The following is a 144,179-nucleotide window of genomic DNA, read 5'->3' on the forward strand; positions in this document are numbered from 1 at the left end:
ACTCCATTTCTCAGAGTCCCTAGCGGCAGGAAGCCGACGCCGTGTTTCGCGCCAGGAGGCGCTTAAGAGACAGCTCTGACTTCGGCAGAGCGGGCTGCTTTTTCTAACCTTGTGCCGTGGTGGTGACTGTTCGCTCCTCTTCCTGGCACAGTGTTTGGCTCCCTGCGTGTCCGGTCTCTTGCCGCCGCTTCCACACCTACTGCGGCCGCGGAGCGGACACCGGACTCCATTTCCCAGAGTCCCTAGCGGCAGGAAGCCGCCGCCGACGCCGTCTTTCGCGCCAGGAGGCGCTTAAGAGACAGCTCTGACTTCGGCAGAGCGGGCTGCTTTTTCTAACCTTGGGCCGTGGTGGTGACTGTTCGCTCCTCTTCCTGGCACAGTGTTTGGCTCCCTGCGTGTCCGGTCTCTCGCCGCCGCTTCCACACCTACTGCGGCCGCGGAGCGGACACCGGACTCCATTTCCCAGAGTCCCTAGCGGCAGGAAGCCACCGCCGACGCCGTCTTTCGCGCCAGGAGGCACTTAAGAGACAGCTCTGACTCCCGCGTTGCGGGACGCGCGCGGGCGGCGCCGGGAGAAGCCCGGGACAAGGGCGGGACCGTCTGTGGCCGTCCGGGGCCAGACGAGGCCGGGCTGGGCCAACCCCCTAAAGTAAGTGCATCGGCAACGATAAGACGCTTCTTGTAAACCATGCCATATTGACTTGCTCCTGCCAACTCAGTAGTACTGTGATTTGCATTACCACGGAGCCTGGTTCACGAGGATGTTGAGACTGTGCCCCGTTACTAACTTATGATTTACACTCTGTGACTGAGTGGCTGAAGGTCTGTTCTCCTCATTAATTACTGGCTGAGGTTGCTGTTGTTCCCTTCTTGAGAATTTAAAATCAGATTTGCTGTGCTATTATATGTGCAGATTGTAAAAAATACATCTCTAGCACCGCATCTATAACATCCATAACAATAGGGTGACTATTTACTATATATCAGGTTCATTGCAGCCAGTTCCCAATTGATTATTATTTTTGGACTAAAACGCGCCCTATATAATTAATTCATGGCAAAAAATAAATCTACCATGGATAACTATCTTGTGAAAATAGTAAGTAAAATCAATAATGATAGAAGAAAATCCTTGGGCCGCGATAACACTACGGAACTAGCTTCTTTGAGTAATGTTGATAATATTATTTCAGATGCTGTTGCACCTATTGCTACTGGTGCTGAATGTTTGCTAACAGAGTTCCTGGCATTACCAGAGTCTCCTATATTATTAGAAGCTCCTTTACTTATGCCTGTAGACCCTGATGCCACACCTTTGAACTCGTTGGATGAATCTAGAGCCGACCCAACAGTTTGCTCCCCTGTAAAAAGGGTGGTAAGGAAGTGTAGAAAAACGCTACCCAAGCGGGGGGGTGCACAGCACAAACAATCATTTTCTGAAGTAAATCATAAAAATTCTTCTTGTCATAAGGGAACTATGACTATTAATTATGGTACTAGCACAGATATGAGCACAAAAAGCATGTCCTGTATTATTAAGGCTTTTGAGGATAAACTGGAGGCTGCTGTTAAACCACTAGTCGACAAAATAGATTTATTATCTGCAGAGGTGCTTAGATTAGGTGGTTCCCTATCTACAATAATTGATATTCAGAATAATTCACAAGGTGGGATACCGGAACAGCATGGAAATATTGTACAACTCCCAATAAAGGAGAACACTCCTCCACTTAACCCTACGGTAGATAGTCGGATGGTGGATGAAACCATTCCTCCATCAGCAGCCTTAACTAACACAGGATGGACGTTGGTCCAAGCTAAGCAAAAATTTCGCTCTACTAATTTACCCCCACAATGTGAGCCATACGTTGTAGTGCTTTCAAACGTTCCACCAATAGACACTACGCAGTTTAACGCAAGAAATGAATCACATGACTCTCTCAAACGGAAAACAGTTTCCTGGCTAAACAATAACTGCGGGTTCCCTGTCAACTACTCGGATCAGATATTATCAACTAGACGGGTCCCCTGGATTGGGAATGCCAGGAAAACCTGTAAAGGCGATTGTATAATCGTAAACTTTAAATATCCCCAACATGTTGCGACTGTACTACTTAGAGCAGCATCATTGGTAGTGGGAGAGAATAGTGTGGGCGTACATCCTCTGGGATACTTCTATAGTCATTTAGCTAGGGCTTCTCAGATTAATATCCCAAATATGTCCTTAAATCCTAACCAATGTTTACTACCTCAGACCAACACAAGTAATAGGTATTTGGCACTAAGTACCTTGGATCTGAATGACTGACTAATGCCAGCCAATAAGCTAGATGATGAGACTAAGATAGCTGTTCAGGTTGGGGATAGGATTTTGACTACAGTGGAACCCTATGCAGAGCTCGAACAAACAAGGATGGAGACCCCTATACCGCCCCTTGATATACCGACTTTTAATCCTATGACGATTGCTGAGCCCCAAACTAACCTGGGAAGTATCAATGCTAGTTCGGGTGAGGCTGGGCAATGTGACATCAGGTATATTGAGAATGCGGGGGTAATTACTGCAAAGTTGTCAATTGATGGAATTAACGCTTTAAGCAGTCCTGTGGATAGCGTAGCTGAATTTTTATCTGCTAGACTAATATCATGGAACATAGCAGGGCTAACCAGGAACCTGCAGGATGAAGCTTGGTCTTCCTATATTGAGGAATATGATATTGTTCTTCTCCAGGAGACCTGGGCTATAGATACACCGCATAGACTGGGATATAGAACATTTAGTTGTGGCGCAAACCCGTCAGTAAGAGGAAGAGCGTCTGGGGGTTTGGTGGTATGGGTAAGGGTTACCTTGGAGTTAGATATTACCCTACTGTCGATTTCTTCCCCTGATTTAATGGGTCTAAAAATAGTAACAAGGGGAAAAGAAATCATATATTTACTAAATATATATAACAGACCGTACCCTCTTAATAAAGAATCAAAGGTGGTGGAACTTCTTGACTTTTATTTAAATACTCTAAGTCCAAATGAAAAGATAATTGTCGGAGGAGATTTTAATTGTCAATATGAACCATTACTGGGCTTGGACACCCTATTTGATGATCAGGACATAGCTAATAATGTCCTGCCTTTGGAGTCCATTGGCACAGTTAAAAATTCTATAGCAGCTATGCAGATTTTACAAATGTCAGTGAATCATGAATTAAGGGCGTGTAATGGCCGTTTTCAGTCTGATAGACCAGCGGCTCCAACATTTGGTAGGGGAAACTATAGGTCGCACATAAACTTTGTACTGGTTTCCATGAGTCTATGGTCTTTAATAATTGATTTTAAAATAGACTTTAGAACAGAGAGTGACCATTTCCCCCTCCAACTATGGCTACATCCAGAGCCTTTTAAATCTAATATAAGCATGGAAGCCATGCTAAATAGCCCCGTTGGAGAATTCCAGTTTACAAACAATAGGCGTGCTATAAAGTGGCCCTATATCTTGGCTAAAGAAGAAACGATGATAAACATTTATAATACTTTCGCTGATATATTTGAAGCATGCCAAATGCCTGTTTTAGGCACTCAGGATGTTTTAGATTTACATTATAAATTAGTAGATGCACTCAATCCTCATTTAAGCAAAATCTATAAAAAGGATTCGAATCAGAAAGATAATCACTTAGAGATAGTAAACAAATGGTATACTAAGGATTGTCGTGTAGCCAAGACTGATCTGATCCAGGCTGTTAAATCAAAGAACCTTCAGGGAATCCAAAATAGCAGACGAGCATATAATAAAATATTGGCCCAAGCAAAAAAAACATGGGACGATGCTCTTTGGGATGACCTTTTAAATGCGGCCAATCGGAAAGACCAGGGCACATTTTGGAATCTAATCTCTAAAGGAAATAAAAAAGGTAGATCTTCCAGGGATATTTACCTTGATGAGAAAAACTTGGTGTGATCATTTTTCTAAATTATATTGTAATACTAATGAGGGGATGGTTATGGAGGACCAGGAGACTAATATATCAACTGATAACACCCTTTTGCACTTTAGTCTAGAAGAAACTGTTGAGGCGCTACAGGCTATAAAAATGGGCAAAGCCCCTGGCCCTGATAAAATCCCTGGCGATTTGCTAAAGCATGATATAGAAGTTTGGGGACCTTACATAAATTTTCTTTGTAACTCCATAGTGGCCGGAACGTCAATCCCCTAATCCTGGAAAGGGGCTGAAATTGTAACAATTTTTAAGAAAGGGGATCGCTATGATCCGGCCAATTACCGCCCTATAAGTTTAATAGATCTTTTACAAAAAGTTTTTGCCAGACACATTTTAAATAGACTTTTAATATGGACAGAGGGGGCGCAGATTTTGTCTAAATACCAAGCAGGGTTTAGAATAAAAACCAGCACGGTTGACCAGGTATTCAGATTTATGTGCATCTGCTGGAAATATATCAATATAAGGAAGGGTAGTCTGTATGTAGTATTTATTGATCTGAGGGCCGCTTTTGACCTTGTACCACGCAAACTACTGTGGTCCACTCTTGAAAACATGGCAGTTCCTAGTGAGTTACTTAAGGAATTAATTAGACTACACACAGAGAATTATGCAAGAGTGAGATGGGGCAAGGGAGGAGAAATTTCAAAAGCTATCCCTGTGGGTCGGGGTGTACATCAAGGTTGTGTGTTGGCGCCCAAACTCTTTTCTTTATACGTTAACGATATACCCACCTACTTAAGAAACTGCAAACATGACTCCCCGAAATTAGGAGATGAAGCGATTACTGCACTACTTTTTGCTGATGATACAATCCTCATCTCACAAACCCCACAGGGTCTACAAAATCTAGTAAATACTTTTAATAATTACTGTGTGGAGAAGGGGTTAGAAATAAATTCATCCAAAACAAAATATATGTCCATAAACCCTCAGAAATCATTTAGAAAGAATCTGGCCTTAAATAATGAAAAATTGGAGTATGTGGAGAGCTTTAATTATTTGGGCATTACGCTGGATAGCATGCTCTTATGGAAGGGACAGTTGGAAAAAAGTAAACTAATTTTGAAACAAAACCTATTGCCTATTCTGAAGGTGCACGGCAGTAGTCAATCTAAAGCGATTACGCCGGCACTAGAATTATTTAAAGCAAATGCTCAATCGGCGGCATTATATGGCGCTGAGGTATGGGGCCATTCCTGCAATAACACTTTTAAGAAGGAAGAAAATCTCTTCATACGCAGGTTGCTTAAAATACCAACAAGAACGCCGATAATTCCAGTGTTCATGGATATTAATCTCAAAAGGACTGATCACCAAGCCACACTAAGGCCATTACTTTACTGGGTTAGACTATGGACAACCCCTGAGCTGAGTGATTATAAGAATGGACTGATGGAAATAATTAGAATTGATGAGTATAAAAATATCACATGGTTAAAACATATTTCCCAGTGGTTCATAAGGCTAGGGTTGTCCCATTTTTGGGAAGAACCCCAGAATATGTCATCATCTTCTAAAAAACTTTTGAAATCCGCTTTTTGGATATATATCAAGGAGGAAGTACTTACTAGTTCCTTATTAGGTCCATTGACGCAGAGATTCTTGATTATCAAGGACACTCCTGCATTTGAGCAATTTATGGACGAGATAAGACCCCCCCTAGCAAAAACATTATACTTACAATTTAGATATGGGGTTTTGCAGACTTCTGTAAATACTAGTAGCTGGAGGGGCAATGATACTAGAGGATTGTGTACTCTTTGTTCCCAAAAAGCAAAAGAAGATGATGCCCATCTACTGTTTTTCTGTCCGGTTTATAAAAAACCAAGGGACCGATGGATTAAACCCTTATGTAAAAATATGGGGTTTAGGTTCTTTAAAGAGGCAGAACGCACACTTAAGTCAAATACCTCGCAACCTATAGTGTTTAGTATAAGTAGATTCATATTCAATGTGTATTTTATAAGGAATCAGATAGGTTGCAAGCTGTAACATACATAGGCTGGTTATACCACTACCAGGCCTGGTTAGACATTATGAATTTTATCTATTCCCCCTTTTTTAATATGTATTTGGGAATTATTTTTAAATATTATCTGGCTTTTAAACTAATTTACTATGTATGTTTGATTTTAGCATAGCTGCGGATATAATTCATTGTGGTCTGACCTTCGTATGTATTACTTGGAATCTGGATTGTGTATTTGTATATGATATTGATAATGTTTATATATGTTGCTTTTATGATGATACAAGTCGAAATAAAGCTTGAAATTGAAATTGAAATAATCTTTAAAAATCGTATAAAATCTAAAAACGTAATTACTTACCTGTTTTGGATAAAGGTCCCAGTACTGAGTCTAGGCACCCGGTACTGGATTACAAAAGTAACGAGAACATACTATACCTGCAACTTGAATTTTCTGCCATAGGGAATCATTGACTGTTTTCTATGAAATATTTTCTACTTTTAAAATAGCAAAATATTGTCTAAAAATCATCACAGTAATTAAGTCGACTTTTATCACTTGATTCCAAGTACTGACCCAGGACTGAATCTAGGATCCAGTCCTGGAATTCCAAAAGTAATCCTAAAAGTAATCTGTTGCAAATAACTTGAAACTTCCTTTGAACTCAATGCATTATTGTGTTTAAAATAGTGTTGCCTATTGCAACCACTTGTAACTGTTTACAAAAGTCAAGTGTATATTGCAAAAGTATTTATATAAAGCATCTCATTCTGAGAAAGTATATTTTAATACCAATTGTTGGTTCTAAAATAAAACAAGCATATATTTTTTATATATAAACTATTGGCCTAGAGTTCAGTTATTGTGTGTGTGAGACCATTTGCTGACTGAGTGTGTACAACAAATGCTTTACACTGTCCTCTGATACTGCCTTACTGCTCAACCAAGCTAGCACTTTAGAGAGTAAGGTTATATCTAACGTTAGCCTCTGCCAAACCTCAGGGGACTGTGGACTCTGTACACCCTGTACCTATTTGGGAACAGCATATACAGAGCCACTTTCTCACAGTCGTGTGCATCATTTATTGATTATTGTTTGTATTTGTAGATGTCTAACATTCTTCTCTGATAAGCCTAAGGCTGCTCGACCACACTACCCCCTAGAAGAGCGCCTTAGGATTGCTAGAGCAAGCCCCTGTCCCTTAATAGGGGAACCCCTGGAGTCTTTGCATGATTTACCTCATTATGGTATATTACATAAAGAGCCAGCTTCCTACAAGTCCTGTGTCTGGTCTTCATGTTGAAGAACCAGAACCAATTGGGCCTGGCGGCGCAGGGTACACCTTAATCTCCTGGGTTCTCCTGCTCAGCTACACAGAGACACGGGACACTCTGTTAGGCGTTAGAAGATCAGATTATTTAGCTGCAGCTAGTACAGTTATCCCAGAAGTACACAAGGTAGGTTCTCAGGAGACTGCCACTTCACTCCGTGGCGCATAAACTTTTATACCCTATAGGTAACATATACATTAACCAAATACACACCCAGAATATACAAGAAAGAGCCAATAAGAAACATTGAATAACAGGACAGAACCAATAGGAGAGATTTGAAAACAAAGTGTCAGATGACTCGAAGAAACCTCTGCTCCAACTATGTTTGTCACCCCTCCCTCAAACTAATTCATTAACTAACTTGCAGGTGGTGAGATACGTTTGTGTGTGTTGCAGGACAGTTGTGAAATGAGAGAATCCTAGCAGAAGACAGTGAAGGCCAGACGATAAGATAAAGTCAGAAAAGAATAGTGTGAACAAACAGATAGTTGAGACGGGGATTAGAAAAACCAGACAGGGATCAATGTACTCGGCCAGGCCTAACATCAGCTTTGCAAACAGAGGCAGAAGGCGTATTTCGACACGAGGCTGCAGAAAAAGCAGAATAGACTTTGTTCGCCGTGCTGCCTGAGTGATGGCAACACAAAAATGGCGGCGGTACAAAAAATGGCGGGTCGATTCGATCACGATCGAAAATCGAAGTTCCTCAGACCCTCCTTTTGCCAGAACTCAGGCAAGATACTCAGATTCACATTAATCTGAGTCAATGTTGATGGCCATGAGGTCATCGAGCTGTTGCTGTAACATCATTCTTATATTCTCTGTTCTTTGTGACTTGGGTTTAGGGATGCACATAGTAGCACAAAGGTTACAGATGGCGGGACCACAGTGCATACAAAGGCAACAAGAGAAAATAATGGTCAACACTATTCCAAGGAATGTCAATGTTTTCCAACCCCATTTGGACAGTAGTCCCCAAAACCATTCCGAAAAGGACCAATCTCCTTCGTCCTGATGAATCGACTCAGAGATTATGTGCAACTTGGAGATAGCTTGGTATACTGTCGGAGCGTCATTAGGTATGAAAATACAGCAACTTGACCCGATCAATTTGCACACTCCACCACGATCCGCAAGAACAAAATCTAAGGCAACTCGGTTCTGTAAGGTCATAAGACGATCCACCTGTAGTTCTGCCGTGATGTTACTTAAGGCTCCTACAGTGATGTCTATTGTGGTCTCTACGACACGGACCAGTTGCCTTATATTTCTGCTGTTGGCCATTGGACCCCAAAAAGGAAGAAATCCTTTAAGGAAATCTCCTTCCTCTTGTCCTGCTGTGTCTTTCGAATCAATAATCCCTCTGCGATATCTGTTTCGATGAGAGTTTGCAGAAGTGGTGTATGTAGGGGGAAGAAGGAAAGCTATATAGCAGGTACCAGAAAAACCCATTGGCAACCACGTGTACGCCCTGTTGTGGCAGATAAAATACGTGCCTTGAGATGGCACTAGAGGAGGCGAGTTCTGAGAGGAGTAGACGTATGTGTGGGAACAGTTATTTCTTTGTGTGGTGTCAGAAGAGCGATCATTTATTTGCAGACAGAAATTTCCGTGATGAGGAATAGTCCAAATTAGTGGAGATTTTCTTTGTTAAACCTTATCACTAAGGCTAGTGATATAATGGGTGACGTTCCAGTTTGTATACGCTTTCCTTTCGTCAACGGAAATCTTACGATTTTCCATGATTTTAGCCATAGCTACCATTCCCTTTATCAATGAGGTATGACTAAAATCCGGACCACCAATATATAAACTAATGGATCGTTTGAACTTGCTTTGATAGGCATTGGAGAAAATGACAAACTAAGCCCAAGCAGAACCCTCATAAGAAAACGGGAGAACTAAATATGGCATTCCTTTTTCTGTGGTATGAGGCATAAGTCCACACACCCAACAATCAGTCGTATTGACCACTAACTGGTGTTGATGTAATAACTGGACACAGGAATTGTTATAATATTCAGTTCTTCTAATGAGTTCATGTTGAGGAAGGGTATGAAATAGATGTGGAGAGACAGTAGAAGAAGACGAAGAGGAAGAAGGAGAGACAACTTTTTGCTGCAGAGCATAAATAATCCAACCTATAAACGCCAAAACAATACACAATAATATAATACACATAAGGTTATATTAAAATGACTGTACATTAATTTACAGGATTCTTTCTTCATTTCATCCTTTCTCTCTCTTTTGCTTTGTGTAGTTTCCATCTTTCTAATGGATGCTCACGGCAATCTTCCTCGATCACTCAATTATGATTATCTGCCGTCCTATGACACCGCAAGTCCTGCAGGCCTATTGCCACTACTCAGGTCACAATCAAGACTCCTACCGTGACCCTGCAACCGGGATAGAATACTACACAGGAGAGATAAAAATCTTAAATGTTCTTTGGTCTAGGTCTTAGATTATAGTGTTCTTTGTTTGGTACAGTCTGGTCGTGGAACAATGTTCTCAGATTTGTCGTATTCAAGCGACGATGTGGTGTTATCGCTTCCTGCAGAATGTCGTCGTCCTCTTTCTCAGACAATGTCCCATTCAGGCGTGCATCACTAAAAGGTACGAATCGTGGAACCTTTTCACTTTCAGAGTCACCAATGCCTCTACGCACCCATTGATCGTAAGGTAAAGGCAAAGGCACTTTCTTACAATGCACGCCGTGAATCCAATTTTTCATTCCTTCGACTTTGACTGCTGTTCTCGTGGTCAAAAGCACCAAACGAGGCTCTCTCCACCTGGGCTCCAAATTCCTCGTCCTTTGGAAATTGTTGGTGCAGACCCAGTCACCTGGGGGCATATCAACAAGGGCTTTATCTCTGCTTTTTTGGCTTTAAAAGCCAAAAAAGCAGAGATAAAACTAGCGCCCTATCAACAACAGGGTGCTAACACGCAAATTTGCATGTTAGCACCCTTTTACTCTACGCTTCCCCTTGCATCTCTAATGAGATGCAAAGGGGGCGTTCCAGAGTAAAATAATAGGAGAAATGTCGCTAAGCGACATTTCTCCTATTATCAAGAATGTCGCTAACCCTGTTAGAGACAAAAAAAGCAGCGCTAACCGCGGTTAACGCTGCTTTTTTACGTCTGCTAATTTTCAGACTTAGCCATGATATCCTATGGAAGGAGGATATCATGGCTAAGTTTGCCTGTCCCTATCAACAAGGTAACGTGTGATTATCGCTGGGTTTCCAGCGATAATCTCACGTTAGCCTGTTAGCGTGTAGATTTTTATCGCTATTGAGATAAGCGTTGCTAATAGCACGCTATCTCAGCGATAAAAATTCACGCTAGCCGGCGATAATTATCCTCACGCTAAGAGCGCTGAGCGATAATTATCGCCGGTTGTTGTTGATATGCCCCCTGGTTGGATGGAATGACCTGGATCTGTGGAAGCCTCCGGTAAAGCACTCTGAACCTGTTGATGGAGAACACGCAATTTAGTCGTAAGATCATGCAAGTAGTCAATCAACATTGGATATGGCAAGTCTGAGTATTTTAGGGCGAGGGACTCCCCATACATTAGCCGGGCATCCAAAAACCACTTCGTATGGGCTAAGTCCCAAACGAGAGTGTACTGCAGTTCTGGTGGACAGAAGAGCCAATGGTAAGGCATCGGGCCAATTGAGTCCTGTACTAGCCTGAACCTTCGCTAGTTTTAAATTTAATGTACTGTTGTAGCATTCTACTAAACCCGCTGACTGTGGATGATTTGCCGCATGGAACTTTTGCTTGATACCAAGACCTGCACAAACTTTTTGCATGACTTGGCCAACAAATTCGCTCCCATTGTCACTCCAGACAATGCGCGGCAAACCAAACCTGGGGAAAAATTCTTTTAGTAAATCTTTAGCTATGGATAAGGCTGTGTTGTCTTTTAAAGGGTATGCTTCTATCCATCTTGAAAAGGCGCATACTATCACCAGAACGTATTTAAGGTTGTTGCATCGCTCCATGTGAATATAATCGATCTGCAACACTTCAAATGGATATGTTGGAGGAGCAAAGTGACCTGTTGGAGTTGGAGTTCCCTTTCCCGGATTGTACATTAAACAGACAATACAATGTTTCACTACATTGTCTGCACATTTTGGGATTCTTTCATTTTGCCACACTGGAGCCAGAAGTTTGCATATACCTTTTGCACTTAAGTGGGCTGGACCATGCGCCATAGTAACCACTGGGAGTACATAGGCATCTGGTAACAGCCAACGTTGGTGTTCAGATAATTCCAACCAACAACCCATCTCATCTAACATTCCCGTACTTTCTTTCCACCTTCTTAATTCCTTTTCTGTAGCCTCTTTCTGAATCGATTTTACACTTTCTACTGTATTCTCATACATTCCCCTCTCTCTGACCCAATTCGCAGGACCCGCCACATACATTCGACTTGTAGCGTCTATCGCTGTCTTTTTTGCTACTTCATCTGCAAACGCATTTCTCGGCCAACATCATCTGTAATCTTTTTGTGCGCACTACACGCGCTATTTGGGTGGGTAAGGTAAGTGACTCAAGAAGATCAGTCACTAACTGACCATGTTGTATTTTAGTGCCATGTGAAGTGAGGAAACCCCTTTCCCTCCAAAGACGCCCAAAGTTGAACGCTACACCAAAGGCATATTGACTGTCGATGTATACGTTCAGTCTTTTCCCTTTTGACAATACACATGCTCTCGTTAAAGCTATCAGCTCTGCTGCTTGAGCTGAATTGTGTCTGATGCGTGCTGTTTCCACAACTGTATGTAAAGTAGTTACAGCATAGGCTGAAACTGTATCACCATTAGGCATTTTAAAACAAGAACCATCTACCCATAGAGTTCCATCCGGATTCTCTAGCGGCGTATCTCTCAAATCAATTCTTCCTTTTGTCTCTTCCTCGGTACGGAAGAAACAATCATGTTGCTCCTCAACACTTTTCTCATCTGGAAGGGGCAACAGAGTAGCCGGATTTAGGGTATTACATCGTTTGATGTGTACGTGACTAGCCAAAACCGTCAGCTCGTATCCAGTTAGACGAGTACTCGTAAGATGCTGCGTTTTCGTTCTGTTTAGTAAAGTATCCACTGCATGTGGTACCATGACAATGAGAGTATTATCCAATACCACACCAGCAGACTGTCGAATAGAAATTGCTGCTGCTGCTGTCGCTTTGAGACAACTAGGCAATGCTTTAGCTGCGGGATCTAACGTAGCCGAAAAATAAGCACATGGCCGCTGTTTGTCCCCAAATTGCTGTGTTAGAACTGACAACGCACAACTCTCTCTCTCATGAACATAGAGTGTAAAAGGCTTACTGTAATCAGGGGTGCCTAGTACAGGAGCAGAACACAGAGCAGTACGTAAGTCAGTGAAACTCCTTTGGCACTCATCAGTCCAAGGAAGGGGCTGAGGGCGTATCTTTCAAAGTGAGTGTCAACAGAGGCTTGGCCAACAGGAGAAGTTAGGGATCCACTGCCTACAATAAGAGGTGATACCAAGAAAGGCACATACCTCCCTTTGTGTGGATGGCACAGACATTTGCGTAATCACCTGAATTCGTTCTGGTGTTAATCGTCGTCCCTCCTTTGATAGGAGATGACCCAAGGAGGTAACCTCTCGACAGACATATTGTAGTTTGGAAGGTGAAATCTTATGATTCAGATTAAACAAATGGCGTAAAAATGCAACGGTGACATTTTTGCAAATATCTTCTGAATCAGCAGCGATCAACAAGTCATCCATGTATTGTATAAGAGCAGCACCAGTAGGCAAATAAAAAGTATCAAGATGACTTTTTAAAGCTTGGCTATAAATAGAGGGACTTTCACAATAGCCCTGAGGTGCGCGCTTAAACCGGAAGCTTCGGCCTCCAAGAGGGAAGCCAAAAATGTCCCTACTCTCTTCTGCAATGGGAATACTAAAGAAGGCCTTCTTTAGATCGATAACAGAAAACCAAGTCGCTGTGGAATGTATCATTGTCAACAGAGCAGTGATATCTGGAACAACAGGAAATTGTGGTACAACAATTTTGTTTACCTCCGGAAGATCAATTACAAAACGATATACAGGAGGCTGAGAAGGATCAGTGCGTTTAAGAACAGGAAGAATAGGACTATTACATATATTTCCTCTCGTTTCTTCAACCACACCCTTCTGAATCAAATCATGAATGATTTCCAAAAGCGCTTTTTCACCTTCAGTGGAAATTCTATACTGCGGAATACGCGGCAATTCAACATTGGGCTTAAGAGTGACAACATAAGGTGGAATTTCGAGACAGCCCACATCATTCGGACCCGTGGCCCAAAGCGTTGTCGGAAGAGAAAGCAATTCTGGTGGAAACTGATCTTTGGACAAATACATTGGAGAAATCAGTTTCTGTCCTAAAGTAAGATGTACACCATAGGAAGAACAATATATCGTAGCATGCATTCTTTTCAATAAGTCCAAACCCAGCAGATTCTCACCACAACCATTCGTCAACAGAAGTGGAGCTTCCAAATCATAAGGGCCAACTGAAATAGGCAGAGGGCAAGAAACCGGATTACGAACAGGGGCGCCAGAAAATCCTACAGATACATTCGTTAAGCCAGACAAAGGTGCCCCAGGGAGTTTAGAATGAATGATAGAACTTCTTATCGCCCCAGTATCTAGAAGAAATGGCTCTAAAACACCCATTGTAGTGACATTAACATAAGGTCCATTCTGGTCTACTTGAACCGACACAACTCCCTTACTTTGTCTATGGCTGTCCTAGTTAGCATGAAGACTTTCATTCCCGTCTTCAATATAACAATCCTCATTGTAGTACTGTGTAGACCGAACGTTCTGCTGATCAAAGTAATTCACGGAGTTAGTAGGAGGGGGAGAACGCTGTTCTTGGGTCAACATACCCCGACCTCTACCTCTGTTTGCTGACTGGAGGCCAGCACGGCCTCGTGAAGCAGACAATGCTCCATTGCGTTGTAATAAAACCGGACAATTATTTTTAAAATGACCTTCTTCTCTACAATAGGCACATTGATTAGGTCCTAACAAAGGTCGCGGATTGTATGGCTCAGGTTCTTGATACAACCTCTGAAACTGCGGAGGCTGTTGAAACTGAGGCTGAGCATAACGAGGAGGATAAGCTTGTTGCAAGAGAACCTTCGTTTTTAATTCCTTCGTCTTTTTCTCTTGTTTTTCTTTTTCCTCGTTATCTCTGTTTTCATAATATTGTGCAGTAGCCAAAATCTGGGCAGAAGAGGAAACAGCCCATGAACTTTCTGAATCTTTCAATTTGTGTGACAGCTCGGGAAGCAAATTAAATACAAATTTGTCCACAAATAATCGCTGCCCACCCTCTGTAGCCATATCTTGACCACTGTGATCAACAAATGTCTCCTCGAAACGAGTGAAGAAATCAGAGACACTTTCATCTTTCTTTTGTTTGCATGCCGCTAATTTATCCCAATTAACTCTCAATGCAGGCATCATCGTTTTCATTAATGTAATAATCCTACCGGGGAGTTCCGAAATCAAAGCATCAGGCTTTGCACCACCCACTTGCTCTCTATCTGTGGCAGTTATAACATCCCAAGTAGCACCTAATTCCTGTGCATGATTCTCCTTACGAATCTTAGCCCATATTGTTTGTGGCACTACATTTCCCATTAACATATCAATATCAGCTAGGTTCATGATGCAAGCATCAACTGTCTGTGTTAATTCTTTATAATAACCCGCAGGGTTTTTACGAGGATCCGGTAGAGTCTGTTTAAGGGCTAAAACTTCAGACCTTTTCCAGGGGACATGTACCCATATTCGCTGGAAGTGAGGAGGAATAAGTGGAACGTTACCTGCTGCTGGAACCTCGTCTCTCCACACTGGAGGAACCTCTCTCATTGGATAATTTTTCAATGTTAGTTTAACCAACGGATCAGAATCAAGGAAAGTCTGAGAGGATAATAAGTTTCTAAAGGAAATAAGTGTCCTTACAGCATTTTCAACTTTGGAACCCACTACAAGTCCTTTATCAAAATCAGCCTGAACATTTAACAGACCCGGAGGAACCGAATTTAAATTCACATCCTGCCATTCTTTAATGAGAGTATCGCACATTACATTAAAAACATATCTTTGCGTGGGTGCATTCCATTGTGAGAAGGTAGGTATAATATCAAGCACACTGTATTGAGGACCCTTTTTGATCCATTTTTGTGCGAGAGATTCCAATCTCTCTCTTTCCTCAGAATCTGGGAACTGACTACGAGATTGTCTCCGAACAAAAGCCGGACATACATTTAAAGCTTCAAAGAAAGGAGATAGAATACCAGTGACAGTGTCCGTAAGTCGCTTACGCATGGACGGAGAATTGGACATAAGAATAGGAGACAAAGTATTAGGCGAGCTAATGGAAGGAGAACCAATAATCGCGGGAGGTGCAGAAGGCAAAGGAGATCGAAGATCAGGAGATGAGGGCAAAGAAGTCGAAGTTAATGGTAAAGCTGGCAGAGGCGGTAATATTGGAGGAGGCAAATGCGGAAGAGCCGGAACAGGCTGTATCAACTGGGGTGCATTGGCACTTTGTGCATAGGGCGGAGGCAATCTCAATAAATGAGACATTAGGGGATCTTCTTCTATATCTTTCTTGTTTTCGGAAGCGGAAACTGGCAACACCGGATAGCATTTGTCTATCGCCATACGATGCTGTCTCTCTGAAATTTCAGTCGCATTATTAATTTCATCATCCTTAAATTGTTTTGCAGCCTGTATAATTGTCATACCCTGTGCTTTTCTATCTCGTTTTGCGTGCATAATTTCTCTCTGTTTGGCTTCCTTACGCCAAAGGTGGAAAGAGTCAAACATTGCCGGCCGGGCTTTTCTTTTGAATAAGACTGATTCTAAATTGTCTAGCACATCAGGATCGAAACTACCATTTTCTGGCTATTTTAGAACACCATCTTTCCTTGTATATCGGGTCCATGACTCGTTAAAGGCAATGGGGCCAATACCATGTTTTGAATAGAGTTCATATGTGGGCGTTCCAACCGAAGGAATCGGACAAGAGTCTTCAAGCCGGGAATCCCTATTACAACCAACGCAACAAAGTTTTCCAAACTTAGTCAGACCAGGCATCTCGTGATATCACCGGACTGTTCACAAACTTCAAGGGGGTAAAACTCAGTTTACGCAGCACAAATGCACTTACCCCTCGACTTCGGCTATTGCAATAGTCGAATCTAAGAAACCGGAAGATCAAAGTAACTAAGAAAACAAAATTGTGGGAGCGACCCACCAAATACTTAACTAAGGACATCTTCTCACGCCAACAGAGGCCCGTCTATCGTCTCGCCTTACCATACATCACCAAAGAAAGGGCCAAGGCAGGGCGGCAGTCAGGGCAGCGGTCATCAGTAGCCGTCAGGAAGAAGTAACCACGCTGCAAAAGACCTTCGGACCACTTTCGACATACAGGGGTCGCTTGACGTGGCTCGCGAATCCTCCGGAATTTTCTTGCGGGGTTCCTCACGACCTTCAGGCAGAACCGGTACCACTGAAGCCGCCCCACGTTGGGCGCCAGTTGAAGAACCAGAACCAATTGGGCCTGGCGGCGCAGGGTACGCCTTAATCTCGTGGGTTCTCCTGCTCAGCTACACAGAGACACGGGACACTCTGTTAGGCGTGAGAAGATCAGATTTATTAGCTGCAGCTAGTACAGTTATCCCAGAAGTACACAAGGTAGGTTCTCAGGAGACTGCCACTTCACTCCGTGGCGCATAATCTTTTATACCCTATAGGTAACATATACATTAACCAAATACACACCCAGAATATACAAGAAAGAGCCAATAAGAAACATTGAAAATCAGGACAGAACCAATAGGAGAGATTTGAAAACAAAGTGTCAGATGACTCGAAGAAACCACTGCTCCAACTATGTTTATCACCCCTCCCTCAAACTAATTCATTAACTAACTTGCAGGTAGTGAGATACGTTTGTGTGTGTTGGAGGACAGTTGTGAAATGAGAGAATGCTATCAGAAGACAGTGAAGGCCAGACGATAAGATAAAGTCAGAAAAGAATAGTGTGAACCAACAGATAGTTGAGACGGGGATTAGAAAAACCAGACGGGGATTAGTGTACTCGGCCAGGCCTAACATCAGCTTTGCAAACAGAGGCAGTAGGCGTATTTCGACACGAGGCTGCAGAAAAAGCAGAATAGACTTTGTTCGCCGTGGTGCCTGAGTGATGGCAACACAAAAATGGCGGGTCGATTCGATCACGATCGAAAATCGAAGTTCCTCAATGTCTGACACACAGAAATTAAAACACTCTGACCCTTAATGAACGGTGTCTTTTCTTACTAAAATCAACATAATGTGCATAATAAACAAATGCTTCCAAGGAACAAGATGTTTGTGAGCGCATCTCCCAATGAGCACATAAATATGCTCCCATAGACATAGAGAAGTACAAATATATGAATCCCATTAGTGATGTGGAGCATATACTGGGATTAATACAATGAAGGGGAGATTATATCTGGCTGTCAAAAAATGAAGATGTGTCATCAATAGCTCAAACAGTAGGGTCATTCTCAAAATGGAATAAGTTGAATACCTGTTCACAATGTAAAAACATGTATATATTGATATTTATAATGCACGGAACTTGCTGGTCAGCACCGCACCACTATACATTATGTGAAATGATCTCAAGTCGGGACTTAAATCTTTGAATTACCGACATTTACACTAGCATGTTACACATTTAAAGATTAGGCACAGTGAGATTAAGTGATTTGCCCACTGCACAATTTTCAGTCAAGTGCTGAGCTGAATTAAAAAACACGTGTCCAGGTGCTGGAGTCCAAAATATTTCGTTGGAGATTGGTACCTGCGGCATCCACTGCTAGCAGTGGCATCACCCACTGACAAGGTGACATCCAGATGTTTGGTGAAGAAGGGAGCAAAAGGTATTGGTGAAATGTGTTGTATAATTTGCCTTATTGTGCTGCTTGTTCAGTAGTGACACTCTGCCATCTCCCCTTTCACTCTCCTCTCTTCTTTGCTGTCTCAGTCATATTCTCCTCTCATTTCTTTCTCCTCTTCCCCTCCATGTTTTTTTCTTCCTTTTTTTTAACAGAGTTTTGTATAGCACAAACTTGACCCGAAGGTATCTGGCGTTACATAGCATCAGTTGTGTTACATGAGGACACATTCATTTTTGTTAGGTACGGGGAGATTAAGTGATTTGCCCATAATCACAGGATGTTCAGCGTCATTGCTGAGACTCGAACCCGGTTCCCCAGATTCGAGGTCGACCGCCCTAGCCTTTAGGCCAACTCCTCTCACACTTTGCATTCTTGTTTTTCACTATTCTCTATTGTTTAGGTCGAGCATTCGAGACCTCTTGTATATACTTTACTATATACACTTTAGTATATATACTTTAGTATATATACTTTAGTATATATACTTATATGTGTATGTACATTGTGGGCTTTGGAGATCAGCCCTAGGACTTGTCTGCTTCCGCTTAGGGACTTTTTTTTCTGTTCAACTGCCTCCGTTTAGCTGTCTTGATAGAAAACGCCCAGCAGAGGTCAGTAAAATACCAGAATTGCTTTCTGCTGAGGGACTTTCTTTTTAAAAAAATTTCGGGCAAATGCCTCTATTTAACTTTCTTGATAGGAAACGACCTGCAGAGGTCAGTAAAATACCAGAATATCTTTAGCATTCTCTAGATTCCATTCCATAGAAATTGTCTTCCATGAGCACCAGTAGACAATAATATTTTTTTCAAATCTTTTATTTTCAGTGATATGACCACCGACGGCCCTGCTTTTATATTACAAACAGAGCTTTTGACTATACAATTCCCATCTGAAAGGCAATATTTCTCTCTATGTGTTCCCATACCTGGCGTGTCACGCAGTTTGGTGTTTACGTACCTTCCATGTTAAAGAGCAGTAGATGTTTCAGCACCCAGGCTAATGTGCTGCATAGCTAAATACATATAAGGTCCCAAAGGCGATACCGATTGCATTGCAAATGTTTGTTATCTCTTCTCTCAATCTTGTTCCACAATTTCTCCCTTAAATCCCTTCTGTCTCACGGTCATCCTCCTTCCCACCTTCTCCTCACTTCCTATCAGAGACAGGCCATGTTGGAGACTAACCTAGAAAAGAGGTCTGAGGCCACTGAATATGAGCTGGTGCCAAGTATATCAATCCCCCCAGAGATCAGCTTTTAGTTTGTTCGATTGAGTACCGAAAATTCAACTCAGCCTGTGAATTGGTTATCTATATATGCACCAAAGGATCAACTCTAGTCCAGTGCAAAACATTAACTGTCTGTAAATGATTATATTGTTGGATCTGGCCCTCCCTTCAGGGTCACCCCCAAACCTTTTGCCTTCCTGCTCCTATTTCCTTGCTGAATTCCTTTTTGTTGGCTCTAGGACTCTGTGCACTACTGCTAACCAGTGCTAAAGTGCTTGTGCTTTCTGCTTTCAACTGGTTGGCATATTTAATTTACATATAAGTCCCTAGTAAAGTGTACTGCATTTGCCCATGGCCTGTAAATTAAATGCTACCAGTGGGCCTGCAGCACTATTTGTGCCACCCACTTTAAACATGTCTCAGGCCTGCTATTGCAGAACCTGTGTGTGCAGTGTTAAACTGCCATTTCGACCTGCCAAAATTAACTTTTTGCCAGGCCCAAAAACTTCCTTTTTAATACATATAGGTTACCCCTAAGGTAGACTCTGGACTCCCCGAAGGACAGAGTGCAATGTATCTAAAAAGTTGGACATGTACTTCTAAGTTTCACATTTCTTGGTAGTGAAAAACTCTTAGATTCGCTTTTCACTACTGTAAGGCCTTGCTTTCCCTTAGGATAACATTGGAGTTGCCTTATTTCCTTTTATAAGTGCCATTTCCATATGGAAAGAGGTCAATGGTTCATGTTTGGTGTCTCTGGAATCCTAATTTTAAATTTTAATTTATGGTGAAGTAAGATTTTAAATTACAATTCTGAAAATGGCACTTTTAGAAAGTTGGCACTTCATTGCCTTAACACACAACAAACAAGTAGGACTATGAAAGCTAGAACACTGTATCTCATCAAGTCCCTTGGAGTATACCCAAGTGTATAAAACCGCCCTCATACACAGCAAGCTGTGTCATGCTTCATCATAGGGCTGCTAACACACCTCCGCGCTCGCCAAAGCTGGTGGTGAAGCAATAGGGAGGGGGAAGACAAAACAACACATAAAGAAAATGCGAATCAAGGGATTAAAATATGTGAATAAATGTGCAGAAAAAGTGATATAAAACCGGTCCAAAGGATGTCCTCAATCCAACTTTAATCATGGACTCCCTTGCCCAGAGTTAAAAGAAAGGGCCACGCATATGACCAGTGGATGAAGGTACGGTGATTTATCATGAAACACCTACCCCTACACTCTGCAAGCAAATGTCGACATGTTTCAGCCGAATCAAAGAAAACAATTGATCATTACCCCGGCTTTCTTCAGGACTTCACATAAACGAAAAAGATCCCAAGAAAAATTACCCTCTCTCCTGATGATTTTCATGGGGAACCTGCAATAGAACCCATAGAGAAACACAGGTGTTAGGTGACATGGTGTTAGCCATCGTGTAGATAGTGACAACAAAAAAGCAACATGGGTGGTGCACCCTGAACATTTAAAAACATACAGCGATGGTGGGCGTTATCGCAACGCTATTGGGACTTCATCGTTAAGGTTAACCCCATAGCATAACTGGGAATACCACACATGTCCCACTAGGAGACAATGCCCCATCTCACTCAATATCCGGTCCCAGTCCCTTTTAGCAAGTTTCAGAGATCCAACCATCACTGCTAGGACGATCAAATAGACACACAACCATTTTCTGAATCTTACTGAGTTTATTGGAGTTCAACACTTGAACTGGCGGGGGAGTGAGAACAACTCCCTGTAGTCAAACTCTGTATGACACATTCAATTCAGTTAAGATATATACATCACACAGCCATCAAAATCAATGTTGGTTGTGTGGTTATACGTCACAATAGCATAATGATCTTATATCATGATCGTAGATTAGCAATCAAAAGAGCACATTGGATAAGCCCATTTAAAACAATTTAAAACGGTATGGGAGTACCCGTGCTCGACCAGGTTGTTCTCATCTCTGTCTGCCCCCTTACAAAAAGACTACACTTACTTATTGCCAGAAAGAAATCATAGTTTGCCCCTCGATGCCGCGAAAAGGTGAGTTGTTTGTCCTCAAACACTCCCTCCCGTCGCCGTGTAGGTCAGCGGCATTGTGGATCTATGGAGTTTTTAAGGTGTGTCTCCTTCGGCCGTTCTCCTACGTCAGACGCCTCACGTGGCAGGCGTTACGTAGCCTGTGTAAAACAACTAGAACGCTAACCATCAGAGCCCCTTGATTGAACAGAAAGGGAAGGTAGAGCTCTATCCTACGCGCATATCTAGCCCTTAATGTAAGTACACCAGACTTCCAAAATACTTCCTCATATTTGGCACCACGCCTCTAATTTTCAGTTCTTAGATTGAGGGGCTCTCACATAAGCCTCTCTAAACTCGTGTAACCTAATGATTTGTACTATTGTTTAAGAATCATTTTTACAAATAAATTATATATTAGTGGGGGAATTATTTCCTATGCCGTCATATGAATCAAGAGCCCATGGCGACGTGAGATCCAACCTAGGTAACACTGATCAGGGTCCACGCACCAACTCATGTGCCACAATTAGAAAGTAAAAAACAAAGTGTGCCCATGTAGACGGAGGGCCAGTCAATAAGGGCAGGTACCTGTGTTCTTGGCAGCATTAAGAACAAAGGGGAAGATAGACAAAGGAAGAAAAAAGGAAAAGAGGAAAACAACCCACTGCAATCTATGGGAACCTAATGTAATCAGATGGTGTAACGGGTGGGGTGCCCATTTCCAGAGAAGGAGGGTCGGGGACCAATGGACCAAGTGTATTATGACCACCCAATCCTATACACAATTCCAGGGTCCCACCATAGTCATACGATTTGAAATGGCCACTCAAAGATTGTATATTATTGACCAAGGGATCTCATCATTAAGCCCCTCAACATGGCTCCAGACTCCGTAGATCCATTTTTGTTCTCTTAAGAAGAGGGCGTGTTCGGGATTGCGTGTGGTCCTGATGTTTGGCTTATCCAGAACCGTCCATTGGAAATCTTCGGCCAGGTGCCCTCTTGCCTTAAAGTGGCTGGTCAATCGACTCACAGTCCTCTGGCACCTAAAAGTTGACCGATGTTCCATAATTCTTATCTTCACCTTTTTTGTCGTCATGCCAATGTAAACGAGGTTGCATGAGCATTTCAGCATATAGATGACATTGGAGTTGTTACAATTAGTATGCTGGTGTTGCTCCCATGGAAGCTTCAATCCTACGTCCACGCGTTTGGTATTAGTTTGAGATGACACACATCACAACCCCCACATCTAAAATGTCCTAAGACAGGGGGAAGAGGTGTCCGTGTGTTCTCCATTGTAGAGGAAGGACATTGTCTGATAGAGAACACACTCGGTCTGGTATGTACTAGCTGGTCCCTAAAGTTTTGACTTCGAGGTAAGAATTTTCCAATTCTTAAGGATATTCCTTTTGATGTTATTGGACGCTGTATTAAACGTCGTAACACAGATGGTTTTGTCAGTTAGGGATTTTTCTTTTGTTTTCAGGAGTATCTCTCTGTTGCAATTGCTTGCCCTCTTAAAGGCCCTCTTCACGGTCCGGCGTGGATAATTTCTCTCTGTACGTTTTTTTCGTTAAGGTGGTGGCTTTTGATTTAAACTCCTTTATGTCAGAACAGTTCCTGCGAATACGCAGGAACTGCCCCACTGGTAAGTTCTCCCACAGGGACTTCGGGTGAAAGCTCCCAAACAGGAGTAATCCATTTCGGTCTGTTGGTTTGTGAAACATCTTGGTGTGTAGGCCTCCTCCGTGTGGATAGATAACCAAATCCAGAAAGGGTAATTCCTCTTTTGTGATGGTTGAGGTGAAATGAAGGAAAGGATTCCAAGTATTCAACAAATCCAGGAAACTCTGACTAGAATTAGCATCTCCTTCCCAGATGAGGAGGATGTCATCTATGTAGTACCTCCATACCTTTATATTGGTATGCCAGGGGCCCCATGGTTCATAGATATGCTGGTCCTCAAATGCTGCTACATAGAGCCCTGCCAGGCTGGGGGCGAAGACACTTCCCTTTGATGTCCCATGTGTCTGCAGGTAAAACGTCCCCTGGTATTCAAAGAAATTCCTCGTCAGAACTATCTCAGCCAGGTGGAGGGTGAAAGGTCTTGGTGTCTAATATTCCCAGTCCAGAGTGAACAGGATTTCCTCCACTACCCGTAGAGTCTCCATTTGAGGGATGTTCGTATAAAGAGACTCTACGAACCAACTGACTGGAAAATTTCTCTCTGAGTCAAAATGCTGTTCCTGGAGTAGATTTAACACATCTGTTGTGTCTTTAAGGTAAGCCGTCCGACTTTGTACCACAGGTTATAGAAAATAATCACACCATTGTGACAAGGGTTCTAATAAAGGCCCTATCCCTGACACAATAGGTCTTCCCGGGGGAGGGCGTGTTGGCTCTCCTTGACACAGGAAACTACCTTTTTTTGTAGATATCCATTCATTATTTACTGCCTCTTCCACCACAGACATTATGGGGCCGATTCCGATACCGGGTCGGACAGCTCTCCGTGCGACCGACACATACCAGTAGTCGGTCCGTCCTGCAAAGGAAGTACGATGCGCATAACTGCCAAAAACATGACCGACACATAGGCTGTGATTCAAGCTCCATTCTCCGTCCGAGCCGTAACTCCTAACGCTGAACCGAGTCGCCCGGAAGCAGTATCCATAGCAGTTTTCGGCCTGACAAGTACGATGCGTACTTTCTACGCGCCGGACAGGTCGCCACGTAAGGGACGTCACAGCATCCGGAAAACAAGCATATCAGCTACGATTCGCGCCACAACTCAATCCACGGCTAAGAGACGGACCAGCTTGCAGCAGGTACGAGACGGAGCAACAAGCAGTGTGTACGACATGAACACATCATGAATCCCATCGCGCAGCTCATACCAGTACTCTACATCTATGACCGGCTCAGGCACCGACAGCGCAGGCGGTAAGTCAGACACCTACCACATAAACAACACGTACCCGCAAAATGGCACACACACACAGGGTATCCACATCCTGGCCACTAACAACAGCCCACCATAGGGGTGCATGGCCAGCACCACTAACACCCCCACCCATAGGGGACCTGTTGCCCATCACTCCTGCCACCCCCACTCATAGGGGACCTGTTGCCCATCACTCCTGCCACCCCCAGCCATAGGGCTCATGTTGCCCATCACCCCTGCCACCCCCAGCCATAGGGCTTATGTTGCCAATCACTACTGCCACCCCCACTCATAGGGCATATGTTGCCCATCACTCCTGCCACCCCCACTCATAGGGGACCTGTTGCCCATCACTACTGCCACCCCCAGCCATAGGGCATATTGTGCCCATCACTACTGCCACCCCCACTCATAGGGGACCTGTTGCCCATCACTACTGCCACCCCCACCCATAGGGTACCTGTTGCCCAGCACTACTGCCACCCCCACTCATAGGGGACCTGTTGCCCATCACTACTGCCACCCCCACCCATAGGGGACCTGTTACCCATCACTACTGCCACCCCCACTCATAGGGCTTATGTTGCCCATCACTACTGCCACCCCCAGCCATAGGGCTCATGTTGCCCATCACCCCTGCCACCCCCAGACATAGGGCTTATGTTGCCCATCACTACTACCACCCCCACCCATTGGGTTCATGTTGCCCATCAGTCCTGCCACCCCCACTCATTGGGCTTATGTTGCCCATCACTACTGCCACCCCCACTCATAGGAGACCTGTTGCCCATCACTACTGCCACCCCCAGCCATAGGGCATATATTGCCCATCACTACTGCCACCCCCACTCATAGGAGACCTGTTGCCCATCACTACTGCCACCCCCACCCATAGGGGACTTGTTGCCCATCACTACTGCCACCCCACCCATAGGGTTCATGTTGCCCATCAGTCCTTCCACCCCCACTCATAGGGCTTATGTTGCCCATCACTACTGCCACCCCCACTCATAGGGGACTTGTTGCCCATCATTACTGCCACCCCCTCCCATAGGGTTCATGTTGCTCATCAGTCCTTCCACCCCCAGCCATAGGGCATATGTTGCCCATCACTACTGCCACCCCCACTCAAAGGGGACCTGTTGCCCATCAATACTGCCACCCCCACCCATAGGGGACCTGTTGCCCATCACTACTGCCACCCTCACTCATAGGGGACCTGTTGCCCATCACTATTGCCACCCCCACCCATAGGGGACCTGTTGCCCATCACTACTGCCACCCCCACTCATAGGGGACCTGTTGCCCATCACTACTGCCACCCCCAGCCATAGGATGGGTGATGCGCCACACATCCATCATACTCCAACATTAGGTATGTCAGCAAAATACATCCCCCCTAACATCATGACAACAGTGTGTAGTCTGTGGCAAATGCCGACAACAGTGTTTATGACTTCGAACATACAATGTAACTAACAGCACATGTGTGACCAACAAATGAGTGTGCCATACACAAGGCAGGCATCAATATGGGCCCGATTCACAGAACTAACTCAAGACAAAATCCTAAACTTACTACCATTTTGGTATTCACAGAAGGCACTTACTCATTTTGGTATTCACAGAAGGCACTTACTAATTTCGGTATTCACAGAAGTTAGGAGTCCTAACTTTAGGACTCCTAAATGCCTTCTGTGAATACCGAAAGTCTTAAAATTAGGATTTTTCTCAGTTTAGTAGTAGTACAGTTAGGACTCCTAACTTTAGGACTCCTAAATGCCTTCTGTGAATACCGAAAGTCTTAAAATTAGGATTTTTCTCAGTTTAGTAGTAGTACAGTTAGGACTCCTAACTTTAGGACTCCTAAATGCCTTCTGTGAATACCGAAAGTCTTAAAATGAGGATTTTTCTCAATTTAGTAGTAAAGTTAGGACTCCTAACTTTAGGACTCCTAGATGCCTTCTGTGAATACCGAAAGCCTTAAAATTAGGATTTTTCTCAATTTAGTAGTAGTAAAGTTAGGACTCCTAACTTTAGGACTCCTAGATGCCTTCTGTGAATACCGAAAGCCTTAAAATTAGGATTTTTCTCAGTTCAGTAGTAGTAAAGTTAGGAGTCCTAACTTTAGGACTCCTAAACTGAGAAAAATCCTAATTTTAAGACTTTCGGTATTCACAGAAGGCATTTAGGAGTCCTAAAGTTAGGACTCCTAACTTCTGTGAATACCGAAGTGAGTAAGTGTCTTCTGTGAATACCAAAATGAGTAAGTGCCTTCTGTGAATACCAAAATGGTAGTAAGTTTAGGATTTTGTCTGAAGTTAGTTCTGTGAATCGGGCCCTATAGCACTGTGGCAATGTAAAAAGAACACCCCCTCACTATGTAGAACAGAAGTTAAGTGTGGGCTTCCAGAATGCAGCAGATGTTGAGCATTGTGGTGATGGGGTCTAAACCCCCCCTCATCACAGTGACGTGATGTGGTGAGGCTAACAGTGCTGTGAAAACCGAACACACTCTCGGCCATGTGCAGACAAGCACCACACATGGGGGCTGACAATGCATACAGTGTACAATGACACACGAGCAGAAGTGACAATCACCAAGCATACACACATCTCGAAAATAGACACACTAATCAAAACAAGCTGTGTAAACTGTAGGTGTCAGCTCACAACCTCACATTCCATGCCAGCAATGGCACCTAACAACCAGGATGAATGTGCACAAGGATGTGATATGACTCACAGGGACAGCAGGGAAAATCACAAAAACAGCATCCAGACAAAGGCCCACAACAGCAATACCAATGCACTGGTGCAGATGCACAAACACAAACAGGCAACCTTACACTGCACAGCTGACACAGCATGTGTGTGTGTGTCACAGTATCCCCAGGCAACTACACAACACATGAGGGGGGCTGAACCACAGTGACACAGATGTAGACACAGTGCCATACAAAAGTAAACCATCATTGGGACACCCTTAGTGGGCAATCAGGCATTGGGAGATGAGAGGGAGCACAAAAGACACATGTGACACAAGCTGGAATGAACACCAACTAACACAGCAAGAGACTGACACACAACAGCACTAGCCCCAGGGACAAGACTTTGGGGTGACACAAGCATGCATGACACCTCCACTGTGATGAAAAAGGCAGATGTTGTTCAAACTGGGAAACCCAGACATGTGTCCTGTTCCACAAACGTACATCACACATACACAAACACAAATCACTCAGCATGGCCCCATATCCATGGACAAACGGGAGCTAGGGGAACATCCATGCAAACATTTACATCAGTCCAGCCTCAACACCACACACCCTGAACTGCAACAATGTGCATCTGTGAAGCACACATGGACATGTGACATTGCACATGCACCCATGACAAACACAGGAATGTTGGGAGGAACTAAGGTGTACAGACACATCACACAAGGACAGTTTACAACCCTGGGGAATGACAGACATACTGCACGTTATACGGTACATGGCCTTGACTTCAAAGCTTACGTAACCTTCAGAATCCCTGCCACAGTCCCAGGACAATGCAGAAGCCAAGGAGAACAGCAAGGCACACATGCTGACACCTGCCAACATTGCAGCCATGAACCCGACAAGTGGGAGCAGTCACAGACACATACAAATGTCTCAATCACTGAAAGGTACTACCGAGGACAACTACATGATTTTGCAAATAAACAAGTGCCTTGGGGAACCCTGACTGTGTCCCATCTGTGTCTGACAACATCATCACCACTCAGAACTGACAAATCCCAATGATGATGCACCAATTAACAGTAGTGTGTCATGCACCCACACATCTGGTAGCCCATTGGAAAAGAAGTGGGATGAACCCAGTACCACTCAGCAAGCATCAACAACAGGAACATATCAAGGGAACACTGCCTGTGTATGAACTGGGACGTGGACACACACATATGCTCATACAACACACACCATGGGCCCAGGCTTTGTCACGGGACAACACACTTACTTGAGGGGACCCAACTCCTGTGGAAGCCCAGCTGTGCCAAACATATTCACAGCTCGTCTCACTCGAGTCTGCAGAACACTTGGTCAGTCAGCCATCAGTTACCACACAATGAAGGCTCTGGTCACAACAGCCTCGGTACGTGAATCTCCCCTAAGTCATCTGCACATACTCAAAACATATGTCTAGTAAGTTGCACGGAGGACACAGTTGCTCCTATACCAATGATGCCCACACCTGTAGGTCCATTGGTGATGCGCACAAAGTCTGTGGAAGTGACAAATTGGACAATGGGAAGCACATCACATGTGCATGGGTGCAAGCCAGAGATGTGACTATGCAAATGAAATGTTCACAGAGATGTCCACAAATAGTTGATCATGACACACCCAGGTAGCTGCAAAGGATGACATGGATACCCACCAGAATAGGATACATATCTCATGGACCACATGGAGTACCTCACAGCAACACATCAGTATTCAACATTGGAAGCCAAGCATTACAGGTGCAAGGGCATGTTAAACGTCATCAACATAATGTACAGCTAAATCAAGTTCACTGGGATAAAGAAAAAAGCTTTATTCAGCATATTAGAAGTTAAACGTTCATTCAAACAAAAGGCCAATGGCCAGTCTGTGTCCAAATGCCAAGGAGTGAACTAGAGTGACAATTGTCACACCTTGCTTGCCTGCACTGCTAAGGACCGGGGTCATCCCCTCGGAGGGGCATACATGGAGGCAGGCCAGGCACCGCAGGGACAGGATCAGGGCGCAGCAGAAGGAGGCAGTGAAGAGGTGGTGGATGCAGGCAAGACACTTGCAACTGCAGTGGAGCTGACTGAAGTGGTGGGTGCTGTCACAACTGTGGGGCACAAGTCAGATGGGGTGTGTGCCGGCACAACTCCAGTGGGCAGGTCAGAGGGAGTGGATTGGGTCCCCACTGCAGTGCCCAAGTCAGACGGGGTGGTCGTGGACTCCACTGCAGTGCCTATATCCATGGGAGCGGAATGGGTGGCAGGTGAGGTCGGCAGGACAGGGGGAGGGACACGGTCCCCACATCAGTGGCACTAACTGCCTGAATAGGTGTGGAGGAGCAAGTGGTAGGGGGGGATGGCTTTAGCATTTTCGGGATGGTGTATCTGTGGGTGGGGGAACCCAGGGCAGGGAGTGGCCGGGGAACCTCTGGAGTGGTGGCCTGGGGGATGGAGGACGGAGACTTTGCCTTGGAGCTTTCGGCTCCGGGGGAACTTGCGTATGGGGGTCTCAGTCTGACTGTGCCTGGGGGAGGGTGTCCGGGTGTGAGGGGCACTCCTCTCTGTGTGTGGGGACTTCCTCTTCCCCTTGTAATCAGGATCTGCTGGGTCGGTGGGGAAGACACCAAGGTCACACAGGAAGAGCTTCTGGGGAGATGGGGTTGCAGGTGATGCAAGGGAAGGGGGTTGGGAGGGAGAGGTCTCGCAGGACTGCGGAGTGGTTGTGGATGACTGTGTGTGTGTCTGCAAACCAGCCCCTGTGAGTGTGGTATCAGTCCCCTGCTCTTGCTTGTGTGCACGTCTAGACCTTGATTTGGGTGTTTGTGTGCTTGGGACAGGTAGGCTGCTAGGAATAGTGGGTGGTGCAGGGGTAGGAGGGGTGTGGGACTGTTGGAGGAGGGACACTGCTGCCATCAGGGAGGAGGCCATGGACTGATTGGTCCTCTGTAGGGCAGACATGCCCAAGGAAATGCCCTCCATGAATGACACCAGTTGTGTCAACAGACTTGTGTGTGCATGGAGGACATTCAGCATCAACGTCTGCCCTACATGGATCTGTCTAAGTAAGTCCACAGACTCCTCACTCAGGGCAGCAGGGGACACAGAGGCAGTGAGTATGGTGCCTGGCACAAAGGAGACATGCTCACGAACACGCGAGCCTACAGGGACCTCTGGGATGGGAGCCAATGGGAGGGTGGTGGTGGTGGTGGTGGCGGCGGCGGTGGCGGGGACAACCTCACTAGCTGGGGTTTGGTGGCTGCTGACACCCGCCTCCACAAGGGAGTCATCCTCAGAGGTGCTGTGGCCCTCAGCTGGGGGTGATGGTGCTGACGGCTCCTCTGTGTGGCTCCACTCGCCCTCCGTGCCACTGAGTCCCCCCGACTCCTCTCCTTCTGTCCCTGTCAGGCTCTGTGGCTCCTCCTGGTCTGTGGAGCTGTCCCCTCCTGTGGCCGTGGATGTATCTGGATAGGAAAAGGAAGTAAGAGAACAACATCAGTCACCTGCACCGATTGCACACACCACAGTGAGTACATCACATCACAGGGCAAGCCCTGGCATCATCAGCTGAACACAGCTCAAAGTGCCAACACTGTTTAGAATAAGCCAATTGTCATTCTCAACATCAACCATGGCACACATATCCCTACTTGACCTTCACACATATGTCTGTTGCATGTTGGATGCTAACACCCCAATGTGCCAACATACACCACCCACACATTAGTTGGATATGCAAGTGAACATGTATGAGTATGTCACTATTTTTTTTAAACAAATTTTATTAGTAGTTTTTCAACATATACCATACCATGATCATGTTACTCTGAGCATTGTAATGGTTCATACTGCTACAGTGCTGCATCAAATCCACATTAGTAAAGGGCAAGAAAAAGAACAAAATGTCCACTGTGCATCATAATAATTTGGTAGTAACAGTCTGTACCCAATATCCCCAACTTACTTTCCCACCCCCTCCCTCCAGTCCTTCATCTTGTTGCATTCCTCCCTAAGGGAATCTCAGTCCTCAGATTCCGGCAGACATTGTCCCTATCAAATCAAAGCAGTCCTATTCTGAGATACGGTACTATCTTTTATTGACCACTAATACCTATTCCTGTCATTGTAAGTGTTGTGTTGTGTTGCGTCTGTGGACTGGTTCCAAGGCCCACAGTCATCATTGCGAGCTATTATGTGGTGTCACGACTTCCACTTCCTGCAGTTTAAACGTTTCTAGCATTACATCCCATTCCAATGCTATCTGGATTTTCCTTAGTCCCCTGATCTCCTCCCATCTCAAGACCGCGCTTTCAGCGCATCCCCACCTAACCATTGCGCTATGCCATACATGTGTGGGGGGAGGTTTCTTGGACTTCCACCGCATGGTGATGGCCCGTATTGCGAGGAGTAATGACAAGTTTATAAACCTATATTGCACTTTGTGTTTTGAGGGGGACTTATGGAAACCCCGTATACATTCCTCTATGGTGTAGGTCACGTCCCTTTGCGTGTCGTCCGACCAAATCCCAAAAACTCCCCAAGTGTGGACAGGACCATATCATGTGAGCTAAATCGGCTCCCACTTCATAACATCTGGGGCAGTGGTGTTGCGTTTGCGGGAACATTTTGTCTAGCCTTTGGGGAGGAAGGTAGGCCCTATGCAGTATCATGGTTTGAATAAATTAGAATTTTGCATTTCTTGTACTTTTTCTAGGGTGTGCTATCATTTTTTCCCATTCCTTATCGTTCAGGCCCCGCCCTACATCTTCCGACCATATGGCTCGCAACGTATTGAGGGCTATCCCCGCATGAGCTCGGATCCCAACTTATAGCCATCTTACCAAGTGCCTGCCCCTCCCCATGTAGTATAGCATTTTAACCACTTCGTTTGTGTCTGGCTCCTGACTTTGTGGAGCCCAATGCGACTTGTGTTACTGCTGCATGTAGTATGTACATATGCTCGGGCACCCCGTCTCCCTAACAAAGTTGCCATAGTCCAGTAACTTGCCGTCGTGGATCAAATCCGACACCGTGTGGACTCCTGCGTCGGTCCATGGGGCAATGGCGAGTTTCGTAATACGCCCAGCTGTTAGTGGTATACCTACTAGGGGGATGTTGCCGGCGTAAAGCTGGATGTGTACGCGTGTAAAGGAGGGCTGCTTTCCAGCATTGTAACGCCGTGCGCAACAGGGTAGGAAGGAAGCTGCTGTGGGAGTTTACATCTTGGCAATAGAAGTGCATGTAAGGCGCCTCCTGCAACATCTCGGTCCATGTACCCTATTTCTTGGAGGTTGTGTCCGGCCGTCCAATAGGATAGCCACTGCAGCTGGCAAGCATAGTAATATACCCTAAGGTCTGGTACCCCTAGGCCCCCTTTGTCCGTGCCCAATTGAAGCTTTTGGAGGCTTATCCTACGTCTACCAGTGCCCTAGATGAGATCCACCAACATAGCGTTTAAGAGCTTAAAAGTACATTGTGGGAGTAACACCGGCAAATTCAAGAATTAGTAAATCAGCCGCGGAAGAACCACCATTTTTGTTATAGCCACTATACCCACTACTGACAGCTGCAATGTGGTCCAAAAGGCAATGCTAGACCTAAGGGCTCTGATTGCTCTATGTAGGTTGCCGTCTAGCAGATCAGTGGGCGTCCGATAGATATGCATGCCCAGATACTTGAAGGTATGTGGAGCGACTGGTATTGACATGGGCCCGAATGACATATCCGTGGGTAGCGCCTGTTCTTGAAAGAAAAAGGCGGAAGATTTTGTTGGGTTAATGGCCAGACCAGATATACGTTCAAATGTAGTAAATATCTCTGCCAGAGGCGCCATATCCGACTTCAGGTCCCTGAGGTATAAAATAATGTCGTCTGCATATGCCAAGAAGAGGTGGATGGTAGGCCCGATCGGAATGCCCATCGCCTGTGCAGCCACTCGTATTTTAATCGCCAAAGGTTCTAACGCTAGTATAAACAAGAGTGGCGAGAGCGGGCATCCCTGCCTCGTCCCACAAAATATTGGATATTCAGCTGAGATTTGACCTCCGGTGCGGACACGGGCAGTAGGGGCGTGATATAGCAGGCGGAGCCATTTAACATAGTCCTCCGGCAGTCCAAAGTTTTCAAGTGCCTTAAACATATATTCCCAGTTCAGCGTGTCGAACGCTTGGCGGAGATCTAGGGATAAGCAGCCAGCATGAGTGTGATATGGTGGGGCAGCTGACATAAGGTAGTGCAGTCTCCTGATATTCAGGGACGTGCTCCGGGCTGGCAGAAAACCCGTTTGGTCTATGTGTATCAGTTTATTCAGGAGAGGCAGGAGTCTGTTTGCTAGGATCTTGCTAAGGATTTTGTATTCCGTTGCTAAAAGCGATAAGGGACGGTAGCTCGCCATGTCAGTGGGGTCCCTACCTGACTTCGGAAGAGTGACCACCAGTGCTTGTGCCGTCGTGAGTGGCAATATTCCCTTTTCCAGTGCCGTGTTATACAAAAGCTCTAGGTGGGGCAGGAGGGAGTCCATGTAGGTGTCAAAGAATTCTGCAGGCAACCCATCTAGCCCCGGGGTTTTGCTACGGGGAAGTTCTTTAATTGCTGCCTTGATTTCAGCCTTAGTGACTGGGCCTGAGAGGTCCTTCAGAGCTGCTGGGGTCGGTCGTGGGTACGGCAGCTCGTGGAGGAAATCATCTATTTGTGCGTCCGCACTATGTGCAGGTTTTCTATAAAGTGTGGCGTAGTATTTGCAAAAGGCTGTATTAATGTCATCTTGGGTGTAAACTGTATCGCCCTCCGGAGTGTTAATTTCCCTAATCATAATGGCAGGGGGGTCATCTTGCAGCAATTTAGCCAAATGCGCTCCTGACTTATCCGCTTCGTTGTGGCATCTCTGTGTGTATCGCTGATTCGCTGATAGTCTGTGGTGCGAAGGGATTCTAAAAGCACCGCATGTTGGATACGTATTTCCTGAAGTGCCTCTTGCTTCCCCCTATCGTGCGCTGCCTCCTGCTCTAGTTTATCTATTTTCCGTTCCGTATCTGTGAGGGACTTCTGGGTCTCCTGTCTAGCTCCCACTGTCACGCTGATAGCCCTCCCTTGTATTACCGCCTTAAAAGATGAGTATGTGACTATACACACAGCACATCTCTTGCTACTGACTCAGTACAGGTGTCCGGATGAAGGGATGGGCAGAGACTCATTTCACATGCTTGTGATGCATGCCAGCAACACACACTGTGATGTTCTCATGTCCTGATGGGCAATGCCACAATGGGGTGCATGGTGCACACTTGAACACAATGCAGGATCACTCATAGCAAGTTAAATACCATGGCACTTGGATGCCCTGAAAGTCATTCAACACTGTCTCCTGTCACAGGGGCAGGGCATCCAGACAACAACAATATGCACTATCTCACAATCCTAGCTCAGGGGTAAAGCTAACTCTGCAGATGACCGGCGCACTTGCCCATCCCCCGCAAACAACATATACAGGACCCAGAAGACCCCACATCATGCAAATCAGACATATGAGTCTCTGCAAACACAACTCCCTGTACATTAACACATCACAGTTTGCCATACATGTAACCCAGCTGCATGAAGGACACAGTTGCATACACCATTGTGCGCTGTCAGATGATCACACACCTATATATCACACAGGTCTTGTCTCTCACAGTCACATCTCAGATGTCATGCTGACCATCTGAATCATGGACACCCCAGTTGTACGTAACAACAAGCCACACCCTAAAGACACAGATGCAGACACCTGAGGACACATGTCACTAAGCACAACCTGTAATTTCATACACAGGAGTGGGATTACAGAGTGTTTCTAAATGCCCTTGAGGAGGTATGACTGGCCAGGTCTACATGAAACAGTGTTTGGCCCTGGACAGTAGTCAGGTGGCTAAGCAAGTGTGACATACTTGATATACATACTCCTGAGGCCCCAAAATTGGAGTCCCCTGCTACATGGGTTTGTCTGGAATACCCCAGCCACATGTGGTGAGTCAGACCAGCAATTGGAACACATCTCAAGGGCCCACACACATCACATGTCAGATATCAGGCAGTGTGTAAACTATTGACCCACCCATGACACACACAACAGAGTCACGGGAACAGATGCTGTCCGGTAGCTGAAGCATAGCTGACTGCAGGGACACAGTGCCCTAGTGACACAAGCAACAGACTGTAGGGGCCACACCTGTGGAACAGATGAGGAGGGTGCATCACACAATTGAGGGACCTGAGTATTGGACTACAAGACCTACGTAATGTGGAAGTGTGACCAGGCCAAAAGACTGAAAATAGCATGTCAGACATAGTACACAGATTAGGCATGGACTTACCCCCTTCCTGCTGCTGTCTGGCCTTCAGCTGCCTATCCAGGTCCGGGAAGACCACCGCCAGTATCCGGAGCATGTGGGGAGTCAGGGTCTGGTGTCCACCCCTCCTGCGTGGAGGTGACAGCTTCAGCTGGACTCTGGCTATCCTCCGGGTCCAGCCCGAAGGTCCTGCCACCTCTTCTATCAGTTGCGGATCCGGCGCTTGTAGACCCCCACCGAACGAACAGCCCGAGCGATGGTCAGCCATATCTCCTGCTTCTGGTGGGCATCAACCTGTGAGGATGACAAAGTGAAAAGTACATTAACACACATGCCCCATATTCGTGCTGCACACATTTGGATAGACATGTCATCATCACAAAGGGAAATGAGTTACACAGGTAGTGCAACCATGGTGAAGGACAAATGCCCTGCATGTCTGACATGTTAACAATGCCTGGATAGTTTAATCTTGCACTAATGCACTTTAGCAGCAGGACACCTGTTCATTACATGTACCTACACACATTGGGGGGTGAAAGTAGTCAGTGGGAATGCTTGCCACTGGTGTACACACTGCCAGTACTGCCAGACAGACAACATGCATAATTAGGAAGGCAGTGGACTGCACACTCGCCTGCTCCCCTGGTTTCCCATAGAGCTTGCTGTACTGTGGAAGGAGCCCGTCCAGCAGGGCCTGGTTCTCCTCCTCAGTGAAGGCTGGGGCCCTCTCCAGAGTACGTGCCATAGCAGGAGCCAGAGGATGCAGAGACAGCAGCAGTGGTAGCAGGGATGTGGTCCAGTAGCATGTAGTGCAGGCAAGTGAGCACCCTGGGGACCAGCCAGCCTTATATCTGTGCTTCAGAGGCAGAATCTGTGCCATGTGTCCCAAGTGATAGGTCCAACACGGTTGCATTCTATGAATCTGGCCAATCCATTTAAATGTACGACTCGTACACGCCTTCCGCATTGTTCAAATCTTCACCTTCATGAAACACTTGAAATTGCAACATTGTTGTAGGCATCCAACTGAATTTCCAGTGCACAACTCGCACAAGTTTTGAATCCGCATCCGTCTCCATGACAGTCCGGAGCCAATGGGTGCACCCGGCTCATTCAACTGACTGTACAACGCGTATTTTGAAGATACACACGCACCCGTCTCCATACGATTCAATGGCCAAGGCGTACGCCGGTCTCGGTCCATGCCTGCCCGACGCGTATGCATGATAGTCACCCGCATCGGACCTCATTGCATTCAATGACAAAGCGTACGCATGGCTCGGTCATGAACCATGCAATGCGTACGCATTGTCACCCGCATCGGACCTCATTGCATTCAATGACAAAGCGTACGCACGACTTGGTCATGAACTGTGCAATGCGTACGCATTGTCACCAGCGTCGGACCTCATTGCAGTCAATGACAAAGCGTACGCACGGCTCGGTCATGAACCGTGCAATGCGTACGCATTGTCACCCGCGTCGGACCTCATTGCAGTCAATGACAAAGCGTACGCACGGCCCGGTCATGAACCGTGCAATGCGTACGCATTGTCACCCGCGTCGGACCTCATTGGTGTGACTATTCTACGGATGCAACACACATTTACTGGCCGGGGACACCTGTGCACACCTACCACACTACAGCATTGGCCACACAGTGTCCCATGGCATGTAAGACTGCACTCCCTGGGTGTTTGGGGGGGGCACATATGGTTTGTTGGGTGGCACTTTTGTGCAGCCACTCCTAGGCTGTGCACGTATACATGGGGGCAGAATCCTTTGTGTGTTGTGCACATTACCACTGTGATGTGCAATTGTACAGTAATGGGCATGAGTCACGGACACAGTTTCAGATTGGATATGTTTAGGACATGTCACATACACCCTGAGTCCTGGGGGTGATGGCATGTATGTCACAGTGAGACCGGTAGCCACAATACTGATGTGCAGCCACAGTCTGTGTGCATGTTGTGTCTCAGATGAGTCTGATCAAATGTGCCCAATGGGTGACAGTCTCCACATCCATGTGGTATATGCATCAACCTTGATGGTGTGTGTGTCTAAGAGACGTACATGTAGGGCCGGCAGGAACAACAGTGGCCACTACCTGTGGGACTTACGCTTGCCTTGTGGTGTGTACGTGCTACGCTATGTCTATTGCTGTGTCGATGTGGCAATACAGGAACCCTGGGTTTCTGCGTGGCAAAGATCTGTGATACCTGGGAGACATCAGGCCTCACTTGTCACTGTGGTGTGTGTTTTGAACGTTGCAGCAGTACATAGGTTGGGTGACACAGCCAGATGATTGACCATTGCACTACATGGGACTCATGTGGACATGTGGAATTGAGATGTGAGGTGGTGGTCATGTAGGTGACATATGTGTCCATGCCGAACAGCACACACCTCAGTACATTGTGAATGTCATGATGTAGCATGTGATAGTGAGCCTGGTCATGGCCACATGGGTGGATGAACTGACAATCTTCCTTTGTGCATCTCTGTGCTGCAGGGCACCAGCTGTCCATCGCCCGTTCCCACACCATGCGACCATGCAGGAACGCGACTGCATCAGACGGTACCGCTTCACCAGGCCACTGATTGAGGGGCTGGCGGAGCAGTTGGTGCCACATCTGCTACCTGGCCGGACATACCCTACAGCACTGACCCCAGAGGTGAAGGTGATGGCAGCCCTGCACTTCTTTGCTACTGGTACCTTCCAGTACACTGTGGCTACTGCTGGTGGTATGTTACAAACGATGTTTAGTCGGGTGCTACGCGATGTCTTGGAGGGGATGTTGCATTTCCTAGACCTGTACATCAAGTTCCCTGGCCCAGCTGAACTCCCTGAAATAAAGGATGCCATTTATACACTGGGGAGGATGCCGAACGTCATCGGATCTATTGATGGGACATATGTGGCCCTGATACCACCACAGGCACATGAGCAGGCATACCGGAACAGGAAGCACTACCACTCCATCAATGCTCTGGTGGTATGTCTTGCTGACATGTCTATCACACATGTGTGTGCACGGTTTCCTGGTTCTGCGCACGATGCCTACATAATGAGGAGTAGTCGCATAGCAACGCTGATGTCACAGATGCCAGCTCAGCATGCCTAGCTTGTTGGTGTATACTGACTGTTTCTCATTGTGTGTGTTTGTCAATGTTGTCTTCCTCACTCCTACAAAACTCAGCTACTTGTTCATTTTTTGTGTGTGTAGGTGACTCCGGATACCCCAGCATGCCGTGGTTGCTGACACCCCTCCGGAACCCTGTGACACCAGCCAAGATGCGCTACAATGAGGCACATGGTCGGAGCAGGAGGGTGATTGAGCAGACATTCGGCCTCCTGAAAAGCCGCTTTCGCTGCCTGGACAAGACTGGAGGGGCCCTCCCATATGAGCCTGCAAAGATGTGCAAAATAATCCTTGTATGCTGCATGCTACACAACATGGCAGTGCGGAAGGAGGTGCCTCTTATCCAGAATGACGATGACGATGACTAACCTCCGGCACCTGTGGAGGATCCCGGCCTGGGCCAAGATGCCAATGATGATGAGGATGAGGGTGACGTCCACTCACAGCTCATCAACAACTTCTTCACCTGAATGTGAGTTTCCAGGGTTGTTATATCAATGTATGGAGGTAACCTGGAATGTGTTGTAGCAGCTCTGTTGCTGTCTGAGTGTGTCTGTGTGCCACTTGACTGGATGCGTGCAGTGATGTGTCCATTCAGGTGGTGTGAACTCCACAATAGGGTAGTACTGCTAACTTTTTTTTGTGTAGGTTTCTTGCGACATGTTTTGTGCATGTGTATTGCATTTCTCTCCTGTTCTGCTGTGCTATTGACTGTGCCTTGTGTCTATCCTTTCCAGGGTAGTTTGCCTGTTGTTTGGTCAACACTGACCCCCAACACCCAGAATCCAACACCAGTGTGGAAGTTGTCAATTCCCATCAAGTGATGTAACACACATCTCTGGACTTCAATTCTCCAACACTTTGTGAGCGTGTGTCCACTGTTACGTAGAATTACCGTGCAGCTATTGTGGAATAAACGTGTTGCTGATGTGTAATGAACCTGTGCTACGCTTTGTTATGTGCGTTGTCTGTCTTCCCACATCTGACTGACATCTGCTTACCTCACCTGTGGACTTGTTACCACTGACTGGGGTTGGTGTTGTGTCTGTACATGCCACTGTGTTTCAGGTCAACATTGTGTGGGATGAGTAACATGGCCATGGTGAGTATGTGTTGTGGTGCCATAGTGGTGTGTCTCCCTCACATGTGTCACATCACCATGACTCACCTTACGTTGGTCACATTGTTGCAGTATTTTGCATGCACTGTGTTGTGTAGCAGATCGACATCTCCCTGACACATGACAAGTTGGAATCACAACAGAGGCAAGTATGGTGTACTGGTGAGTTTATTTTCAAACATGTGTGAGGGAAGTGCACAGGATGGTGGGTGCTGTACATTGGTTTTGGAATCCAAAGTTCACATTAGAGTTGGAAGTGCTAGTAGATGAAATGTCCAGAGTAAAGTCCACAGTTATCTGCTACATTGGCCCAACATGAACCCTCCATGTCATGTGGGCGAGTTGTGTGTGATTGGACAAGGTGAATGGGTTGCGCACAAAGAACATTGTCCAGAAAAGGTTTAGAGGCCTGGGGGATGTGCTGGGACATCTGCCTCTCACATGTCCTTCTTCGGATGACCCCTCTTCTTCCGGGGGTGGGGAGCATCCTCAGCTGCAGGCTTCTGCGGTGTAGGGGACTCTCCGCCAGAGTCCTCTTCCCTCCCTGTGGCGCTGGCAGATGGTGTTGCAACAGATGTTGTGGCCACACAGGGAGGTGTGGATAGTTTTGTGTTGATCTGGCGGAGGCATTGGAGTATGTCCCGATGCACCGCAGTAAGGGCATCCCACTTGGCCTCCATGCGGGCTCCTGTTGCATGTCCTTGAGGATCCCCACTACCTGGCCAAATCCTCCGGTGCTATCCTGGTACGCATCTATGATGCGTGCCAGGTGGGGGGTCATCATGCAGTCCAGACCCGTCCATGCAGTCCAGTGCAACAACACAATCCCCCTTTAGGTCGGGGCTGTAGTAGTTGTCAGGCATATCCCTGCCCCACCCTTCTTCTGGTAATGTGTTTGGGGTTATTCCCTATTCAATGGTGGCTGCATCCAGGGAATGCAGACTATTAGGCCACACTCAAGACTTCCCGTTTGACTCCCCAGGATTTTAGTCAAAAGTGTCTATGGTGCCTCAGCATCATTACTATTGAGTCCCTGGGCCCCACTGGCATAATTCACGTATTACCTGCTCTGGTAGCACAGAGGAGTCATGTGGCGCAGAAGGTGCCCTCAGAGTGAGAACTCGCAAGTCCTGCTTAGTTCGGAGAAGTCGGGCTGCTTGCAGCTCAAGCAGGAACGCCCAGCGGCGCATGCTCTCTTTCCTGAGTGGCACTGCTGAAGTCTTTCTTAGTTGTCATGGCAGCTCCTGAAGATGCGGTAAGTTGGCTTTAGCCAGCGGGGAAGGAGGAAAAGCCTTTCTACGCTCCTGACTAGAGGCCAGTGAGGTTGCGATGTTTTCCACAGTGTCTTCAGCAGCCCTTCAGTCAGTCAGGTACAGTTCCTTCGCAATGCGAGTCCAACCGACCAAATGTAGCCTCAGTCTCTCCTTCGGGTAATGAACCAAATCTTTTAGCACATTGGTATTGGCAGCCCTTCCTGGCATATGGAGTTGCCAAAGTACTTGGGCAATACCCCCACACCAAGATGGTCATTGGTCTCAGCGATCCAGCAGTGGTAACTTTACCGGTGGCCGCCTCTGGCATACTGGGTCGTCGCAGCATGGCGATACAGGTTCGTCCAGACCCACATGGTACTTCACTCTTGTCTCCAGCAGCCCACTCCCGGCATGCGGGGTTTGCAGAGCCAACAGCCCATGGGTAATGACCCGATTGGTGCACATTCTCATACCTGGCTCAGGGAATCCTCTCGCAGGGCTCCGCACTGGACCTCGCTCCCTCCAACACTTTCCTTTTCCACACAGGGCCTACTAGTCTTGGCAAGCAGGCAGGCGTTGGTGCTTCAGGTTCCAGGGCAGGTGAACTTGGTGTTCTGCGTGATGTCCCCTCACCTAGCAGAGAGACTAGCAGGCCTTTGTCCCAAGTCCTGGGGCAGAACTTCTCCTTGTCACACAGCCCATCTGGCTACTTGGCAGATGACAAATGTGAGGGTCTCATCCTCCCTTCTTATATTCCATTTCCAGACACTTGGGTGCCGATTCCGATCCTGTAAAACCCGGGTACGAACCGTCGTACGGAGCGTTTTCTCCGTCTGACTCATACCCGGGAAAACCACCTTACAAACCCGCAAGTACGATTCGTACAGAAATACTACTTCCGTACGATTAGTACAAAACACCGACCGGCTAAAATATACCCACAATACCGATCCGGGACAACGCGTACGTGACGTCCGGACGGTGTTAGGCAGCGTTTTACGAACCATCAAGTACGATTCGTGCCTACGTCACTCCGCACGTAGCATTTTTTACGGGAGCCAAAAATTGCCGGGAAATTGAGGACGACGCGAGGAAGGAGCACCTGTACGCGCCGGACAGTCATGGACCCCATCCTACGTGTCATCCCGGCCCTCATAGCCTACGACCTGGTGCACAGGAACCGACGCAGATGCCGCAGAAGGTCAGAACAACACCCAGGGGCAAAGGTGGGGGGCAGGAAACATAACCCCCACCCAAGGCAAAATGTATACATGCCCTGTACATACCGTACCTCCAGGGACTGGTCACTCCGGGGGGGGCGTGTCCACCAAGGCCTGCGTCCCGCCACAATGGAAGTGGACGTGGACGCGTCCCGTCACCACAACAATTGTGGTACGCACCGTACCCACGCCTTAAGAGCGTGGGTACGGGTCGTACCACGCCTACCCCTACATCACCCCAACAATGGTGGTACGGCCCGTACCCACGTTCTGTAGGCCTGGGTATGGGCCGTACCCCTACGGCACCCCAACAATGGTGGTACGGCCCGTACCCACGCTCTTCAGGCCTGGGTATGGGCCGTACCACCATTCTTGGGGTGACGTAGGGGTACGCGTGGTGCGACCCGTACCCACGCTCTTCAGGCCTGGGTACGGGTCGTACCACCATTCTTGGGGTGACGTAGGGGTACGCGTGGTGCGACCCGTACCCACGCTCTTCAGGCCTGGGTACGGGCCGTACCCTATGGTGGTACGGCCCGTACCCAGGCCTGAAGAGCGTGGGTACGGGTCGCACCATGCGTACCCCTACGTCACCCCAACAATGGTGGTACGGCCCGTACCCAGGCCTGAAGAGCGTGGGTACAGGTCGCACCACGCGTACCCCTATGTCACCCCAAGAATGGTGGTACGGCCCGTACCCAGGCCTGAACAGCGTGGGTACGGGCCGTACCACCATTGTTGGGGTGTCGTAGAGGTACGGCCCGTACCCAGGCCTACAGAACGTGGGTACGGGCTGTACCACCATTGTTGGGGCGACGTAGGGGTAGGCGTGGTACGACCCGTACCCACGCTCTGAAGGCCTGGGTACGTGCCGTACCCCTACGGCACCCCAACATTTGGGGTACGGCCCATACCCAGGCCTTCAGAGCGTGTGGGCGGGTGGGTGGGTGTCGTGCTACTATCCACATCAGTGGACAGAGACATAGGGGTGGGTGCCTATCACTCCCAGCAGTGCCCAGACATATGAGGGGTGGGTGCCTATCACTCCCAGCAGTGCCAAGACATATGAGGGGTGGGTGCAGAGGACCCCCAGCAGTGCCCAGACATATGAGGGGTGGGTGCCTATCACTCCCAGCAGTGCCCAGACATATGAGGGGTGGGTGCAGAGGACCCCCAGCAGTCCCCAGACATATGAGGGGTGGGTGCAGAGGACCCCCAGCAGTGCCCAGACATATGAGGGGTGGGTGCAGAGGACCCCCAGCAGTGCCCAGACATATGAGGGGTGGGTGCCTATCACTCCCAGCAGTGCCCAGACATATGAGGGGTGGGTGCCTATCACTCCCAGCAGTGCCCAGACATATGAGGGGTGGGTGCAGAGGACCCCCAGCAGTGCCCAGGCATATGAGGGGTGGGTGCAGAGGACCCCCAGCAGTGCCCAGACATATGAGGCGTGGGTGCCTATCACTCCCAGCAGTGCCCAGACATATGAGGGGTCGGTGCAGAGGACCCCCAGCAGTGCCCAGACAGATGAGGGGTGGGTGCAGAGGACCCCCAGCAGTGCCCAGACATATGAGGGGTGGGTGCAGAGGACTCCCAGCAGTGGACAGAGACATGGGGGTGTGTACATCATCCTCCCATTAGCAAAACTCCATCGGTGCATGAAGGTATCCACAATGTGCGACTATGTTGATAGTGCCATGACAACACATCACTGACAGCAGTGTCCCACTCCCATGAGGATGGATGTCCTTCCCCCACTGCATGACACACCACATGTGGGTGTGATGACAAATTACACATGCATACCCACCCCTGGCGGTGGCAGCACAATACACACACTGAGATCATGCAACAAGACTGTATCCTCATGTTAAACCCCACTCAACTAAGAGAGCCTAAGGGAACACACACGGTCACCCACATTCCAGGACTGATAGGAATGTACAGGTGCTGGGGCTGCCAACAAGTTGTTGCCTCCCATGGAGGGAAAAGGGTGGAGTACCCACAGATACAATGCCCACAATTGTCAGTCAGGTGCCCAAATATCCTGCAGAACAATTAACACATGTGTGCTAGGCTGGGAGTATACACATGCATAGTGCGGAAAAGGGACCATGTCCACATTAAGCCATGGCAACATACTCCATACACAAGTACAGTGACTACCAAGGATGGCACAGACGATGCAGGCGGAGACATTGCTGAGCAGGCATGGGCAAAGTTGAAGGGATCCCTCACACAGCAAGGAAATGTAGACACAGGTCAGCACAACAATTGGGAAACACCCTGCAGGGAAGAAGTCAGGTGCCACAGAGGAAGGAACACTCCTTGGGACAATGTCACCATACAGTAAGAGCTTACATGACCAAAGATTATTTGCAGAGACCTTGTAATGGCACGCAGATACCAGGGTCCTCCCCATGAGCAGCTCACTACAACATTTCCCAGACACCTAACACATTATTACCACCCCAACTCAGGGAGCAGCAGCACCAACAGCAATACCAGAAAAGCATTTGTGTGCGAATGTGTAGGAAATGGGACCCCCGGCCGGCCAGGGCTTGCGCCACAGCCAATCAGAGACCACCACTCCTATGAAAGGTCGACCCCTGCTCGCCCTCTAGGCAACGCGGCGCGGGCAGCCAGGCCTATCTCGGAGGACATGTGAAGCATTTGCGCACGCACCCACCAACAACAACCTCCCGGGCCTCCCACAAAGGAACTCCACACCAAGTATATATATATGAAAAATAGATTCTGTATTAAGCAGGACACATAGGAACACACATCGTACAAGGTGCCAGGGGCACGGGTAGGGGCTTCGGGGAAGAAGGTACAGCACAGGGCCAAGGGACCACGGCCAGGAATCACATAGGGGACATCTGGTATTCAAGGGGGGAAAATAGGACAAGGTACACAACAACAGGAGCACCCGTAGAGGTGCAACACAGAATACGTGTAGGGATCACATTAGACCTGGTCCATGGCAATCCACAGGCCAGCGGGCCTTTCTGGGGCAAGGTGCCCAAGTGTCTCGATGTTCATGGCAGGGAGCCCGGGGCAAAGCTAAACGTAGCAGTGGCCCACTAAGTGCTGGGCCACTGAGGGACCCCGTGGGAGCCTTACCGGCCCTGGGGAAAAGGGGGCCAACGGGTGGGGCCACTCGGGCTCTGGGGGCAATGATACGGTGGAGCCTCTTGGGCTCTGGGGGCAATGCCACAGGTGGAGCCTCGCAGGGCTCAGACCATTGGGGGGGGGCACGCGGAGTCCCTCTCGGGGGACTGGGCTTCGTGGGAGGCCTCCTGGGCCTCGGGCACAACCGGAGATTCACTCGAGGGGGGGCGGACACCGACAACGTGTCCCGACGCCCCTCCTCCCTGGGGCTCGCAGCAGCACTCACCGGTTTTGGTGCGCCGGTCTCCTTCGCTGCGCCAGCCTTCTCCTTGTGCTCCGGGGCTCTCTCTCTCTCGGGAGCCCCGGGGAAGGTCAGCAGCTTCACGGGGGTATCGCAGGGGCGCGGAGTGAGCTCCCGCCGCTCCTGCTACGTCGTTTTCCTTCGGCCGGCCTCTCCTCCTTCTCCCGGGCCGGCAGCCAATCACGGCGCGGCCTGGGGGATGACGCCAGTGGGGAATCCCGGCCCGGCAGCCAATACCAGCGCGGCCCGGGGATGACGTCACTAGGGTCCCGGGCGGCGGCGGTGAACTCGGGGAGAAATCGACGAGGAGTGGGCTCCCTCGTAAGGCACACGGGCAGGGAATAAAGCGAGGTAGGCACTCGCTGGGGGTATCGAACACTGGGAGCACGGGGTAGACGCCGGGTGGGCACCGGCTCGTTGAATGTAGCGCTACCAGCGCTGGTGCAGGAGTGAAGGACCCCAAAGCGGCAGGGGCAGGGAGCAGCGCTTCCAGGCGCTGGGCAGAAGGGACAGCGCTCCCCCAGCGCTAGATGCAGGCTACCAAAGTCCGTCGGTAGTCCAGGACCTCAGGGGGGCCCAACAGCGCCAAAGAGGGGAAGGGGCCATCCTTAGTCCAGGAGTAGGGCAGGGCCCAGGGAGGCACGCCACCCCTGAGCCCCAGCAGCAGCAGCTCCGGGTAGATTCAAGTTGGAGAACAAGAACAAGTCCAGGGTGTCCCAGCACCCTTTTTATACACACATTCTTGGTCTGAAGGGGCAGGCAGGGGGAGAACCAGCTGGAACTGGTTATGGGGGATTCTTTACACTGGCCAGGCTAGGAACATCAGCCGCACCCCAGGGGGTGGAGCCAGCAGTGTCTGGGGAAAACCCAGCCTCATTCATGACACTCAAACCAGACGGTCAATCCACAAGCAGACCCAGGCTCACTCCTCCCCTCACATCAGTATGCTAAACACTCCATTCACCACCGGGCAGACCCTCCCAGATCCTGGGAGCCAGGCTCACCAGCCAGCCCCGGCCAATCATACGCCAGGCACATATTCCACAAATATGCCAACTTCCAAAAGAGGGACTTCTGCACTAGACACACTCATACCTCATATACCGTTGCGCAGCATTCAACCTCCCGAGTTCATCCATACCAGACTTGACCCTGCACACCCTACGCACCGGGAACTACTGAGGACTCATCCATTCCCCATGTATTCCTATGGAAGGGGAGGTCGCTCTCTCCTCACACTCACTCAGAGGGGGAATCACCATCCCCAGGTTACATATAGCATAAAAACTTCAGGGGCGGACCTGCCAGATGGGCCAGGTCCAACACACGTCCCTCCCAGCCCAAAGGCAGGGTAGACCAATCACTACCGTGATGGACTTCCCTGCTTGCAGGGCGATAGAACATGGACGTGGCCCGCGCTACCGAGCCACCCTCCAGTTCAACGCCTACCTGGACCGATAGACACACACAGGCTAAAAATGTGAAAAAAATGAAAAACAATAAAGACATAGGCCCAACCAGGCTATCCTACTGGTACGCCTTAGTTGTCTGTGACTAGGACCAGGCCCTGGGCTCCCCAGATACCACTGGTCCCTGCTAATCCGGAGTGGGGGGTGGTAACCCCGGGCCCACAATAGCCCTTCTCCACTCCCTTTCTCAGGGTAGCCACGCCTACCACTGTTCCTTCCACCTAGGGTCCGCACCCTCAGGCTTGCCAGAGGTCACGGGCAAGAATGCCCCACCCTACCTCTACTTCTGAGGTTCCGCGTCCTCCCAGGGGGAACACCCTCAGAACACACCTTCCTATCAGTTTTGGAACTTCCTCCCTCCACTGGTCTTCCACCTGGGAACTAAGCGTTCAGCTCTCCCCAAGGCAAGCCGCAGCAGCGCCAGCGGTCTCCCTTGTCCAGGATACAACTTAACATAAATTCAATAAAACGAGCCGCGGCAGCACTAGCCGGTCTCAAGGTTCAGCTCTCCCCAAGGCAAGCCGCGGCCGAGCCAGCAGGTCTTCCTTGTCCGGGATACAACTACCATAACTTTCACAAAACGAGCCGCGGCAGCGCCAGCAGGTCTCAAGGTTCAGCTCTCCCCAAGGCAAGCCGCGGCCGAGCCAGCAGGGCTTCCTTGTCCGGGATACAACTACCATAACTTTCACAAAACGAGCCGCGGCAGCGCCAGCAGGTCTCAATGTTCAGCTCTCCCCAAGGCAAGCCAGCAGGTCTTCCTTGTCCAGGATACAACTTAACGTAAATTCAGCCAGGGCGACACCTGACGCCTAAACCATATTCAGCGGGGTACGGGGGGGACACCTGACGCATCAGACACATTCAGCGGTGCACGGAACACATGATGCCTCCAACACATTCAGCGGGGTAAGGTAGGACACCTGACGCATCAGACACATTCAGCGGTGCACGGAACACATGATGCCTCCAACACATTCAGCGGGGTAACGTAAATTCAGCCAGGGCGACACCTGACGCCTAAACCATATTCAGCGGGGTACGGGGGGGACACCTGACGCATCAGACACATTCAGCGGTGCACGGAACACATGATGCCTCCAACACATTCAGCGGGGTAAGGAAGGACACCTGACGCATCAGACACATTCAGCGGTGCACGGAACACATGATGCCTCCAACACATTCAGCGGGGTAACGTCAATTCAGCCAGGGCAAAACCTGACGCCTAAACCATATTCAGCGGGGTACGGGGGGGACACCTGACTCGAACACATCTTTCACAGAGCGGACATTTACGTAACCCCTTAAAACAATAATCTCCTTTCTTTGCGACCATGTACAATACAGAGTTTTGCAGGGAGGCCAGTTATCGTTGGGGTACTGCGCAAACACAAGTCCGGATCCCACTTCTGACACCAGTGTAGGAAATGGGACCCCCGGCCGGCCAGGGCTTGCGCCACAGCCAGTCAGAGACCACCACTCCTATGAAAGGTCGACCCCTGCTCGCCCTCTAGGCAACGCGGCGCGGGCAGCCAGGCCTATCTCGGAGGACATGTGAAGCATTTGCGCACGCACCCACCAACAACAACCTCCCGGGCCTCCCACAAAGGAACTCCACACCAAGTATATATATATGAAAAATAGATTCTGTATTAAGCAGGACACATAGGAACACACATCGTACAAGGTGCCAGGGGCACGGGTAGGGGCTTCGGGGAAGAAGGTACAGCACAGGGCCAAGGGACCACGGCCAGGAATCACATAGGGGACATCTGGTATTCAAGGGGGGAAAATAGGACAAGGTACACAACAACAGGAGCACCCGTAGAGGTGCAACACAGAATACGTGTAGGGATCACATTAGACCTGGTCCATGGCAATCCACAGGCCAGCGGGCCTTTCTGGGGCAAGGTGCCCAAGTGTCTCGATGTTCATGGCAGGGAGCCCGGGGCAAAGCTAAACGTAGCAGTGGCCCACTAAGTGCTGGGCCACTGAGGGACCCCGTGGGAGCCTTACCGGCCCTGGGGAAAAGGGGGCCAACGGGTGGGGCCACTCGGGCTCTGGGGGCAATGATACGGTGGAGCCTCTTGGGCTCTGGGGGCAATGCCACAGGTGGAGCCTCGCAGGGCTCAGACCATTGGGGGGGGGCACGCGGAGTCCCTCTCGGGGGACTGGGCTTCGTGGGAGGCCTCTTGGGCCTCGGGCACAACCGGAGATTCACTCGAGGGGGGGGGCGGACACCGACAACGTGTCCCGACGCCCCTCCTCCCTGGGGCTCGCAGCAGCACTCACCGGTTTTGGTGCGCCGGTCTCCTTCGCTGCGCCAGCCTTCTCCTTGTGCTCCGGGGCTCTCTCTCTCTCGGGAGCCCCGGGGAAGGTCAGCAGCTTCACGGGGGTATCGCAGGGGCGCGGAGTGAGCTCCCGCCGCTCCTGCTACGTCGTTTTCCTTCGGCCGGCCTCTCCTCCTTCTCCCGGGCCGGCAGCCAATCACGGCGCGGCCTGGGGGATGACGCCAGTGGGGAATCCCGGCCCGGCAGCCAATACCAGCGCGGCCCGGGGATAACGTCACTAGGGTCCCGGGCGGCGGCGGTGAACTCGGGGAGAAATCGACGAGGAGTGGGCTCCCTCGTAAGGCACACGGGCAGGGAATAAAGCGAGGTAGGCACTCGCTGGGGGTATCGAACACTGGGAGCACGGGGTAGACGCCGGGTGGGCACCGGCTCGTTGAATGTAGCGCTACCAGCGCTGGTGCAGGAGTGAAGGACCCCAAAGCGGCAGGGGCAGGGAGCAGCGCTTCCAGGCGCTGGGCAGAAGGGACAGCGCTCCCCCAGCGCTAGATGCAGGCTACCAAAGTCCGTCGGTAGTCCAGGACCTCAGGGGGGCCCAACAGCGCCAAAGAGGGGAAGGAGCCATCCTTAGTCCAGGAGTAGGGCAGGGCCCAGGGAGGCACGCCACCCCTGAGCCCCAGCAGCAGCAGCTCCGGGTAGATTCAAGTTGGAGAACAAGAACAAGTCCAGGGTGTCCCAGCACCCTTTTTATACACACATTCTTGGTCTGAAGGGGCAGGCAGGGGGAGAACCAGCTGGAACTGGTTATGGGGGATTCTTTACACTGGCCAGGCTAGGAACATCAGCCGCACCCCAGGGGGTGGAGCCAGCAGTGTCTGGGGAAAACCCAGCCTCATTCATGACACTCAAACCAGACGGTCAATCCACAAGCAGACCCAGGCTCACTCCTCCCCTCACATCAGTATGCTAAACACTCCATTCACCACCGGGCAGACCCTCCCAGATCCTGGGAGCCAGGCTCACCAGCCAGCCCCGGCCAATCATACGCCAGGCACATATTCCACAAATATGCCAACTTCCAAAAGAGGGACTTCTGCACTAGACACACTCATACCTCATATACCGTTGCGCAGCATTCAACCTCCCGAGTTCATCCATACCAGACTTGACCCTGCACACCCTACGCACCGGGAACTACTGAGGACTCATCCATTCCCCATGTATTCCTATGGAAGGGGAGGTCGCTCTCTCCTCACACTCACTCAGAGGGGGAATCACCATCCCCAGGTTACATATAGCATAAAAACTTCAGGGGCGGACCTGCCAGATGGGCCAGGTCCAACAGAATGAAAAACAAAATGCTTTATTCAGCATAAAAAAAGATTGGATTTGAAATGTACACTATATACAAGGCCCATAGGCCAGTCCATATGCGAATTCCGGGGGGGGGGGACACATTGGGACGCGTCTCCCCTAGCTTGCCTGCACAGTTCAGAGTTCCTTTCCATCCACAGGGGGGGGGCATCATGTGGGGGGGAAGGACTAGGCACCGCAGGGACAGGAGGGGCAAGGGTAGGTGTGGTGGGTGCAGGGACGGACGACTCCACCACAGGGGGTGGGGCAGCGCCAAAGGTGGTGGTTAGGATGGCGCTGCACACGGTTGCAAGGTCTCCCAGCGTCTCCCCTACACCCGAAGGAACCACAGGCCCCAAGGAGGGGGGGGGTCGGAGGGATGGGTTGCAGTGCTACTGGGGGAGGGTGTGGACAGGGGGGGGACTCAACTCCCCTGCCTGGGGACTTCCTCGACCGCTTGCGGGGTGGTGTTACACTGGGGCTGAGGGACAGACTGGCCATGAAGGGCTCTTTGTCCGACTGTTGGGCAGGGGAGCTAAGGGGAGTGGTTTTGGAGGAAGTGGGTCGTGAGGACTGCGGACATCCACTGTGGCTGCGTGGCTGCTGTTTGCCCCCGACCCAGTGGGTGTGCCTACTTCCCCCTGTGTGTGCGTGACTGGAGGTGTGCGCTTGGCCTTCCCTGTTGGTGTGCTGCCTGTGTCTGGTGGGGTGCGTGCATGGGGATGTCTGGGTGTGCTTGGGACAGGCATGGGAGTGGGAAGTGTGGATGGTGCAGGGGTCGGGGGACGGAGCGCTGCAGGAGACCCACTGCTGCCGTCAGTGACGAGTCCATGGACCTCAGCAACATCCGTTGGTCAGACATCGCTGCTGGCATGCCCTCTATGTACGACACCATCTGTGTCAGCAGTCTGGTGTGGCCATGGAGGATATTAAGCAGCGATGTCTGACCAACCTGCAACTGCCGCAGGATGTCCACAGACTCGGCATTGACTGCAGCAGGGGAGACAGGGGCAGGGGGTGCTGTGCCTGGCACGAAGGAGACATGTGGTCGCCTAGCACGGACAGAAGGGACCCGAGCAAGTGGGAGGGCGGTGATGGGAATGGAGGGGGCGGCGAGAGATGTACTGCTGCTTTCAGCTGTGGGAGCAGCCTCCGCCCCCTCTGGGAGCTCAGCCTTGGACCCGTCAGCGTCATAGTCGGTGTTGGGACTGGACAGGTCCTCCGCCTGACTCCCCTCGCCCTCCGTGCCACTTGCTGCGCCAGACTCCCCAGCACTGGTGGCACCGGTGCTGGATCCCTCCTCCACGTCCGTGCCGGTGTCTCCCTCGGTGTCCCCCGACGATGCTGTGGGCAAGGTGAAGAGACAGGAAATAATCAGACACCTGTATACATATGACACATGAGTCCAAACTACATAGGTCACAGTGCATAGCATGAAAAGCATCATGAGTAACATCTACAATACTACGCACATATGTAGGCCCTGCACTACACAGGTGGTTGAACCACTTTGAAACAATGGAGAGCATGACACAACAGCAAATAACTTGATATCGAATTATACAGAGAAGCTAGTGTCTGTGGACAGTCGAGCACAGCATCTGGACCACACACCGTTGCCAAAAATGGATGAGCAGGAACCATGTCTTTTAACTTTTGACACATGCTGCAAAGCACAAACATTAAACCCTGCACAACATGATTGGGTCAATACTTGTTGAGTGTCTGTTCCGACTATCATCACACACAGGCCAGACCTGGCAAGGAGACATAAGCTTTGGACATGTAGGCCTTGCCCGCACAACCCCCCCCCCCCCTATCTGAGACCATGTGATTGAGACAGAGGAAGGACTTACACCTCTTAATCAGGGATCACAAAAATGGGCTCCATTAATTCCTAATTGCACTCTAAATACCCCTCGTGGGGCTGACCACACATATTATTGACAAACAACCATCATCAGATAGTTGTACACAGACACACAGGCACTGGCCAGTGTGAGGATGTACAAGCCACATTGGGTCACCCTGTACAGTGTACACATGTAGCACACTTTACGTAAATACAAATGAGGCCAGGGTACAATGCCACAGAGGCCAACCTATGCTGAAGACACTGAGAATGTCCACAGTGTTGGATGACACACATGATTCCTAGGAAAAGGTGTCTCAGGGGACTGTAGTGGCCACGTTGCTCCATGGTCCTGGATAGATCTGACTGCAACAGGAGCAACCGTCCCCGCACTATACATTTCTCCCCCTCATGCACATCATGTCTGAGGCCACAACATCGGTCATGCATGCTGCAAGGCAGTTCATTTTAAGCCACACACTCCTATGTTGAGACTCTGCATCAGTGCCAACAATCATGGACCCCCAAATGACTGAACTGGACATGGCACAGGCAAGGTCCCAACACATGTCACAGACCACCCCCACACATGATGCTGCAAGCATTGGGCACTTGGATTAAATGCCAGCCTAGATTACCTTGTGCAAGAGTGACTACACACAGACCAGGGAACACATGTCAAGGAGGGGAAGGGAGGAAGAACAGGACCGGTTGACTTTGGGGAACAGGATATGCACTGCACATATAAACCCTGGCAGTGTATCCAGGCGACTGAGCACTTCCAAAAGCTGGTGACACACAACAAACACACATGTACCTACCCCCTTCCTGCTGCTGCTTCTCCTGTAACCGCCTATCCATGTCAGGGAAGACCACCGCCAGGACACGCTTCATTTGGTGGGTCAGGCGCCGGCGCCCGCGGTTCTTGCCCTCTGGTGAGTCCCCCAGCAGGACCCGGGCGATCCTCCTGGTCCAGCACCGGATATCCTGCCAGCGTTTCCTCACCTGGGCCAGGCGCCGACTGCGACCCTCCACCGACCTCACGGCCCTGACGGCCCGCTTCCAAATCTCCCCCTTGGCGTAGGCGGCTACCTGTGAGGATGACAAAGTGAGACAACATCAATACACCTGCTCCATGTCACAGAGACACACATTAGAACAATTGGGCTTGTTTGAACAGGGCATAGTGCAGCCAACTCATTGCACCTTTGTCATAGGGACATTATCCTCTGGGGAAGGCCAAATGCACTACGTGGCATTTAAAGTACACAGGTGGCATAAGGGGTGTGACAGAATCAATGATCATGGCTCACACTGTGCATCACAAGCAACACCAGGATTATGGACAGCACCTCAAAGCAGTCACATGCCCCAGGCCACTGACGCAACCTCAGCGGAGTACACAGACACACACAGGCACAGGACAATCACCTGCCATTGGCAACTGCGGGTACAAACATCACTCTGCACATGTGCCACTTGACTGGGGAGAGTCACAGGTGTGGGGCTAGCTCTGCACGTCAGACACACAGTATGGCTCCCTGATCACATCAGATGGGTAGGGCATATGCATCCTCCATGCAGCTGGGGTGCAACACTCCACATAGACACTCCAGGGGCTGTACACATCATTTGGACACTATCACCACAGGTACACTCAACTCACACACATCTGTGGGTACAGTCACCTGTCACACTGGGGGGACCACAGAATCACATCAGGACTATGGAAACAACATTCCCAAGAGTATTAGCCAGGCTGAATGTGGCATGCACCATGCAGTGATTGTCACAGTAAGCACAATGCAAGTGAGGAGTGCAGATATGAACCACATCAGGCTCTGCATGGGAGACATAAGGCATTCCCCCCCCCCCCCTGGGACCCACCATGAACAACATTGCATGTCTGTCACACCTGGACACAATGCCAGAAGTGACAGACACAAAAAAGGGGCACAGTCACAGCTAGTGGAGTCAGCACTCACCTGTTCCCCTGGTCTCCCATACAGGCAGGGGTACTGTGGGAGGATGACGTCCAGCAACGCCTCATTCTCCTCTTGGGTGAAAGGCTGGGCCCTCTACACAGACCTGGACATTGTTCCAGAGGAATCACAAGCAGCAGCAGTGGTGTGGAATGAAAGGTTGTGCAGGCAAGTGCTCTCTCATGGGTCCTGGCTGCCTTATATCTCCCTTGCTGGGCTGTTTCATTTACAGGAGTACAGAGTGATTGGTCAATCTCATTTGCATCCTACGTTTCCTCCAATCCCTTTAAACCTACCCCAGTGAGGGCCTTTGCATGGTTCAAAATTTGAGCATGATGTCAAGTCAACAACAACTTTGCAACATAGTATATTGTCTCCAACCGACTTTTGCTGGCCACCTGATGAAAAATTTTGAACTGGAAACTCGGTCTCCATGACAACCAGCATGCATTTAGGCCCTTATACTTGTCCCTCATGTGTCCCCTATGTAATTTCACTATCCGCACACACAGGTACGGTGCGTTCCACACGTACCCCTAGGGCACCACTACTCAAGTGATACGGTCCGTACACGCGTGTGTAGGGCCCGTATCACTTTGGTAGTGTTGCCGTAGGCGTACGCCATTGTGATACGGGCCATACACGTGTGTGTAGGGCCCGTATCTCTATGACGTACGCCTACACCCACACTACCCTAGTGCTACGGGCTGTACCCGCACGGGTGCGGCCCGTAGCACTATGGTAGTGTTGCCGTAGGCGTACGCCATTGTGATACAGGCCGTACACGAGTGTGTAGGGCCGTATCTCTATGGCGTACGCCTACGCCAACACTACCATAGTGCTACGGGCCCTACACACGTGGGTACGGCCCGTAGCACTATGGTAGTGTTGCCGTAGGCATACGCCATTGTGATACGGGCCGTACACGCATGTGTAGGGCCCGTATCTCTATGGCGTACGCCTACGCCAACACTACCCTAGTGCTACGGGCCGTACCCGCGTTTGTAGGGCCCGTAGCACTATGGTAGTGTTGCCGTTGACGTACGCCATAGTGCTATGGGCCATACATAGGTGGGTATGAGCTGTATCTCTATGGCGTACGCCTACGCCAACACTACCCTAGTGCTACGGGCCGTACCCGCATGTGTAGGGCCCGTAGCACTATGGTAGTGTTGCCGTAGGCGTACGCCATTGAGATACGGGCCGTACATACGCGGGTACGAGCCGAATCTCTATGGCGTACGCCTACGCCAACACTACCCTAGTGCTACGGCCCGTACCCGCGTGTGTAGGGCCCGTAGCACTATGGTAGTGTTGCCGTAGGCGTACGCCATAGTGCTACGGGCCGTACATACGCGGGTACGAGCCGTATCTCTATGGCGTACGCCTACACCAACACTACCCTAGTGCTACGGGCCGTACCTGCGTGTGTAGGGCCCGTAGCACTATGGTAGTGTTGCCGTAGGCATACGCCATAGAGATACGGGCCGTACATACGCAGGTACGCGCCGTATCTCTATGGCGTACGCCTACGCCAACACTACCCTAGTGCTACGGGCCATACCCGCGTGTGTAGGGCCCGTAGCACTATGGTAGTGTTGCCGTAGGCGTACGCCATAGTGCTACGGGCCGTGCATACGCGGGTACGAGCCGTATCTCTATGGCGTATGCCTACGCCAACACTACCATGGGGATAGGACCAGTGTGTACACGTACGTGTGTACGGTCCTTGCACACACGCGTACTCTTACCCAAACCCCATATTGTGATACGACCGTACACACGCCCTCAGAGCGTGTGTACGGTGCGTTTCACAGCTTACACTGGTGATAGGAGGCACACAGGAAAGGAATGGAGGTGTATGACTCGCACAAGGATGGACATCAAGTCATTGTCAGTGCAGTGCATCATGTGTAGGGCCTAGGTGTATCAGGCAGTGACCTGGGACATGTCTCCTCATGTTTTAACCCAATAGTTGTGTGATGACCTGTGTACACATGTCATGTGTGATGGGGCACCATGTGGCGCACTTTCCCTGCACACCTTTTACATGTGTGCATGTATTTCAAACTTGTCAAGCACGGCATCACTGGCATGGCACAGTCCCCAACTCCCGCAAATGTCCCCTGATGCCAGGTACACGGATGATGACACCTGACATCTCACTACCAGCGTGCCACGATGTGACTATGTCATGTGTGTGTCATGTGTTCCCATGATCTTGCTGTTGGTCTTCCGTCAACGGCATCTGCTGTAGCTGCATCCAACATGTGTCTGTGTGTAGATGCCCATGTCACACTATAACGCACACCAGGACACATGTGGAATAACACGTGACGTGTGTCTGTATGCATCTAACAGGGACTTGCGAGCTTAGGACATATCTGCGTAGTCTCAATGTCTGTGTGATCATATTTGACATGTACCCCTTCATGGCAAGGTGTGTGGTCTGTCCTTTGTCCATGACATGTGACCTGTGCGTCTAGCTTGCCGGCAGCTGTCTGTATGAGAATACATCCTTCAAATGCACATATGTAGATGTATGTCACTCCTGTAATGAGTTTGGCTGTTCAATCACACTGGCCCACAGCTATTTTCATGGCATGTCATGTAGACCTTGACAATCCATGTTTGTAGCTGGCTCTTGGCAGGAGTATCACCTGGCTGGCATACGTGTGCAGGATGTATTGCACAGACCAGACTCTGTATGTGGCATATGTGTATTAGCTGTTGAACATGGGCTCAGTTCATTGACATTGGTGTAGTAATGTACTCAATCTTCGTTATTCCTTCCAATTTTCTGCAGGGCACCGCCTCTCCCCCGACCAATGCCAGACTTGGCTGCCATGAGGGAACGTGACTGCATACGCCGCTACAGATTCCCCCAACGGTTAATTGTGGACCTGACAACCAGGCTGTCACTACACCTCCAACCGCGACACAGTTATCCGACTGCGCTGACCCCCAAGATGAAGGTGATGTCAGCCCTACATTTCTTTGCCACCGGTACGTTTCAATTGACCATAGCTGATGTGGGTGGCATGTCTCAGACCATGTTCAGCCGTGTCCTGCATGATGTTTTAGAAGCCATGTTGGAGCACCTGGATGAATTCATCCATTTTCCAACTCGTGAGCAGTTGACAGGTATCAAGAGTGAGTTCTATGCCCTGGGAGGGATGCCCCATGTAATTGGGTCCATTGATGGGACACATGTGGCTTTGGTACCACCACAGGCACAGGAGGTAGCCTTCCGTAACCGCAAACATTACCACTCCATTAATGCCCTTGTGGTGTGTCTTGCTAACATGGGGATTTCCCATGTCTGTGCACGTTTTCCAGGGTCAGCACACGATGCCTACATCATGAGGCGTAGCAGGGTGCCAGAAATGATGCTGCAGCTGCACAACGAACGAGCATGTCTTGTTGGTGAGTAGACTCTGTTTGTCCAGTATTCTGCGGTATCTTAGTATGTGACGGCATCTCCTGACCCACTTCTTTACATGATGTTTCCATGTAGGGGACTCTGGCTATCCCAACATGCCATGGCTGGTGACGCCTCTCTGCAACCCGAGAACAGCTGCAGATCACCGTTACAACAACGCCCATGGGCAGACCAGGCGAGTGATTGAGAGGACGTTTGGCCTCCTGAAGAGCTGATTCCGGTGCCTCCACAAGACCGGCGGGTCCCTCCCATATGCACCGGTGAAGGTCTGCAAAATCTTCCTCGTGTGCTGCATGCTGCACAACATGGCAGTGGAGAAAGCTGTGCCAGTCATCCTGGATCCCGATGAGCAGGAACATCCACCCGTGGAGGATGACGGCCTTGGTCACGAGGCAAGTGAGGAGGAGGAGGAGGAGGACATCCGGAGTCAGCTCATACGCAACTTCTTCTCATAATGGTGAGTCCCTGGGTCTGAGTGTGCACGCTTTGAGCCTTGTGTGGCATGTGTTGCAATGTGTGTGTCCAGCTGACTGTATGCTAAATGACTTTGAGGTGTGTGCTGATGTGTCACTCGAGTGCTGATGTCATTCCACACATTTTAGCTGACACACTCAATTGACAACTGGCATGGTGTCAACCTTATACATGTAGAGTACATGACAATGCATGCGGATGATTATGTTTTTCCTGACTTCTTGTGTGTCTCTCATCCCCAGGTAGTTGCGCATGCTGTCTGCTCGTGGCATCGTTGTGCTCCTGCTATTCCTCATGAGTAATGCAACGTGTGCTGAATCAGCGTTACATGCACGGACATGGTGAAAATTCTCCTTTGGCTAAGGATTGCAGCAAGGCTTTTTGGGTGTGGCAGTTGTTTGTAATGTGTGGGCACTGCTCCTGTGCAGGTTATGTTACTATGCATACATGTTGACTCACCATGGGGCACATGACATGTGGCATGACTCACATGAATTGATAGCCACACTTCGTGACAGTCATCTGTTATGGGATTGCGGTTTGTGATGAAGGCATCAATGTGTGTACAACTTCCCCCTGAAACATACGGGAGGCTACGGGTGGACATATTGCGGGACATCCCCATATGATGCTCAATGGGGAATTGCAGCCTCTCCGTGTGCAGCAGGGGATGTTTGGCTCAACCCCTTCACTTGTGTGCCAGTACAATGGATTTACAGCATCTGTGGTGCAAAGGGGGTGTACGGTGTAGGTCCCACATGTTAATCCAATAGACCTGTGAGTCTGTTAATGTTGATGCTTTTGCATAGGTGTGAGCCTGAGTAATAAAGGTGTTCCTCAGCCTCCAATGTGCCTCATCTCTGTCAATGCAGGTCTCTTGCCACTGTGCATGCGGCATCTCTGGCATGGTTGTCAAGGATTGTGCATATGAGTCTATGTGTAGATTAGCCACCTGCATGCTGTTCTTCATGTATTTAATTCTCTATTGTGCATGATGTCCATGGCTGTGTATGTGTTTTGGCATGTTAGTCCCCCCCACGGGCCGTCAACACCTTCTGGGGTGTGTTTCCTGTGCGCAGCTCGGCCTTCAGTTTCATGATCCGGTGTCAGTCATCTTTGGTGATTGTGCATCCTTTGTCTCTGGGTGTGCCATTGCAAACCGGTAACTCCTTCCTTGACATTCACCTGTTGCAGTAGTCCTTTCTGACATCCTAGTCTTTGTGTGGATATTGTGGCATAATTCCCAGGACATGCAGCCTGCTGTTGCAGCCACTGCAGCAAGGGCACACGTAGTTTCCAGATTTGGCAACACACACACATCAAAGGTGCTCCACCCTTCCTCCCTCAACACATTCATTTGGCTGTCTTCGGCTTGTCTGTGCCACAGTTGCGGCCACGCGGTACCAAAGGCTGGACCGTCTGCACATGCAACGTGCACATTGCATGACCCTCAGGTCCTTGCATGACCCACATCACACTACAGTGTGATGTTGCAGCCACCCTCCAAGCAAGGTCCATCCACACATCTCCCGCCTGCTCTCAGGCATGCACTGAGCGCACACACAACACCTTTGCATGATGAGTGTGCAACTCCGACTGCCTACACAGCGCTGTCACGCCTCCCAGGACCTGTCACACCCACCAGGTCATGTCCCTCCTACTCCCCACCGGATCTGTACCCCTGCAAGGCCAGGCGCTCCTCACCCTCACCAAGGACGCAGACATTTCCAGTTCCAATATTCAAGATTGCATGGGATCCATAGATGAATGGCAGAACAGCAGCCACCTGAGGCTGGACTTGTACAGGACTGAGGTCAACATCTGAGGATTGTCCCCTTACAGCTGGCTCAACTGCTTGTGTCCCACCCACAGGAGCCCCGCACAGGCACCCAGTGTCCATGCACACAAGATGGTGTGCATCATGGATTGCTTGCTCACATTTGCCATGGTAATCACCAGCATCTGTGCCGCAGATTGCAACACCCTCTGCATTATGCACATGATCTCTAGAGAGATCCACTCCAAGGAAAGACAGACCATCCCCCAGGTCCACAACAACATCCGTGTCAAATATTACCCTGCCCTCTACGGAGCAGCCACATCCAAAATCCAGGGACACTTGTCCACATCCAGGCTGCATCTGCACACCTCAGCGTCAACATCCCGCGCCCCAGCCATATCACCGTCCAGCAGAGATAGCTGCAATGGATCACTGTGTGCTGCAGGATGACATTCAGACTCCTCACCCACACTCAAGAGGCAGGCCACAACCCTGACCCAAAACCAACCTCATACCACTGTCATCCGAGACCCCGTAGTGCCATCTCCGTGCATCCAACCTTGACCTGGCCACCATTCTTCTTAACCACCGTACTCCTGCATGCAGGACTTAGTTCTCCCAGCTGGGAACACATACCTGGGACTCCCTCCCCGGGAACCTCCAAATGAGGCTTGACCTCTACGCCTTTATGTTACTCTTCCAAATAGGTGTGTCCTCACAGTTTTCCTAGCACCCCCTCAGCAGCTTGAGGCCATCACAGGTGAGTATTGTGCTCCATGTCTGCATTGAATGATACATTGTGACCCATGTGTGTCCTGTACCAGACTCCGATCCCAGGGTATGGATGTGTGGAGTTAGTTCAACACTCAGGCATAGTTTGACATTTACACACACATATGTTGGTGAATAATGCCAAATGACAGCAACATCTCATGACAAAATTAAGTATTTATTTTTGGTGGGGTAAGTCTTTTGGTGGATGAAGTAAGGTGCTCTACCGGGTGCATTGAATCCAAAGTTCACAGGGCGAGATGGCATCATTGTCAGTTGGAGTCATCAGAGTCCAGACCACAGTGTTGGTCATCATTGGTCAGACTGTGACCAGCAAGTCCATGTGGCAGAGAATGTCATTGGGTGCGGTGCTGCTTTTGCGCCAGAGGTCCAGGTGCCAGGCCAGGTGACCTGGGAGATGTGGATGGTCCGCTGACTCTCACGGTCTTTTCCGTGGACGACCCACCTTCCTCGTGGGACCCTCAGATGCAGGCCTTGACGATGTCTGTGATGCTCCGTCGGACGAATCCTCCTCCTCCTCCCTCCCTGTGGCTGGTGGTGGTCTTCGCTTGGTGGCACAGGGAGTGTTGCCCATGTTGTCGGCGATCCGACGGAGTGAACGGCTCATGTCAGTTTGCACCGCCAGGAGCTCAGCCAGTCTTGCCTCCATCCGTCCTTGGTGTTGTTGTTGACTGGCATGTTGCTCGGCCTGCAGGTTCTTCATCTCGTCGAGGGTCCCCTTGATGTCTGTGAGGCTCGACACAACCTGGCTGATGCCCCTGGTGTCACGCCGGTATGTGTCCAGGATGTGGCGCATGTGTGCCATACCGGTTCCCTCAGGTGGCTGGTCAGGTTCTCGCCTCCGCCTGCCTCCACTCCCACCACCCCTGCCCACACGAGCCTGGCCTGCCGTTGTGGGCACATCAGGTCTACTGGACCCCTGAGGGATGGCATTAGTGTGGTCGTCTGCCTCCTCCTGGGTGCCCGCAGAACCTTGTCCCTCCTGGTCAGACTGGCTGTGTTGTTCAGTGCGAGCAGGGCTCCTGGGTGTCTCCTGGGATGTGTCAGGAATGGGGGTGGGCTATGGATTGGTCTCGTTGTGTCACATGTCCATTGTGAGAGTGGGTAAATCCGTTGCCTGCCCCGGGGGTGTGTGCTTGTGTGAGGGGGTGTGTGTGACCAGGCCTGCTGTTGTGTGTAGTGTGATTTGTGATTGGGTCTCCTAGGTGATGCGTCTGTCCCCTCGTGGTGCATGCTGGCATGACAGTGTGTGTGAGTTCCTGAGCTAGTGGCGTTGTTGTTTGAGTGTACAGTGGTCACAGGAGGGCCTTGTGCTGCCTACATCAGGGCCAGGTGTCAGCTACCTTGTCATTACTTTGCCAGTCCCTGTGCATTGGGCATGGTGCATGGGTATGTGCCTAGGCCATATGGGCTGTGGGCATTGGTGTCTGGTTCTGAGTTGCACAATGTGCTGTGTGAGCCCCACCCTCCCAGCATCCCGGACATCCAGTCTTGGGTTTGTGGTTGGTGTGGCCTGGGACATGGCATTGCCTTTATTTGTGAATGGGGCATGGAGACGTTAGTGGCATGAGCGTGGTTTTTAGGGTGTGGTTGTGTGCGGAGAGGGCTTGGGGGTAGGTAAGTGCATTTGTTGTAGTTGGGGTGTGGATACCATGTTACGTGAGTTGTTTGTGTACTCACCAGATTCTGCAACTCCTTCGACTCCGTGTACTCCCACCGGCGGAAGCGTGGCCATCACCATCTCCTCCCAGGGATGGTAATGTACGGGTCTGCGGGGCAGCCCACCTCCAGTGATGTTACTCTGGGCGTATTCCTCGTTCATTTTCCTCTTGACTGCCCTGCGCAGATCGTACCACCTGGCTTTGCATTCATGCCTGGTCCTTTCGGATGGGCGCAACAGCATTCACCTTATCGACGATCCTTTGCCACAGGCTGGTTTTTTGGGTTATGCTGGTCTGTCTGACCAATGTTCCAAACAGCTGTGGCTCGACTCTGATGACTTCATTGACAAGGATCTCCAGCTCCGCCGTTGTGAACTTTGGATTCTTGTCAGTGGGCATGGTGTGGGGTGTGGGTGTGGATGGTTGTGGGTGTGTGGGTGTGAATGTGACGGTGTGTGTGTGAAGGTGAAGAGGGGGTGTTTGTGAAGGAGGTTGTGTGAAGGTGTGTAAGTGAAGGTGTGTAAGTGAAGGTGTAGTTAAGGTGTGAGTAAGGTGCAGTTGTTTGTCTGTGGTGTCTGTGAGCAGTGGGTCTGTTGCAATGGCTCATGGGTTGTGTGTGTGTGGGCCCTTTTTATTGGTCCATTTGTGGGTGTGGCTGTGTTTGAATTTGTGGTGGGTGTGTTATAAGAGGTGGTTGTGATTTGGTCCTCTGTTTGCCTGTTTGGATGTGGCAGGTCAGTCAAAGAGATGTATTTTGTCATGTTGACGTGTTTTGTGGTGTTGTGGTGTTGTGCGAGTCGAATTGACCCTCCTTGTGCTGTTTTACAGTGTCCTGGTTCTGTACGAGTCTTTTTCGCGTAGGTACGGTCCGTACATACGTGATGCTGGGTGAGGGTGCTGGGGTACGGTGTTGGGGTACGGTGCGTACAGGTGCGGGGCTGTGCTACGGTGTTGGGGCGCGGCACGTACAGGTGCGGGCTGTGCTACGGTGTTGGGGTGCGGCGCGTACAGGTGCGGGCTGTGCTACGGTGTTGGGGTACGGTGCGTACAGGTGCGGGGCTGTGCTACGGTGTTGGGGTGTGGCGTGTACAGGTGCGGGCTGTGCTATGGTGTTGGGGTACGGTGCGTACAGGTACGGGGCTGGGCTACGGTGTTGGGGTACGATGCGTACAGGTGCTGGGCTGTGCTACGGTGTTGGGGTACGGTGCGTACAGGTACGGGGCTGGGCTATGGTTTTGGGGTATGGTGCGTACAGGTACGGGCTGTGCTACGGTGTTGGGGTACTGTGCGTACAGGTACAGGGCGGGGCTATGGTGTTGGGGTACGGTGCGTACAGGTACGGGGCTGGGCTACGGTTTTGGGGTACGGTGCGTACAGGTACGGCCTGTGCTACGGTGTTGGGGTATGGTGCGTACAGGTACGGGGCTGGGCTACGGTGTTGGGGTACGGTGCGTACAGGTGCAGGGCTGTGCTACGGTGTTGGGGTACGGTGCGGAGGGGGGTACGGTGCTGACATACGGGGGTACGGTGCTGACATGTGCGGGGTGAGGGGGGCTGTACGACTCGTATTCGGGCACAAGTTTACCCGTGTACATGTAGGCTACAGCATTCGCTCCGTACGGGGCCTTTTACATGAGGTTGTGTATTCGGACGGGCGGTACGGATCGTACTTGCGCGCTCGGACTTCTGTTTTACGATTTGCACGTAAAAATGTCCGGCTCCCTATCGGACACTTTTTCCGGCGCTATTCGGACGTAAAAATTTACGGCTCCCTCTCGAACCATTTTCCCGACGCAATTCGTATGTATTTTTCACGTACGAATCGTACTTTGCAGTTTGTACGGTACTTGTACGATTCGTACGTAAAAAATACGGATACGAGTCGGACGGTAAAGTTTTTTTAACGGATCGGAATCAGCACCAAAATGTAATTTAGGGTCTAAATCTTTGAAGTTTTATGGCGGAGTTCTGCGTTTTTCGAAATGGACAATTCTTTTCTTCTTGTCTCATGAAAGACTGTCACGGTATTCAGACAAAATATCGAGTCAGTTGGAAATATCGTAACACAGAAATATCGTGAGCAAGAATATCATTACAAGAATATCAATTTTAAGGTAAGTAATATCAACTTTTAAAATGTAAAAGTCATTAATATCGTTTGCACAAATATAGTTGGTTAAAATATCATTTTATAATTAGTGTTATGTATTTTAGTATATATTTTAAATGTATGTGATGTAATTTAATTTAATTACATTTTGTGTTTTTATAGTGGAATAGGGTGGGAAGTAATGTATTTTTAATTATTTAATAATTAGTTGTTAATTGATATTAATTAGTTAATTGATAATTATTTATGGTAATTGTGTAAAAGAAAATTGGTGCAGGTTGTGGTGTTTATAGGGATAAAAGGTAGAAAGTCATTTCTTTTCAATTAATAATTAGCTATTAATTAAATGTAATTAATTAATAGATAATTAATTATGTTACTTGCTTAATTACATTTTTTATGTAGGTTTGTAAGGGGTAAAGGATGGGAAGTAATTTATTTGTAATTAATTAATTAGTTGATACATAGATTTAATTAATTGATAATGAATTATGTTAATTGTTTCATTACATTTTTTGTGGGGGCTTTGAGTTTATAAGGGGTAAAGTCTGGGGAGTAGATTGATTTTAATTACTTTATAATTAGTTGTTAAATGCTATTAGTTATTTAATTGTACATTTATTATTTTAACTGTGTTATTCATTTTCTTTAGTTTAATTTTAGGTGGAGACTGTGGGGTTTATAGGGCTAAAAGGTGGGAAGAAATTTATTTTTAATTAATTAATATTTACTTGTTAAATACTAATAATTATTTATTTGAAAGTTAATTATTTCAACTGTGTTATTAATTTGTTTTTAGTTTTAATTTTAGGTATGGGTTGTGGGGTTTACAGGAGTAAAGGGCGGGAAATTAATTTATATTTAGTTTTTATTAAATAATATTGTTTAAATGATAATTAATTATGTTAATTGTGCATTTCTTTTTTAGATGTGGGTTGTGGGCTTTGTAGGGGGTTGGGAAGTTAATTCATGTTTAGTAAATAATAATTTTTTAAGTAATATGAATGATTAATTAGATAATTTATTATGTTAATTTTGTAAATGATTTTATGGTAACTTTTATGAGTGTGTTATTTTTTGTGAGGGTATACTGCGGAAAAAACATTAATTAAAAGTAATTAATAATTGATATTTAATTAATGATAAGTGGTTTGTTGATAACTATTTATATTATTAGTGTATATATTTTTTTGTTTTAGTTAAGTTTTAGGTACAGGTTGTGAGTTTTATGTGGTTATAGGGTGGGAAGTGACTCAATTAAATTTATGTAAAAATATATTTTTTGTTAATAAATACTTTTCAAATAAAATTGTTTATTTGTATGAAATTATTTTTTTATTTTATTTATAATAATATTTGTAGGTATTTGCAATATGTATTTAACGTTGTAATTTTTTTTATATTAACTATATTTGTATTTTGTATTCAACATATTTGTGTTTTAATTTATTTCGATTTTTCAAAATAATTTAATTTTGTTCAAGATATTTTATTTCTTTTTAATGTTGCGCTGACTGGAGTAGTAATAATACATTTTACCCTTCCTCACTCCAACACTTTCTGTACTGTTGCACTGACTGGAGTGGGAATAGTACATTTTACCTCTCTGCAATCCAACACTTTCCCTTTTGTTGCATTGACTGGAATGGGAATAGTACATTTTACCCCTCCACAATCCAACTCTGTTCCTACTGTTGCACTGACTGGAGTGGGAATAGTATATTTCACCTGTCCGCAATCCAGCGCTTTCCCTACTGTTACATTGACTAGAGTGGGAATGGCAAATGTTACCCCTCCGCAGTCTAACACTTTCCCTACTGCTGCACTGACTTGAGAAAGTTTTTTTTTTTTTTTTAATTATACAATTTATTGTTGTGCAGTGGGAATAGTAAATTGTAGTATTTTGTAATGTTATATCTTATGTAGTTTTATATTTATTGTAGTTAGAATAGTAAATCGTTTCTTTGTGTGATGTAAAATATTTTGTTACTGTTGTGTTAGGTGGGGGTAATTATTTTTATATTTATTTAGTATACAAATGTTTTCTTTTTAATGTGGTGTGAAATGTATATGTTTTTATTTTAATTTGTAATAATTTATTTTATGTTGTAAATGATATAATTATGTGTTTTATTTATTAAATCAAAGGAACCTCTATTTGCTTATACATAACCATAAAGTGCAGTGCATAAAATATTTACTTTGTTCACTTTATAAAATGTGCTGTTTACAAAATTTAAAAGAGATGTTAATCTTAACCCCTAAAAAGGTTTTCTTTTACCTCTACATGCTTGCCATTATAAAATCACATGTCCCTAATTGTCTTTTAATTAATTTCTTTCATTATAGTTCATAAAAACTTTTCTTTTGTTTAGCCTGTTACTGTTGTAAATATGCTTCTCGGAGAAGGTCGCTTGTTCGTAAAAAGTATTTAACCCCTTGACATATAAATTTTTGGATGTACCACCCATCCAGCTGGTAATGCCTTGCCAACATGTGCGAATATTTTATTCATTAAAAATTGGTTTAAGAAGTGTCTTTCTTAGGTCCTTGACTAATGGGCATATACACATTAGATAACTTATGTATTCTGTTCTATATCCACATATTAGACGTCAGTTTGTGTTTTGCTTCCCACCTTTCCATGTTGGAAGTAGGTCTTTAGAGTCATGGGCTTCTAAAGGGTACCGTATGAAGCTCCTTTTTATGGCTGGATGAAAATGCTCTGATATGTAGCCTTGCGGCCTGAAGTACATGTAGGAATTTATCACTATCCATGCATGTTGCTGTTTGACCAGGATATGTTTGTCTTCCAAAAGCGACATTTTCATTGCTGTTGCATTACTTAGCCATGTAAATGCTGCTCTGTCCATCTTTCGGTCCCATGCTTCTTGGATACCTAATTCGGCTAAAGTTTTTCCTAGCTGTGCGCCCCATGAATTTGATTGCTTTTGCTCCAACTGTGCCTTGATTTCTGCCCAACATACGTTATTCACAGATCCACCTTCTGAGGCACAAAGTTTTCAACATAGTTTTACGAAGGAATTCATTCTTTGATATTTCTGGTTTTGAAGTCCAAATTCTAAACGGACATGGACAGGAGATGCTGCTTTAGGGAGGCTGAAAACTGCCTTGTACACCTTGGTCTGTAGCTCGTTCAGTATATCTATTTCCTTGCCACACCATACATTCAAACCGTATGTCAAGGAGGGTAGCGTCTGCGCTGCCATCACTTCCATCAAATGGCTATGAGAAGTCAAGCTCAATTTCTTTTTTTAGAACTATGTCAGCAAAGATTAATGATTGAGCTTTAGCTCTCATTGACGTTGTTTGGTCAGTTAATGACATGTGACGCCCATGTTTATTCCCAAATACTTGTACGACCGTATCGATTCTACTTGTTTGCCTTTTACATACCATTTGTAGTTGCTGAAGTGAGTGTCCACTAGGTGTACCACTTTTGTTTTCCTCATGTTCAGCTCCAGCCCTTGCAGCTTGATGTAATTTGTCAGAGCGTTGATGACTCTTTGCAGCCCAATCAGACTTTGGCTCAAAACCACAATATAATCTGTGTATTGCAGGCATATAATTAACTTGTTTGACAGTATGTGTGGAGGGCTCCTGGCTTTTATCAAATGGTTGTTAATGTCGGCCAGATACAAATTAAATAAGGTCCGTGCCAACACGCAGCCTTTCAGGCCAAGTTTGATACTTATCTTAGCTGACACTCTGCTCCCATCTCCAAGTTTCACCTGGGCCCAAGTGTCGCTATATAATGCTATAATGGTGTCAAGTAATTTTTGTGGTAGTCCCCATGCTTTCAATTTTGCCCAGAGTCGATCTTGTGGTACTCTATTGAATGCTGTTTTTAAATCTATAAAGCATGCAAAGAACCACGGTTTTTTTAGTTAACATTACCAAGACTGTCAAGTATGTTATTGTTCCCATGCCGGGCCTGAAACCTGTTTGGAATTTTGGAATCCCGCTTTTCTCCTCCAGCCATGCCTGGAGGTATGCTAAGTTGCAGGATGCATATCATTTTGCTTCCACGTCAATCAGGGCTATCAGCCTATAGTTTTCCAGCTTTGTGCGGCTTCCATTTTTCTATATTGGGTGGAATATGTTCCCTTTCCAAGAATTTGGCATCTTATTCTGACTGTAGATGTAATTAAAGAGAGGCGTAAAATACTCAATAGCCTGGAGCTTGCTTGAATAGTGCATTAGGGAAACCATTTGCCCGGCTGCTCCCTCTACCTTTAATTTTTAAAATATTCCTTTTACTAGTTTTGCGTCCATTAGTGCTATGGGTCCTTGTGCGGTTGAGTCAAGTGATTCCCCTTCAGATTCCTCACTTTCCTGCAGTTGAATGCTAGATGTTACTACCCTGTAATTCCCTCAAGTATTTCTGACGTTAGTCCTTTGGTGTACTGAATTTGTGCTTGTTTAAGGTTTGAATTTTCAGGTAATTGAACTACCTGCCCCTTCGTCTCCAGGGTGATCTTCCTATTTTGGGAAATAGTATACATTTTGTGAACATATGATTTCCAGGTTTCTTCACTTATTCCTGCGTTTTGGTACTGTATCTGTTCTTTTGTTAGACTGTTTATTATACACCAAAATTCTTTACTATTAGGCAGTTTGCTAGCCCAGAGTAGTTTTCCGCAGAGGTCTTCCTTATGCACCTGTTTTGCATCCCTGCATTCTTTCCTATATTTCTTACTTATTGCTGCTGCCCGAGTTCTCACCTCTCTTGCTATTTTCCTTTTATCTGTGCGCAGATTTTTAATGTACCATGATTGATTCCCTGCTTGTTGTCTGCCAACGTTTCTCTGTTTTGTCGGTTTTACTGGAAAGTTTTTTTATTAGAGTATTTCCTAGAATTACCCATGCGTTCACGATATTTTCCTCACTCAGGGTCCCTGTGTTATTTACATGCTCACATACAGCGTCCATGATTTGTTTTGTGTTAAATCTGTGCCATTTTCGTTTTTTTAGGTTGTAACTTACTGGTATTTCTGTTAAGTCCTTTGTTTTGCTTGTCTGGTTTTAATGTTCAACTCTTGGGGGAGATGATCACTCTACCAGTTTTAGAGGAATTTTGTAGGAATTCACAGTGTGGAGGAAGTCTTCGCTATCTAAGGTGTAGTCTATAGTTGTCTCTTAACACTCAGAAACATAATCGCTGCTGGTCTATCTCCCTTTGAATTATTGTTCAAAATTGTCAGGCCCTGCGCTTCCAACTCTTGTTGCAGTTTTGCTGCTTCTTGCTCGCTTTGATTTTGCCTCATGTTTTAATTACTTCTTAAAAAATGTAGGTTAAAATCCCCTGAAACAATCATTTGGCCATGCTGGTGCAAGGTTTGCAGCAATTTTATCGAGTTTACCAGACTTATTGATCTTTCTTTCTACCATTTTTTATCCAGGTGATTGTATACATTTATGATGATTAACTGCCCAATCCTTGTTTGTGTACTAGTTACATTCACGTTTCAAGACTTGCAGCCAGTTCTCCCCTACGTCCAGTTCTTCTGAGATCCAATTATATTTTGAGCTGATATATATTGACATGCCCCCCTAGGACGACCGAAGTTGGAAACATTTTCTGCCAGTATATGGTGCTCTTCATAGCCTGCTATGAGTCTTGATGTTAAATTCCATGGGGCAGATTTTCAAGCCCCTTGCTGTACCGGTATGTCACTTTTTGTGTCGTACTGATAGCGCATTTTACTGCTCCATTTTTAAAAGGACAGGAAAAGCCACCCTGCGTTACTTTTCATGTCCTTGTAAATATGGCCCCTTTGCACGCAGCACGAAGAGAAATGTATTAATTTCTCCTCGTTTTCTTTTCCTATTTCTATGCGTTCTGCATTCTGCAGCAAACATAGAAAGAGGAACTCACCTCTAATGATTGCTTATGTACAGAAAGGGTTCCCTTCCTGCACATAAACAATCATTGAAACAATGACGTTTTTCAACTTCTATGTGTGCTAATGCAGCACACATAGAAGTTGAAAAACGGCATTTCAGATTATTTTTGTGCAGGAATGGAACCCTTCCTGAACAAAAACAATCTTCCCACGACGCAGGTATCCTTGCACCATGGTACAAGTGTGCCTGCGCCAGAACATGGCAGCAGTTTGTGCGCCATCGCAGGGGGAAGCACAGGTCTGCAACATATTTACAACAATATGTCGCATCCCTGTGCTTTGAAAGTGACTCAGTGCGGTGCAGCCAAATGGCTTGCGTTCCGCACTGAGTCACTTTCTTGTAAATCTGCCCCCATGTTTCTTGTAGTAATATTAGGTCCAAACTTTGAAGGAAGGTCAAAGTCTCATTATCTTGGCACATTTCTCCAAATCCTTGGATATTCCGTGAACAGATCTTAATGAACTCCACTGTATGTTATCTACGTTAGGCCCCTGATGATTAACCTATTTTATGCTCCAGAATTACATCAGGTCCGCTGTATTACTATGGCTATGGGCACCCATGTCCAGTCCTGGTTGTCTTCTGTCAGTTGTTTGAATTGTATCTTGCTTCGCCTGTGTTCCTTCTGGTTTTGAACCAAATGTGTCCATGCTTTGGGTGAGACGCTTCTTGCTCCCTTCAGAAATGATTTTGGTCCCTTGTCAGTGGCCTGACGACGTTTTGGTGACACTATTTTTGGTTGCAGAGGATACGGACATTTAGGAAGCTTGTGGTACAATAAAGTTATTCCTCATTCTTCAAAACCATTTCTAGTTGCATAGATCAGATCAACCATTTCGTTGGAGATCCAAGTTGTTAATGTCGCTTCTGCCTGGTGCCTATTTTCAAATTGCTGAAATTCCACTTCTAGGAGATCAGCTGATGTTATTTCACTAAATTCAGGAATCTTTTTAAATAATTTTAGCAGGTTGCCTCTATTTAATGTATTTTGTCTCCCTTTAGTTGAATATTATGGCATAAATATCAGTTTTGGTCTGTTTTCCTATTTTTGGGGAACTATCCTGGTTGGAGAATTTTAAATTCACAATGTTATCTTCGAGACTTGTCTTTTTGGGCCTGTATGATCCTGCGGAGCCTGTTCTTGGGTTGAGCTATTCCGTGTCTCATGAAGCGAATTCCCTGCGTTCTGTCTTTTTCTTGTCAATGGAAGTTCTGCCTTTGGGGTTACTTTGGGGTTTAATCTGCAAATGAGACTCTGCCCTTTTATAATTACTTGTAATGAATTCCGTTTGCCAAGATCTTTATTTATGTGATATCCTTTAGTCTTTGTTTTCGTGGTTACTTACGCTTTCTCTGTGTTAGTTCCGCGGTGTGCTGTTTGGGCAGGAACCTGAGTTTGGCAGTGATTTCTTGTGTCTTCCTCTTGATCTTTTTATTTTGTATGTTTATGTTCTGGTCTTAATGCTAGAGGTTCCAACGTCTTTGGCTCCCTTTGTTGTGTGAGTTTTTTTTAATTTGGGTAGCTCCTTTTTGTCTTGACTGTGGATTACTGTCTTTTTGATCATCGGTATGTACCTTTTTTTGTAGAAATTAGTTTGAGATGGGTGAAAGATCTGGTGCCTTTGACCCTGGGCTGGCCATGTCATCTACTGATTCTATTTTACTCATATTATTTACGCTTGACTTTAGCTGTTGAGTGAAAATTATTTATTATTTATAATATATTTATTATAATAAGAATATTATAATTTACAATATTTTTTGTTTGTAACTTATTTTTAATTAAAGGCCTCATTACGATGTCGGGTGAAAAGCCTCTGCCCGACTCAGAATCAGGACCAACTGACTCACGGACGGCGGTTCTGCCCAATCGATTACGATGCGACCGAACACTGTTCGGTCGGAATCCCATTGTTCCCTATAGAAGCTCCTGTTCCGCCCGACAACTGGCCGTAACACAGGCTCATATGGGGAAATAGGGTGTTTGCAGAAAACCCTGCACCCTGTCGCAGGCACCCCACCGTGCCTGCCACACAGTGCAGGGTTTTACAGGGGCTCCCTTAGGTACCCCCTTGGCCATCAGTTTCTGACAGCCTTTTTGTGTCGGACTGGCTGACTCAGAAAGGCTGTTGGAAATCAACATCGTAATTGAGAGGTCAGAAACGCTGTCTATAGAGGTGTACAATGCGGTTCTGACTGATACGAGCACTCCGCGAGCCAATCGGGAACCGAATGGGAATGACCGCACCATTTACTTTCTGACTGCGAACATCGTAATCGGTCTGGCGGACTGTAAACTGACCGAGTCGATATCACAATCGGCCCCTAAATTGTAAAATATGTGTGTTGTTTAACTTTTATGTTTTTGGTATTATTATGCTATTTAAGATTTTTTTAATTTATATTATTAATTAAAATTTGATGTTTTTTTATTTATATATATATATATATATATATATATATATATATATATATATATATATATATATATATATATATATATATATATATATATATATATATATATATATATATATATATATATATATATATATATATATATATATATATATATAACCTACTGGCGGTCGCCAGTAGGTAGTTATAGTTAGGACCCCTTTTCCATAGGAAATCCGCAACATTCTATTTTGAATAACTTTGGCGCCGGTCGACGAATCCTCGCGAATTTCTCAAAATAGGTGGGGCGCTACGCTCCGCTCCTACCCTGAAAGTCTCGGGGGGATTCGTCAAGCGGGGGCTGAGATAAAAGGGGGGTCCCAAAACGCGTTTTTCCCATGCATTTTTCCATAGGACCTTTAGACAGGGCTACAGCCCGAACGGCTGAACAGAATTACTAGAAATTTGGCAGAGAGGTAGTCCTCAGGTCAAGGAAGTGCCTTTTGTAGGTTTGGTGTAAATCTGTTCAGTAGATTCTGAGAAAATAGCCTTTAAATCAATATATATATCTGAGCCAGCTTACGGTACGCTTACCGTAAGCTTACCGTACGCGTACGGTGGCGTGCGCGAGCGCGATTCTGATTGGCTCTTAGATCTTAGTAAACATTCGAAACAGCCGAAACCAGGAAGCGGCGGCCGCCATTTTCTCTCTCGCACTGAGAGCTAGGTTGTTAAATAAAACCAATAAACATATAAAGGGGCTGTTTAGACAGCTCCCACACACATAGCCATGTTGACGGAGTCCCCAAAGACCCCCCAAGGCCAAAAATGCAATTTTTATTTTTTCGCTAATTTCGCCGATTACGCTTACCGTACGCGTACGGTAAAAAATGTAAAAAAAATAAAACACTATCCACACTCTCCCCACCCCCTGTGATTTTGGTGGCCGCAGGTCACCAAATGTGCAGGGCTTATTGGAGGTGTGAAAAACCACAATATTTTAAACAAAAATAATAAAAGAAAAAATTAACAACACTCTCTCCACCCCGTGTGCAAATGGTGCCCGAAGGGCACCATTTGTGCATGGCTTATAAAAATTACGAAAAATTAAAATATTACCTTTCAAAACGAAGTGCATCATATGTCCTCCATGTGCGCACGGTGCGCGAAGCGCATCGTGCGTACATGGCCCATCTAGCGTAACGTGGGCACGCGGTGCGCGTAGCGCACCGCGTGCCCACCGTGCGTGCACGGCACTAACTGCGTAAAGTGGGCGCGCGGTGCGCGAAGCGCACCGCGTGCTTACTGTGCGCGCACGGTGCGCGAAGCGCACCGTGCGCGCACGGAACGAACTGCGTTAAGTGGGCGCGCACGCCACGAATGGCGTAAAGTAACTTAGCATTTAAAAAACCGTACAAATTCACTGAAAAAACCATAGGTTTCACACACGTTATAGTTAGGAATTAGCATTTAAAAAACCTTGCAAATTCACTGAAAAAACCATAGGTTTCACACATGTTATAGTTAGCGGAAATTTTACTGATAAAAAAACAGTGAAATTCCCCCGTTATAGTTAGTGTAGGCAACTATAACTCACGCGACCGCAATCTTCTGCTGATGACATATGTGTCTTTATGAAAAAAAAATATTTGAAATATATGTATAGCTAAAAATGTATGGAAGAAGACATGGGCAAATAAGTGTCTAAATACAGTATTAGCATCAGCAGAGGATTGCGGTCGCGTGAGTTATAGTTGCCTACACTAACTATAACGGGGGAATTTCACTGGTTTTTTATCAGTAAAATTTCCGCTAACTATAACATGTGTGAAACCTATGGTTTTTTCAGTGAATATATATATATATATATATATATATTATCAACTGGCGGTTGCCAGTAGATAGTTATAGTTAGGACCTATTTTCCATAGGAAATCCGCAACATTCTATTTGGAATAACGTTGGCGCCGATTGACAAACCTTCGCGAAATTTTCAAAACTTTTGGCCAGCTCTGGTCCGCTCCTATCCTGAAAGTCTTGGGATGATTCGTCAAACGGGGGCCGAGAAAAAAGCGGGGTCCCAAAACGTGTTTTTTATATATATATATATATATATATATATATATATATATACATATATATATACAACCAGTCCTGCTGTAGAAATTCAAAACAGGCGTAGACTCCGTGAGAATAAAGCATTAAGGAATTTATTTTCGTTAAGAGACCAAAGACGCGTTTCGACGGCAAGCCGCCTTTGTCAATATCACAGGTAACACCAATGGCAGCCATTAAGTACTGTGTGTCATAGAAAAATCGTCATGGCAACAATATACAATTGACATGGAAAAAAATTGATGTAGTCTCAGCCCAGAATTGAAAGACAGACTGTTTTGGTTAACATATAGGTTCCTTACTGCTGAAAGATTGTTCCAATTAAATTCACAAGTATACAAAAGTTTAAACAGTGTAAATTCAGCAGAACACGGAACATAAGCCAAATTAAATAATTAGTTAAATATATATATATATATATATATATATATATATATATATATATATATATATGTGTGTGTGTGTGTGTGAGTTTACATTTTTTAAAAGGAAGCTTATTTGTTGTATTTGCTAAAATATACATGTAATTATATTTATTTATAAATTAAAGTTAGTATTTAATTTGTTTATTTTAAACATTTTAAATTATATACATTTTAAAATCGATATTTAAAACAACTATTTTATTGTAAACTATATATATTTTTTCCAATATTATTGTACTTACCTTTTTAAGTAAAGGAAGTCGAGATTTTTGTATTCTATATTGTTCCCTCGATATTTTTTGGGTTGTAGATTCTGTCCGTGAACCACCTATCACAGCATGCAAGCCTCCAAAGCTGATTGTCCCACAACACAGTTCATGGGAGTGGCCAGCGTTCACACCTGGATGTCATCCTCAGTTATATGTGCAGCAAAAGGTTAATTCTCAAACCCCCAGCCCTACTCTTTATGATCGCCTTATCAACCCCATCGCCCTTTCTGAGATGTGTCAAGGCCTTATCCTTGTGATCTATCACTGAATCAGAAAGCAGCCTTTTGAAGCATAACAATTGCCTTTTCTTTTTTTCCTCCAGTAAGTGTCCCACCGAGCACACAGGAATGCAGCAATACACAAGCCTGGGCTTCCCAAAATGGAACCCAGGGTATTACCTTGTAATGTACCATTGCAGGCACGCTTACTCATTGTACATTCACAGCACACTTACTATCCAGCACTAGTACCTCCATGCATTGCACCCTTACATGTGCACATGCCTTTAGCTCACACACTCTGCACGCATTGTTCAGCACTGAAGCTTTTCTGTATTTAACCAGGGTGTGCTATTTCCGGACACACACACACTGCCAACACACACACTTACTATGTGGGTGCTACACAACACTTCATCCTTCATGTATTGTACTTCACACAAGCACAAATACACCCATCACATGCTCTCATTGCGCATGCCCTGCACAGCTTCACATCTCTTGTGTTGTATTCCTTATAGGCATACATACACACAATACAGGCACTAACCATTCACATACTGTACAGTACTGCTCTATCCCTATACTTTACTCTTCTCAGGCACACATACAACCAGTGCAGAGTCACTACTTCAGGCCCGAGCAGCACTCCACATCTACCCGATATATGCCATGGGTTGAGTTAAGCACACAGCAACTGAACTTTAAAAAAGTGAGTGAGCCAGTAGGCCTCACTAAAGTGACTCAAGCTAAAAAAGGTTCTGTTCACTACTACTAATCACTACATGGTATGCTGCTGCCACCGCGTTCGTGTTGCTCAACTCCTGATGAAAGTGGTAGACTTCCACCACCAGGAGGATAGCGCTTTGTGAGTCCCTCCCAGTCAAACAAGACAACATTCCGTGAGACAGCCCTATGTCATGGCACACACGCATGATTTGTGTTTGCCTGTGACGAACAATCAGCATTAGGGATCCAGACAACAGTACAGTTGGGCCTTCAGGGTAGAAGTACAAGTCTCTTCCCATGCAGGGGGCTTTTCCGTCCCAACTAAGAGGATTGTTGTAATGACCATTGAAGAACACTTTGATACAAGTATGACAAAATGTTACAGGAGGGAAAAGTATTAGTGGCCGAGGATTGATAATTTATGATGCAGTTAAACATTGTGGGCCTCATTTATGAGGTTTTGCCGTAGAGCAGCGCCGCAGGCCTTCCTGCTGCGTTGCCCTAAGAAAAAAGAAAAAGGCAGAAATGCGCCATATCTACCATATACGGCGCATTCCTGTCCTTTTCTTTTGTCCTGTCCTGTCCTTTTCTTTTCTCCTGCGCCGGTGCATATTGTGCCTACGCAGGCACCTTTGCACCATGGTGCAAGGGTGCCTGCGTTGCAGGGATGATTATTTTTGTGTAGGAAGGAAAACCTTCCTGCACAAAAACAATCACAAGAGGCTTTTCCTCTTTCTATGTGTGCTGCACAATGCAACACACATAGGAAAAGGAAAAACTAGGAGAAATAAAGATATTTCTCCTCGTTGTGCCTCCCTTACGCCTCCCTTGTGGAGGCGTAATTATTTGGCGCTGCCTCAGATTTACAATGTCTCATAAATCTGTGGTAGTGTCAAAAAGGCATGGATGTTGCTGGGAACGCCCCCAGCAACACCCATTGCACGCACCTTTAAAGCCGAAAACTGCGTTAAAGGGAATGTTATTTACAAGGCAGCATTAAGCCAAAACAAGTGGCTTGTGCTGCCTCGTAAATATGGAGCAGGCTCCTGCGCCATGGAATGTCACAAAAAGTGACGTTCTGACGGCGCCAGGGGCCTCATGAGGCCCTGTATTTCTTGTACCAGTAGAGCTAAGAATATGAGAGGCTCAATTCTGACAGTGCGGGATTAATAGTTTAGGTAAAACATACAGGTTTGCAGTGGTGATTTTGGATTCGTTTTCTAAATGTGTTGAATTGAAGTGTGTCTCTAGAGTATCAACGGTTGACGTTGTTTGCTTTTTGCTTTTTTGGCAGAGACAGTGCTGCGCAAGGGATTTGAGTCGTTTTTAGAGCAGCATGGTGTGGTTAAAAGCTTTGTAAAATCCCAAAGCTAATGTTTTGGTGGTGGAGAATTTGCAGCTGGCAGTAAGGAAGGGGTTACTTCCAGCTTGGAAGAAGGAGATGGAGAAATGCTTGTGGGCATACCGGACTACTACATGTACCATAACTGGAAGTACACCATTTAGGTTGGAGAGGGGTAGATTTGCGATGCACGATTTTTGTCCTTCTTGGTTGGGTCATATTTACTGTGCAACTGAGGTGGAGAAAGTTTTGGAAAATGAACATTTTTATCAGCAAAGGTACAAAGAGTGGTACTACAGGAAGAGTGTAAAAAGAAATTTGAGTTGCAGAGTTATGTTGCGTTACCAGACCTGCAGGAGGTGTACAGGTCGGTAAGCATATCCCGCAAATAAACGTGATACTGGTTGCTCGTCAGCTCGGGCTGCACTGTTGTTGCATCTTTATTCTTACATCCCCTACGTCACGATCTGTACCATTACGACCGGACGAGGAGGGGTTGAATCACCAACATCCTTACGGACTGTTGCAATGTTGGTTGAGCCCACCAACGTGAACATAACATTCCTCCTTTACCAAGAAGCAAAAACAACCATGGAAAAGCAAGCAAAACAGCAGGTCATCCATTGACATGAGAGAGAGAGAGAGAGAGAGAGAGAGAGAGAGAGAGAGAAAACTTTAGAATCACTTCACACAGTTTAATGCAGTATAAAGTCATTGAATCGAGAAGATCTTGCCGGATGGAGCCGAAGATGGTATCTCTCCATTCCTTACCGACTGGATGCTCTCTCTGCTTCACTAGGCAGGACAGAAGGTGGCACAGTACCAGGACTGGATTGCACAGCAGACGGACAGAGTCCTACTCCATCGGACAGTGAGGGAACCACTCCTGACAGTTCTAATGAAACAGGACTCTCAGTGGGCAACAGTTCTTCCATCGGTCCTACGCAGGTGTGGCTACGTCCCACAAGGTCTCTGGTTCTCTTCCTGGCTCGCTCGCAGGGACCTGGAGTTTCCTAAAGGATGAGATGGTCGCTCCAGTTCTCTGAGGAGTAACCATAGTTCCTTTCCTTGCTTGCACCTTACAAGGCTGGTGCTCAAAAGGTAATGTGAACTTCCCTCGGAACTGTCTGTTCTTGACCAGCACCAGATCACCTACTTGCATTGCACTTCTTCTCGCCCGCCGAGTCTGAGACGTGCTCATTGCGTATTTGGCGTTCCCGCAAGTTCTCATTGACCTGATGTTGCACAGCAGACAGCTTCTGCACAGAGGAAATTACATTGCCTATGGTGCGATTGGTGTTTAGCCAAAATATCGAGTTTTAAATTTCGACCTACAATAATATCGTGTTTTTAATATCGTAGGTACAGAATATCGAAGTCAAGAATATCGATGGACAGAATATCGATCCCAAGGTAAGTAATATCGAAGTTAATAATATCGAAGTAATTAATATCGATGTAAGTAATATCGTAAGTAAAAATTTCGATGTCAATAATATCGATATTTATTTAGTGTAATGTCATTTAATATGTATTTTATTTGTATGTTAAAGATTATTGTAATGTATTTTAATACATTTAAAAATAAATGTTTAGAGATTTATAATTATTTTACATTTAATTTAGCGTTTTAGTATCAGAGCGGGTTGTGGGTTTATAGGGGAATAGGGTGGGAAGTAATTTAATTATAATTAATGAATTAATATGTATTGTTTAATTGGTATTTATGATTAATTAATTGGTAATTAATTAATAATTGGTAATTAATTGATTAATTAATTGTTAATTAATTATTATTTGTACAATTATTTTATTAATTGGTTAATTATATACATTATAATTAGTTTATTATTAATATTTATTTATTGTTATTGTTAATTAATTAATTGTTAATTAGTAATTAATTGGTGATTTAATTTTATTAAGTGATTAATTGATAATTAAATTAATTATGTGAATTTTTATGTGTAGTGGGTTGTGGGTTTATAGGGGAATAGGGTGGGAAGTAATGTAATTATAATTAATGAATTAATATGTATTGTTTCATTGGTATTTATGATTAATTAATTGGTAATCAATTAATAATTGGTAATTAATTTGATTAATAGAATAATTAATTTTTAATTAATTATTAATTGTAAAATTACTTTATTATTTTGTTAATTATATAAATTATAATTAGTTTATTAATAATATTTCTTTATTGTTATAGTTAATTAATTAATTGTTAATTAGTAATTCATTGGTGATTTAATTGTATTAAGTGATTAATTGATAATTAAATTAATTATGTGAATTTTTATGTGTAGTGTGTTGTGTGTTAAAGGGGGAATAGTGTGGGATGTAATTTAAATTTATTTATTTAAATATTTATTTTACATAATTGGTATTTAATAATATTTTTTTTTTAAAACATTGTTAACATGCAATTTTTTTATAAGAAATTATTGAATTGGTTATCATGTTAATAGAATCACTATGCTATCTAGTGGTTTCCCAACTGTTTTACTATCTGGAGTGGGAATAGTAATTTTTACCCCTACGCTATCCAGCGCTTTCCCTACTGTTGCACTCTCTGGAGTTGGAATAGTAATTTTTACCCCTACGCTATCCAGCGCTTTCCCTACTGTTGCACTCTTTGGAGTTGGAATAGTAATTTTTACCCCTACGCTATCCAACCTTTTCTCTACTGTTGCACTGTCTGGAGTGGGAATAGTGCATTTTACCCTTACGCTATCCAACACTTTCCCTACTATTGCACTCTCTGGAGTTGGAATAGTAATTTTTACCCTTACGCTATCCAACACTTTCCCTACTATTGCATTCTCTGGAGTGGGAATAGTAAATTTTACCCTTACGCTATCCAACACTTTCCCTACTATTGCACTCTCTGGAGTTGGAATAGTAATTTTTACCCCTACGCTATCCAATGTTTTCCCTACTGTTGCACTCTTTGGAGTTGGAATAGTTATTTTTACCCCTACGCTATCCAACGTTTTCTATACTGTTGCACTCTCTGGAGTGGGAATAGTAAATTTTACCCTTACGCTATCCAACACTTTCCCTACTATTGCACTCTCTGGAGTGGGAATAGTAAATTTTATGGTTACGCTATCCAACACTTTCCCTACTATTGCACTCTCTGGAGTTGGAATAGTAATTTTTACCCCTACGCTATCCAACGTTTTCCCTACTGTTGCACTCTTTGGAGTTGGAATAGTTATTTGTACCCCTACGCTATCCAACGTTTTCCCTACTGTTGCACTGTCTGGAGTGGGAATAGTAATTTTTACCCTTACGCTATCCAACACTTTCCCTACTATTGCACTCTCTGGAGTGGGAATAGTAATTTTTACCATTACGCTATCCAACACTTTCCCTACTATTGCACTCTCTGGAGTTGGAATAGTAATTTTTACCCCTACGCTATCCAACGCTTTCCCTACTGTTGCACTCTTTGGAGTTGGAATAGTAATTTTTACTCCTACGCTATCCAATGTTTTCCCTACTGTTGCACTCTCGGGAGTTGGAATAGATATTTTTACCCCTACGCTATCCAACATTTTCCTTACTGTTGTTTTTGTTGAAGTTGGACTAGTAGTTTTATTGTGTCTGATATTAAATATGTTTTGAAATATTTTAGCTATTGTAATATATAATTAATAATAAAAAAAATTAAAATTAAAATTAATGATTATTATTTGCTATATGTAATTATTTAATATTTATTAATGTTATTGTTTTATGTGTATAGTTGTATTGGTAATTTAAATAAATATTTAATAATTTATATGTTACAGAAATTATTATTAAAAGTAATTATTAAGTAAGTGTATATATTATATATTATATATATGTTTAATTAAAGTTTCATTTAATTATATATATTTATTATAAATTTTACATATTATACAATATATTTAATTATGTTTCTTTGATTTATAAGTATTATTTGGTTTATTTTACATATATTTTTAAACTAAAAAAAAAACGATATTTTTGAATTACGATATTTTTGACATCGATATTAAATTATCGATATTTTTGTACTTACCATGTTGTAGATAGGATGTCGATATTCTTGACCACGATATTTTTGTTGCGATATTTTTGTAGGTCGAATTTTTGTCTTTCGAAATTATGTCATACAATCGGTGCGATTCATGCATAAAGGTAGTCGATACTCTCTCAGGAACGCATAGAGAGCACAATCCACATTCTGGCTGTTGGCAACTGCAATTCAGAGCGCTTTGTTTAGGGTGAGCATGAAGCGCTCAGCCTCCACATTGGATTGAGGCCATCTCGGTGTGATCTTCCGGTGAGTAACACCCCTGGATTGTAGATATTCAAAAAAAAAAAAAACTATTCATAATTTTATCCATACCCCAGGTACACTGTAAATAAAGAAAAATCTTTGGGTATATCTGTAGGAATGTTTTTAAAAAATCTCTCTTCTGGATCCCTGCTTGTCCTTCTTGACTTAATTTAAGAACTACCATTCTATCTAAGGTTAATTTCACCCTGGTGGTATCATCCTACCCGGGGGTGGATAGGCACCCATGATGAAGCATGTCACAATAAGTGAGTGAGGTATCTAATCCAACATCTTTAGATATTTAAGAGTTTGAGAGAAAATATCTTCATGTATAGTAGTATCATATTCTCTTCTGCGTTCTAATCTTTTGACATTATCAGTTGCTATCGTGTGGAACTATTGCAACTGATTTCTCTGCCTCTCGCTCTCTATATTGTGATATAAAAACCTCTGCATTCATAGCATGTCATGGGTTGCGCAGTAGTCTTGGTGCGGACCTTTTTCTTGTCCTGGTTTCAGATGGTCACAGTATTGACCGGCTCCGTTTTAAGCTGAGGTTGTAGTGCCGACTCCATGTAAAAATGTTTTTTTTTAAAATCCATATTTGTAAAGCGCAAACTACTCACCCTTATAGGTCTCAAGGCATTGGGGGCCGTCGTAGAAATAAAGTGAGCTATTGCCCAGAGTCACATGGTGCTGAGCTGCCTCCGGAGCTAGGGATCGAACCATGAACCCTGTGCTCCGAAGGCAGTTGCCCTGGCCGCTGCACCACACCTCTCCATTTGTGAGCTGCTCGCACCTTGCACAGTTCTTTTGATCTACCCAGGGTCAGCATGTCCACCAAAGGCATTACGGGTACTTGCAGAATGTTCTCCCGGAGTTTAATTGAGGAACAACCCTGAATAAATTGAGCTTTGATCCCATCATTTTCATCAGGCAGTGTGCACGTGCTAGCTAGCTCCCTCAGATGGGCACAGAAGCTGCCAACAGATTCCTCCGGTAGCTGTCCGGCCTGACGCAGCAAGAACCGTACGTAATCAGGATTGGCCATGGGCCCAAAATGGGCAGTTAACGCCTGTTTAAGAGTGACGTATGTTTAGGGTGACCCGCTTCGGCAACCGATTTTCCCAGTTTATGTATTGCTGAGCCTCCCAAATGTAAAAGCATAGGGCATCGTCGATCGAGATCGATGGCTGCAAAGTAGGTCTCCTGGCACTCCACCCATTCTTTCCATCTAGCAGTGTGCACAGACAGGGGACTATTAATTAGGAAAGGCTCCTCCGGCGGTATCGCGGACATGGCGGCAGCGCTATATATATTGCGTGCTGTCCACACTCCTCCTTTTGCTTCCACAGATAACGTCGTTGGCTGCTTTTAGAGGCCAGCTTTGCTGCTCTTATCATTTGTTTTAAAATTCACGTCCTCAGATTGCTTTGTGCACTGCGCTGCATGTTTTTAATTGCTTATAACTCTGTGCTCTGTAAAGCCTGCTCGTATTTGAATCCGGTCACATTGGGGGAAGGGAGATATAAGGGGTAATTTGAATTCTCACCTTTGTATAAACTTTGTGTTTTCTGCGTCTGCTCCCCGGTCCACCACAGCTTTGGCTGATTGATTGGAGGGAGCGCTGATGCTATATTTCCCCCCTACCTCCGTTTGAACAGTAACAGGCGCCATCTTGCGAAGGAGACGGTCTAGTCTCCTCTCTAGATCGCCCGCACCTCTATATAAACGGAGGTAATGGTGCCGACGCGCAGCGGACGCGTGCAGTGGGCGCGCCGGCAGCGTGCCGACGGAGCACCAAAGGCAAGCCTGTCTGCGCCCGTCCGCGTCCGATACGCAGCCAGCGCCAGCCATGCTGCCGGTTTTCAACCAGGAAAAGTATTTACATCGAATCTCCTGAGGGAATTGAACACTAAAAATCAGTGTGAACATTACTTGGAGGTTAATAAAATCAGAGGTCCGGTCATGTGTTAGAAATGTCAGGTACATAAACCTTTCATCGAACCTTATCAGGCAAGACAGGAAGCTAAAGGAGCCTGTCATCAGGCTGCAATTAAGGGGGGTTTAATTAATGCATGCTCCCTAGTCAAACTTGCCTTAGACATCAAAGAGCTAATCATGGATAATGATTTAGACTTCTTATGCATCACTGAAACTTGGCTAAAGGAGGACTGTAATCCAGATATTGCATTCGCCCTGCCCCCTAACTTTACCATGTGTAGGAAAGACAGAGAGGATGGCGGGTGGGGGGTTAGCCATTATCCATAGAGAGACCTTACAATGGAATACTTTTACTTTGCAAGGCCTAAAGGGAGCAGAAAATATGGGCTTCTGTTGTGCCATAAATGATTCCTCCTCCTTTTCTGTGGTTTTAATATATCGCACCCCAGGCAATAGTAATATTTTCTTGGATTCATTAGGGGATTCTCTCAGCCAAGCGCTGCTCAGATATTCGAATTTCTCACTGCTCAGAGATATCAATTTACATCTAGAATGTAGTAATAGCCCGGGGGTCACTACTTTTTTGGAAACTGTCACCCCACTGGGCATGAACCAAATTGTTCAGGGGCCAACACATAGAGCAGGACACACGTTGGACGCTGTTTGCACCAACCTTACCTCACTTCAGATAGAAGCCCCAATCCCGTAGGCTTGGTCAGACCTCTGCTTTATTCCTCTGGCTATTCCAATACCCAATATGGACCATGCAGCCACGAATAGTAACACGGGGGCACCGAGGCGTAAATGGCATCTATTAGCCACTAATCCCTCCTTACCTATAATTGCCCAAGACATGGTTCCAACATTAACTGGCGAACCAGGAGAGTATTCTCACCTCTTTCATAGCTGGATGATGTCCATAGGTGAGGAATTAGCTCCCTTAAGGTGTTCTGCCAGAAGGAGCAAAAGAAAACTTAATAATGATCCATGGTTTACGAAAGAGTTAGAGGGACTGCATTAACACTGTAAACAACTTTAACGTAGATGTAGAAGGGGATATGAAGTATCCAACTTGCAGATTTTCAAAATTTTCAGGAAGCAATATTACTCAGCTATTAAATTAGCCAAAAAAAGAGTATTTCAATAACAGAATAACTATGGCAAAGCACAACCTAAAAGAAAACTTTGAAATTGTAAAATCCTTCACAGATCCTAAAGCCCTACATTCAGAAATTCCCCCTCCCAAAAGCTTTGCAATGAGATCGCATTATATTTCAAAGATAAGATTAAGAACATCCAAAAGGATTTTGGGACCCAGAGTCCATTGGAAGCCACTAATGAATATGAGCCAGATCACAGGAAGGGCAGACCTGTCCTTCAAGCCTTCCAAACCGTTATGTTATCTCAGACTCAGGAGGACATACTGGCCTGTAGATCATGCTCTCCATTGGACGCTTGCCCCCAAAAAATATTACATCATATTATTGACATAGTGAATCCCGTGATCAATAATATTGTGAATTCCTCTTTATCCACCGGCATAGTGCCGGATGAATGGAAATTCGCCATTGTGAAACCACTTAAGAAAAAACAAAATGTAGATTCATCTAATCTCTGTAACTACAGGCCCATATCTCTGTTACCGATTCTAGGTAAGATCACAGAGAGAATGGTTTATAAAGAACTTTCCAGTTTCTCTGAGTCAGCTCTGATCTTTCACCCCTGCCAATCTGGGTTTCGCCCAAAACATTCGACGGAATAGGCATTATTGGAGATATCGGATACCCTGAAATTCATAACAGACAACGGCAAGAAGGCAGTTCTTATCCTTTTGAATCTGCCTGCCACATTTGATACCATCTCTCACAACATCTTGCTAGCCAGTTTGAGATCTTGTGGCATTTCCAATTCTGCCCTGGCATGGATCACATCCTTCCTGTCGAATAGGAAGCAAGTTGTCTCTCTGTGATGCTTTCTCTCATCAGAACGCACCGTCACCACGGGTGTCCCACAGGGGGCCTCCCTCAGCCCACTCCTCTTTAATATATATATGGCCCCACTTATCTCGCTTATTTCGGCTTTTGGAATCGAGACTATGTCTTATGCTGATGATACCCAGCTGATCCTGTCCTTGAAAAAGAACTCCACGGAAGCCGAAGAAAACTTCAAGGCCTGTCTCATGGCGGTCATCAAATGGATGAAGAATAACCATCTCCGCTGTAATACTGATAAGACCGAAATCTTACTGATTGGAAAAAATAACCCTTTTCAACCTAAGGACTGGTGGCCAGAGGAGGCTGTAGCCCCCCCATCTACGGTGGAGGTGCCAAATGGTTTGACTCTTCCCTTTCTTTCACACCCCATGTTTTAAAGGTAGCAGGAACATGTTTTGGCTTAATTAAAACTCTGAAAAAATTATTTTACTTGGTTCGGCTGGCCGCAAGGAAAACAGTGGCAGTGGCTCTAATACTCTTGTGGTTAGACTACTGTAATAGCCTTCTGGCAGGGAGTAATAAAGCAACCCTGAGGAGACTACAAGTAGTACAGCATGCTGCAGCCAGACTGTTCTTAGGGCTCCCCCGTAGAACGTCTGCCTCTGCAGCCCTGAAGACCCTTCACTGTCTTCCGGTTCATAAAATAATCTTGTTTAAACTATTGTTGACGACCTTCAGAGCAATTCGCCGGCTAGGTCCTGTATACCTTTCGACAAGATTTAAGTCACACACGACAATGAGGACACTTAGATCCAGCTCAGCAAACCTGCTCATACGGCCAGGTTTCAAACTGAAAACCAGAGGATGGAAATCTGCTACGGTGTTAGGGGCAAAGGCTTGGAATTTCATGCCAAATGAACTCAGAGCAATGGAAGATGAAGAGTAGTTTAGAAAGGCACTAAAGACATGGATCTTTGGAACATCAGATGCCTCATGCCTTGAATTTATCTAGGCTGAAATCTGTGACAGCTGATTTTCGTTATTTGATAGTGCCAGGAGACTCCGGTGGGAGTGGCAGTTTGCGCTTTATAAGCAACACATTTAATTTCATTTCGAGTGGAATTATATGGACCCCCACTGAACGTGAGTGAGACTGTAATATATGGATGACCAGCAGGGGATCTCGCCACTGCGGTATGAAAAAAAACTGCACAGGGGCACTGGTGCCTCAGCCAGAGTTCTCAGCCACCTGGGTAGCAGGAGGCTCTGGGAAGACGGATGTCCCTCAGGACGTAAAGCTGGAGTGTCAGACAGAGCAGACACACCAAGGACCACCAGAAACCTGTTGCAGGCTTGAGTGTGACAACATTGTGCGTAGAGGAAATGTGGGACAGGTGATGAAAAATGAGGAACCACACCAGGAAACTTACAGTCAGGGCCAAACGCGGCCGTTAGTAGGAGCCACAGGCTGGTCCCGCCTCCAGGCAGAGCCGAACAGACTCTGTTGACGTCACAGGGTCAGCAAGCAGACTGTAATCTTTGGGCCACCAGAAGGAGGGAGAAAATGTGCGTGAGCAATGAAGCACTCCAGCGCAAGGGCGTGTACTTCGAGTTCGCTGGGACAAGCACCCCCAGCTGACACGCCTGCCAAGACGCTGCACCAGGCACATGGCCGTCCTGCAGCGCGGCCCTGCGGAGCTGGAGCAGCCGATGGCTTGTGTAGAGAGCCACTCGGCCTCTACGAGACACTGTATACATACATACACGCATCCCCCACCCCTCGAGGCGGGCTCGCCTTGAGGGTATAAATAAAAGTATCGGAAGACCGCTCGTGGTCCTTCCGGTTTAACCATCACTCGACTCACCGTCTGTTTATGCGGCGATCCTGTCCCCCACACGTGGCCTGTCTTGGGTCACCACATTGGCGACGAGGCCGGAGGTCCCGCTGCGTGCTGCCAGCTCATCCTGCTGCCCCCGCAGCGTCATCGGAGCCCACCCGAGACGCTCCATCGCTGTCAGCGCCTTCCGCCAGTCGCGCTCCTGCTCGGAGTGCTGCCAGCTGTCCCGGCCCTCCGCGCCGCCCGCGTGTGTCTCCTGGAGGAGATAGGCTCCGGGGGCGTGCTGCGTGTTCGCTGGAGCTGGCCCGGTCTGGTGAGGCGCTGCCTCGACGCGCTGAACGCGCTCCCTCCCTGGGCTCTGCATTTGTCCACGAGGCCCTCGGAGTGCCCCGCCCCCGCTGACATCGGCGGAGAGGCCCCTACGTGCTGCCTGCTGTGCCGCCCCCAGGTTTCTGAATGGCTGTGGCCTGGCCGCGTGGTGGGTGATCCCAACACCCAACAAACATTGGCGAGTGCAAGAAAAAAAAAGAAGAGGGGAAAATCCTGCCAGCAACAAGCACTGGCTGCTGCAAGAGGGTTCTTCTGTTGTCCCTCATCAAGCATTGGCTGCCACAAGACCCTCTTCTGGTCCTGGTGATTCCTGCAGATGCTGAGCGTCGTTGCCGCCCGTCAGGAGACACAGGGGGACGCTGCTGACGTATCCAGGGTCTGAGTGAGTACGCCTGCCACACGCCCGGTGCATCCTCTGCCGTTCACCTACCTGCCAGCTGTTTCGTGTGTGTGACACCAGGAGTGGTGCCCCTGCAGATCGCGATGGGCGACCAGCCAGGTGCCGGAGGAAGCGCCGCGCCGGCTCAGTCAGCTGCACCGGCTGGAGGGGGACGACAGGCAATTGACCCGCCCCGTCACCATGCGACGACTAACCCGCTCCCGCCATTCAGCGAGATGGCGGACCCGGCCACTGCTGCACCCCGTTGGAGGGCATGGGTCGGTCAACTGAACAACTACTTCACGGGGACCCGTGAGACGGATGGGACTGTTAAGCGCTCCCTGCTGATTTTTTATGGGGGGTCCGAAATCTATGATCTCTTCGAGACCCTGCCGAACACGGGCCGTGTGGATGACTACGACGGAGCGGTGGCGGCCCTCAACCGACACTTCGATCCACAGCTAAATCTAGATTTCGAGAAGTTCAAATTCCGACGGTCACTCCAATTGGAAGATGAGTCCATCGACATGTTCCACGCACGCCTGCGGAAACTGGCGGCCACCTGCGAGTTTGCCGACCAACGAGAAGAGATAAGGAGCCAGATCATACTCGGGTGCAAGTCGAAACTGCTCCGGAAACTGATACTGCGCCAGCCGGGCATCACGCTGGATCAGATCCTGGTGCTTGCCCAGTCACACGAACTTTCGGACGTCAGGGCGGAAGAGATGGCTGCGGCCCTACACAAGCCTGCCCCGGTGCAGACCGCCACCAGAGCCCCCCAGATCAAGGAGGAGCGCGTGGATGTTATCCGGAGGAGGCCGACGCCCGCGCCTGGGAGAACACGACCGCCACCTGGAGGGCCCTGCGGGAACTGCGGGGAGGAGCACCTCCCCACAGCCACGTGCGGAGCAAAAGGGCGCGAGTGCTCCCGCTGCGGGAGATTGAACCACTACGCAAAGGTCTGCCGCAGTAGCCAGCCACGTCCTACCCCGAGGAGGCCGAGAGGTTTCACGCAAAGGGTCCGACAACTGTCGATTGCGGAGTCCGAGGGGACAGAAAAGGAAGTGCCGCACCAGCATAACCTCGACTTGGAAGAAGAGGACGACGAGGTCTACTACGTATCGTTTGTGGGCCAGTCCGGGAGCCGACGAAGGCCGCCTCCCATGTGCTCGGTCAGAATAATGGACACCACTCTTCAAGCGCTCATAGACACTGGAGTGACAGTGAACGTCATGGACTCCCAGCAATTCGAGGCCCTGGAACACAGACCTCCGCTACTCCCAACCAAAGCTAGAATCTATGCGTATGGAGGAGTCGACCCCCTTCCCCTGAGGGGCACTTTTGAGGCACCAGTCACCAGTGGCTCCCTCACCACCATGGCCCGGTTTCACGTGACAGAAGGGAAAAGGGGCACCCTCCTAAGCTGCCACACGGCCGAAGACTTGGGCCTCGTGTTCTTCGCGAATGAAGTGCACGAAGCACACGCGGAGGACATACTAAGAGAGTTTCCCGAACTGTTCAAGGGTCTGGGGAAGCTGAAAGGAAAGCAATTCAGACTTCACATAGACCCCACGGTCAGGCCAATAGCACTGCGACACCGACGAGTACCCTACAACCTGAGGCCCCAGGTTGAAGCTGAACTGGCAAAACTTGAAGCGCTGGGCGTCATCGAGAAGGTTTCAGGTCCCACGCCCTGGGTATCCCCGTTGGTGGTCGCCCCAAAACCGAAGCAGCCCGGGGCAATCAGGCTGTGTGTTGACATGCGGTTACCCAATGTAGCGGTCAAAAGAGAGCGCCATGTCACGCCGACCATGGACGATATCGTTGCAGACCTTAATGGGGCCAGATGGTTTTCCAAACTAGACCTCAACGCGGGTTACCACCAGTTGGAGCTGGAACCGAGCAGCAGGTACATCACGACGTTTGCGACGCATGTGGGCCTGAGAAGGTACAAGCGCCTTAGCTTCGGGTATCGTCGGCCGCAGAGGTATTTCAGAATGCCATCAAGGAAACCCTGTCTGGCTTAACCGGAGTGATCAACCTGAGTGACGATATCCTCGTGTTCTCATGCACCCTAGAGGATCACCATGCACAGTTGAGAGCCACACTCCAACGGCTCAGGGACCATGGCCTCACGCTACACAAAGAGAAGTGTGTGTTTTATCAGGAATCCATCGATTTCTTTGGCTACACATTCACACGAGACGGCCTAAAAGTAGACCCTAAGAAAGCTATCGCCCTGCGGTCAGCTAGCATACCCAAATCAACCGAGGTGAGGAGTTTCCTCGGAATGGCGACTTATTGCGGGAGATTCATCCCAAACCTGGCGGCGTTGTCAGAACCCCTCCGTGTCCTCACGAGAAGTGACCAACCCTGGCGGTGGACCGTAGAGGCCAATGCAGCGTTTGTGAAGATCAAGGCGGCCCTACAAGACAAGACGGTCATGGCGTACTTCCGCCCGGGGAAGCCAACAGAGCTTGTCGTGGATGCCAGTCCGGTGGGCCTCGGAGCGGTGCTGCTCCAGGAGCACGAAAAAGGCACATGGAAGCCGGTCGCGTATGCCAGTCGGGCACTGTCTGATACTGAGACGCGGTATGCTCAGATCGAAAGAGAGGCTCTGGCGATCAAGTGGGCCTGCCAGCACTTTCATCTGTATTTGTTCGGACAGGATTTTACAGTGGTCACGGACCACAAACCGCTGGTCCCGCTATTTGGGGGCACCACACGGCTAGCCCCGCCACGGATTCAACGTTGGGCGGTACAACTGCAGCAATACCGACTCACATTGGTCTTCCGTCCCGGAGTGCACAATCCGGCCGACTACCTGTCCCGGCACCCTGAAGACCTTCCCCCTGCATGCGTCCCTGCAGACGTCCGATACTCTGACGCCTACGTGAAGATGATTGGCAGAGATGCCTGCCCAGATGCAATGACCCTGGAGGAAGTTGGCCAGGCGACAGACCAGGACGGAACCCTGACCAAAGTCAAAGAAGCCCTGGCGTCCCACAACTGGAAAAGGTTCCTGGAGGGTAATCAGGTGCTCACGGAGGAAGAGAAACACGCCCAGCAGCAAATGTGGCAAGTCCGCCACGAGCTGAGTGTTGGTGAATGCGGCACGGTGCTACGAGGCCATCTGCTGGTTGTTCCCTGCGCACTTCAGGAGAGGTGCTTACGTTTGGCACATGAGGGCCATCAGGGGATGGCGAAGACCAAAGCCCGCCTAAGAAACAAGGTGTGGTTCCCAACCATGGACGCAAAGGTCGAGGAGCTGGTACGGAGGTGCCGAGCATGCATGATCACAGGAGCGGACTCACCACCTACGCCGGTCATCACGGAGGAACCGTGTCATCGCCCGTGGTGCAATGTGAGCGTGGACTTCGGCAGTTTCCCGGATGGGAGACAGATGCTGGTGATGGTGGACGCGTATACGAAGTTCCCGGTGGTGGAAGTGGTGGAGTCCACGTCGTTCCAACACATCCGGATGGCTCTGGAAAGGACCTTCGCCATGTTGGGGAACCCGGAGGTGGTTCGGTCGGACAATGGGCCACCCTTCCAGGGGCAGGAGTTCAGGGACTACATGACACAACGGGCGATCCGGCACAGGCGGGTCACCCCTCTGTGGCCGCAGGCGAATGGAGATGTTGAGAGACTGATGCGCACGCTGAACAGAGCCCTTCGCATCGCCGTCGAGCAGGGGCAGGATGCGGAAGCGGCACTAACCAAGTTCCTTGATGCGTATCGGCATACACCGCACTGCACTACGAAGTGCACCCCAGCCCATCTCCTGTTTAAAGAAGCCCCGCGGGATGGCATACCGACGGACCCGTCCTGGAGCCCACCGGCACGGGATGATGATGCGGTACAGGAGAGGAGAGAGAGAACAAACAACAAAGCCAGTGAACACCGAAGGGCCCGCGAACACCGCATAGTGGTTGGAGACAAGGTCATAGTGAAAGATCGACACCCAGGATGGAAGTTCCGGACGCCTTTTGAACCAGAGGTGTGGACGGTGCTATCGGCAAAAGGAACGATGATAACAGCCGGAAGAGGCGATGTGAGGGTGACCAGAAACGCATCGTACTTCAAGAGAGTCGAGGAGGAACTGGCGGGAGAGCCATCGAGTGAAGAAGCAGGGGAGGAGCTGGATGACTTCCCTGAGCGAGCAGACACCCCGGAAAAGGGCGTCCCCGAGGCAGTGGAGAGGCACTCCACCAGGAGCCTCCGGTCAAACCCCGACTAACCATCAGGAGAGTCAAACCCGAGGGGAAGAGCCTGATCCCCGGGGCCGGGATGAGAGAGGTGTGTCCAGCAGGGGAGTGGGCTCCAGGTTGCGAAATAACCCAGCTCCCAGCCAAAGACTCCGAGACTGTGTATGCCCATCGCCTTGAGGGAGACTTTTAAATGAAGGGCACTATCTAAAATGTTGGAGGGATGTAGAGAGCCACTCGGCCTCTACGAGACACTGTATACATACATACACGCATCCCCCACCCCTCGAGGCGGGCTCGCCTTGAGGGTATAAATAAAAGTATCGGAAGACCGCTCGTGGTCCTTCCGGTTTAACCATCACTCGACTCACCGTCTGTTTATGCGGCGATCCTGTCCCCCACACGTGGCCTGTCTTGGGTCACCACAGCTTGGGCACCGCAGAGCGCAGAGGTGAGCAGAGCCTCAGGATGACACAGCAGACTCAAGGCGGGTCCAGACCTCCACTCGTCGCCAAGTTGGAGCGTTACCGCACCTGCATGAGGTGTACAGGCCGGTAAGCGTATCCCGCAAATAAACTGAGCCCACAACGTGATACTGGTTGCTCGCTAGCTCGGGCTCTACTACCGGTGCATCTTTATTCTTACATCCCCTTACATCACGGTCTGTACCACTATTGCCACTTTGGTTGATCCCCACCACCGTGAACATAACAAGTGGGAGATTGTGTGAAAAAGCCAGGTTTTGTCAGGACGCTGGAATCCACATGGATAGATCCCTGTAGGATAGTGAAATTTGGAAAAACTTTATGTGGTAGTTGCAGGAGGACATTGATGGAGCAAGGCGAGTGTATAAAATGCTCCGTTTACTTAAGTACTTACAATTGTGGAGTCGTTACGTTCTTCATGATGTTATTTTATTTATTTATATTTATTAACCCCCGATGGAAGAATAATGCTCAAAGTTTAAATATATAACTGGAACCGAACTGTAATACCAGGCAAGTAATGCTATGTTACCCCTATTTTAACCATCATGGTATAGTAACCTGAACATTAACAACAATCCAGTGCTGCCATTTAGTATGCTGATACACAATTAATTGTCCTATTTGACCAAGCATGTATTTAGAACAAATTACAAATTCAGTTACGGTTTCTGAGACGTTTTTATTTTAATGCTGTACTACACTAGTTGCTTATGGTTTTTCTACCTGCTTTTTTCCAGGAATCACCAAATCCAGAGACCTAGCCGCTGAATTCTCTTGCCAGCCTTAGAGCAACTTTTATTCCATCTTTCCATTCTTCTGGATGCGTTTCAGTAGATTTAGTTATCTGAAATACCACAGCTATGCGGATAAAAACAACATTGCCTCAATGTGCAGATATGCAACCTTCCTTTATAATTCAAATTGTGGCAGAGGGATTTGTCGCAAAATATTTTATAATCATAAATACCTGGCTAATTAGAGTCATACTTCTTTTGTATAGTTGCAGATTTGGAACATTTAGGAAGCCAGGTGGAAAAGGTAGCATTGAATGGATGAAACATTCCTTTTTGCAATAAGAGCTTGATTGAGTACTCCATACCATGCCAGTCGGCATGCATAAATTCTCCGAACTTTTCAACTCGTGCCCTATAAACTAAGGGGCAGATTTACAAACCCCATGCATGACTTTTGCACCGCCGTTGCATCACTTTTGTGACCCAGCCGCTGCATAAATGTTGCGGTCCTTTTTCAACGTGACGTATCTAGGGAGATGCGTCACGTTGTAAAGCCCTGCGTCACATTATACCTGCGCCAGGTATAATGTATGCGGGGGGGGCGTTCCCATTAAATAAGCCATATAGAACTGACGCAGTGAAATCTATTAGATTTCACTGCATCACTCTACGCCTTCACTGCGTCAAAATCCCTACGCCTGCTCAGACGAGGCGTAAGGAATGATGCAGGGCTTTTTGAATGGGACTCACCCATCTATTTTGGTGCGTTGCTGGAGTTGCGTCACCTTCATGAGCAACTCCAGCAATGCGTCATTTTTGCCCAAACACATGCGTCAGAATTTCTGCAAATCTGTTAGTCCTTGCACCAAGGAGCATTGTAATGTAAATTACGGCACATCCATAGTGGCACAGGGACATTCGGGGCTGACGCAAAGAAACTGACGCATCTATGCAGATGCGTCAGTTTTTTTGTAAATCTACCCCTAAGCACCTATGGGCATATTTAGGACTTTTGTGGTGCAGGGAAGCTCAGCAAATCACCTTGCTGCGCTGCGGCACAGGGAAAGGTCAAGAATGCCCCATATGTATCCAATGCGGCGCATTCCTGTCCTTTTACCTTGCTCTTGCTGCGTTTTGGCAGCCTAGCGCCTACGCAATCACCCTTGCACCATGGTACAAGAGTACCTGTGTTGTAAGCAGGATTGCTTTGTGCAGGAATGGGCACCTTCTTGCACAAAAACAATCCTGAGAGGCTTTGTCCTGTTTCGCAGCACACATAGAAAGAAGACAAAACAATGAGAAATAAAGATATATATCCTTGTTGCGCCTCCCCTGGGAAGGCGTAAGATTGGGGCGCATTTCCAGGTTTACAAGTCCTTGTAAATCTGGGAATCAGTCAAAATCCATGGGAGTTGCACGGGAACACCCACAGAAACGCCAATGGAACACCTACTCAGGGCTGAGTGGAGCAATGCAGCGATTTGCACTGCGTTGCGCTACTCCAGATTTATGATGCCACTCAGAGCCACGCAAAGTGGCTTTGCGTGGCTTCATATGTTTGACTTAGAGGTGTGCATCATGCATGTACCACATTGCGACACAAGCCTCCCATAAATATACCCCTTAGCCTTTGCCTATATTACAATGAAAAGTGTGTGAGAGTAGTCCTACTATCAGTAAAGATCAGAAAAGATAGTACATTTTATGGTACACCTAAAACCAAAATTGCTAATATTATTCTTTTTACATTGGATAGTACAGCATGCAAGTGTCAGATTTACCTATCTTATGAAGGCATGCAGTTGTAAAAGGGTGTTTTGGGGTGTAAGAAATGTTACTTTAAATCCAATGGAATTGCATGTTAGTTTCCCTTCTAAAGGAATGTAAAGTGGTACCTAGTAGTTGGAGCACCTAAGAGAGTGAAAAGACAGCTAACCACTAAGATAGCAGGTCGATGACCATGGAGCACTAGGAAGAGATTCTGTTTGATATCACACGTTTTACAACCTAACTATTGACTCTTATTTGGCACAGATTTAAGGTTGCACTGACAACATGAGAAAAATTGTGTGGAACGAACAAGTGCCATCTATCTTTTAAAACAATTAATGAAAGACAAGTTTTGTTGAAAACAATATATTTTTAAACTCATGTATATACCTGAAAGTTGTTCTTTTATATAAAAAATATTTCCATAAAAGCTTTTAAGTATTTTTTTGTTGAAAATATTTTATTGGGTACCCTTTGACCCTAATTACGAGTACCCCAATGTGTTATGCAATAATTGTTAAACACAGTAAAATCTGATTTCACTTGTGTCTGAATATTCTGGGTATGATAATTAGCACCAATTACAAAATTCCCAGTTCAGATGAGCAATAACATACTTTCCTTAATTTTACTGGGGAAAACTCAAAGGGTGCAGACTGGTAACTGCACTTCTTGTAATTCCAACCGCTGCGCACAATTTTTTTTTTATTTTTTTTTAATAGAGTTTTATATAGCGCGAACTAGACCTGAGACATGAGCACCCGTTACATTACAGATGGACACATTCATTTTTGTTAGGCACGGGGAGATTAAGTGACTTGCCCAGAATCATAGGATGTTGAGCGTCGTTGCCGAGACTCGAACCCGGTTCTCTAGCTTCGAGGGCAACCACTCTAGCCGTAAGGCTGCATCCTCTCCCAGGTTACTGTGGAAGGGTCGCAAAACATGCAACACTCTCAATTGAGCTCTTTGTATTTGTTTATACAACTGTGTTAGACCTGGCGATTCCTGGTTGGCTAAGGCTTGCGCCAAAGCCAGGCAGAAACCACCACTCTAGTCAGGGCAAGGAAGTTACACGCCAAAGATAACCCCTGCTCACCCCCTTGGTAGCTTGGCACGAGCAGTCAGGCTTATCTCTGAGGCGATGTGTAAAGCGTTTGCGCGCGCACCCAGCAACAACACCCAAGGCCCACCACAAAGGAAACTCCACACAAGGTATTCTATAAAAATAACCTTTGTATTATACACAACACATTAGATAAAAACACACACTTTACAATGTGCCAACAGGCACGGGCAGAATTTACAAGGGATTATGTACAAGACAGGGCCACCTGGACCACTGTCAGGAATTAGCACTTTTAGATATTTAGCACATAAAATATATAAACTCACTGTAGCACAAAAATAATCTGTATAGCACACAACCAGTACTTACTGGTATCGGGGAAGTACCACCTGCGTAACCCTAACTACCTTAGGGGACTGTCACGCAGGGAACTAGAACCTCACTAGCACCACCTGTACTAGGAGAAAGCAACAACCACCTACGTATCACACTACCTGTAGGGGTAATAGAACGTTACACATGATGCATCACATTCAGAGGTGTAGGGAAGGAAAACACATGATGCCTAAAAACATTCAGAGGTGTAAAGCAATGGCACATGATGCATCAAAACACATTCAGAGGTGCAAGGAAGGAACACACATGATGCATAAAACATTCAGAGGTGTAAAGCAATGGCACATGATGCATCAACACACATTCAGAGGTGCAAGTAGGAACAATTGCGCAAAACTCCTATGCCACCACCTGTGGCAGTCCCTGGGCCAACTGGCCTGGAAGGGGCTAGGACGCCCTGCGTTAGTCAAGCTGCGCCAGCTGCGCAAGCTGAAACGAAAATGGTCCCCCACCTAAACGTGGCAGCTGCCCACTAAGTGCTGGGCAGCTGGAAAACGAACTTCAGGCACTCTGCGTGCCTCTGGAGCCCTCTCTGGGCTCTGACCATTAAAAGTATGCCCTCTAGAGCCTTCGTGGCTCTGCACAACGTTGGAGCCTCACTGGGCTCGGAGTAATGCTTCCCTCACGTTGGAGTCCCGCTTCGGGGACTCGTGAGCCTCGCAGGCTCTGGAAACAATATGCCCCCTTGTTGGAGCCTCGGGGGCTCAATACACCAAGGCGGCCCGCGTTGGAGCCTGTGGGGCTCTGAAAACGAATACTTGCCCCCAAAAGCTGGAGCCACGTAGGCTCGGCACGCTAATGCGCCCCCGTTGGGGCGGACGGCACCTACGGCACGCGCACGGAGTCCCCCCAGCCCTGCTTCACTCACCGGGCCATTGGTCTGGGGGGCTCCCGCGTAGATTCTGCTTTCTGGTCTTCGTAGCACTCCGGCGGGCAGCAGCGTCTCGCGGCCTCGCCTCAGTGCTGGCTGTAGTCTCCTCCGTCGTCACCGGAGCGCGGGGTAGGCTCCCGTCTGCTTCCGGGTTGAGGCCCCGCCCACGTCTCAGTCAGCGCTGCCTGACTTCCTGGGCTTCCCCCGGCCGCGGCGATGATTCCTTCGCGGGGTGGGCACCCGCTAGTGATTACGCAAAGTGGGGTCACAACCAGTACGGCAAGGTCCCTGGCGGGGTGGGCACCCGCTAGGGATATGATTTCTTCAATAAAGCGGGGTAGGCTCCCGCTCGGGCACCACAACGCGGGGTGGGCACCCGCTCGACCCGGCACACGAGGGGGGGAATCCCTACGCCGGGGATTCCCTCGGTGACACCGGAGCGCGCTAGAAGCGCCAGGGCATGAAATAAAGCGCTCCTAGCGCTATATAGCAAATCAGAGCGCTCCCAGGCGCTGCAAGCAAGAGTCCAGCAACAAGAAAAGTCTTCAAAAGGCAGGGGGGCAAAGACTGGGCCCAGAGCCAGCTCACAGGGCCCTCCAGCAGGGAGGCAGTCCCCAGTGGCGGTCTCTCCTGGCGCCCAGCAGCAGCAGGCCCCCCCTCAAGTGGATCCTGCAAGAGAACACCAATGTAAGGGGACACAGCCCCTTTTTATACAGTATAAGGCTTTGTGTAAGGTGCAGGGGAGGGGCGAACCAGTTCCAACAGGTTCCTGAGCACTTTGTTTTGCTCAGCCCCTCTCCCTATTCACTGGCAGGGCTAGGGTCATTAGACGCACCACAGGGGCCGGCGCCAGCATTGTGTGGGGAAGCCCTGTCCTATTCAGGACCCAGGTACACTCCTCCCCAGCCATCAACATGCTAACTCCCCATTCACCACTGGGCGACTCCTCCTGACTCTGGGGAATTCCCTAGTCCGTCACCTGACCTCACCAGCCAATCGCCAGACAAGCCACACATTTCAGACTGCACACTGAAGTGCCCACTTCTAGAAGTGGCACTTCCACACCAGGTACATGCACGCCGCACACATCAACGCGCAGCATTCACTCACACGAGTCCGCACATACCAAACACGGGCCTGCACACCCCACGCATCAGGAACTACCGGGACACATACATTCCCCCATGCATTCCTATGGGAGGGCAGGCCAACCTCACAACACGCACGCACTTTACCCTGGGACACAGCGGTAAAGTGCGCCGAAGTCAATAAAATCACTAAACCAAGTCACAATATTAAGCAAAAAGTTTCGGGGTGAACCGGCCAGAAGGGCCAAGTCCAACACAACCCCCTTCCAGCCAAAACGCAGGGTAGACCAATCACCACCGTGATGGACTTCCCTGCTTGGGGCGATAGAACACGGACGCGGGCCCGCCACTGCCGGGACACCCTCCTGTTCTACGCCACGGTGAACCCATGGGGTTTCTTCTCAAACCACTCTCCGGACCAGCTGGGCTACCCCACTGGTACTCCCAAGCTGTCTGCGGCCAAGACCAGGCCCTAGGCCACCCAGGTGCCACTGGTCCTTGCCTAACCACAGAGTGGGGGGTAGTAACCCCTGGCACATAGCAGCCATTCTCCACTCTACCCTCATCAGGGCAGTTCTAAACTGCCACTGATTCTCCAGCCTAGGGTCCGTACCCTCAGGCTGACCAAAAGTCACGGGTGAGGCTCTCCTCCCCCTACCTCTTCTTCTAGGGTTCCGTCCTCTCCTCCTCTGAGAGGCACCCTCGTAACATAACTCACCAACCAGCTCAGGGCCCCTCCCTGAGAACTGGTTTCCCAACCTAGGGTTTAACCCCTCAGGCTGCTCCGGGGTCAGAGGTGGGCTCTCCCACCCTCTGCACCCCCTTCCAGAGTCCTGCCCCCTACCAACTGGGGCGGTCCCTCTGGAAGAAGAACCGGTCAGGACACTGGTTACAGTAGTCAGACCCTTCAGGTCAGGCTGCTCCTGAACCTGGCCTCCCAACCTCTGGTCTAAAACCTTCGGTGGAATAATTGCCTGGCACTTCAGGACTTCTGGGGACTTACACGCCATCCCCCTGAGGCTGACACATGACCCATGTTTCGTGTGACTGTCTGCCTGGCGCAGATCTCCCGTCCCCTGTCCACCTGACAGCGCGCAAAGATCCCCCAGAACAGAAGTGGCGCCACCCGGGTCCCCCCAAGAAGATCTAGCCCAACTGGCTAGTCCCTGGTCCACTGGTGCATCCACTGGGAAACTGATCCCCCAACCACTCCTCACGCTGGACTCCTGTACCCTCCCTACCGGAGCGGTACTGCCAGACTCTAGAACCACAGGAGCCCTGCTTACAGGCGCTCCAGGTCCTCTACTCACTAGGTGATCCTCCTCAAATGGGCTAACAGGACAGCCTAGGTCCCCAACTTGGTGTTCCCTCATGAAACCACCCAAGTCCTGAGGCAGGGTTTCGTACGTCTGGGGACCCTCGGTCACCCACTTACTCCTGCTCCACTGAGCCAGGCCGTAAGGCCCTACACCCTCCTCGCTATCCTGGGACCTAGCTGGGCTACACGGAGCCTCTTCCACCACGCTGGGCTGGAAGGTACCTGAACCACTACTTGAGTCACTAGTGTGGGAAGAACTATCCCATTCCTCATCATAACTGGGGGCCTGTTCCCATCGGTCTGCTTCCGTTGCCAGCTCCCATGGATCAGTGTGCCCCCATGCTAACAGGTGTTGGCGCAACTCGGGATAAAAACTACTGGATAGCTGCTCTCTGATGAGCAGATCATACAGTTTTTCAAAATCCTCCTTCGTGCTAACCACTACCCAATCAAACAGTGCATCATCGCATTCCTCCACAAACTTCTCCCAAGATTGGTGAGGCAGCTTCTTCCTGCCCCTGAATTTCAACCTACATTCCTCCTCCCGGGAACTAGGTACCATACTGGGGGAACTGGGAATGGGATTCTCTGCACTTGTCTCTCTATTGCTGCCACCACTGGACTCAACCCTCCCTGGGGAGCCCAGAAAACTACCACTGCGCTCTGGGGACAACTTACCCTCCAGAGCTAATCTCTCCCTGGCGAAGGCCCTCTCAACCTCCGCCATCCTCTCCTGCGCTAAGACCCTCTCGGTCTCCAGCTTTTTCTCTTCTATAGTCAGCTGCGCCATCCCCCAGGCATGCTCTAACCTGAGCTTCTCCATAGCCAGCTGATGCTCCCTCTCTTCCCTCCTATCTACCCACTCCTCTGGGGACAGGGAAAGGGATGGGGTGCTGCTCCTGACACTGGACCCAGCAAGGGACTCCCTATCTATGGGGTCTTCACTCTCTACTGGCGTCCCTGTCAGGTAACCTTCCTCCTCCTTAGATTCCTCAGGGCTCCCCTCAGACCCACCACCCTCTCGGCGTGCGGCCCGGGCCCTATCTTCCTCGCTGCGCTCTCGCTCCCACTCCTCCTTTTGCCAAAGGATCAGGTTGTCCCTCAGTTTGGACTGGGTATCTGACTCACCCACCTCTATGTCCCTCTCCTCACAGAACCCTACCAGCTCCAACCTACTGTACCTAAACAGACTACAGAAGTTAAAAGCAGGCTCCATTTTGGCGGACGTTCCTGAGAAGAGTTTAACACAAGGAACCTGGGGGTCGGAGCTACACAGGAGTACACAATTCACAAAAGGTTTCAGTGAGCTCTCTATCCTGGAGAACTCACACTCACTGTCTAATGCCACACACACCATCCACACACAACCCTCCCCTCGGACTGGTAAGGCAGTTTCTACCACCCCTGATCCCTCAACCTGACCACCACGTGACACAGGTACCAACTCTGGGCGCAGGGCGGGGGACAAATGTACTGGACACAATTACACAATGATACCTTCAGGAACTTCAAAACAATAATCCCTAAAATGTGATTTATCTAATGCAGAGTTTTGTGGTGTAGCCAGTCGCTGCTGCGGTACAGCGCAAACGCAAGTCCAAATCCCACCGCTGATCACCAATGTTAGACCTGGCGATTCCTGGTTGGCTAAGGCTTGCGCCAAAGCCAGGCAGAAACCACCACTCTAGTCAGGGCAAGGAAGTTACACGCCAAAGATAACCCATGCTCACCCCCTTGGTAGCTTGGCACGAGCAGTCAGGCTTATCTCTGAGGCGATGTGTAAAGCGTTTGCGCGCGCACCCAGCAACAACACCCAAGGCCCACCACAAAGGAAACTCCACACAAGGTATTCTATAAAAATAACCTTTGTATTATACACAACACATTAGATAAAAACACACACTTTACAATGTGCCAACAGGCACGGGCAGAATTTACAAGGGATTATGTACAAGACAGGGCCACCTGGACCACTGTCAGGAATTAGCACTTTTAGATATTTAGCACATAAAATATATAAACTCACTGTAGCACAAAAATAATCTGTATAGCACACAACCAGTACTTACTGGTATCGGGGAAGTACCACCTGCGTAACCCTAACTACCTTAGGGGACTGTCACGCAGGGAACTAGAACCTCACTAGCACCACCTGTACTAGGAGAAAGCAACAACCACCTACGTATCACACTACCTGTAGGGGTAATAGAACGTTACACATGATGCATCACATTCAGAGGTGTAGGGAAGGAAAACACATGATGCCTAAAAACATTCAGAGGTGTAAAGCAATGGCACATGATGCATCAAAACACATTCAGAGGTGCAAGGAAGGAACACACATGATGCATAAAACATTCAGAGGTGTAAAGCAATGGCACATGATGCATCAACACACATTCAGAGGTGCAAGTAGGAACAATTGCGCAAAACTCCTATGCCACCACCTGTGGCAGTCCCTGGGCCAACTGGCCTGGAAGGGGCTAGGACGCCCTGCGTTAGTCAAGCTGCGCCAGCTGCGCAAGCTGAAACGAAAATGGTCCCCCACCTAAACGTGGCAGCTGCCCACTAAGTGCTGGGCAGCTGGAAAACGAACTTCAGGCACTCTGCGTGCCTCTGGAGCCCTCTCTGGGCTCTGACCATTAAAAGTATGCCCTCTAGAGCCTTCGTGGCTCTGCACAACGTTGTAAATTGATACTTGTATAGCGCACTACTCACCCGCAAGGGTCTCAAGGCGCTTGTACGAATACCGCTGTGGAACCCATCCTGGCTTTCCCTGTGAGGCGTCCACTCCTGGGCACCCCCAAGGTGGAGGCCAGGCATCCTTAGCGTTGTGGGGGCCGTTGTGGAGATTAAGCAAGCTATTGCCCAGAGTTGCAGAGTGGGACTCCAGGATTGGAATGGCACCGAGGCGAGAATTATCAGGTCCGTGGAATTTTGAGCCCAAGACCCGCCGAGGCGGGGAATTGAACCCTGGTCCCGGGCTAGACCTCTGCATCAGGGTCTGCCGCTCTAATCATTGAGCCACACTTCTCCACGTTGGAGCCTCACTGGGCTCGGAGTAATGCTGCCCTCACGTTGGAGTCCCGCTTCGGGGACTCGTGAGCCTCGCAGGCTCTGGAAACAATGTGCCCCCTTGTTGGAGCCTCGGGGGCTCAATACACCAAGGCGGCCCGCGTTGGAGCCTGTGGGGCTCTGAAAACGAATACTTGCCCCCAGAAGCTGGAGCCACGTAGGCTCGGCACGCTAATGCGCCCCCGTTGGGGCGGACGGCACCTACGGCACGCGCACGGAGTCCCCCCAGCCCTGCTTCACTCACCGGGCCATTGGTCTGGGGGGCTCCCGCGTAGATTCTGCTTTCTGGTCTTCGTAGCACTCCGGCGGGCAGCAGCGTCTCGCGGCCTCGCCTCAGTGCTGGCTGTAGTCTCCTCCGTCGTCACCGGAGCGCGGGGTAGGCTCCCGTCTGCTTCCGGGTTGAGGCCCCGCCCACGTCTCAGTCAGCGCTGCCTGACTTCCTGGGCTTCCCCCGGCCGCGGCGATGATTCCTTCGCGGGGTGGGCACCCGCTAGTGATTACGCAAAGTGGGGTCACAAACAGTACGGCAAGGTCCCTGGCGGGGTGGGCACCCGCTAGGGATATGATTTCTTCAATAAAGCGGGGTAGGCTCCCGCTCGGGCACCACAACGCGGGGTGGGCACCCGCTCGACCCGGCACACGAGGGGGGGAATCCCTACGCCGGGGATTCCCTCGGTGACACCGGAGCGCGCTAGAAGCACCAGGGCATGAAATAAAGCGCTCCTAGCGCTATATAGCAAATCAGAGCGCTCCCAGGCGCTGCAAGCAAGAGTCCAGCAACCAGAAAAGTCTTCAAAAGGCAGGGGGGCAAAGACTGGGCCCAGAGCCAGCTCACAGGGCCCTCCAGCAGGGAGGCAGTCCCCAGTGGCGGTCTCTCCTGGCGCCCAGCAGCAGCAGGCCCCCCCTCAAGTGGATCCTGCAAGAGAACACCAATGTAAGGGGACACAGCCCCTTTTTATACAGTATAAGGCTTTGTGTAAGGTGCAGGGGAGGGGCGAACCAGTTCCAACAGGTTCCTGAGCACTTTGTTTTGCTCAGCCCCTCTCCCTATTCACTGGCAGGGCTAGGGTCATTAGACGCACCACAGGGGCCGGCGCCAGCATTGTGTGGGGGAAGCCCTGTCCTATTCAGGACCCAGGTACACTCCTCCCCAGCCATCAACATGCTAACTCCCCATTCACCACTGGGCGACTCCTCCTGACTCTGGGGAATTCCCTAGTCCGTCACCTGACCTCACCAGCCAATCGCCAGACAAGCCACACATTTCAGACTGCACACTGAACTGCCCACTTCTAGAAGTGGCACTTCCACACCAGGTACATGCACGCCGCACACATCAACACGCAGCATTCACTCACACGAGTCCGCACATACCAAACACGGGCCTGCACACCCCACGCATCAGGAACTACCGGGACACATACATTCCCCCATGCATTCCTATGGGAGGGCAGGCCAACCTCACAACACGCACGCACTTTACCCTGGGACACAGCGGTAAAGTGCGCCGAAGTCAATAAAATCACTAAACCAAGTCACAATATTGAGCAAAAAGTTTCGGGGTGAACCGGCCAGAAGGGCCAAGTCCAACAAACTGTGATGAGGCATACATTCAAATGTACAATACCTTAATAATAACCAGGACAAGCGAAAATTCCATTACTAATCACTAAGATCAAACAAATAGCAAAGCAAATTCAATAGAACAAAATTACACTTGACAGACACAGTTTTGTTAAAGTAGATGAGAAGAATGCAAACTTTGATCAGACCACATGGGAAGACTGTCCTTTAGTGAGGGGTATGGAATAACAAGCATTTGCAATGCAATAGGTCTTGCATTTACGAGAGTTTAAACTATTGTGATTTACAATGGCAATAGCTCGAACTCTTGTAAATGCCAGACCTCTTTCACTTCAAAGAAGCGGCTGCCATTCTTAGGGGCTGCTTGAAAGTGAAAACATGCATGGCGCGCTGAATGCTGAATGTAAGGAAAGCATGTGGTGCCTGCAGTAGGAGAAACTCATTGAAACAAGCATTTGCAATGCAATAGGTCTCACATTTACACGGGTTTGAGCTATTGGCATTTTAAATGACAATGCCTTTTATTTATGTTTTGGTTTAAAAAACATGAATCAAAGGCATTGTCATTTAAAATGTCAATAGCTTAAACTCTCGCAAATGCGAGACCTATTGCATTCCAAATGCTTGTTTGTAAAAGCGCCCCATGCCGCGCTTTCTCTTTAATGGCAGCCATGCCCCTTTCTTTAGACGACCCGCGTCTAAAGAAAGGTGTGCAGTCGCCAAGTGAAAGCGTGGTATAGGGCACTTTTACAAATAAAAAACATTTGTCAAGTTGACAAACAATTTTTTTTTTTTAAAGTGCCCAATGCCTCGCTTTCAATTTGATGTCAGCCACGCCCCTATCTTTAAGACCTAGCTCGTATAAAGAAAGATGCAGCCGCCATTACAGTACTTGATAAGCAGCATAGTACTTGCAGAAGTGCCACGCTGTGCAGGGAGCATTTTTTAAAGTTAAAGCGCAGCGTCCATGATCGGGTGCCGCACTGTCATAAAAATAGGGTGGTTTAGGGAGTGCCAGACGTGCCTGCAAAAGCAGCTAGATTAAAGACATTAAAGAAAATAGTGCTCACAGGCTGTAATAAAGCAGACCATGTAGCCACACAAGTAACATGCATTTGCAATGCAATAGGTCTTGCATTCACACGAGTTTGAGCTATTGGAATTGTAAATGACAATGCCTTTTATTTATGTTTTGGGTTTTAAAACATAAATAAAAGGCATTGTCATTTACAATACTAATAGCTTAAACTCTCGCAAATGCGAGACCTATTTCATTGCAATAAAGGGCCTTCTCTACCGCTTGTTAGATTGTAAATATCAGAGAAAGACACCGACCTGGGACGTCTTCAAAGTAGTGATAAATAGTGCAGTGAAGAAGATGTGAAAGTATTGTAAATTACACAGACACAAAGTGTGAAGTGAGAGTTACATATGATCCGAGCTATAAAAACTAACAAAGTGCTGCAACACCTTTCGCTCTGTGATTACACAGTCGCAGCTCACCAGGAAGAGCGGGATTGGGGGGCTATTTCCTGCCCTCTCCGTGATATGATTGTGCAGTGTGGCATTGCGTAATGTCATTGCTATCTTCGGCCTAATAAAAAACACTCCATATGCAGTAGGGCCCTGGCTTCACCTCCTGGTGCACGGCGGGCTGTGCTTTATGGCAGGCATGGAGGGAGGGATGGTCTCTGCTGCAGCTCCGGCCTCCCACAGTGCCCCTGCTATTACTAGTGAGCGAGAGGTGCTGAGGTGGTGGTACTGGTGGTGCTGGTATTGATGGTGCTGGTATTGGTGGTGGTATTGGTGGCGGTACTGGTATTGGAGGTATTGGTGGTACTGGTATTGGAGGTGGTGGTATTGGTATTGGTGGTACTGGTATTGGCGGTATTGGTGGCGGTATTAGTGGTATTGGTGGTGGTTGTATTGGTTGTGATATTGTGTTGGTGGTGGTGGTATTGATATTGGTGGTGTTATTGGTATTGGTGGTGGTGGTATGGGTGATATTGGTGGTGGTATTGGTGGTGGTGGTATTGGTGGTATTAATGGTGATGTTATTGGTGATATTGGTGGTGGTGGTATTGGTGATGGTGGTATTTGTGATGGTATTGATAGTACTGGTGGTTGTGGTATTGGTATTGGTGGCGATGGTGGTATTGGTATTGGTGGTGCTGGTGGTGGTATTGCTGGTGGTGGTATTGGTATTGGTGGTGGCATTGGTATTGGTGGTGGTGGTGATGATGGTATTGGTGGTACTGGTGGTGATGAGTTTGGTGGTGTTGGTATTGGTATAGGTGGTGGCATTGGTGGTGGTGTTGGTAGTGGTATTGGTGGCAGTGGTATTGGATGTTTTGGTGGTGGTGGTATTGTTGGTGGTATTGATGGCATTGGTAGTGGTGGTATTGGTGGTGGTGGTGGTATTGGTCGTGGTGGTATTGATATTGGTGGGGGTATTTGTGGTGTTGTTATTGGTGGTGGTATTGGTGATGGTGGTGGTGGTATTAATGGTGATGTTATTCGTGATGTTGGTGGTGGTATTGGTGGTAATGGTATTGGTGGTATTTGTGATGGTATTAATGGTGGTGGTGGTGGTATTGGTATTAGTGGTGGAGGTATTGGTGGTGGTGGTATTGGTATTGGTGGTGGTGGTATTGGTGGTGGTGTTGGCAGTGACATTGGTATTGGTGGTGGTATTGGTATTGGTGGTGGTGAGTTTGGTGGTGGTGGTATTGGTATAGGAGGTGGCATTGGTGGTGGTGGTGTTGGTCGTGGTGGTATTGGTGGCGGTGGTATTGGATGTATTGGTGGTGGTGGTATTGTTGGTGGTATTGATGGTACTAGTATTGGAGGTGGTGGTATTGGTAGTGGTGGTTTTAGTAGTATTGGTAGTGGGGGTATTGGTGGTGGTATTTGTGGTTTTGGTGGTGGTGGTATTGATATTGGTGGTGGTATTGGTGGTGGTATGGTGGTGTTGGTGTTATTGGTGGGGGTGATATTGGTGGTGGTATTGGTAGAGGTGGTATTGATGGTGGTGATATTGGTAGTGATGGTGGTGGTATTAATGGTGATGTTATCAGTGATATTGGTTATGGTGGTATTGGTATTAGTAGTGGAGGTATTGGTATCGGTGGTGGTGTATTGGTGGTGGTGGTATTGGCGGTGGCATTCGTATTGGTGGATGGTGGTATTGCTGGTGGTATTGGTAGTGGTGGTGGTATTGGTGGTGGTACGGATGGTGGTAGTACTGGTGGTGGTGGTATTGGTGGTGATGGTATTGGTGGTGGCATTGGTATTGGTGGTATTGGTATTGATGGCGGTGGTATTGGTGGTGGTGGTATTGTTGGTGGTGGTGGTATTGGTGGTGGTGGTATTGGTATACGTGGTGGTATTGGTATTGGCTGTGGGATTGGTGGTGATATTGGTATAATTGGTATTGGTGGTGGTGGTATTGGCAGTGGGATTGGTGGTGGTGATATTGGTATTGGTGGTGGTGATGGTATTGGTGGTGGTGGTATTGGTATTGGTGGTGGTATTGGTAGTGGTACTGGTGGGGGTGGTACTGGTGGTGGTGGTATTGGTAGTGGCTGTATTGGTTGTGGTATCGGTGGAGGTGGTGGTGGTATTGGTAGTGGTGGTATTGTGGAGGTGGTATTGGTGGAGGTATTGCTAGTGGTGGTGGTGGTATGCGTGATGGTGGTATTGGTGGTGGTATTGGTGGTGGTGGCCTTGGTGGTGGTGGTATTGTAAGTAAAAGAGGCTTTTGAAAACAACCCAAGAGGTGGCTTTAGTGCAGATGACATGTAACGCAGATGTGCTGTTGTCGGCTTCGGCCCATTTGAACACGATTATGTGCGAATTTACATGACTTAATTTGTTAATCATTTCTAACTCCATTTTACTAGGGGGGTTGAAACAGACATGAGATAATGGCAAATGTGTGAAGATTCTGAAGTTTACCTTTCACTGCATAAATTGTCACAAAATTCTCACTTTGTTGGGCAAGCAGTTACACCAGTTCAAAGCTGGTGGTAAGTGCCTATTAATCAACAGCAGGAAGTTCAGTTAATGTTCATTTGCTAGTAGGCTCTAGTACCAAAACTGGCCCGGATAACCTTTTGAGCCCAACAAGAATGACATCTTTAAGTCTATCTGCTCTGTGCCATAGCTATGAGGGGGTTGAGCCCATGTTCAATTAGTTACTTTGGTTGTTCACCCTGACAAGGACTGCAATTATTACTTGAAGTGAGTACTTACCCTTCTCAACCAACAATCAATTTTTGCATATGTTTTAATGCTTTGAAGGTTAAACTCGGAGAAAAGAACTATCATGCAACTGAACTTACGTAACATGTCCACGAGGATAGGTTTCTTGGCCTAAGCATGGCCTTTAGAGAGGTAATCGAGCACAGCAAGATATATTGCATTTTAAATGTTTTTGTAAATATGCCTGTTCTCCCTTGTATCACTTGAATAAATTGTAGATGGTGTGAAGTGCTCACTCAAATATATGTGATTAACACAAGGAAATAGCTTTTTGGACACACGCCCTACAGCAGGGAACTTGTATAAAGAAAGATATAGGAGCTAATATGGATTCTTTTATTAGATTTCCCCGAAAGGGAATGATGCCCGTCAAACTCCTATCATTGTAAAATGTCCGCTTGTGTATGTGCAGAGAACATGTTTTCTTTTTTACTTTGACAAGTAGAAAGTGAAAAGACCGCAATACTACCTGCTGTAGATCGTTTAAAGAGAAGTGTTTCTATTTCCCATACCACCGTTAAAAGATTTTCATTAACATCCTCATGATTACCAGTGAATGATTCACGCTGTGACATAGGAGAACCATCAGGACGAACAGGAGCAAATGCCATTGCCCTGTCTTATGAATCATGGAGTCTGCGTTGGCATTTACTCCCTTGAGGATGCCTCCCAACATTAGCATTGCATGCCATTGGCAAATACTTGAACACTCCTTCACACCCTCGTTTGGAGTTAAAGTGGGAGTAAGTTAAGCACACACAGCTCTTGTGTACACACACTCCATATTGATTATCAGGCTTTATATAACGCACTAAGCCAACCTACACATGGGCGTCCAAGCACGGGTGTGAGTCACATTTGAAGAGATGAGATAAGCAAAGCATAAGCCCCTTTCAAAATGGAGGTTTGTAAAGGAGTATGCAAAATGCAACTGGAAGCGAGTTTCATAATTTGCTCAACAATGTCAAACGAACCAGTTACAGCTTTATCGACTCCATGAGTTACTAAAAGTCGCTGGTGCTTAGATTTAAGGTTTCTAGTAATGTGGTAAATGTAACTTGCACAGCTATTTTTTATTTCAGTTTTTTGCAGTATGAGCCTGGCCCAATGTGTCAGAGGGCTTCACAACAGAACAAGCCACGATTTATGTTTTTCCTAGGTATCAGGCAGGGCCTGTATTAGGCAATAGTTGGACTGTCCCTGTGCTGCCCTCAGGGCAGCCACCAGCTCGTATTGCCTTGGTGCAGACCATCAGTGAAAGATCGACTCGCTGATTGAAGCATCCGGTCTGTCTTTCTCTGTGAAAGCGGCACCCAACTGTACTTTGAAGAGATCCTTCTGAAGGTGGATGCAGTGAGTGACACGTGCATGCGTCATGAAGAATGTGAATTATTCTGGCACAATGTTTGGAATGAAAGAAAATTAAGTAGGGTGAAAGCGCTTTCATTTATAAAGTGGAAGGGACAGCATCAATTTGCTGTTGACCTCCTCTCAAAACAAGCATTTGCAATGAAAATCGGTCTCGCTTTTTGGACCTTATAAGCATTTATGCATGTCCCTTGTTGTTTGTTACAGGGTTCCTTACTGCCCCAAACCTAAAAATAAGTGACGGTGGCCACCGTTGGCAACCATTTGCAAACATTAAGTGCTGCACCTTGTACTAATGGTATGCATGTAAAAAGCAACCGCTAAAGTGATACCTGGTTTGTGGAGCCGCCTCTACGTAGCACATTATATATTATGAATGGCATTGTTGTGCCTGTGCCGTGATCCGGTAGCTACATTACCGAGCCTTCTCAGAAACATTGGGGCATATTATCAAGCACGGCGTTAAAATTATCACTTTGTTAGATACCTATGAACATTCCTGTGAAAGAACCCTGGCCCTTCCCAGGGAGCAATGCAAATGCATTTTCACACCATACCCATATACCCACTAAGATTTGTACCCCTCAAAAGCCATTTGTCTATGTACCGTAGCATCACGTGCGTTTGTGTGTGTGTGTGTCTTTGTGCGTGCGTGCATTCAGTTTTTTATAGCGCAAACCTTGCCAGAGGGTGTTATAGCGCTTTACAAGAGAAGCAGATGTCATACATATGTTTTCTTTAAGGCACGGGCAGATTACGTGATTTTCCTAAATTTTACAACCAGCAACACAGGACCTGCCGCTGCCCGCGTCCCACGCAGGGGGACATCAGCAGGGCAGCCTTCTAGTGGCCGCCCGTCGGAGCCTCCCCCCCCCCTTGCTCCGCCTCGCGTGAGGCCGCACCTCGGGGAGGGGAGGCCCCCCAATGGGATTGCCTGGGGGAAGCGTGCCACTAGGGTGGGCGAGGCTAGCCCCCCTTTTTAGGTGCCTCACCCCCGCTGATCTTCCTCTGCTTCCTGCGCCGCTCCTCCTCGCCACGCGTATTTTGGCCACGCGAGATTTTGTGCCGGACACGTCGTCGGTCGAGTCGTGGTCTCTCCTTACTACTTTCCCGCCGTTCACCACGTCGCACCAGCGCTGGGTCCCCCTCGCAGTCCTGCACACCGGTTCGGTGACCGGTTTGGTGAGTGTAGTGTGTAGTTGCTTTGGGAAGCAGAGCATATTGAAGTGGTGAGTTTTGAGGAGGGCGGCGGGAGCCGGGACGGGGGGCGGACTGTGTGGCGGGAGAGCCTGGTTTCGAGTCCGGTCGCTGGGAGGGCGGCTCGGTGTCCGATCTTGGCTGGTTGTGGGGACGCGTTGGATCGGAGGCACTGTGGCATTGTGGTTGAGGTTTGATCGCTGTGGGTGCCTGTTTGGTGGCGGAGCGCGTTGACGTGTTGTGCCATGGCCGCTGCAGATGCGGGGCGAGGTGGGGCTCCCCCCATTGTCGTCGGGTCCGCGCGATGTGGGTGTGCAGAGGTTGACTGCTGTGGCTTTTGAGCATGTCTTCGGGTTTGTGTGCCTTCGTGTTCGTGTGAGTGGCCCTCCGATTTCTTTGGCGGTGCCCACGCAGCGATGGGTTGCTGTGGGGAGGTTGAGGAGGGCCGCGTTTGTTGTCTGGCTGCCCCCGGTAGGGAAGGAAACTTTTCGTGGGGCTGTAATGATGCAGGGAGTCACCCTTGCTCCTGTCCCCCCCTAGATACCTAGATCCATCCAGGGCCGGACAAACCGGCCCTGACAAGGTGCTTGGCCGCCTCTTCCCCTCCCTCCCGTTAGAGGGCCGATTTTGCTGCAAGAACGGCCCTGTTACTGTGTATCTGCTTCTGTCTGCCTATCTTTGGCTGCTGCAGCGCCCAGGTGCCCTAGAGCCTGCACAGGGCGCTGTGCAAGACGTGGCACCTTGTTGCCGAGGACAAGCACTTCTGGCATGCCAGGGACTCACCTGTCCCCTGCTGCGGGGCGTCTCGGGGCTTCTCTTAGGGGGCGGGCCTGGTGGGTGGGAGGCTGCCCCGGCATGGTGCGCTCCCCCACGCGCCGCGCCTTTGTGTCTTTGCCTCGGGAGTCCCCGGGGAATTCTGGGGGCTCATGCTCTGCGCTCTGATTTCTTTGGTGGGGCTCGTGCAGTGTATATCTTCCTCTCCGTGACCGATTCATGCTGCGGTGCCCACGCGCTGCGACCCAGTGTCTTCGGGATCGGGTTTGCGCTGTGTCTCGGGGGCAAGCCACTTCGCCTCCCCGCGGCAGTTGATTTTGCGAGTCGGTGTTTCTGTGCAGCGCTCCTGTGCCTTTGGGTCGCGTCGTGTAGTGTCCCCGGGCTGATCTCTTTGTCGTCCCGCGCCCGAGTGTGCACGATGGTGGGGTGCTCATGTTCAGCGCCCCCCCCTTGTTTTCGGGGTCGCTTTCGCGCGGGGTCTCTGGGCGGGTCACTCTATCCCCCTTGGCCCGCTCTTGTTTTATACGGTGCAGAGACTGACGGTGTTGTTCTGTGTGGGGCAGAAAGCATTGGGAGTAATTTTGCTGATACGGTCGGTGTGGGCGGGATGCCTGCTGCTCGGCGCCGACATTGTGAGACAGTGGGAGCGTCGTGTCTACCGCACAGCCTCGTCGAAATCTACAGCAGTTCAGGGCCAGGTACCATGGCGCGTGTCCACTGCTGGTTGATGTATTTACGGAAGAGTTTGGGTGCCTGTTAGCGACGACAAGGCGGGAGTACATGTTATTAGCTAAATGGTGTGAGCAGCGTGCTTGTGCTTATTACTTAAAATTAGCACTCTTCCGCACGTGTCTCTCAATTTTAACAGCCAGGCTGTACTGGCAGTGCGTTAAGGCAGGGCTAACAGTAGTAGGGGTACCAGTGACCACGTTGCATCGTGGTGACCGCGGGGGGCTAATGGTATGTGTACCATAGTTAAGGTTCATTGGTGACCCCGGGCCATGTTGTGTACTGCTCATCCCTGTTTGTATTTGGGTCACAGTATATATTTACTGCTCAGTATAGCCACTATTGCCAACCCGCTTCTGGGAGCCACCAGGGCTTTAGCTGTCACACTGAGTGCGTCACCCCTGCTCCTCTCTGTCCCCATCTACACGTGTACCTGTCCTGTGCAGCTGTCAACACTTCACCGCACAGCCCGGAGGCAATTGCTGAAGTGGCTAAATGTAAACTTTCCGGTTTTGATCTGCATTATAGTTCCATAGTACCTGTATTGGTAATATGTAATGTAGCCGTGGGCGAAAATGATGTGGCCCTAGTCCCTCCGTCACTTACCAATCTCTTTTATTCGGCCTACGATTAGTTCAGGAATAAGCAACGTCGACACAATAATCAAAAGTGGTTTAAAAAAAAAGGAAATGATGTAGAGCGTACACAAAAATGATGCTTGGCTCTTAATGTAGCTGCTTTTGTTTCGCAACGTGATGGTACTGACGACATCGGCCTGGGAATGATGAAGTACAAACCCTGCTGAGATTACGTCCGTTATGAGGGTGCGGGGGGGGTAGGATCCAGTCAGTATCGTAGAAAGTGTTGCGTTTCTGGCTCACGGGCAGTCCCCTTTGAACCTACTCCAGGGTCAATTTATGAAACCTCACCCCTTGTCAGTGCCACCCCAGGTGAGGAGAGGAGAACCACCCCCGCATATGTTCTGCCCCGGTGTCGCTGAGTGTACCTCGCTGTAATGTGTCCACCCTTCAATAACGTTACTCCTACCCCCCCTACACTGTTCGGACAGGATCCATTCACACCCAGCAGGCGCTGCTCTCATAAGACAGTTATTCCTTTCAGGGGCTCACCGCCCATCTCTGTTTCTGGACATGCCAACATGTTCAGCTATCTGGTCCCCCGTCGCGGTTCCCTGCTGTCTCCCCCGGCCGGGTTTGGAAGTTTATTATGTTTTGACGCACCGGATGCTGCGTTTCTTTCCGTGGCAATTCCAGGCCTCAAATAAAATGTCTTGATAACTAGGGGGATTCGCTATCTTCCTGAAGAGAGATCAGGAACTTGTATAGGAGAGGTTTTTGACTTCGGTGTAGTTAGTGCAGAGGGTTAATTTGCCGGCTGCAAAGAACGTGTGCCAGGTAGATTTCAGAGTGCGTATGAGGTAAATAGGTCAGCGGGTTACTATGTTCAAAAGAGGCATCCTTTTAGGTCTCAGGAGCCAAAGGCTCGAAAGAGACATTTTATATCTGGGCTTTTCAAAGTGCTGCCGTGGCCTAAAGCTACAGTGCACGTGAACGTGCACGCGCGCAGCGCCATGTGTCTTTCCTCCGTAGCGATCGTAATCACGATCACTTTCACTTTCGCGGGCTCCTCTGTTGCTGGCATTCCCCCCTCCCTTCTCGCCCAGCCCTTCTTGTTTTACTTACTTTTCTTCCTTTTCTGGCAACTCAGAAGCTTGAGGGCAGCAGCAGAGCAGGAATCTAGCAGTGGACATTAAAACCAGCAAGTCATGATTCCTAACTAAGATCCAGAAAGAGCAGCGGACCAGGTTTAAAAAGATGACCCATTTCAAGTCTTCTCCTAGTTTCTTGATAGGACTTTAAGCACACTTTTGAGGATCATGCCGCTGGGACACTGTTAAGGATCTAGCGCTGCTACACTGCACTTGTAAGTGGAGAGAATTACGCTTCAGATACATATATAATCCTAATATGTTTTTCAATTAGATAAAATACGCATCTCTCTTGTACTGGATTACAAAGAAAAAATACAGACGGTCAAAAATATATTTTTTACTTTGAAGAATCTTGGCATATTTGTACATAACACGTACTGCAACTTACGTCATGTTGGTGATTTAGAAAATATGCCAGTGCAAGTTAGGGGTAAAACATTTTGGGGGGAGCGACTCCTATTTTAGAGCCAGGCCGGACCCCGGGCTCGTCTCACCCCATGAACAGTCCGGCTTGACCACTTCTAAGGCACGCTGCCTGGCAGTGATTGATCAGCGGTATTACAGATCCGAAATACTATAATTTACCTGTTGCAGCATCCCCTTCAGGATTCCATATGCCATCTTCCCTGCCCCGATGAAGCCAACAGTCAGTGCATCGCCTCCGTCCTCCATCGCTGCTCCTGCCCTTCACTCACCGAGTGCTCCTTTGACTGATCTGGGATGCAGCACCTCGCACAGCTGCTTTTCTTCCGTGTCCTTATGTCAGTCTCTTTCCTGGACTGGGATCTATTTGTCCGTACATGCTGATACCGGGTTTCTTTGAGTAGTGTTTTTTCTCTGTTGACCTGTGTCGTCAGCAGTTCCTGCGAGACTTTACTTTAGTTTCTAATGATCGTTTTTTTGTTGCTGTTTTATATAGCGCGAACGCGACCCGAAGGTATTGGAGCGCTTTACACAAGGACACATTCCTTATTTGGTAGGCACGGAGATATTAAGTGGTTTGCCGAGGCTCGAACCGGGTCAGCTCCAAAGTCGGCAGCTCGAGCCCTAAAGCCACATCCGTTCACGTGCTTAGTGTTCTGAAGTCTTTCTTCGATGTCTGTTTTGATTTTAACTAAGCTCAGATAGGGTGCAAAAGTAAATTCCGACTTGTTCGTTAACGAGGTCTTGCAAACGGCTGTATTAGTGGTTTACAGTCCAACCGGCTGTTGAAGGAGAGGAGATGTAAAAGCAGCCACTGGGGTTAATAATATTCACAATTGTTGAGTTGCTGGCCTCTCGTGCGTGCTAGGTCGCCCTCCCCCCCCGCAATATATTAAAACACACTCCGACACATGATGAAAAGTGCTTCAATGCCCCACATAGGGGTAGTAGGCGGTATATAAATGCTGCAATACAGTACCACCACGGGTAGCAACAGGAGAATATTAAGCACAAATATTGTTTTCTGACATGGGTTGATCCCTTAAAGCAGGGGTCTGCATGGTTGGGCTGCCCAGTGATTTTGATCGAGTTCATTTTATCCTGAGGTTAAGGGCTCTGAACTTTGAGAATTACTCCTTTATGTGTAATTGATTGAGTTAGTCTATTAGCAAATACAAATAACGTTTTGAAATGGGCTTCCTGCATCCTGATGGTGTCCATGGTCATTAAAACGTTAAAAGTTTGAGATCTAAGGTGCCACTTTAGCAGCAGTATTTGCTCGCTATAAAAATGCTAGCTAACATATATACATATATGCAAAGGCACAGTAGCTCATGCGTTCCAGGACTGCAGTATATTTGCCCCGTTGTGCAGCCAGAATATGCCCTTTTGCCAGATGCCCGTCATTCCCCTATTTGACTGACACTTCCTCTGGTAGTAGTCCTTTCTCTGTGTCTATGAAGTGCACGTGCTTTGTATGCGGCAAAGAACTTCCAGCGCACACGATTACGTAGTTGACTTGATTTGCATATATCCATGATGCTCTGCGATTTTCATAAAGTAGAAACGGCAATCTTTTTCTGCAGCAGAATGTTTTGTTTCTGATTCAAGTGAACTCCTTTGTGAAAAGCAACAAAGAGGAATAGTATAAATTGCAACCATTTATATCTTTGAAGCACTCTAACTTTCAAATATGATGAAGTTAAGCCTTTATATACCAGCTTGCTCCGTCCTAAGTTTGTGCTCGCTTCGGCAGCACATATACTAAAATTGGAACGATACAGAGAAGATTAGCATGGCCCCTGCGCAAGGATGACACGCAAATTCGTGAAGCGTTCCATATTTTGCCTTTTGATGATTTTTTATCTACAATCGAAACCCACTAAACATTCTTATTTGTTTTTTACTTTAATTTATTTACATTTTTCCAAATTGAATTTAATGATATTGACATCGACGTGTTACTGCAAAACTAAAATAATTTCCACACAACTGATGTACTGTGTGTTTATATCATCCAAAAGTTCTATTAACTGCATCATTACGATGTGATTTTTTCCCCACTCATGTTCATGTTCTCATCGCTCGCAGTTCATGGACCACACTAAACAAACTATGGTGTAGAGGTAGGCGGCTAGAGCTCCTCTTGGGCTTCAAACCCAAAACGAGCCGAGCCTTCATGTGGCTTCTGTCTGCCACTCATGGTGGAACGTCCTGTGCCAAGAATGAACGAAAACGCAATAAAATATGCGATTTAAAACAGGAGAACAGTAGCCATTTAGTGCCTGAATTGTACACAGTGAAACTAGCAAACCAGGGATTAGCCCCAGCTTCCCTGTTTGACCAAACTGTGTGACACTAGGCAACAAGCATTTGCAATGCAATAGGTCTCGCATTTACACCAGTTTAAGCTATTGGCATTGTAAATGACAATGCCTTTTATTTATGTTCAAAAAACAAAAATAAAAGGCATTGTCATTTGCAATGCCAATAGCTCACACTCGCGTAAATGCGAGACCTATTGCATTGCAAATGCTTGTTTTACTTGCAATGTATATCTTAAAGCCCCAATAGTCAACAGTGAGCTACGAACGCTCATCCTAACTTTTGGAATTTCTTGCCCTGCGCAAATGAGTTAATTTCTCTCTAGTTCCCTGGGAAAGGTTTGGGGACAGGGTGATATATGATGAGCCTGTACTCATTACGGTTTATGGTAAGCGTTTTTGAGAAACATATGGCTAGCTAGGGCTGCAGCCAGACAGCGTTCCTTCGTCCCAGAGCATTTCCAATGTGCATCTCTTGTGCAATGCCTCCTTGGGGGCGGCCAGGAAGATTCAGACAATGTGGTGGGGCTCGCATTGCTGCTGCAATTTAGGCATGACCGGCATTGGGAAGCACAATGGGTCTAGCTTTTGGTAGTTGTACCTTTGGGCCGATGGTCGTTTCGTTAGCCAGAGTCGGAATAGCTGATTGCAGGACACTAGAGGCGGTCGTGTGTATGGCCAAGTTAGGGACGGTTTTCTTGTAATACAGGCAAGCTTGCATTGTGGGGCACCAGTGCCAATTGCCCGGTATCGGCCCGGCATCATCGTGCATAGGCACGCACTTAATAGGATTAAAAACCCACATTTCTTATGTCCTTAGGCAGTGTTTGAGGGCCAGTGGTTTTATACAACTTCAAGTCATGATGATAATTTTTAGAGACCAGTTTAATACCTACATGAGACTCCTGCGCCACTGGCAATACATCAGCTTTTCATATGTACACATGTAGGGCTTCAGCTTGTGTTGTCAGTTAAATTAAATTTTGAGGGGCAGTCGTACCTGCACTGCACGGTCACAAAAGTAGTGAGGCCGCTTCACTCAGCCATGTCTCTGGAACCATGCAATGCCGTGGCTCACTTGTATATCGTTGGGCCGGCCACATATTCATCTATCTCCAGCATGCTGTGCTGATTGAATGACTGAATGAATAAAGTGGCATGTTTTTGTTTAAACAGAGCAACAGTTACTGATCACAATGACATGGGTTGACACGCACCAGAAGGCGCTTTACATAGGTTCTCTGGTATCTTGTCCCAAAATCCAGCATTTATTAGGGTTATCTGGTACTAGGGGGGAATCTCTTTGGGAGTAGCTCCATGCCAGTAGGTACGAAGTGACAAAGTTATGTGTTGCAACAGGATAAGGGAGGATATGTGTATATATATATATATATATATATATATATATATATATGTTATCTTGGTAGCAGGAGTACAAATATGTCAAAGGTCCAGCCAAAACCCAGTTTCAACCATAATGCAATGGGCAGCTTGTAGTGGCAGCTTAGTCCATAAAGAAAAGTCAGCAGCCTGAGCTGTTTTGAGACAAGCTGAAGGCCTGGGTCTGTGTGTCTTACATAACACCTTAAAGTTATTTATTAGTGCGAGTTCCACGCTTAAGTAAACAGCTGGTGTAAGGTTTTCTGCAACTCGCAGTCATAGTGGCAGCTTAGTCTATACAGGGCAGTCAGCAGCCTGAGCTGTTTTGAGACATGGGGAAGGCCTGGGTTTTTGTGTTATACTTAACATCTTTAAGTTTATTCTCCCTGTGCCATAGGGAGGCAAGGGAAAGCCCAGAGTGATATGGTCTACCGAGGCTTAGCCTGGCTTGTCTTCTGCGACCTTGTGAAGTTCAATTTTGTATGAAGGTGACAGAGGCTGTCACAGTTGTTTGATAGGCACCAGGGCCAGATGACATTAAAGGGCATTGTGTACTGGAAACTGAGGAGCAGGCCCCTTTTAGTAAGCACAAGGAGCTGTAAATATTTTGTGTCACTCACAGATGCCCTGTGTTGGGTGGATGATATCTGAGAGCTGTACTCCTTCGAAAAGGACATTGCCTAATAGTCAAGCCAATGGCACATCAAGAGGTTATGGTGAAAATCTTGAAAGTAATTTGGTTTTGGAATCAAAAAACAAAAAAACCCAATACTGCTCTCTTTATCCATTCTACGATTTGAATGTCGCGACGTGAAGGGTTCACCTTGGCCACGTCCCGACCCCCATGATTAAACTACATGTGGTGTTCCCCAGGGATCCTGGAAATGGGAACACTTTGGGGGAACAGGTTTTTCACACAAGGTCCCAGATATTTGGACCTCCAGAGATTAGGTCCTGCACAGACACCATGACTTCCCGCAAACTCCTAAACATGGCTAGTTAGTGAGGTAGACGAGTAACATACCACCCTAACCGGTTTCAGAGTAGCGCCAGGAAACCAATCTGATACGGGTGCCCTACAAATTTAGTATACCCTGACATAACAAATGTGGGATTGGATTTCATAATCTTTCAGGAGCGGAACATAATGTGTCTGTGCTCTACTGAGAGATTCGAAAACAGAGCTGGTGGATCCACACAGGTTGTTCCACAAGGTGACATACTGTTGAACTAACCAATTATATACAAAAATAAAAAATAAAAAAATAATGTTGAAATTAATTCAACTGAAGTCAACAAGTTTAACAATATTTTGGAGTAATAGTTATGGTAAAAGGTGAAAGGTGACATTGCAGTGCAAGTTGTATCAGTCAATAACATTAACTAACAACATTATATAACGAGCATTACACAAACGGTAAATATTTTCAGTGCCTGTTAAAGAACATTTGCACTTATGTTCCCGATTGTTGTGGTTAGCATTAGGTTTTGAATTTTATAACTGATTTGACTTTTACATAAAAATTAGTGCAAATTACATGTCGTCTTCAGGAAAGAAGCTTCAATTTTTTGAGGAATTAAAAGGAGGAATGAACCGAAATATTTCAATAATATTTATCTTAGTTTGATTTTATATGAACTATTGAAGAACAAGGCTAGAATAAGACTCCATCATCTAAGTTAATGTAACTTCACTTGCAAGAATATTTAATAAAACCGGTATTATTTGGTAGTTAAGATGATCCCCAGAATGCTGGGTCATTATTGGCAGTGGGGAGGCCAATCCAAGGAGATGTGGCTGAGATTGGTCATTGAAAGTAAACAATGGGATAATAATACAACGTGAGAGGAAGAAAAAGTAAGGTTAATGGCCAAAAAGGTAATACGGCAGAGTTAGCAGTTTTATCTGTTAAATTGATGTGTATTAGGCTATTAGCATGCTGTAGGGAGGCGAGATTGTCTCAACGAATCCCTTGCCAATAATGCTGTTACTAGCTAAGTTTGCGGCATTAACCATTCAGGGGCAGTGACGTGAAGCAGCCAGGGACAGTGAGCGTATGTTTCCCGTGTGCTGGGTGAGAGTACAGAGACGAGGCTGGTGCCCCCATACCGTCTGATGTTCACAGCTTTTAGTGCCCATCCCATCATTAGACACCCGTGATGTCAGTTTGTGTGGATAAACGCAGGGAAGGCAGTTAACTCACGCGTTACCTCCATCCTGCTATACGGTGCTTAGCTGTTGGAAACACACTTACAAAGCCAGAATGGCCGTAGTTGGCCCAATTGAAAATCACAGTAGGATTTCAGGTCCATATACGCCAAAGCTAGCTCGTAGGGGCAGGGCACCTATAAGAGCAAAGGAAGGAAGGGGGGGCTCTGGCAGCGACGGAAGCCTCCCCAGAGCTGTGGCGGAGTTACAGGGCGATCTGGAGGCAGAAGGGTAAGTAAGGGTACCTCTGCGATAGGCGGTACAGTAAGGGTACCCCTGTCCGGCACAGTAAGGGTGCCCGAGCCAAGGTCCGGGAGCCAAAGGAGGTTCTGCGAAGACCGCGACGGCGCCCCGTTAGTCCTTCGGGCGGTTGGGGGGCCTGACCAACCGGGGGTGTGCCACAACACGCTCCGCCCCCGTCAAAAGGGGCGGGAGTATGCGACAGATCACGTGATCCAAAGGTTGATCAGAAAATATGTGCCGCACTGCAGGGCATCGACCCACCGTGCGTGGTGGCTCGCCAGGCGGGCGGAGCAGCGAGGGGTTGCTTGCCCAGGATCGCCCGTAAGATAACCCACTTATCGTCATACTTATGTTGTATGAAATAAACCTGCAGCAGTTCTTCACCCACTATGAAAGTGTCAGTGTAATCTATGGGTAACGTCTGTGCATGCGTGTTGAGTGGAGCGGATGACGGTGTGGTCACTATGCCGCTGCCCGCGTCCCATGCAGGGGGACATCAGCAGGGCAGCCTTCTAGTGGCTGCCCGTCGGAGCCTCCCCCCCCCCTTGCTCCGCCTCGCGTGAGGCCGCACCTCGGGGAGGGGAGGCCCCCCAATGGGATTGCCTGGGGGAGGCGTGCCACTAGGGTGGGCGAGGCTAGCCCCCCCTTTTTAGGCGCCTCACCCCCGCTGATCTTCCTCTGCTTCCTGCGCCGCTCTTTTGGCCACGCGTATTCCCACCCTTTCCGCTTACCCTGCGTAGCGGAGGTAGCACGCTATTGGAATGTTTTAATGTTTTTTCTTGCGTTGCAGGCGGAGTTACAGGTCGATCTGGAGGCAGAAGGGTACAGTAAGGGTACCTCTGCGACAGGTGGTACAGTAAGGGTACCCCTGTCCGGCACAGTAAGGGTGCCCGAGCCAAGGTCCGGGAGCCAAAGGAGGTTCTGCGAAGACCGCGACGGCGCCCCGTTAGTCCTTCGGGCGGTTGGGGGGCCTGACCAACCGGGGGTGTGCCACAACACGCTCCGACCCCGTCAAAAGGGGCGGGAGTATGCGACAGATCACGTGATCCAAAGGATGATCTAAAAATATGTGCCGCACTGCAGGGCATCGACCCACCGTGCGTGCTGGCTCGCCAGGCAGGCGGAGCAGCGAGGGGCTGCTTGCCCTGGATCGCCCGTAAGATAACCCACTTATCGTCATACTTATGTTGTATGAAATAAACGTGCAGCAGTTCTTCACCCACTATGAAAGTGTCAGTGTAATCTATGGGTGACATCTGTGCATGCGTGTTGAGTGGAGCGGATGACGGTGTGGTCACTAATCGCTTCGGTGGTATGAAGAATATACACCTGGGCTACCCTAGTCCTATGTCTATTTCTGAAAGTTGGTCCGTAAAAGAGGATCGGTTGAAAAAATAAGAAAGACTTAAATTGCAGCAACCAAAGCTACGGCCAGAGCTGGCAATTCAAGGAGCTGGAGTTGTGCAGGGGTCGAGCTAAGGGGTTGAGCAGTGTCAGGGTCAAGTTCTCAGGTCAGTGCAGCGGCAGATCTCTCTTGCTCCCCTCGCTCTTCGTTCCTTCCCTGGTTCCTGGACCTTGGATGATTGACATGTTCCAGGGAGGCGGACTGGGTGTGCTGCCGCTGCGCGTTTGCGAACCGGGAGGATCGTGACCGGCAGAGGTGTGAGGAGGCGGCTTTGGCGGCAGCGAGGCGTGAGGAGGTGAGGTCGTTGCTTGGCTGCTCAGCCGGTGCTTGCCGTGCTGCTTCCCCCCACCCGCTCTCTTTGTTTTTGTGAACACTTGAGTGTTTGCCGCCCGTCCTTACTAGCGGTTCTTGCTGGCTCTCCCGCACTGTTCTTCTCTCCCGTGGCCACTCCTACGGAGGGAGAGCCGCGACTGCTCTGTTGAGGTCGTGGTCCAGTGGAACCCATGAGTAACGGGGACCTTCTGGTCTATGAAATTACCGCCTGATTTCCGTCTGCCCAGACCTGTGGGTTTTTGCTGGTCCTCCTGTGCTGTTCTGTGCTGCTCGCCTGCCCCCCCCACCCCGCGACTATACTGCAGGAGCTGCATTCACGGAGTCCAGTAGAGGACACAAAGAAAGACAAAAAGAAAGACCAAAAAAGAGACAGGGATACATCGGGCATGTTTGATGTTTTCAAGTATGAACGCCACTCAATAGAGAAACACATTTTTTCCAACTGCTGTGAAATTAGCTGATCTTAAATAATAACATACCTGGCTCTGTTACACTGGAATATTCACTGCTCTAGCCTAATCCATAGTAGGGAATTAAACAATTGTGTGCTCCCTGTATGACCCGCTAGGCGCACAGAGTGTTAAATAGACCGAGTACCCCGGCAAGTGGGGGAGTTGAGGGTTACCCTCTATCTGCTGAGCCTGCACCCCTTACCCACCACCGGCTAGCAAGCAGAACCAGCAGAATTGTTTTGGGTGACTTTTATTTCTAAAGAGTGCAGATTCTTCAGGGAGTTGAGTGATTAACGAAGGATTATGAGATCAGGAAAAACTCGACAAACACCACAGAGGAAACCAAAAAAGAGAATGGCAATAACAGATTTAAAAACTACCTCAAATAAAAAAAGAAGGAAAGAAAATTCAACATCACTAAAGGAAAAGTTGGTTTCGGTTTTGACACTAAAACGTGCATTTTTACGTCTTGCCTACGCAGGGTGCATGCGCTGCATAGGAAAAAGACCTTTAGCAATCGCTTTGGTTTTTGTCCCAAAAACGTGAACGCGTTGCATTGCCTTCAATGGCAACGCGTGCACGTTTGGCGATTCCCTTGCGGGAGCGATCTTGAAACCATATGTGTGTAATTAATTTACAAACACATGATGCCCCTGGCTCGCTCCCACAAGGGAAACGCTTTGTGTGCTGTCGGCCGCACTCCCTCAACCCTCCCACTTTTAGCGATAGGCGCGCGCGCTTGCTTCCTTTTTTCTTGACATTTAGCCTGTCAGTGAACGGAAGGAGTCCAAAGTTTGCCTAGCTCGCCACCTTATTTTATGATGTATGTGCTTTAATACATAGGCTCAGAAAATCAAATATACGTACATCGGCAATTAATCCTTATGCGGAGAGGGACCCTACCTACGCATGCTTGTCAATCCAAGCTGTTATCCATTCCATATACGTATCCCCCTTCATATATGACATTCATTGGCTGCGCTCCCGACAGTATTGATCTGTATAGTTGGCAGCCGTGCGCGAGACTGTGCCCTTTGAACCATGACACCAGCGGCGGCAGTGCTTGACTTATGCCTACCTCTGTGTTTACCTGGGTATTTTGTCATCCCGGTCATTGAGGAGGTATTTACTGCGTTACCTATTAATTCTGGAGCTTTCCCAGTTTACGGTGTCGTAACTTTAAATTCATGTTTGCCGGTTTTAAAGTGAGTTTGTGGCGGACTTAGATTTTTCTGGATTTTAACAATCTCCTAATGCAAAACCCATCCCTGTTAGTTCTTGACGTTATGATAACTGCTATTAAAAAATGCATTAATGGTTCACAAATAATATGTTTCTTTGCAAAATTCCTTAATTTATATGCGTTCCTGCCCTAAAAGTACCTGTGAGGTATTCAGCTACTGTGCTGGATTCTAGAAGGTCTGTGGCACCCTCTTCATGCTCCCTTCTCTATAGACCTGAGCTGAATTGACTAAATCATGGTTATGTTTCCAAGCAGTGGTGGGTTTTCAGGGAAGCCTCATGTAGTGTTTGATCAGCAGGTGCTCTTACTCAAAGGCAGTGAGAGGCATGGGCCTTGACAACTGATTAAACAGATGCAAAGTGATGAAATGGTCTTCAGTCCCAAGTGCTTTAATTTCTATGGCTGTTGGACCGGCACTCTACTGTGAGGAATTGAGAATAATTTTTAGCAACAGACATTGACCCAACGTGACAGACCGAAATACAGAATAAGGAGCGAAAAGGAGTTAGATAAGCGAAGGCAGGGATAAACAAGCATTGGCATAGCCAATAGGTTTCGCCTTTGGGACCTTATAAGTGTTTAGCCATGCAAAGGTTGATGTTGTTGCACCAAGGATATTGTGCTGCATAACTAAATACTTATAAAGTCCCAAAAGCAAGACCTATTGGCTATGCCAATGCTTGTTTAATTTTGGGGGGGGAAACGACAATCAGAAATTTTATGTTTTAAAGGATCCAATGGCCGCAGATTATGCCTCAGATGGGACCCAAGGTTTGCCGAGTCCAATAACCCCCAAAAAACACGATATAAGAAGTCTTCAGTCACAGGGATGCCTAAGTATTAACGATGCGACCAGAGATGATGTTCCCACAAATAAAGAGTTGATAAGCATTATAGCGCAGGTGTACCTGCCCAAGGTCCTGTCTAAGGACTTGCTTGATCATAATAAAGAAGGGGAATGTGGAGAATATATAAATAAAAAAGGAGACCCCAGTGCAGTTAGAGTCCAAGCCAATGACAAAGTACAAACCAATGAAGGGATTAGTTCTTTCTCTATATCAGATGATGCAGACCTCATTCAAGCACTGGATTTGAATACACAGTCTAATGAGGATGCCCATATTCAAGAACTAGGATGCCCAGACATTGCCATACCTTCGGATCCGCAAGTTAGGGCGGAAGGATGGGCAGCTTCCACCCCAATAAAACATTCAGCGTGTACGGGCCAGCAGGAGGGGAAACATATTACGTTATACACTAGCCCTATGGGTAGTCAATCATCCTGGTCACCCCCAATTACAATTTCTTCAGTTAGTGAAACTGATTTAATTTCAGAGTTCCTGACGCATCCCTCCCACTCAGTAAACTGGAGCAATACTTTGTTAAGATCCTTACAGCGAGCCATAGATATATTACATTTTCAATCAGATAAACTCAATGTTCAGATTGATCTAATGAACTTGATCGCGACTCATATCGCAGGTATAAACACAACACAAAACTGGACACATTATCTGTACTGATCACCAAGGACAATCAAAGTAAGGCGCCCGGCAGCGGATGTCTACCAAATTCAAATTGCGGATGTAGCCAGATAATAGATAAATTGGCAACACTTCCAGAAATATTAACAGAAATCCTACATGTTGTTAAACCAATCGAAAACGGTTAACAAGGAACATCTTGTTATGACCGAAAGAAAAGATGAGATGAGTGACAAAGCAGGTGTTGAAGAAATAACACATAGCTTTCAAAATGTCGACAGTGTTATAAAAATAAAAATCAAGGATTCCATCCTAATAGGGGAAGCGCAAACCACCCAGCAATCAACTTCTACACTTAATCATTCAAACGGCGTACTAACAAAAAGACAACGAAAAAGAACTCGTAAGGCCAGGCTTAATGTGAGTAAGCAAACTGGCCAAGAAAAGAAGCAAATGTATCCATTATTTTCACAACTGTTCAGCCATAAAACTAACCAGCATAGCAACAAAAGCCGCTCTGGGGCCTCATGTGGACCTATGTTATATTTACAAGATCCTATTGTAAGTTTTAATAAATCCCTTCAAAGTGATTTATCTTTATACACAAAAAAGCAAAGCACATTTAAGTGAAGGTTTCAAGCAAACAAAACGTGACAAAGAGTGCATAACAACTGTAAATAAGCAGGACTTCTCAATTAATTCCAAAGCTTTTTTAAGTGACAACACTTTGAATTACAAACAAGGAAAAACCAAAGACCTTCCAAAAGAAGGATACAAACAAAAAACTGCAAATGAGGATATTATTATCCTGAAAACACGGCTTGGTAACAATAACATAACCAACAGGCAAGATGGTGAAAATGGAACCTCACTGAATTCCGAAATTATATCTTCAAATGGTGAAAGAAATTTAAATGAACACAGTGTGGTAGGCTCTCGAGATGCAGTACAAGAAGATCAGAATAAAACTAAATCGGTTAAGCGGTTATTAATAAATCCGGAAAAGTCTCTGGGTAACTTAAGTAAAAATATGGAAAAGAAAAATCAGAACAAATTAAAAATCTCCTTAGATAAACAGGGACGGGTCTGTGAGTTTCCATTAGTTACATCTAATTTAAAAGATCTCATAAGCACGGAAGTAAGTCAAAAAACAGATAAAACTTTAAGTATAACAACAAGTGACGGAAAAATGAATGCATTACAACAAGAAAGGGTCACCATTGACAACGTAGTGCAATTTGGAAACAAAGTCTATAATACACAGATGGAACAGGACAGTCCCCTACAAACGGGGATTCGACAAAGTGATCCGCAAGAGTCATTGAATAAACTGATCTTTGAGCCAGAATATCAAACCAAGGGCAGATTGGACTCTTTAAATAGGGGAAACCTAATGAGATTATTCAAGGAGATACCAAAGCTGTGCAATATCACAACTGCTGATCTCTTGACAGTAGAATTTTTGCAAATGGAAAATATATCAGAAAAAGAGGTTACTCTTACAACCTGGTCCTCAAAGGAATTAACAGCTCTGATTTTCTCAGTAAGATCAAATTTTGATGCATGGGGTATTTCTTTATCCTATCCAAAAAAAACAAAATATCCATACCCACTTTTATCTGATATAGTGACCCCAAATAGATCAGGAAACAAGATTTGTCCAAAATCTTGATTAAGGGGGGCAAGAAGTACTACTCCCAAAAATATGAACTCTGTAAATAACACACTGGAGAAAACAAATCAGAACCGAGCTTGTTTCAACCAACTGTCAGAAGAAGTCCAAGATTGGTCGTGGGTGCCCCATTTTCTGAGCCACAAACGATCCTGATGAATCCAATGTTCACCTCAGGATAAAGCCTAAAGTGATATGCCCAGGTACGCCCAAGGAGTATAAAATTAGAATTTGTTCATGGAACATTCCTGGGTTCCAAAAAATGGGCCAAGACCCTGAGATGCAAGCTTTTTTACAAAGTTTCGACATTATTTTGTTACAGGAAACTTGGAACTTGACTCCAAAACCCATTATTGGATATGCAGAATTTCATGTTGTGGCGGAACAAATTTATAAATATGGGCACCCAAGGGGTGGGTTGTCCACTTATGTAACAGAAAAAATAGTTTGGCAAATGGAAGAACTTGACACTTGTGAAAACTGGCTACAGGTTGTGAAACTGGAAAGCAACAACCTCGCAAATAGTATGCCTTGGCAGCTACTGATTTTATGGTTTAAATCTTTTTATTGACATTTCAAACAAACACAAAAGAGCACCAACCAAAACAAAACAACAGCACCTTGCTCAGTCCCCCGGTAGTGAGTGAATCGCTCATTTCTTTGCTGCACACTAAGTCCGGCTACACCCAGCTTGGGAGCATCATAGTAGTCTCTAACAAGGTGCCATGAAATAAATGATAAACCTATAAACCCCTCCCCCTCTTCACCCCACCCCACTCCCTCCCTGCATTCCACGTCCATCTATCCCACCCCTTCTCATTCTCAGCAGCATCCAGTCCCTACTCCTCTTTCTGTCTCTCTGAGAGTCTCAGTAAGCGTAGATAACGGGGACAAGTGACTTCCCTAAATTCGGTGGCCAACAATGACAGGAAGGCCCTCCATAACTCTCCATATTTGGAGCCCTCCCCGGATAGCGTTAGTGTGAGTTTTTCCATGCCCAAGACATGCCACAGTCGGTGCAACCAGCCAATAAAAGTTGGTGTAGTGGTGGAGCGCCAGTGAATGAGTATGTTCTGTGTCGCGGAACCTAGCGCTATGGCCATTTGCCTACCCCTGCGCGACTTAAGCGGGTATGTCAAAGGATTTGGGAGACCCAGCAGTACATATGCCGGAAAGCGCGGTATCTCGGTGTCAAAATGCTTGTCCACCTCATCAAGCACCTGAGTCCAGTACGCCCGAACACCCTCACAGTCCCAAAGCAAATGTGTCAAGGTGCCTAGCTGCCCACAGCCCCTCCAACAATGCGCATCCCTCTTCTTGTCCATCGCGTGTAGGCGCTCTGGAGTATAATACCAATAGGTTGCCACCTTTGTGAGTGTGTCTGTGAGTCCCATGTGGTACGCCGAGTGCCGGGCCCTGTAAGATATTCCCCCCACTCCTCATGAGTCAGAGTTCTACCGAGCTCCCTCTCCCAGCGCATTCTCCCTGCATTGTATGTGTGTGCGAATCGCCTTTGGAGCGTTCTGTAGAGGTCCGAAATCAATTGTTTGTCAGATGAGCGTGTTAGTAACCACCGCTCATACTGTGAGAGCCGCCTATCTGCCGACGGCCGAACACCTCCATCTAGCGCCCAATGTCGGACCTGAAGATAGCGAATGCGTTCCGCCTCTGGTAACCCATACTCCTGTCGGAATTGCTGGAACGGACGAATCCCCTCTGCATCATACATATGGTAAAGAAAGCGGCACCCCGCCGGTTTCCACCTATGGAAGGCTACCGAATCCATTCCGGGAGAAAAATCCGGATTGTCGAACAAGGGGGTAAGCGGGGAGGGGAAGGTGGTAAGATCATGAGTGACGCTAGTGCGATCCCAGACTTCCAGGGGAACACGGGTGATGTGGGAGGCGTAGAGGTTGGGGGGCCTGTGCTGTTTCTGCAGGAAAGGGATTTCCTGCAATGGTCGAGCTGCAACCGCTTGGTCTTGAAACAGCCAGTGTTTTTTCCGACTCCCAACGGCTCCACTCCACTAGATAGCGTAGTTGCGCGGCTTGGAAGTAAAGTTGGAGATCAGGGATCCCAAGCCCCCCGTCCTCAGGTGCGAGAGTGGACAACGACCTCTTCATGCGTGGCTTCCGCCCATTCCAAATGAACTGGGCCAGCTCCGACTGTGTCTGTTGGATCCAGCCAGCAGGCGGATACAGGGGTATGGTGCGGAAGAGGTAAAGGATCTGTGGTAACACTGTCATTTTAACCGCCGCGATCTTGCCTAGCCACGAGAGGGGATAGTATTTCCATTGCCCAAGCTCTCTGCGGATATTCCGTCGCAGAGCAGCATTGTTGATAGCCACCACGTGTGATAGCGTAGGAGCCAACTGGATTCCCAAGTAGGGAATCGATTACTCCGCCCACCGAAAGGGGAGCGAACCCTCCAGGTATTCCCTGGTGGAGGGGGTCAAGGAAAGATCCAGAGCCATTGATTTGTCCGCATTAACCTTGAACCCCGCCACCCGTGCGAAGGCATCCAAGACTGCCATACATGCCGGCAGCGCCTCCCGCGGATTGGATAGAGAAAGTAGCACATCATCCGCATATAGGCTGACTGTATGTACATACCCCCCGAACTTAATCCCGGAAATTCCTGGGTGTTGCCGGATCTTCTGGGCAAGGGGCTCCATATACGCAGCAAAAAGCAGCGGTGACAGCGGACATCCCTGCCGCGTGCCTCGTGTTATGGGGAAGCTGGCGGACGTATGTCCGTTTACCCGGACCATTGCCGACGGGAATTTATAGCACTTGAAGATGTGGGTGCAGAATTTCTCCCCCAGCCCCATCCTCTGTAACACCTGTTCCAGGAAGGGCCAGTGAACACGGTCAAACGCCTTCTCGGCGTCGATCGCGAGTAACATGTATTCCCCGGGCGTGCGAGAAGCCTTCTCGATCAGGTGCATGACGCGTTTCGTATTGTCGGGGGCTTGCCTTTCTGGGATGAACCCCGCCTGATCAGGGTCGATCAGATTTGGCATGCAAGGTGCTAGCCGACCGGCCATGATTCCCGAGTATAGCTTAAGATCGACGTTTAAAAGGGAGATGGGACGGAACGCTCGATCCTTCCCCGGCTTGGGAATGACTGCTATGTGGGCCCCCAGAAGATCTGGAGGAATCGCCCCCTCGATCGAGAAGGAGTTGAAGAGCTGGGTAAGAAGGGGCGCCAGCAAAGTGCAAAACTTCTTATAGAAAATAGCGGTAAAGCCATCAGGCCCTCGGGCCTTCGCTGGCCTCAACCGGGAAATGGCCGCAATCACTTCCTCCGGGCGTATGTCTCTGTCTAGCTGATCTGCCTGGACCTTGGACATAGCGGAGAGCTCGACCGAGTCCAGGAAAGCCGCCCCGCTGTCGGCGGACCACCCCGAACCATCGTACAGGACAGCATAGTAGGCTTGGAACATTTCAGCTATATCTCTATCTTCAGTGACCCGCGTACCGTCCTCCCGGCAAATCTCCCTAACCCCCTGGCGCCTCCGGACCTCCCAGAGTTTGTATGCGAGTAAGCGTCCGCACCTATCTCCTCCCGTGTAGTAAGCATGCTTTAAGCGGAGAGCGGCGTATTCCGCTCTATCCTGATCAAGGGCCGTCAGCTGCTGCCTGATAGCCCTCAGTTGCCGGCATATCCTGGGGGCGCCCGTCCTCTGGTGCATTTGCTCCAGCTCCTTAGTTTTTTGCGTAAGCTCTTCTCTCTTGCGTCGCCGCTCTGAGTTGTCGGCCGCGGCGACAGCAATAAACCCCACCCTGAGGACTGCCTTCAGTGCCGTCCATTGTGTCGCTAAGGTCGTGTCAGTGTTGGTGTTGTGGGCAAGAAAATCTGTGATCGACCTGCGGATCTGTCTCTGCACATCTTCCCGGTGTAGCAGGGTGTCTCTAAGACGCCATATCCTATCTGGCCGTACCGCCGGAGGCAAAGTCAATGTAGTAAACACCGGAGCATGGTCAGAGAGCGAGACCGCCCCCATCTCCACTGCCACCGCCAGCTCTCTAACTGCGGACGATGCCAGGAGATAATCCAGCCGCGCGTAAGTTTTATGTGCATGAGAGTAGTAGGAAAATTCCCTATTCTGCGGATGAAAGCTGCGCCACAAATCTTCAAACCCCAACTCTCGTAACCTGTCCAGGCCTGCCGCAGAGAGCGCCCCCGCTTGATGCGTACGCTGACAGGATCTATCGCGTATGTTATCAAAAACGAGATTTAAATCCCCCCTCAAAAGAATAAGCCGATCGCTCGTCGCCGCAGCCTCCATGAGGGCGGACTGCAAAAAGCGCTCCTGACCGTCGTTGGGAGCGTAAATTGAGCCAATAGTAAAGGTCAAGGCGCCCAAGGCAAACCTGTAAATCAGTAGCCTTCCCCTAATTTCGGCCTCCTTCTGCAGGACCTCCCCTCTAAAACGCTGAGCTACCAAAATCGCAACTCCCGCTGTCTTGGTAAGGCTAGAGGAGAAAAGTTGGACCGGGAACTTACGAGACCGGAGCCTGTGACAATCCTGAGCTAATAGATGGGTCTCCTGAAGGAGGCATATGTCGGCCTGCGAGTTCTCTAGGCATGACAGCACAGCTCTACGCTTAACCGGGTTATTAAGACCCCTAACATTAAGTGTTAATACTTTAAGTGTAGAAGGCGCCATAGGTGATCTGTCATCCATTCCTTAACATCACCATTGCATGGTAAACTGCGGGCATCTTTGGAACTGAACGTTTGATCAATCGTTGGGTGTACCTGTTGTACTCACTTGCAGCAATATCTGATGAAAGCCCTGTACGGTTTGTCATGCTGGTTACCCATGCTGCTGTACCATACCATGTACCTATGCATTTGATCGCTACTAACTATGCTGATTATTGAAAAATGGAAAAATAACAAACTGTCAATAAAGATATTAAAAAAAAAAAAAAAAAGTGTAGAAGGCGCCATGTGTTGTAGCGTGTATTGTCAAAATTTGCCATGCAAACGATGCGGCTCGCGCACGAGGGCTATACCAAGGGCGTGTGCTCCCCGCTCCCCGCGCGCTGGCGACCCACACAACCCTACCCCATGATGGACGTGGAACCCCCTTCCCTCCTTCAACCAACCTCCCTCCAAACCTCCCCGAACCCCCAAACCATTGAACAACAAAAGTCCAGAACCAGTGTCCTCCACTTTCCAGTGGATGGTGATGTAGGGACGCAAGGTACGGCGACACAGTGAGAAGGTCCCCCTCCCACAGGCGGCCCGTTCAAAGATCCAGCGGTACGTCCTGCCACAGCCATTACTCAGCCCCCCCCGGGCGAGGCTCCTCTCAACCCCGCGGAGACTGACTCTAGTGCCGCTTGCTGTCCTCTGAGGATCTCCGCCACTGGAGGTTTCTTAGTGCGTTTACGACGGCCCTGTCGGCGCCAGCCAGGCCCTGTCGCCGCTATGTCCCCGGGGCTCTCCTCCGCCCCACTGTCCTCCTTTGGTAAATCCACCCCCAACAGTTTAGCCGCTTCCGAAAAGGACCGTAGCTGGTAGAGTGTGTTGTCGATGCGGAACACCAAGCGAAAAGGATGGCCCCAACTGTACTGGATGTTGCGTTGTTGGAGGCGCGCCGTGATCGGCTTGAAAAGTCTGCGTTTGTGGAGCGTGAGCGCCGATAGATCCTGATATAATACTGGCGCATGATCTCGAAATTTCACGGGGTGTTGCCGACGGGCGTTGCGTAGTATGTCCTCTTTGGTGCGATAGTCTTTTATGCACACCAGGATGTCAGGCGGACTAGCCGCCGCTGATCGGGGGGCCCCACTCTATGCGCACGGTCAATTCGCAACTCCGTCTCCAGCGGACGATCCAGGATATGATTAAAGAGCTCCTTCGTGAAGGCGAAGAGGTCTTTCGATTCTTCGGTAGTTCGCACCCCTCGTATGCGTATATTATGGCGCCGGGACCGGTTATCCAGGTCTTCTACATGCGACTGAAGGTCCACCTGTTGGTCATGAAGCCGGAGGATTTCTTGTTGCAGCGCCGCCAGTTCCGTTGAGTCCGATCCGGCGGACCGCGCTGATCTGGAGTATGGCGCCCTCCATGACCCTCCTCTCGGTCACTCTGCCGTAGCCAAGCACCCACCGTCCGTCCAGCGCCACCCAGCCACTTCTTCCCCGCGTCGGTCACAAAGGTCCGACCGCTGCCGGTCCACCAGGGGGAATGGGAGTCCAGAACACGTGACCGTCTCTCACATGGGCTCCCCCCCGAAAGTCTCCTCGCCGCGGCCGCTCCCCTCAGAGGGTCTCCGCTGGCCGTCCGGGACGTCCCCACCAGGAGGGCCCACCACTGGGCAACCTCGACGCTATGTGCCGCGACACGTGGATCCAGTGGGCCCCCTCCTTCGTCCATCCGGGAGTTGACACCTCCATCCCTGGCACCCCTACGGACCCTTTGGGAGGAGGAGGCACGACGGGCGTTTCACGACAATGAGTGGGAAAGGGCACTCGAATTCCCCAAAAAAGTGTCTAGGAATGCCCGTTTCAAAAACATACAATTTTACATTCTACACAGGGCCTACTTGACCCCAGCGCGCCTGCAGCGTTTTTATCCCGATACAATTTTCCTCTGTCCCCGCTGTCAGGCGCAAGACGCAGATTTCCTCCATATGTTTTGGACGTGCCCGGATATCCAGACCTACTGGTCAACTATCCACGGGACCCTCCGAGATCTTACGGGACTGCCTCATCTAGATACATGGGAGTACTGCGCGCTGGGAATAATGAGCCGGAAGAAATGGCACAAAGTGCCCATACGATTTGTCTCCTTAGCACACCTCCTGGCTAAACGTTGCATAGCTATGCATTGGCGTTCCCCTACGGGCCCCCCGCTAGCGGCATGGAAGGGGGCGGTGCTCAAGTGGGCCGCAGCTGAGGAGGATGCCCTGTGAGAGGAGGAAGCGAAGGGCACATGTAAAACCCCGATTTCCCTGGAGTGGGCGCTTTTGATACATCAGTTTAAACAGTCCCAGTCCCTAGCTGATCAGGGCGCGACCGCGACCACCCCTACCGCTACGCAGTCACGCGCGACACACACCCACTCGGATGACGCTCCCCCCTAACGCTTCACACCTACCCGGGAGCGGCTAGGCTTCCTATCCCCGCTGCTCCGGTGCCTACACCTATGCCGTATGTCCGCCTGCATGGCAATACCCTCGGCCAGGGGTTCCCACTGTGTTGCTTCACCAGTTCCCTAACGAACCACATGTGATATGGTCCGGCTGGCCCCTCTTTGATAGTCCATGACAACCCCCTAGTTTGCTCTCCCCCTCCCTGGTTTGTTCCTTAATATGGCAAACACCTGTTGCATTGCATATAACTGAAGTAAAGGTAATTATAAATGTCAAGATAGATATCACCTGCCTGGAAATACGTACTTTATGACACTGCGATTCAATAATGATATGTAACGACTGTACTAACAAATGCCAATAAAAACAAGTTACAAAAAAAATGATGTGGTTGAGATGTGTGGGAAGGGGCCTGATGGAGAGCCAGAGTGGATGGTGCACATGAGGCAGGTGGTGTATTTGCTGTTGATGGGAGTCCAGAACCTGAGGGGGGTTTGTCCTGCGGATAATAGTGCTGTCTGCCTCTGTGTGCCAAGGCTGTCATGTATGGCCATGAGCTTGCAGTGGTAGAAAGTTGCAAGGGATTAGATCTGCCTTGCAAGGGTGGGGTGTCTTTTGGATGGAGATCTGCTGTCAGTTCACTCACAATGCTGATGAGCTCCTTGATGTCGTGTGTCTTGGTGCCTCGGCACTATCTGAAGGATCTCCACTTGTCCTTGCTGATGATATGGTGATGGCTGTGTGTGGCGTTTTCCAGGGCTGTAAGGTAACTGATGGTTCTTTGTGTTGCAAGGTTTGCACAAGAGTACGGCTAGATCTGTATGAGTCAAGTAGGTCTGCCTTGTCCCAGGTGGCTTAACTGTTGTTGTACTTCACAGGAAAGTCCTTCAATGTGGCAAGATTGTTGGATCAGTTGCTGATCTAGTGTGTGAGGTTGCAGGGTGTGGCGGTGGTGTTGTTTTGAGTGTCCCACACAGCTTGTCTGTGGTGACTTACATCAAGCATCTTTGGGAGATCGGTAGCGGGGTGTGGGGCAGTGTGTTGCTTGTCGGAGACGTGGATGCAAATTTTGATGGACCAATGATGGATGGTGGTGTGGTTCTCCTCCAGCAAGAAGTTACTGACCCCCAGCCACATGTAGCCTGTGGAGGTGAGGGCGTGCGTGCAGAAGTACGTGTTGATGGCTTTGCGAAATTGTAAATGTAGGCCTGGAGATCTGTAGATGAGCGTTACTCTAAGGGTTGCCAGGGGGTTGGTGCAAAACCGGATTTGTGACTCTGAGGGTGTACTTGGGAATAAATTGCAATTCATCCTCTGGGATTGTTGGTGCCGTCCCTGCGGGTGATCCTGTATCCGTCTGAGATGGCAATGAAGAAGTTGTGTGCTGAGGATGCTTTTGTCCAGGTTACTGTCATAAAGGTGATGTGGGGGGCTGTTGTGTTGAGGAGGTAACAGAGTCCAATGGCGTGCTGGTGGACAGAGCGGGTGTGGAGTAGGAGGCACATGACCTGGTTGTTCTGACAGGGTCTGGTAGGCGGGGCAGCGCTGTGTAGGCAGTTGGAGTTGCACACTCAGCATGCGAAGGTGTCGTGTGTGTGCTTAGGGGTTGCCTGATAGCAGGCGGTTGATTGTCTGGAGGACATTGCTTGGAGGTTGGCTGCAGCATGAACCAGTTGTGTGACGTGGGTCATGCAAGGACCAGAGGGTCGTGCACTGTGCACGTTGCAGGCGCAGACGGCCCTGCCTTTGGCATGGCGTTGGTGCAACAGTGGCACAGACAAGCTGCTGTCTGCATTTAGAATGGGTGGAGGGGGAAGGGAGGAGCATTTTGGATGCGTGTGGGTTGCAGAATCGGGGCACTCAGTGGGGGGGGTGGCGCAGGTGAGGCAGCAGCAGGCAGAAGGGGTGAGAAGCTAGGCAAAAAGTAGCACACAAAGACAATGAGGTCAGAATGGCACAGTGCAACAGGTGTATGGAAAGGAAGGAGTGTCAGGTTACTCATGGGTCACTCCGAGAAAATGTGTGAACAGTCACCAAAAATGACGGCCACAGGATCAGGCAACAAAATGCGGAGCTGCGCACAGGAGACACACCATCAGCAGGCGTTCACGTCCCGTTGTGGGGAGCAACCTGCACAAATACATACACAACCAGGTACTTCATGCACAATAGATATTATTAGCCATGAAGAACTGCATGCATGTTGCCGAAGTACACATACACCCATATGCTCAATCTTTGACAATTATGCCATAGATGACGCATGCAAACTGGCAAGAGATCTGCAGCGACAGAGATGAGGCACTTTGGATGGTGCTAAACACCTTTATTCCACAAACTCACACAAAGGGAAATGCATCCATATGAACAGACTCACAGGTCAGTTGACATAACCTGTGGGACATATGCTGGACCCCCCCTTCACAACACGGATGATGTAAATCCCAATGAACTGGCACACAAGTTAAAGGGATGAGCCAAACACATCCTGCTGCACACGGAGAGGCTGCAATTCCCCATAGAGCCTGTTGTTGTGATGTCCCACACTATGTCCACCCATAGCATCCACAATGTTTCAGAGGCAAGGTTTACACACATTGATGCCTTCATCAGACTCCACACTCCACTACAGATGACTGTCAAGAAGGGTGACTATCATGTCATGAGAGTGATGCTACTTGTTATATGCTCCATGGCGAGAAGACATGTATGCATGGTACCACAACATGCACAGAAGCAGTCCCCACACATTCCCAACCCGTACCACCACCAAAAAGCCTTGCTGCAATCCTTACCCAAACTGACATTTCCACATGTCCGTGCATGGAGCGCTGATTCAGCACACGTTGCAATCCTCATGAGGAATAGCAGGAGGACAATGATGACACGAGCAGACAACATGCGCAAAAACCTGGGAATGACAGACACACAAGAAGTCACCTAAAACAATTCTCGCCGCACACATGGTCATTTACAAAACATGAACAATGTTGGACACATGCAAATTTCAAAGAAAGTCTCTCCGCAAAACTGTGTGGCATGACATCATCATTCGAGTGACACATCAGAACACACATCAAAGTCACTTTGCATTCGGGGGCGTGGCTAACCGAGCAGCGAGATGGCCGCTCTCTGAGCGAGCTCCGCCGGCTGCACACAAATTAATCCTTCACAATCCTGCGCGACGCTGCTGAGGGGCCCGGATTCCGTTAGAAACTGATGCGGCAACCCGGAGGCACGACCGAGTAAATCCTGGCCGCTTGTGAACGGCTGCGCGCGGTGACCTGGCGACCGCGATTGAAGCCGGCCCGCCGGCTGGAGCCCGCCTGACACTGCGGAGCCCGAGGCGGCTGTGAAACCTGACCTGACCCCGGGGATTCCCAGGCCCGCGGAGATCGGAGGTGAGGAGGCCGCCCTAACGCCCTTGCTGCGGAGCTGGGGGCCACCGGCGAACACTGTGTGGTGCTGCCTGTGCGCGGAGTGTGGGAGCGGAGCGGCCATCCACCGGGGATCGCGGATCGGGGGAGGATCGGGGCTGCAGCCGAGGAGCGGCGCCGCCATTTTGTACTGTGACTGGGGCGACTGAGCAGAAACTGTGCTCCCGCTGCGCTGCATAGCCCACGCTGTACATGCCCCTTGATTGCTGCACCCTGAGGCCCCGGCTGTTCACCGCTGGATGTACGGGTGTTGATCGCACCCTGGCGCCAGGGCTCCGCTCCCGGGCATAGAACGACGTGCTGACGGCCTCGGCCTGCTCCCGCCGGAGCCTCCCACGCTCTGTGTCCTCACCTTGGAGACCGTAGACCACACTTGGAGGGGTCGCCGTCGGACACTGGGCAGCCCACTGGTTTTGGGGCTTCTGTCCCCTGGCTCCCTCTTGCAACGCCTCGTGCTGTGCCGGCCAGTCCTAGGGGCCTACGCAACGCGCCGGTGAGCGCTTCCTGCCGCGGACTGCGCTTCGCGCCCAGCACGGGTCGAAGATGGGGGGCACGAAGGACGCAAAACAGACCAAATTGGCTTTCGACCACAAACAGAGGGCCAAGCAGCAGGCGGTGGACACGGGGGCCACGTCGTCACCCCCAAAGAGCCCCGCAGCCGAAGTCGATTTTGGCGCTTTGATGATGGAGGTCAGATCAAGCCTAAAGAGCATAGACGCAAAGCTGGATGCCATGGCTGTACAACTGGAGGCGGTAAAATCCAAAGTGGAAGTGCACGAAACGCGGCTAGACTGCCTAGAAAGCAAACATACCGAATGTGCCGAGTTTCAGCAGCAGGCGAAAAACCACATCACAAATATTGAGCGTGAGCTGGAGGCCATGCGAGCTAAGGCGGACGATCTGGAAGCGCGTTCCCGGAGGTCCAATGTCCGAATTACGGGCATTCCAGAGACGGACAACACCGGAAAGATGGAGGTCTTTGTGTCTGATTTGCTACACGAGCTGTTCGATCCGGACCTGTCCCAGGTATTCACGGTGGAGAGGGCGCACAGGACACTGGGCAAGAGACCGCCACCAGGCGCCACCCCACGCCCTATATTGGTCAAGCTACTCAACTTCCAGGATAGGGACCGCATCCTGCAGTTGGCCCGGGAAAAAGGCAAGATCATCCATAAGGGGAATCACATCTCGTTTTACCCTGATTTCACCCCCCTCGTCCAGGCAGCCAGAAAGGAGTTCATACCTGCGAAGAAGCTCCTGATGCAGGCCGGAGTCCAATACTCCTTGCTCTACCCAGCAAAACTGAAAATCTTTCATGAACGAACTGCTCACTTCTTCACTGACGCCAAGGAGGCCCTAAAGTTCGCTAAACACATCGGAGGCCCTGGTGCCAGACGCAAATCACCGAGGTTGGAGGAGGACGTGGCCCGCATAAGCGACAACGATTGAGGTACAGGGGGTGCAGTCATCTGGGTTTGCCCCTTCCACTACAGTTGACATTTGCTGGACTGTTTGGTCCCCTCTAGATGTGCACTGGGGCCGCTACTGAACCTGTTGGAGCTGGCCCGCTCGTGTCGGGTGGGTCTTGGTTGCTGATTGTGTCGCAGGTCTGGGGCGCACTGGACGGCATACTACTCCGGTGCTGTGTGTTCCATACCGCTGGGCGCCCCTCGGGTGTCGCGTGGGTTCTTCAGTGTGCGGCCACCCTGTGCATTCAGGGGTGTCAGCTAGGAGCACCTCGCCCCATGGGGAATCTCCTGTTGTTTTTGTTCTCGATTGACTCAAGTGCGTTTCAGAGCACGTATGGGATTCTAGCGCAACCTATTTGGGGGGTTGGCGTGGGTGGGGGTTGGGAGGGACTTTTGTTTGTTTGTTTACCGGTGCTGGTGCAATGCATTGCAATTTATCATTACATGACCGTGCTGCGCGGGGGCGAGCGGTGGTCTGGGCCTGTTGGTGCGGTGTGGGGGGGCGGGGAGGCGGCCTGGTCGCCTTGGCTGTGCCGTCAACATGGGGGAAGTTAAACTGTGGACTTGGAACATTCGTGGCCTTGGGGACTATAAAAAAGCCAGGTTGATGCATACTATGTTGACTAGACACAATGTAGACATTTGCTTGTTACAGGAAACTCACATTAACTCTGCCCCATCGCCCAGGCTAAAACACCACAGGTGGTCGCATGTATATTCCGCTATATACTCTAACTATGCCCGGGGGGTGGCTGTCCTCGTACGGAGGGGGCTGGACTGGAGAGAGCATCATTGTGTACTGGATAAGGAGGGTCGATATGTACTGGTTCATGGCTCATTGCAGGGTAGGCCACTGGTTTTAGCCGCTGTATATGGCCCCAATGTGGATGACCCTGAATTTTTCCGAAATGTCTGGGCGCAAATTGTGTTGCTTGATTGTGACCTGATAGTGGTGGGGGGTGATTTCAATGTGGTGTTGGATGATGAATTGGACAGAAGGGGCACTAGTAGGCCTACACATACGAAGGCGAGACAGGCGTTGCTGGATGTGCTTGAGGAGGGGAGACTGACTGATGCGTGGAGACTCCGACACCCCGGAGAGAGAATGGGGACCTGTATCACGTGCCACCACGACGCTTGGTCCCGTCTAGACTTTTGGCTGCTGTCCCCTGAGGTGGCTACCTGGGTGGGGGAGGTGGAGATTCAGGCTAGGTCGCTTTCGGACCACGCCCCCTGCATGCTAGAACTGCGTATACCCAACGTGGCCCCTAGGGCGTTTTCGTGGCGACTGCCGCCCCACGCTCTTACGGATCAGGTGTTCACGGAAGAAATTAGGGAGGACATTGTTAAGTACTTCGAGGACAACGAGGGTTCAGCCTCCTCTGAGGCCGTGGTGTGGGACGCCTTTAAGGCGGTAATACGGGGCCAGTGCATAGCTCGGCGGGCGGGGGTGCTACTCTCCACACGCCGGACACTGGCTAAGTTAGAGCAAGAACTCAAAGAGCTGGACTCGGCCTTCTGCCGGGACCCGACGTTGGCTAATGCAGGTAGTCTCAAAACAAAACTATTGGAATACAATGAGGAGGCGCAGAGAGAGGTGAAGTTCTTGGGGAAACTGGCGGAAGCTCGTAGATACGGGGAGGGTGATAGACCGAGCAGAACACTGGCTAGGCTGATTGCTCCCCAGGCTCAGGCGCACTATATACACACCATCATGTCCAGCGAGGGGACGCAGGTCACGGGCCAGGAGGCGGTGCTGAAGGCCTTTGCTGACTTTTATGCCTCTCTATACACGTCCAAACACTCGGCTGCCCCGACTTCCCTGGACGATTTTCTTGACTCTATAGCCCTTGTCTGGTTCAATGACAACCATAGGCAATACATGGACCTGCCTGTCTCGGCTCAGGACATAGCTCAGGTCATTAAAAGCATGCCGGCTAATAAGGCTCCCGGCCCAGATGGCCTTACCACAATGTTTTACAAGACATACGCTGAAGAACTAGCTCCGAAATTGCACTCTGTATTCGTGGAGGCGCTAGAGCTGAATGCCCTCCCAGACTCCATGCGCGAGGCACTCATTGTCACTCTCTTAAAGCCCGACAAAGACGAACTGTATCTGGACTCCTATCGTCCCCTCTCTCTCATAAATGTAGACGCCAAAATCTTTGCCAAGGTCATAGCGGACAAACTACAGCCGCTGCTGCCGATCATTGCTCTCCCAGACCAGTCGGGGTTTATCCCTGGCCGTGCCACCTCGCACAACCTCAGAACACTATTCTCCATCCTACATTATCTTCACCCCTCCGTCCAGGCCGCGGTCGTGTTCTTAGACGCGACTAAGGCCTTTGATTCGTTAGAATGGCCGTACCTCTTTCGTATCTTGAGCAGGATGGGATTCAGTCGTAACTTTATTAACCTCATCCAATTGCTATATGACAGACCCCGTGCGCGGGTGCGAGTGAATGGCCTGGTGTCCGAACCCTTTCCCATCTCCAGGGGGACTAGACAGGGGTGCCCTCTGTCGCCCCTCCTCTTCGCTATTGCGATGGAACCACTGGCGGCCAGAATACGCCAACACCACACGGCGAGGGGGATAGGCTTCAGCTCTCGCAGCCTGCTGATCTCGCTTTATGCAGACGACGTTACTCTGTATGTCTCCAACCCCGCAGAGAATTTGAATCCCCTGCTCCGAGAATTTGTACGTTTCGAGGGACTGGCGGGCGTGTCTATAAACTGGTCCAAGTCCGTTGCATTCCCTCTCACTGACGAGACAGCTCCACCTCCTTCGGACTACCCCCTCCGTTGGGAGACTGATGCGGTCAAATACTTGGGTATTTGGATTAGTCGGGACACGCAGGAACTATGGTCTCTAAACTTCGGCAGAGCGATCGACTGGCTGGAGCGGAGGGTGGAGGTCTGGAACAAACTTCCCCTGTCCCTGGTGGCGAGGGTGGCGCTGGCGAAGATGGTAGTTCTCCCGAAATTCCTTTATCTGTTCGTTAATCTCCCGTTGCCCATGACTGCATGCTTCCACGCACGGGTCCGCTCCCTACTTGTGTCTCTGGTGTGGGCTGGGCGGCAGGCGCGGACATCTTGGGCTTTGCTCACGCTCCCGCTGCGGCAGGGGGGCCTTGGAGCGCCTGACCTTAAGCTTTACTCGCTGTGCGCTCAGGCTCAGTTTCTACAC

The 144,179-nt window shown here is 48.3% G+C and overlaps 1 protein-coding gene and 1 non-coding gene across 2 annotated transcripts; one reads left to right on the forward strand and one right to left on the reverse strand.

Annotated features, from left to right (window-relative positions):
* Positions 1–29,103: 29,103 nt before the first annotated feature.
* LOC146857894 (uncharacterized) lies at positions 29,104–116,832 on the reverse strand. Its single transcript, XM_085646854.1, has 3 exons — positions 116,392–116,832; positions 35,644–35,913; positions 29,104–30,753 (listed from the first exon to the last, which is right to left on the reverse strand). Exons 2-3 carry the CDS (start codon positions 35,885–35,887, stop codon positions 29,606–29,608), a joined length of 1,392 nt encoding a protein of 463 aa, XP_085502980.1. The 5' UTR covers positions 35,888–35,913; positions 116,392–116,832; the 3' UTR covers positions 29,104–29,605.
* A 1,137-nt stretch (positions 116,833–117,969) lies between these two features.
* Positions 117,970–118,076, forward strand: LOC146857895 (U6 spliceosomal RNA). The gene has a single exon (XR_014980277.1). It is a non-coding gene; the product is annotated as a U6 spliceosomal RNA (small nuclear RNA).
* The last annotated feature ends 26,103 nt before the right edge of the window (positions 118,077–144,179 follow it).

Source organism: Triturus cristatus, chromosome 3_2, assembly GCF_964204655.1.
Source record: "Triturus cristatus chromosome 3_2, aTriCri1.1, whole genome shotgun sequence".
Taxonomy (NCBI): domain Eukaryota; kingdom Metazoa; phylum Chordata; class Amphibia; order Caudata; family Salamandridae; genus Triturus; species Triturus cristatus.

What these genes read in the sequence shown, in the direction of transcription:
- LOC146857894 (XM_085646854.1), bottom strand. Translation starts at nt 35,887, where the DNA reads ATGGCTGACCATCGCTCGGGCTGTTCGTTCGGTGGGGGTCTACAAGCG. An exon ending in CAGACAGCAGCAGGAAGGGG is followed by an intron (nt 30,754 to 35,643) that starts GTAAGTCCATGC and finishes TTTCCTATCCAG; the next exon opens with ATACATCCACGGCCACAGGA.